Source organism: Esox lucius, chromosome 8 (assembly GCF_011004845.1).
Source record: "Esox lucius isolate fEsoLuc1 chromosome 8, fEsoLuc1.pri, whole genome shotgun sequence".
NCBI classification, from domain to species: Eukaryota; Metazoa; Chordata; class Actinopteri; order Esociformes; family Esocidae; genus Esox; species Esox lucius.
In genome coordinates, this window is record NC_047576.1 from 34,226,088 (window position 1) to 34,351,600 (window position 125,513).

General features: G+C 40.7%; 3 protein-coding genes across 5 annotated transcripts; 1 reads left to right on the forward strand and 2 right to left on the reverse strand.

The window, feature by feature from the left end:
• Positions 1-29,779: 29,779 nt before the first annotated feature.
• si:dkey-51e6.1 (14 kDa phosphohistidine phosphatase) lies at positions 29,780-30,796 on the reverse strand. The gene is given in 3 exon segments (NM_001310944.1): positions 29,780-29,958; positions 30,068-30,192; positions 30,626-30,796. Coding segments are annotated over 3 exon segments (363 nt in total). The 5' UTR covers positions 30,771-30,796; the 3' UTR covers positions 29,780-29,865.
• A 30,620-nt stretch (positions 30,797-61,416) lies between these two features.
• On the forward strand, positions 61,417-95,163 carry c8h1orf112 (chromosome 8 C1orf112 homolog). Of its 3 annotated transcripts, none has more exons than XM_010904429.3 (24): positions 61,417-61,489; positions 61,989-62,107; positions 62,435-62,474; positions 62,599-62,687; positions 73,037-73,141; positions 73,251-73,391; positions 75,298-75,460; positions 75,612-75,696; positions 76,841-76,979; positions 79,492-79,646; positions 79,770-79,918; positions 80,788-80,917; positions 81,156-81,342; positions 81,428-81,510; positions 86,863-86,914; positions 87,154-87,243; positions 87,390-87,575; positions 92,382-92,498; positions 92,584-92,679; positions 92,763-92,876; positions 92,967-93,071; positions 93,720-93,800; positions 94,476-94,628; positions 94,892-95,163. In XM_010904429.3, the coding sequence occupies exons 2-24, from the start codon at positions 62,018-62,020 to the stop codon at positions 95,108-95,110; spliced, it is 2,769 nt and encodes a 922-aa protein (XP_010902731.2). In that variant the 5' UTR covers positions 61,417-61,489; positions 61,989-62,017; the 3' UTR covers positions 95,111-95,163. The 3 variants fall into 3 exon arrangements, with proteins under 3 accessions (XP_010902731.2, XP_010902734.2, XP_010902732.2); XM_010904430.3 differs by lacking the exon at positions 61,417-61,489 and adding an exon at positions 61,497-61,643; XM_010904432.4 differs by lacking the exons at positions 61,989-62,107; positions 62,435-62,474 and having other exon boundaries at positions 61,447-61,489.
• Positions 95,164-95,786: 623 nt separating this feature from the next.
• Positions 95,787-120,477, reverse strand: scyl3 (SCY1-like, kinase-like 3). The gene is made up of 13 exons (XM_010904433.2): positions 120,200-120,477; positions 119,172-119,389; positions 106,794-106,979; positions 106,361-106,474; positions 106,141-106,197; positions 105,925-106,027; positions 105,418-105,607; positions 105,134-105,273; positions 104,719-104,906; positions 97,834-98,005; positions 97,554-97,727; positions 96,731-97,470; positions 95,787-96,551 (listed from the first exon to the last, which is right to left on the reverse strand). Exons 2-13 carry the CDS (start codon positions 119,334-119,336, stop codon positions 96,486-96,488), a joined length of 2,295 nt encoding a protein of 764 aa, XP_010902735.2. The 5' UTR covers positions 119,337-119,389; positions 120,200-120,477; the 3' UTR covers positions 95,787-96,485.
• Between the last annotated feature and the right edge of the window lie 5,036 nt (positions 120,478-125,513).

Genomic DNA, 125,513 nt, shown 5'->3' on the forward strand with positions numbered 1-125,513 from the left:
TATTGATATGATAGCAGTTGATGGAGATTTGTGGGATGCACATCCAGGGCACGAAGCTCCCATTCCACCACATCCAAAAGATGCTCTATTGGGTTGAGATCTGGTGACTGTGGAGGCCATTTCAGTATAGTGAACTCATGTTTAAGAAACCAATTCGAAATGATTCGAGCTTTGTGACATGGTGCATTATCCTGCTGGAAGTAGCCATCAGAGGATGGGTACATGGTGGTCATAAAGGGATGGACATGGTCAGAAACAATGCTCAGGTAGGCCGTGGCATTTAAACAATGCCCAATTGGCACTAAGGGGCCTGAAGTGTGCCAAGAAAACATCCCCCATACCATTACACCACCACCACCAGCCTGCACAGTGGTAACAAGGCATGATGGATCCATGTTCTCATTCTGTTTACGCCAAATTCTGACTCTACCATCTGAATGTCTCAACAGAAATCGAGACTCATCAGACCAGGCAACATTCTTCCAGTCTTCAACTGTCCAATTTTGGTGAGCTTGTGCAAATTGTAGCCTCTTTTTCCTATTTGTAGTGGAGATGAGTGGTACCCGGTGGGGTCTTCTGCTGTTGTAGCCCATCCGCCTCAAGGTTGTGCGTGTTGCGGCTTCACAAATGCTTTGCTGCATACCTCGGTTGTAACGAGTGATTATTTCAGTCAAAGTTGCTCTTCTATCAGCTTGAATCAGTCGGTCCATTCTTCTCTAACCTCTAGCATCAACAAGGCATTTTTGCCCCCAGGACTGCCGCATACTGGATGTTTTTCCCTTTTCACACCATTCTTTGTAAACCCTGGAAATGGTTGTGCGTGAAAATCCCAGTAACTGAGCAGATTGTGAAATACTCAGACTGGCCCCTCTGGCACCAACAACCATGCCACGCTCAAAATTGCTTAAATCACCTTTCTTTCCCATTCTGACATTCAGTTTGGACTTCAGGAGATTGTCTTGACCAGGACCACACCCCTAAATGCATTAAAGCAACTGCCATGTGATTGGTTGATTAGATAATTGCATTAATGAGAAATTGAACCAGTGTTCCTAATAATCCTTTAGGTGAGTGTATAATACATAGAGGGCAAGACTAAAATGGAAAACACAACTGACAACTAAAATTATGTAAAATCAAAGTAATACAATAAGAAGTCGAATAAAAACAGAAATCGAATAAAACCAACAATTGATTAAAACACTGTAAGAGGACGTAAATGGTGGACTTGATAAAAACCAAGGGACAACGTCGGACTGAACTAAAAGCAAGAGAAAAAAGGTGTCTTTCAATTTGAAGCCAGTGTGTACAAACTTATGAGCACAATTCTATAACCACTAACATTACCTAGATGTGCAAGACTCATACTGAATGAACCAAATGCAGCTCTGCAAGTCTGCAACTGACTAGATAACAACATACCGTTATCTAGTCAGTTGTGTCATCGGGTTAGATACCTTCATTACTTTAGTTAAGCTACAGTAGCCTACTAGCTGGTCAGCTAGCCAACGAGATGTAGGCTGACATAATTGTGATTAAGTTAGTTGACTGAAGTCGAAAACACGCTCGGCGTTGTATTACCCTTTGGTGATGCAGTCAAATATTGTTATACAAATAGACATTATACTCACATTTCAGAAAAAACAGTCCTAGCTACCTATAGACTCCAATCTACCAGGCTCCAGCCCGGGTATCCCATAAGTCCCACCAAGCGAACCCTCTAAAACCAAGCCCTCGAGAACTTGTCAACCTAAGGTAAATGTGTCTCAAAAATTTGTAAATATAAAATGATGATCCATGAATCAACTTAAGATTTGTAAATATAAGTCAACACTTGTATGTTAAGCAACAGTTGTAAATGTTTTACAGATTTGTGTTTTATTTGTGAAATATGTTTTTACATATTCACAAATGTTATTTATATTTTTGAAACATGTTTACATATTCACAGATAATGTATTTATTTACAAAATATTTTTTCACACTTACAAATCCTATTTTCATTTGTGAGTTGTGATGAATATACGAATATTGAGACATTCCATAATATGGAGTTAGATGTGTCTCAATATTGATTTAGATGTGTCTCAATATTCGTAATTATATATAGAAAATATAAATATAATTTGTGAATATGTACATTTGCTCTTCTAGGCCGGCTCTGCTTACGCAGTACGGCAAAAATAGCGTTTCTTCATGAAAAATTGCAAAGGGTTTGGGGATCTCATCATCTACAGTACATAATATCATTTAAATATTCAGAGATATCTCTGTATGCCAAAAATCAATATTGGATGGCCATGATACTCAGGCCCTCAGATAGCACTCCATTAAAAACAGATATGATTCTGTAATAGAAATCAGTGCATGGGCTCAGGATCACTTCCAAAAACTATTGTCTGTGAACACAGTATGTCCTCTGGACTAAAGAGGAGAGGGGTCACCTTGCTTCTTATCAGCATACAATTCAAAGGCCAGCATCCCAGATAGAATATGCTGCATTAGTGCACATGGCATGGGTGAATTGTACGTCTGTGAAGGCCCCATTAATGCTGAACAATATATACAGGTTTTGGAGCAACATATGCTGCCATCCAAACAATGTATTTTCAGGGAAGGTCTTGCTTATTTCAGCTAGACAATTCCAAACAAAATTCTGGACGTATTGCAACAGCATGGCTCCGTAGTAAAATAGTCTGGGTGCTAAACTGGCCTGCCTGCAGTCCAGACCTGTTCCCAATTGAAAACATTTGGCGCATTATGAAATTAAAAATATGACAGTGGAGACCCCAAATTGTTGAGCAGCTGAAATCCTATATCAAGCAAGAATGGAAATACATTCCGCTCACAAAATTACAGCAAGTGGTTACAGAGTATTGTTCAAGTTCAAAAGGTTTATTTGTCTTTAGCATGGCACGGACACCACTGTTGACCCACGGTTTTTGATTAGGAAATGATTTTGTAGTTGTATGTTGTACAACATCATCAATACATTTGCTAATAAAACCGGTCACTGACTCTGTGTATTCATTGATATTGCCTCCAGACGCCTCTCTGAACATTTCCCAGTCTGTGGGGATGAAACAGTCACGTAAATCGGCATTTGATTCGTCCGTCCATCGTTGAATGGACCTCGTCACTGGCTTCTCTTGTTTGAAAGAAGAGGTGATGCAACACAGTGGTAAACATGCCCCTGTTCCAACTTTTTAAAAATGTGTTGCTGGCATCAAATTCAAAATGGGCATGAATTTTTCCAAAACATTTGACATGTTGTATTTGTACTTTTTTCAGTTAAGTACAGATATAATAGATTTGCAAATCCTTGGATCAGATACTTCCATGAGGCTACTGAGAAACAGACAAGTTGGCTGCGACTGGAAACAACAATATTGGCGCCTTGTTGGCTGTCCACACTTACCGCCGGAAGCCATTGGTCATATCCTTCCTGAATGAACTAATTTACTCTGTGAACATCTCCCACTGCTGTAGTGGGAGTGCATCTCTTAAAACTCCCGAAGTCATGTCGTGCCGCCATAGAGGAAACACAGGTGTGTATATACATTTTTGCCCCCTAAATGAATTTTTAAATTCATGTATTTCTTTTAGTTTAAATAAATACACCTGAACATGTTCTTCTCACTTGGTTAAATTCAAATCTCGATTTTCTTTTACATGAAATGATATACCATGACAATTAAAAAATATTCCCCTTTTTGTAAGCTGTTTTCGTGACAAGCACTCCTTCAGGCGTGTTTGTTGCTGTTCGTCAATCAAAGCGGTAACTCAGTCAGTCAGAATGATGCATTATACAACCCTGTTCCAAAAAGTTGTGGCACAGTGTAAAACAGTGGCATCGTTAGGCCTGGGAGTTCAGGGCTATAGCGCAGGATCTTTTATGAATAGCCCCAGAACTCAAATTGACCAAAAATAAATAAATAAATAGCCCTTGATCTATTCATCTATAATTCTGATCACACACAATGGGGCAAAAAAGTATTTAGTCAGCCAACAATTGTGCAAGTTCTCCCACTTAAAAAGATGAGAGAGGCCTGTAATTTTCATCATAGGTACACTTCAACAAATTGAGAAAAATAAATCCAGAAAATCACATTGTAGGATTTTTTATGAATTTATTGGTAAAATATGGTGGAAAATAAGTTAATCTCAATACTGTGTTATATACCCTTTGTTGGCAATGACAGAGGTCAAAAGTTTTCTGTAGGTCTTCACATGGTTTTCACACACTGTTGCTGGTATTTTGGCCCATTCCTCCATGCAGATCTCCTCTAGAGCAGTGATGTTTTGGGGCTGTCGCTGGGCAACACAGACTTTCAACTCCCTCCAAAGATGTTCTATGGGTTTGAGATCTGGTGACTGGCTAGGCCACTCCAGGACCTTAAAATGCTTCTTACGAAGCCACTCCTTTGTTGCCCGGATGGTGTGTTTGGGATCATTGTCATGCTGAAAGACCCAGCCACGTTTCATCTTCAATGCCTTTGCTGATGAAAGGAGGTTTTCACTCAAAATCACACGATACATGGCCCCATTCATTCTTTCCTTTACACGGATCAGTTGTCCTGGTCCTGTAGATGTATTGATTGTATAAGTTAGTGAACTGTTGTAAGCTGTTGTAATCAATGTAGATGTATTGATTGTATAAGTTAGTGAACTGTTGTAAGCTGTTGTAACCAATTAAGCAAAATATTAATTGTTTGTAATATGAGCTAAAATGGAAGGTGCAAGTAGGAGAATAGGAAACCCTGTTCTAGCGGTTGCCGGGGAGAGAAAGATTTAGTATGTCTGTCTTTTGAGAAACAGGACACAGGTTAGAGACACACACACATAGTCTGACAGACAAGACAGAAACCAGAAGGGAGGCAAGGGGATACTTGCATTTATCCTTATAAGGAATAGAACTGGAACTGGACCAATAGCACACTTGCTTTGTGAACTTAACGGCTCTATCTTTTGGGGCGTAGTGGAAGTATAAAATGATCTGTTGACTGTTGATCCTTAGACATTGTGTGGGGACACCTTGTCTCCAAAAGCTTTTGTAATAAACGGAATATGCGGTACGATAATTGACCTGACTCCTGGTGTTTTATTCTCCTTTCCAACAAACCAACTCGGGGAAGTGTTAGACTTCAACAGTCCCTTCACAGTAGGTATGGTGTTCTTTGGATGCAACTCAGTATTCTTTCTCCTCCAAATACGAGTTGAGTTTTTACTAAAAAGTTCTATTTTGGTTTCATCTGACCATATGACATTCTGCCAATCCTCTTCTGGACCATCCAAATGCTCTCTAGCAAACCTCAGACGGGCCTGTACATGTACTGGCTTAAGCAGGGGGACAAGTCTGGCACTGCAGGATTTGAGTCCTTGGCGGCGTAGTGTGTTGCTGATGGTAGCCTTTGTTACTTTGGTCCCAGCTCTCTGCAGGTCATTCACTAGGTCCCCCCGTGTGGTTCTGGGATTTTTCCTCACCGTTCTTGTGATCATTTTGACCCCACGGGGTGAGATCTTGCGTGGAGCCCCGGATCGAGGGAGATTATCAGTGGTCTTGTATGTCTTCCATTTTCTTATAATTGCTCCCACAGTTGATTGCTTCACACCAAGCTGCTTACCTATTGTAGGTTCAGTCTTCCCAGCCTGGTGCAGGTCTACAGTTTTGACAGCTCTTTGGTCTTGGCCATAGTGGAGTTTGGAGTGTGACGGTTTGAGGTTGTGGACAGGTGTCTTTTATACTGATACTGTATTATGACAATGTAGACCGCTAGCAATGTACATCGAAATCTTCCTCCAGCAAGTACATTCAAAACCCTGTACTTTGGATCCTAGTAACGCCTCTGGTGTAAAATAAAGAAAAGCAGAGTGCAATGATGTGCAAATCAGTTAAACCTTACATTCAATAGAAAATAGTACACAGACAACATATCAAATGTTGAAACAACATGTTGAAACAGAAAAAACAAGAAACCAGGCAAACCTAGTTCAGCCGGCCTGCAATAGAAAATGTTGCCACCTCAAAATTCCAACCCAGGTCGCCCATGTGAAAGGGTGTGTCATTAACCACTACACCACAGAGCTTTACAGATGCCTGGTGTCAGTATAGCCTCTTGTGTCTATCCTGAACAAATCTTCTTTTGCCACTGGCCATTTTAATTGTTAATTAGCCATTTGTAAATTACATTGATACAATTAAACTGATTAACGTTTCTTACTAAGTTTACCTCCACCACAAATAGCGAGTTTGCCACTGGCCATTTTTACAGCGTATTAGACAGTAATAAGCTTACTGGTATCTACTAACTTCCTAGGAATAATCATAAGAATTGAGCAATGACTAGCGAGGCTGAAGATGAACTATTCCATTCCAGAAACAGTTGCAATATAACCGTATACAGTTTCAGCCAGCGACGTTTTCGCCAATACGGAATAATTCCCAACGCGTACTTCGCTTGCGAGGAGATACAAACTTGGGACCTGTATTTCATGAGTCTGCTTCTCTAACCACTATGCTATTTAACAAGAGGTAGTCACTCATTCGCTCTTATTAGCCGGCTCCGCTTACGCGGTCCACCAAAAATTATTTGAAACATATATGCCCACTTAGAATCTGATGCCAACATATGGAGTAAGATGTGTCTCAATATTTGTAAATATTTCTAGAAAAATCCTTGGGTATATTCACTCACAAATAAAAATATGATTTGTAAATAAGAAAATATATTTTGTAAATAAAAACATTATCTACAAACATGTTTCACAAATATAAATTCAATTTGTGACATTTACATATTCACAAATTGTATTTATATTTTCTATATATTTTTATGAATATTGAGACACATCTAAATAAATACTGAGTCACATCTAACTCCATATTGTGGAATGTCTCAATATTCGTATATTCATCACATCTCACAAATAAAAATAGGATTTGTAAATGTGAAAAAATGTTTCACAAATATAAATACAATTTGTGAATATGTAAAAACATATTTCGCAAATGAAACACAAATCTGTAAAATATTTACAACTGTTGCTTAACATTAACATGTGTTGAATTACATTTACAAATCTTAATTTTTATTTTATGGATGTAATTTTTTTATTTACACATTTTTTGAGACACATTTTCTTTCGGTCGACAAGTTCTTGATTGCACGGTTTCAGAAGGGCTCGCTTGGTGGGACTTATGGAATATCCGGACTGGAGCCTGGTAGATTGGAGTCTATAGGTAGCTAGGACACGTTTTTTCTGAAATGTGAGTATAATGTTTATTTGTGCAACAATATTTGACTGCATCACCAATGGGTAATACAACGTGGAGCGTGTTTTTCGACATTCAGGCAACAAACTTAAGCACAGTTATTTCAGCCTACATCTGGTTGGCTAGCTGGCCAGCTAGTTGGCTACTGCAGCGTAACTAAAGAGTAATGAAAGTATCTGACCTAGTGTTGCCACCTGTCCGGTATAATACGGGGTCGTCCGTATTGAAAAATAAAATGCACTGTCCTTTTCAGAATCAATTCAGGGCGGGATTTTTTTCATGCACACCCTATGTTAGGCTTAGATTGCCACAAAAAATTATAAAACCAAAAAAGGTTCATGAAACAGCGGAGAAGTATTTCATCAGAATGAACACGTTGACAGTTCTGTAAACAGAAGATACCACCCTCTGCACGCACAAGCTATGTGTGTACGGATTAACATCTGCCTCAACACAGGTATACATACAGGCGCTAGAACAAATGTTTTGGAAGGTGTTGTGAAAATTTCTCTAACCAATGTATTCTCACTGATTAAAGGACTGAGAGTCCCTTATTCAAATTAGGAATGTGGGGGATCAGGTATTTGCCTAGGGGGCATCATTGACTGGTATCGGCTGGTTATAAGGGTACTCATTAATCTGCGCATCTGTATAACTCATCAGGGCATTTATTGTCTGTCTGGGTTCAGTTGGAACTCAGAATTGAACAAGTCACCTATGGGAGGAAGAGCTTGTCCTTTGTGTGAAGCTTAGGTTGTAATAGAACAAAGGGAATGTGTCCTGATTAGTTGGGGCAGTTGTGCAGGATTTTACCACACCCCTTCTCTCCCTTTAAATACTGTTGATTGACCTGTATTGAGTTAGAGACTCCTCGGACGATTATGTTTGTAAGCGTTTGACGCATCTCTCTTATTTGCAAATAATTAATAAACTGTTAAATTATGCCAAGAGAATTTCGTCTCTGTAATTCTTCATTAAAGAGTTCTGATCGATGGAATTGCCATCACAACGGGCTTTTGATTACCATGGATGGCCACATTTGCCCTACTTACCAACATAGAATAGTAGCTAAAGCACGGAAAACAAATAGTCTTTGCATGCATGGCTTGCTGAGGCTATATACTAGCAAAATACATAGCTGTCAATCAAATTTGAAAGCTTTACTAACTGCAGTAGTTACACATTCTTTGTAGCTAGTGATCACATCACTTAAAGCACATCTTCAATCCGATCGCATTTGCAGATGAAGGCAAGAAAGCTAGCCTACATTCCCAACAGTTATTAGTGATGTACAGTATTGGGAAGCATCGTACCCAAACTAATTTTGGGGGGCAAAGAATTATTGGGCAATACCCATGTGCCACCGGGTCTGTATACATGATTAAGGGAATAATACATAAAAGGCAACCATACATAATAGAAAACAATAGTACATATTATAAATATAGGGCAAGACTAAAATGGAAAACATTGAAGACAACAAAAATTGTGTAAAATCAAATCAATAAGAAGTTAAGAGAAATCGAATAAAACCAACAACAGATTAAAACACATGTTAACACATGATGTTAAAAGTAAGTAAAGAGTGGACTTGACAAAAACCAGACAGAACTAAAAGCAAGAGAAAAAATGTGTGTATTTAAATTTGATTTAAATTTGTCAATGCTGGAATGGGACTTGTGGGATGTGGGACTATTTTAGAGCATGGCAGCAGCAACAGAGAAAACTAGGCTACATCATCCTTCCTGGAGGGTGGGTTCTTGCTTCTTCCAAATCTTCCAAATAGTTTATTTTGAAAGACCAAACATCTTGCCCATGTCTATGATCTGATGTTTTAATCGTTAAATAATTGATGCAACTGTTCTTTAGTCTTATTTACTCTATTTCCATTACATTCATGTTCACATGACCCTTATATACTGTTATTGTTTTCCAAAGACACAAATCAGCCATGAAGTGATTGGAGTAATTGTTTTCGTTATAAGTAGGATGTATAGCTATGAGCTATATAGTCTTTGTGCAAGACTACTCTTTAGTTCCGTTAATAAATGTTATTTTGTCCACGTTATTTCAGCCAAAATGTAATGGCTGAGGTAAAAGTTTAATTCTGCTGTTTAAATAGTGTAATGATTAAAGACAGTCTGCCACATAGCAAACCAGACATTGAAACCTGCCAGCGACAACAATATTCATCCCTCCTAATCGGCTGAACAAGGATTGCCTGGTTCCTTTTCTGGTTTCAAGGTCTTTTTGTTTTATTTTGATTTCCTCTCCTTCGATTGGACATCCTGACTACTAGCGGCATTGGGCATTTTTAAACAGCAAAACATTTCTCTAGTGAAAGCATGCAGTGAGATGCTTCATGTGCCCGCTTGGCCCCCTGAAATGCTGCTCGCAGCTTTAATTATAATTGTAATCTTAATATGTTCACCTGGCATAGCCAGAAAAGGACTGGTCACCCCTCTGAGCCTGGGTCCTCTCTAGGTTTCTTCCAAAATGTTGGCATCTTAGGGTTTTTTTCCTAGCCACTGAAATTCAACACTACTGTTGTTTGCTCCTTATGGTATAAGGCCAGGTGTTTTGTAAAAGCACTTTGTGACATCTGCTGATGTAAAATGAGCTTTATAAATACATTTGATTGACTGATTGCACCTTTTTCTTTCCTTTCCAAAAAAGTCAAAAAGGAAGGTTTTGAGTGAGAAACAGAAGGGTTAAAATTACCTCTTAATTTTGCCGGAGCTCTATATTACCAATTCTCCAAGGGTATGCAATCTTTTGAGCACAACTGTAATTGCTCATTGACAGTAGTGAATGGAGTATGACATCAGGCATTCTCAAAGCAAAGTTTATATTTTTGGATACATTTCTTTAGGAAACATTATTTCTTAAGACAACAGTGAATCTTATGACAATAAAACATATACCATTATATGTACTGTAACAAGGATACTCCAGTATTTAATTACTAATTTGCATTCATGGGGATTTAATAAATACAGAGTATTTTGTACAATCATACTGACAACATTACGCCAAACAACGACATGGTTCATAACAAAAAATATAATAATAATAAAAGCAATATTAATAACTATACAGTATATTTTATGTTATGGTCTCCGTTCTGGGAAATAATCTTTAGTTCCTGATGATTTTGAGACAGATTATTTTAGGAGTTAAATGACGGGTTGTTTAAAACACGTTGCTGAAAAAAACAGGACAGAGAAGCAGGGTAATGTCACATGATTGATGGATCTTTTTTGTGCAATTAAGTAACAGTATCAAATCAATGTTAAGAACAATGAGATTCAGGTAGTGTAGAAGTCAGTAAAGATCACTACAGTATAGTTCATTAATTTAGTTTATACGTTTATTTTATTTAAGTTTAACACTTTGAATATTAGGGAATGTCATTCTAAAAATACTGCAAAGGAACTGAAGAGTGTTCAACTATTTCCTTGAGGTTTGGTGTAAGAGACATTGAAGAACATTGTGAGGAGACATAAACTACAGTAGGAGGGAAACAAAGAGAAATACAAACACATTATATTAAGGGTCTTGATAAAAATATCCCATATTCCAGTTTGTTTTAAACTTTAAGCATCTTGGGAATCCTTCTCAAATAACCTGTTAGAGCCAGAAGTACACTGAGTGTTGTGCAGTAGATATAATTCTAACTCTGATTGGTTGTGTGATGAAAGGTTGACAAGTGACGACCAATACTTGCCAAATAAAAAGTACATACACTTCTAACAAACTAAATATAGGTGGACCATAATGTTGGTGTACTATCACTCTGTACTAACACATGTATACAGGACTTACACATCAATCAATCAAATTTATTTATGAAGCCCTTTTTACAACAGCAGTTGTCACAAAGTGCTTTACAGAGACACCCGGCCTTAAACCCCAAGGAGCAAACAACAGTAGTGTTGAATTTCAGTGGCTAGGAAAAACTCCCTAAGAAGGTCGAATTTTAGGAAGAAACCTAGAGAGGACCCAGGCTCAGAGGGGTGACCAGTCCTCTTCTGGCTGTGCCGGGTGAGATATTAAGAGTCCAATTGGAATAATAAATACATTTCTCTGGGCTAAATCCAGAGTCTATTTGATTTTAGACTAGGTCAGAAGTATGACCAGGTGGACAAGGACAGGGACAGCAACGTGCCCCCCAAACCAGGTAATCCGCAGGTGTGGACCAGGACTTCATCTCCTTCTAAAATTTAAAACTGGAGGAACAGGGCCCAACAGGCAGGAAATCAATCCAACCACATTGCCAGGCATCAACCAAAGGGACACCCACCAACCGCAACCCCCCTGAATGAGGGCCGAGTATTGCTAGCGGCGTACAGCCCAATTGCACAAGTGCGCAACAGAGAGTCAACAACAAGCCAGTGACTCTTCCCCCGAAAGGCATTGGAGGGAGGGCATCCCAGTGGCGACGAGAGCCCACCTGGCAAGACAGCAAGGGTGGACAGTATCAAGCCTACTGGTCACCTTCACGCCCCCGGGCCAGGCTAAACCTAATTATAAACCGTGCTGTAGAGATTCGTTTTTAGTAGACACTTGAAAGTTTGCACTGAGTTTGCATTTCTAACCTTAATTGGCAGATCATTCCACAGGAGTGGAGCTCTATGAGAAAAGGCCCTGCCGCCAACTGTTTGTTTAGAAATTCTAGGGTACAATTAAAAGGCCTGCATATTGCGATCTAAGGTTACATGTAGGTATGTATGGCTGGATCATTTCAGCAAGGTAAGTAGGAGCAAGTCCATGTATTGATTTATAGGTTAAGAGTAAAACCTTAAAATCAGCCCTAACCCTAACAGGCAGCCAATGTAAGGATGCCAGGACAGGAGTAATGTGTTCAAAATTTTTTGTTCTAGTTAGGATTCTAGCAGCCGTGTGCAGCACTAATTGAAGTTTATTTATTAATTTGTCTGGATAACCAGAGAGAAGAGCATTGCAGTAATCTAATCTAGAAGTAACGAAAGCATGGATTCATTTTTCTGCATCAGTTTTTGATAGAAAGTTTCTAATTTTTGCGATGTTTCAAAGATGAAAATAAGCAACTCTTGAGACATATTTTATATGTTCTTCAAAGGAGAGGTCAGGGTCAAGGGTAACGCCAAGGTTTTTTACAGTTTTTTGGGATACGACCATGCAGCCGTCGAGGTTCACAGTGAGATCTGCTAACAACGCTCTTTGTTTTTTGGCATACATGCATACAGTTTTCCTTTTATAACCACTAACGTTAGCATGATGTGCAAGACTCATATTGAATTAACCGAATGCAGCTGTGCAAGTCAACAACATACCATTATCTAGTTATTTGCGTCATCGGGTTAGATACCTTCATTACTTTAGTTAAGCTACACTAGCCTACTAGCTGGCTAGCTAGCCAACCAGATGTAGGCTGACATAACTAACTGTGCTTAAAATTAGTTGCCTGAGTCAACACTTGTAAATGAAATGTTAAGCAACAGTTGTAAATATTTTACAGATTTGTGTTTTATTTGTAAAATATGTTTTTACATATTCACACATTTTGTCAAAATTTGTGAAATATGTTTACATATTTACAGATAATGTTTTTACTTACAATATATTTTTTCACATTTACAAATCCTATATTCATTTGTGAGTTGTGATGAATATATGCACAGATTTTCTAGATATATTTACGAATATTGAGACACCTGTTCCATACCAGCAGCATGTTTAAAAAAAGTTGGGACAGAGGCAACCAAAGACTGAAAAAGTTGTTTAATGCTAAAAAAATAACCTGGTGAAATAACACACGACTAATTAGGACAATTGGCAACAGGTCAGTAACATGATTGGGTATTAAAAGATAATTTCAGAGAGGATGGGTCTGTTAGAAGTGAGAATGGGGAGGGGATCACAACTCGGTGAAAGACAGTGCGGGCAAATAGTGCAACAATTTAAGAATAACGTTTCTCAAAGTAAAATTGCAAAGCATTTGGGGATCTCATCACCTACGGTACATAATATCATTAAAAGATTCAGAGAATCCAGAGAAATCTGCATGCAAAGACAAGGCCGAAAACCGATATTGGATGGCCATGATCGTCTGGATCAGCCCTGCCCCTGTCCCAACCTTTCTAAAACATGTTGCTGGCATTAAATTCAAAATCTGCATATGTTTTTACAGAAACGATAAAATGTCTCAGTTTCAACATTTGATATGTTGTAATTGCACTATTTTCAATAGGAATAAATTATTTGTAGATCATTGCATTCTGTTTCATTTGCATTTTACACAGCACCCCAACGTTTTTGGAAATGTGGTAGTATATCGCATAGCCTACTGTTAGCAAGTGGATGAAAGTTAACTAGGTTCAGGGAAGACGGGATATATTTACGGAATCAGTATTACTTGCGAAAAAAGTATATGGCCACAAAACGATACGTGAAATTAAGCTGCTAAAATCAGTAGAGCAGGCCCGGCGCTAAAATAAACGTGTTGGACCGGCATTTGATTTCCATGCGCGGGCACGATAATCTTATTTACAAAGTAGAAGTAACTTCAGCACTATTTTCAGCATGCGTTGGTTACTGAGACTATGGACCCTTTTTGTGTTTGTAAACAGTGATTACGTTTTGTGGGCGGAGCCGAAGTGATGGCAGAAAGTGGCAACCTCTTTCAGTGTTGCCAAGTTCACTTATAATACGAAACTTTGTCCTTGTTTTCTTTTGAAGTAATCACGGGTCGCGGGTTGCGTTTTTTTTGGCTTGTTTTAAAAGTTTTGTTCGCTTGTTAGGAAAATCTGACAAGAGACTTCGTTTTTGTACATTTATGATCGCTACCCTAAATGCATTGATTGACACTGTCTGCTCACAGACTCACAATAATGTAAGTGCCGCAGTCTAATTCGCTCTACCACAAATCAACCCGGTGGATATTTCCCGCCCCCACCTCCCTCCCATTGGCGAAAAATCAAGTATGAATTCCAAGCGATGTTACAAGTTTCAACGTTTATTAGTCAAATGCACCGAGCAACACAGCATCATTCTGAACAATTAAATTATTTTGACATGGCACCCGAGAAATATTTAGTGAGAGTTAAGAAGAATATATAAGCAAAAATATAGCCAGACAAAAAATGAATAAAGCAACACTGCACCCTAGCAGCAGTTTAAAAGAGTGTACTGAAACTAGCAGCAATCTGGGTATTAGCCTATTATTGATTATATATATGGCAAGTAAGGCAGTAATTTACATAACAATGTAAGCTAGCATCAATTTGGTAGAATTATTGAATATTATAGATACATATGAGTGTAATAAGCTAATGAATATGACAGCACACTACAACTACTTAGTGAGAATTAAGAAGAAAAATATATACATAGCAAAAATATATCAAGAAGAGAAAGCAATAAAATACATAACACTGTACACTAGCAGCAGTTTAAAAAAAGAGTACTGTACACTAGCAGCAATATTGGTGATGGTAATGAAATTATACATACGCCTATGGCAAGTATGGCAATAATATACATTTAGATGGCGAAGCACTACATACATTTCCATAAACGATGCTGCCAACAAAGTTGTCTAAGTATGGCAGATTCATGCTTTTTGCTAAATTTGTCACACATAATTTAGTATATCACACAGTGGAAAGAGTGATGTGAGCCAGAATGATAAACCCGCTAAGAATAAGCGCATCCAAGAGGCGCAGTAACATGCCCCGCCAATGAGTGGATTTATCAACAGATACGTATCTGAAGCAGATAGTGTCCAAAGCTGAGATGAAAATATAAATGCTTTGCACCAAAAATAATGTTGCCTCCAGTTACTGTGATGATTTCAACCTTAGTGTAGCAGACATGTTCCCTGACTCTGTCATCGCTCAGGAGTAGCCTAGCCTACTCAGCCGGAAAAAGGAAAACTACAGAACTCCTCAAAGGTAAGCTAGGCTTAAGGCCTAGCAAGGGGTTGCCTGTTGGTGATTTTAGGATTCACTACCCTTGTCTAAATGTAAGGGGTATGCGGACAGTGATGGGGTGGAGGGACTCATGCACCAACACTCATTCCGTTCGACTAGTGTGTTTTGAGGAGAGATTCTGACTTAAACAAAAACGATTTCAACATAGCCTACGTATTGATTAGAATGACTGACAAAATTACACATAACAGCATAATCATTCATTATTTCATTCATCTTCTTCCGCTTCATCCGGGGCCGGGTCGCGGGGGCAGCAGTCTAAGCAGAGATGCCCAGACTTCCCTCTCCCCAGACACTTCCTCCAGCTCTTCCGGGGGGACACAGAGGCGTTCCCAGGCCAGCCGGGAGACATAGTCCCTCCAGCGTGTCCTAGGTCTTCCCCGGGGTCTCCTCCCGGAGGGACGGGACCGGAACACCTTCCCAGGAAGGCGTTCCGGAGGCATCCGAATCAGATGCCCAAGCCACCTCAGCTGACCCCTCTCGATGTGGAGGAGCAGCGGCTCTACTCCAAGCTCCTCCCGGGTGACCGAGCTTCTCACCCTATCTCTAAGGGATCGCCCAGCTACCCTGCGGAGAAAGCTCATTTCGGCCGCCTGTATCCAGGATCTTGTCCTTTCGGTCATGACCCAAAGCTCATGACCATAGGTGAGAGTAGGAACGTAGATTGACCGGTAAACCGTCCCAGTGCATGCTGAAGGTCCTGGTTTGAAGGGGCCAACACGACAACATCATCCGCAAAGAGCAAAGACGAAATCGTGTGGTCCCCAAACCTGACACCCTCCGGCCCCTGGCTGCGCCTAGAAATTTTGTCCATAAAAATTATGAACAGAACCGGTGACAAAGGGCAGCCCTGCCGGAGTCCAACATGCACTGGGAACAAGTCTGACTTACTGCCGGCAATGCGGACCAAGCTCCTGCTTCGGTCGTATAGGGACCTGACAGCCCTTAGCAAAGGACCCAGGACCCCATATTCCCGAAGCACCCTCCACAGGACGCCGTGAGGGACACAGTCGAATGCCTTCTCCAAATCCACAAAACACATGCGGACTGGTTGGGCAAACTCCCATGAACCCTCCAACACCCCGTAGAGGGTATAGAGCTGGTCCAGTGTTCCACGGCCCGGACGAAAACCACACTGTTCCTCCTGAATCCGAGGTTCTACTATCGGCCGTATTCTCCTCTCCAGAACCATGGCATAGACTTTCCCGGGGAGCTGAGAAGTGTGATCCCCCTATAGTTGGAACACACCCTCCGGTCCCCCTTCTTAAAAAGAGGGACCACCACCCCGGTCTGCCATCCCAAAGGCACTGTCCCCAACCGCCACGCGATGTTGCACAGGCGTGTCAACCAAGACAGCCCCACAACATCCAGAGACTTGAGGTACTCAGGGCGGATCTCATGCCTTGCCACCAAGGAGTTTCTTGACCACCTCAGTGACTTCAGCCCGGGTGATGGACGAGTCCACCTCTGAGCCATCATCCTCTGCTTCCTCAATGGAAGATGTGACTGTGGGATTGAGGAGATCCTCAAAGTACTCCTTCCACCCCCCGACGACATCCCCAGTTGAGGTCAACAGCTGCCCACCTCTACTGTAAACAGCGTTGGTAGGGCACTGTTTCCCTCTCCTGAGGCGCCGGACAGTTTGCCAGAATCTCTTCGAGGCCAGCCGATAGTCCTTCTCCATGGTCTCACCGAACTCCTCCCAGGCCCGAGTTTTTGCCTCCACAACCACCCGGGCTGCAGTCCGCTTGGCCTGTCGGTACCCGTCAGCCGCCTCAGGAGTCCCACAAGCCAACCAGGCCTGATAGGACTCCTTCTTCAGCTTGACGGCATCCCTTACTTCCGGTGTCCACCACCGGGTTCCGTGATTGCCACCTCGACAGGCACCGGAGACCTTGCGGCCACAGCTCCGAGCGGCCGCTTCGACAATGGCGGTGGAGAACATGGTCCACCCGGACTCAATATCTCCAGCCTCCCTCGGGATCCAGTTGACGCTCTGCCGGAGGTGGGAGTTAAAGATCTCTCTGACAGGAGACTCGGCCAGACGTTCCCAGCAGACCCTTACAGTACACTTGGGCCTGCCGAGTCTGTCCAGCTTCCTCCCCCGCCATCGGATCCAACTCACCACCAGGTGGTGATCAGTTGACAGCTCCGCCCCTCTCTTCACCCGAGTGTCCAAGACATACGGCCGCAGGTCAGATGAAACGACAACAAAGTCGATCATCGACTTGCGGCCTAGGGTGTCCTTGTCATGGTGCGGTGAGCAGCAGCGCCACCGTGCCATATTTCCACAAGTTCCCATATTCTCACGAACACATCCCGGACTGTCACATGTTTCCCATCTTCCACACCAGGTCCCAATCTAGCTCGTTTGTATGTGTATATATGTTTCCCCTCTGCTCCCCACATTGTGGATCATTGTTGCTGTTGCTGTCTGTATGCTGGTGAGTGTTGTTTGTGCTACTGTTTGTATGTTAGTTGTTAAGACGCATTGTTGCGCACTTTTATTTTCATTCAGTAGAGTAGTTATTGTTTTCCGTTCGTGTTCGGTTTGTTGTTTGTTGTTTTAATAAACCAACGAACGTGATCTCTGCCTGCGCCTGGTTCCTCCAACACTACACCACGACAAGTGTTACAGAATGATCCACCAAACCTGGAACCAGCAGGCAGTCCCTCCAGAGAGGGTATATACCTGGAGGGGCGATTGGGGGTCTGACTCCCTCTCCTCAGATGATGACGAAGCGGTCTATGAGAGAGTGGAGGAGGATCCCCTTGGGGAGCAGTGCTGGGGGTTGCCCCAAGACGGGTTCGGGGTGCCGCTGTGGGGCATGGACCAGTATGGAGTGGTCAAGCCCCTCACCAAAGAGCAAGGGGAGCTGGTGAAGGGTCTCCTGCAGGACATGCAGGAGGCAGGAAGGACAGGACGCAGGCGAGGCCGGAGGAAGAAGAGGGCGAGGTGCCCAACGCTTGGTCCGAGGTCCCCCCAGGAAAATTTTAGGGGGGGGCTGAGTGGGTGCCCGGGGGAAGTCCCGATGGCGCCCCCTCTATGTCCGGTGCCTCCTCGACCCCGTGCAGGCTGGCCAGGCTGTAGGCTGGCAATTAGGCGCACACCGCTTCCTGCTCCGCGGCCTTCCGCCGCCCCTGTCCCTGCGCCACGGCGCCGATTGCCCACTGCTGCTTTGGAGCAGCAGCCAGCGCCTCCTACCTGCCAGCAGCGGCAGTCAGCGCCCCCTGCTGCTTTGGAGCAGCAGCCAGCGCCTCCTACCTGCCAGCAGCGGCAGTCAGCGCCCCCTGCTGCATTGGAGCAGCAGCCAGCGCCTCCTACCTGCCAGCAGCGGCAGTCAGCGCCCCCTGCTGCATTGGAGCAGCAGCCAGCGCCTCCTTCCTGCCAGTGGCAGCAGCCTGCACCGCCTGAGGCCGAGGAGGAGTGGCCTGCACCGCCTGAGGCCGAGGAGGAGTGGCCTGCACCGCCTGAGGCCGAGGAGGAGTGGCCTGCACCGCCTGAGGCCGAGGAGGAGTGGCCTGCACCGCCTGAGGCCGAGGAGGAGTGGCCTGCACCGCCTGAGGCCGAGGAGGAGTGGCCTGCACCGCCTGAGCTTGCCGGGGTTTGGCTGCCACCGCCCTCTCCTGTCCCGGCCGCCCCGGCGCCTCCTTCGGCTCTTCCGGCTACCGACCCTCCTTCGGCTCTTCCGGCTACCGACCCTCCTTCGGCTCTTCCGGCTACCGACCCTCCTTCGGCTCTTCCGGCTACCGACCCTCCTTCGGCTCTTCCGGCTACCGACCCTCCTTCGGCTCTTCCGGCTACCGACCCTCCTTCGGCTCTTCCGGCTACCGACCCTCCTTCGGCTCTTCCGGCTACCGACCCTCCTTCGGCTCCGCCGGCCACCGGCCCTCCGTCGGCTCTCCCGGCCCCTGACCCTCCGCCGGCCACCGACCCTCCGTCGGCTCTCCCGGCCTCTGACCCTCCGCCGGCCACCGGCCCTCCGTCGGCTCTCCCGGCCCCTGACTCTCCGCCGGCTCCTGATCTTCGGCCGGTTCTGCCTCCCCGGCCTGTCCCGACGGCTCCGCCACCCTGGTTAGTCTCGGCTGTTCCGCCCCCTCGGCGGGTTTGTGCCGATGGGGGTACTGTGCTGCCCCGCCCCCCCTCCCTTGGGCTGGGGTTCGTCTTGGCCCGTCCGGTGGCCGGGCCTTTGGGGGGGGGGTACTGTCATGGTGCGGTGAGCAGCAGCGCCACCGTGCCATATTTCCACAAGTTCCCATATTCTCACGAACACATCCCGGACTGTCACATGTTTCCCATCTTCCACACCAGGTCCCAATCTAGCTCGTTTGTATGTGTATATATGTTTCCCCTCTGCTCCCCACATTGTGGATCATTGTTGCTGTTGCTGTCTGTATGCTGGTGAGTGTTGTTTGTGCTACTGTTTGTATGTTAGTTGTTAAGACGCATTGTTGCGCACTTTTATTTTCATTCAGTAGAGTAGTTATTGTTTTCCGTTCGTGTTCGGTTTGTTGTTTGTTGTTTTAATAAACCAACGAACGTGATCTCTGCCTGCGCCTGGTTCCTCCAACACTACACCACGACAAGTGTTACAGTCCTGGTGCCATGTGCACTGATGGACACCCTTATGCTTGAACATGGTGTTCGTTAAGGACAAACTGTGACTAGCACTAGTCGGAGCACTTTCCAGCACCCCTCCCAGAGACTCCAAGAAGGTCGGGTACTCTGCACTGCGGTTCGGCCCGTAGGCACAAACAACAGTGAGAGACCTATCCCGACCCGTAGGCGCAGGGAAACGACCCTCTCGTTCACCGGGGTAAACTCCAACACATGGCGGCAGAGCTGGGGAGCTATAAGCAAACCCACACCAGCCTGCCGCCTCTCACCATGGGCAACTCCAGAGTGGTGAAGAGTCCATCCTCTCTCAAGGAGTGTGGTTCCAGAGCCCAAGCCGTGTGTAGAGGTGATCCCGACTACCTCTAGTCGGAACCTCTCAACCTCACGCACGATCTCAGGCTCCTTCCCCGCCAGCGAGGTGACGTTCCACGTCCCTAGAGCCAGTTTCCGTGTCCAGGGATCGGGTCGTCTAGGCCCCCGCCTTCGACTGCCGCCCGATCCTCTCTGCACCGACCCCTTATGGTCCCTCCTGTGGGTGGTGAGCCCACGGGAAGGCGGCCCCACGTCGCTCGTTCGGGCTGAGCCCGGCCGGGCCCCATGGGGAAAGGCCCGGCCACCAGGCGCTCGCATACGAGCCCCAACCCCGGCCTGGCTCCAGGGTGGGGCCCCGGCTGCGCCATACCGGGCGACGTCACGGAACTCAAGAACATTTTCATCATTAAGGGGTGTTTTGAACCTGCATAATCATACTTCAGGATAATTGTTTATTGAATTCAGTGAAACTAAAGTGTATATTTACATGCTTTAATCCTAAATTGGCAACATGCATTTTATAATTGCAGATCAATTTTCCCCAAAAGAAATGTGTCAGGGTCTTAATACATAAGAATTCAGTATGTACTAATGAGATAAAGAATAGATGGATACATTAGTAAACCACAGAGTCAGTTCTAACTGCAAGTGTTGGTGTGGATTTTGTATTGCACACCCTATAAAGTCATTGGAATAGAAAGCGTCAACTAAATGCTGGCATGACATACTGTAAGCCCAGTTTGTAATGAATTCTTCTGCAATTTAACACATTTATTGAATGTGGGTCTTTGTCTTGCCACTGGGATGGCATTATTTCTGCTGTAACCTCTCTATTTTACGTCCCACGCATTGCTTTTGTGAATTCAGTTTTCTTTCTGTTTAAAATGTATCTGATTTTCCCTAGATTTCTTTTGCCTCTTGTCTGCTATTTCTTGTTTGAGGAGACATGATCGTTTATCTTAGTTGCCCCAGTGGTTCAAGAAGCACTACATTAGTTTTCACGTTGCTGATTCTGGAATTCAATTTAGTAACCATTATGTTAATGCTTACATAGTCTAACCACTTGCTGACTATAGACGATTACATAAAGGTTGAAGATCTTTGGAGATCTGAAAAGATTTAATTGGTATGAGAAACACAAGGATTATTGCACCTCGCCTATCAGAGGGCAAGGTGAAGGAATTACCAGATTGCATACACCGGTCAAACCCTCTCAGATTTGAAGTGCTTAATCATTGATGTGATTGGACCTATAACAAATGTACAAAACTGTTTGAATTGTTATTATTTTGCAAGGGCAATGCCCATACAGATGTCATTACTATTCATGCAATAAGTGCAGCCTATCTGCTTTTACTTGAATTTAATTGTCCCGTATAACTCATTCATAGAGTTCTATCTGGTTTTAGTGTCAACACAGCCCAAATTAGCACAATATGTGAATAATGTCATTCTGTTTGAAAATACATAAAAAATAATTCTTTCAAATTATTTTGCTCTGTAGGAATATTCTGACTATGAGGTCATTTTCATCTTGTCTAAAAGTATAACTCATACAAATATCAAGTAAAACTGGAAACAATATCAACCTAAAAATAAAGGCAGTAACTGAGGGATTTAATTATGAGTTAATGCATGTTTATTGTTGAACAACTAATTACATACTGTAAAACATTCTGAGCAGTGGACAACTGCTTGAGGTATGTACATTCACATTTTCATGACTTTCGATTTCATGTGTAGTGAGATAATGCATCCCTTATCACTGCAAATGTGGCTATTGTTCAGATGATAAGAACTCTTGGCAGCCTTATAATGAAAATTTCTCCCTGTCGTCTTTTCTTTGTTCCAGTAAATATGAGGTGTGAGCCATTTTTCTTGCAGGAAGAGACTGAATGTCTTTTTCAGGAAATGAGGGTCAATAAACTTCTCTCTCTTAAGATCTGAGTTGTTGTTTAATCTCATATTTTTAGAGTATAGACCAGAACAGTCAAACTCCCTCTAATATTTTAATAGTCCTTGTTATAAAATAATGGAAGAGTGCATCCTGACTTTGTTCTTGTAACTCAATATGAGCCCTGGTGGTCTTTTGACAACAAAGCAAGCAAACACAATGTTATTTATATTGTGAGCTCTACCTATTCTGTCAATGCAGCCATTGCATTTATCTTTTGAATCAAAATCTTTAGAAAAGTTTGTTTAAATATCTTTGATTCTCCATGCACGCATTGGATAATAAAACAATTGTAACAATATATTTATCTTTATTTTTCCAACCTAATCCAATCGGTTAGCATTTGCATTTATTGCTCCCATTACTGAGATTTTTGTTCCATTTGCTGTAGGTTAGCTAAGTAATTTAGATTGCATATTGTTGGTATGATGTTATAATAGTTGCATATCCACTTAGCTGCATTCCAAGTAATATTTAATACTTCAGAAACATGCTTATATTTCCTAGCATGTCTGATTTGGTCTATGAGCTCTTGAATTAAGGTCACACTTAAATTTATTTAATGTATAATTATTAATGTAATTATTGTGTAGATTTTGTCACTCACTTGATGATAGTTTTATGTTCTCTAACTTATTGAATACAACAATCATTCCTCTGTCACTAACAAACACTCATGGGTGGGTATCTCTCACATTTATTTAAAAAGGCATCCTGGGATATATGCAAATAAGACTTAAGTTACAAAACTAATGAATAAACTTATAAAATACAGGCTAAATCAAATTGATTGATAACATTGGGTCAACTGATAAAATACAGATTACACTAAATTGACTGACTATACTGTATGGATTGTCAGCTTTTATTAAATATTTTCCACTTTCCTCCCAAAATCATTAATTGAGCTACTACTACACTACTGTAATACCATTATAGATAAAAACAATATTGTTTATCATAGTACTGTAAATATTGATCTTTCATTCTATTGTTTTTAAATTATTTTTGTCTACTTGACAGTTCCCTCCCACATAAATAAATCGTGCCCTTCCAAGAAGATGGGTGGAAATCTATCACAGCTGAACACTCCCTGAACTCCTTTACCTCTACTTCCCTGATTGAAGATAATACAGTGGGGTTCTTTTGTTATCAATTCCCAGCAGTTATTCCATATTCTACCATGGAAACAGGAGGGAAGGTTTATTTTTATGGGAACTGGTGATTGAGTTAAAAGAATGCCATCCGTTTCTATTGAAGTCTGCTAAATGGGACTCAGTGATTATTTAAGAGAAAGCACTTCTCCATGTGTTTCCATCTTTGCGTCCAAATCAACAAAGGGTTAAGTAATTCTGGTCCCATGTTGCAGTTTATTTGAAGCGTTAAAAAAATCCCAAGTTAATGCTCACTGGTGATCCTTTGTGTACGTAGTTCTACCAAAAAGTACCCGGAACTTTATGTCCCAGAAACTGCTAATCAAGGAACTAAGGACACGTTTCTGTACCTGTGCCGTCGATTGCAACCATCACTGGGGTGACATGACATCCCCATCATCATCAAAAAAGGATCCTCATTGCACTGTGGAAACCAGCAAAAAATTCAGTACAGGAGCATTTCTCATTTGGAGTCGGCATTACTACGGTGTGTCCCTGTACACAATTTCTGCAAAAGTTGAGATTTAATAAATATTTCAGCATTGAGCAAGACAGTATGTGGAAGTTCTTCTGTTTTCAGATTTACACAACAGCCACTATACACACGTATTTGGTTCACAACAAAAATGTATTTGCCAAACACAGAGTACTGTAAACCAGCAGCAATCTGGGTAGTATAATTGAACATTTAGATATAACAGTAACTTAAGTAAACTAGCAGCAATTGGTAGAATTATTGAATATTATAGATACATGAGTGTAATGCTTATGAATGGTGGCATAGCACACTTCAACTACGTAGTGGGAATTATAAAAATATAGCATAGAAGATAAAGCTAAATGGGACTCAGTGATATACATAACACAGTTTTTTCCGCCTGAGACTCGAGGAATGCCAACTGTCGCCTCCTTATCGCTCCATGCGGCTCTCTTCAGCCTGACTCTCTCCTCGGTTATTTGATTATTAGATACATACAAATGTTAACTAGCATGTCATTAATGATCATTAATATTACTATTTTCAGCTAGTTGTTTAGCGACGTGGCTAAAAAATACAACCCCTATTATCAGCCACCGTCCACTTTTATCAGCCGCCTTACTATTTTGTCCAATAACGTTTCATTTCCTCTTTTGTTACAAATGCCTGATCACAGTTTCAATTACGTGTTTAATAGAAAGTTCTAGCTACCTTTCATGCCTTCTGGTGAATAAGGGGGAAAAGTCAGATCAGTGAAAACAGCCTAAGAATTATAACAAAAACATTTAAATATAACACAAGTTCAAGATATAGCCTAACATTAGTCATTTTTAGTTTAATAGCTAGTTTACCGAGCAAACTTTAATATCTAACATAATAGGCCTATCTATTGACACTGATATTGAATTAATTGCTCGATATTATTGATTTAATGTTTTTAAGTTAATACTTTTGCATGGTTAACAAAACATATTTAAAAATAGTAATAAATTGTAATAAATGTAATACATAGCTTTTTGCATTTGGATATTAGAATGTGCAATATCATGGTTTAAATTGTTTTTGTTAACTCACTTAAATACTGCTATTAAGATTAAATTATTTTCAATGGTATAGATTACATTGATTGAATGATTTTGACACCTAAATATGGCATATATCTTAACTGGGGTAAAAAAACAAAAAAAACAATAGTGGTGTAAAACACCTGATTTACATAGTTTGGCATGTGATTAAGTTTCAATAAAATAGAACCATTCTGCCAAATAATCTTTTTTAAATGTATTTGTATTGACTATAGAAATCTGACCAAACCTTGCTTTTTTGAGTCAGAAAATACAGATTTCCCTTAAGGGGGGCTTTTTCCCCAAGTTACCCTATTTAGCCCGGAGCAGCGTATTCAAATGGTAAGGATGAATGAACAATGAAGACCATTGAAAAGGGTAGCCTCAATAAAACAGGAATTTCTCAAAGAAGAATAGCTAACATTTTGCTTTCAACAAAATTGTATTACCCACAACAGGAAGAATCGAACCCATGACCATGTAAACAGTAGTCTGGAATAGTACGGTTGCGTCACAGTATTAGACATGTTGATTTGGTATTTGGTCATTTGTGCACAATGAGTCATTGCGCTCTGGTTTATAAAGAACTTGGTGAAACGAAGCTTTGGACATTATCAATCACGTGATATTATAATAAAATATATAATATTTTAGAACAGAAGAACAGAAGATTCAAAAACGTTTTGATAGTTAACACATTAGGGTATACCCACATCTCCAGGCACCACACCACAGTCTTTCCCAGTGGGCAGAGATGTCTCTAAAGCCCCCCTAAAATGACATGTCATGTAATATCAAAGTGATTAGTCTTTTTTCTTTACCGCAAGGCAAGAAAGCTAGCTCCAACGTTCTAGTAGACACCTCAGAGAAGACTAAGATATGTCATTTGTAATACAAATACAAATAAATTATAATGTAATTCAACAAAATAGTAAGGTGGCTAATAACTGGGGATGGTGGTATTTTTTTTAATCTACTGAAAATGTGAATTTCCCATTAATGACATGCTACAGTAGCTAACATTTGTGTGTCATTAATAATCATAAGGAATACAGGTGCAAAAGCATTTTTCACAGATTCATCTGCGATGTGTGGGCCAAGACCTCATGTCCTCCTAAGTTTGAATGGAGCAGGAGTCAAGAATATTTTGATTTGATTGAGGTTTACAAGGATTTACAGTGGAGAAGGAGAACTGACCCTACCACCCCCGGCAAATTAATATAGCAATGTAAAACCTTGGGTCTGAGACGGGGGGGTCCAGTGACACTGTGGTCCCAGACAGGGCCCAACAGGCAGTTTATACATATTAAAAATGGACCAAGTATTTGTCACAGTTGTAGAGGCAGGACACAGATGCAGAGTGGTGGTTGAACTCCAGGGGAGCAGGACATGGCACCAGGGGAGCAGGACATGGTGCCAGGGGACCTGGAGGCGCCAGGGGACCTGGAGGCGTCAGGGGACCTGGAGGTGTCAGGGGACATGGAGGTGACACTGCCCTCAGTGAGACGGGCCACAGGAGCAGAGGGAGGAAAAGGTGACAACAGAGGCTTGTCAACCCACCACTCTGGAAGCGGTGGCGGCAGTGGCTCGTCATCCCGGCCCTCTGGGGGAACTGGCACTGGAGCCTCCGGGCTGGGGGACAGCCGGTCCAGCCCTCCACCATTTTGTCTGCTCCTCCAGGGGCTTGTACTTCAACCCCTCTGGCGGCCGCTCATTTCCCTTTGCTGGAGACCAAAGAATCTCGCCGTCCTCCTCTTCCGTCACCTTGGAGACCACCTGCCCTCCAGGCTGCAGAGGCACCTCAATCAGCCCCCATGTGAGCGGCAGCAAGGGCTCATTGTCCCACCCCGCCGGTGGCAGTTGTGCCTTGGGGTCCTTTGCAGTTCCCCATAGCCCCCTCCAAAAAACCTTTGGGGCTGACTCATGGCGGTTTGTTGGCATTGTTGTTGTCTCCGTCGGGGTTGCCGCTGGGCTGGCCAGTCTTTCAGTGGGTGATGGTAGAGGTTCTCTTCCTTGCTGTCACTATCAGGCCAACCAAGGAGCTCCCCTACCGTCCAGAACAAAAAAAATATGTTGTAAAGATGCCTAGAAGCATCTGTCTCTGCCAGGTCCTGACTATGGCCCCAAGCGCAGCGCAGAGTTGGCTAGCCACAACCAGGACCTGACAGTATTTTTGCGAATTACTTGCATAAAAAGCATATTTGATCTTTAGAATGCTTAAATGGCCAGGGAACAAAATAAATGCATCAAGCAGTTAAATGAGAGCAAGGACTACCTTACAAACTGCACGGCATTACAGTGTTGCTCATGTTCAGCATTGCCGATGGAATACATGAAATGTCCACTGGCAAAATATCGCAACGCAAGGCACACTTGTCTGTTCAACAGTGAGGGCTCCACTCCCGCAACTGGCATTGGAGATATCTGTCCCTAGATGTCGGGAAGGATATAGAATTCCCCTTAGATGAGAATCAATATCTTTATTAGAGAACAGGGTAGTGCTTATGTTGGGTAACATCGAGTTAACCATGAAGATAACCTGCTCAGAGCAGTTTAGAGGTGCAGCGTAAATTGCCATGACAGGATACCTCAGGTAAAACATACTCACCTGTCGTAGTACGGGTTAATCAGGAAGCTACACCCAATGTCACTAAGTTACTCCTGAAGTTACCTCGATTAGCCAGTACTCGTAGTACACCCCTCCGGTGTGGATCATGGTTTGTGTTTGCGGTACATGCAACAGGTCTCAGTTTGTCCTTGTTTTATTCAGCAAATAAAAAGAAAGGAATGTACTACACATTTGCACCTCGTGTCCTGCCTACCTACAACCGTGACAATAAGTTCTCAGGACATTGAGGACCATTTGGGCAGTTAGGATCATGTCTCCTTTTTAGGATCTTCTCAGGGCTCTGTTTCAGAAAGCAGGGCCCTGTTCAGGGTTCGTACGTCATGGAAATCCTGGAAAAGACATGGAATTTGAAATTCTTCCCTGGAAAATGTGTTAAAAAATGTAAACATTAAAGTCATGGAAATTACTTTCATGTAGTTCATTAATTACATTGTCAATTACTTTTTAATATAAATCTTTAATATAAATATTTAATATAAATATTCTAATGAAAAATTATCTACATATCTGCCAGGATCTGAACATGAATCACTGCTCGTGCTCGAGCTCGTTATGTTACGCTGAAGCTGAATCCCTCATGCATCTTGCATCTGCAGGAGTTAATCTCATGGGCTGAATACCTCACGTTTGTGTACTTGTTGAATCGCAGTTCGGGGATATTTCAGAAAGTGGGTATAGTGAGAGTTAGTTGACTCAGAGTTGAACGAAACTCAGTTTCAAAAGCCAGTTCTATGTTTCTTTGAGTCAGTTACTATGGCAACATACTCTGTGAAGCTAACCTGCTCACTAGCAGGTTTTCTTCAACTAACCTTAAGTTTATTTTTAGCTGAAGCCTGCAGACTGAAGGTGTCAGACCCCAGCAAACACATTACGTTGTCAAGACGTACTGACACATATGTATTGGTGCTGGTTTCGTACTGGTAACGTAAAACAATTACGTATCTACAACGTAAAAGTGAGTAACTTATTTTGGTTGTTACAACAAACAAGCCTCTGTATATGGCTAACCTTGGGCGAAAACATTCAGTCTTGAAATCAGTCTCCATTTTCTTCTTTATCCTATTATTCATCCATAATTCTCTGCATAATTTTCAATTAGACATGGTAGATATGTGTAATTGAACATACTCTGCAGGTTAGCTTCACAGAGTATGTACTGCCAGAGCCCTATACAAATGACCTCCATCGGGCTACTGGTGTGCATTTTTCTGACCAATCTGTCAGAAACACTCCATGAGGCTGGCATGAGGGCCCGATGTCTTCTAGTTGGACCTGTGCTCACAGCAAAGCACCGTGCAGCATATATTGGCATTTGCAAGAGAACACCAGAATTGTCAGGTCTGCCATTGGTGCCCCGTTCTCTTCACAGATGAGCACACTAAGCATGTGACAGATGTGAAAGAGTCTGGAGATGTTGTGGTGAACGTTACGCTGCCTACAACATCATCCAGCATGACCGGTTTGGCAGTGGGTCAGTGATTGTTGGGAGAGACAAGTCCTTGGAGGGTCACACAGACCTCAAAGTGCTAGTCAACGGTACCCAGACTGCTGTTAGGTACCGGGATGAAATCCTGACTCATCGTCAGACCTTAAGCTGGTGCAGTGGGTCCTGGGTTCCTCCTGGTGCAGGACAATGCCCGGCCCCAGAGTGTGTAGGCAGCTCCTGGATGACAAAGGCATTGATGCCATTGACTGGCCATCACATTCTCCAGACCTGAATCCAATTGAGAACCTCTGTGATGTTATGTATCGGTGCCAAGTAGCGCCACAGACATACAACATATTCTACAGTGTCTTATTAAACATGACCAAATGTGATCGAAGCTGAAACAAAATGAACTGCAAATTAGAAGAATGTAAATCAGTACAATACAATAATGTAGCTGTCTTAGAAACACTATAAGTTTTAGCCTGACTGTCGGGATGTGACCATTAATGGCAGATGTACAATGTACTCTACTGCATGACCAAATAGGACTATGTACTCTCTTCAAACATGATCAAATAGGATCAAAGCTAAAACCAAATAAATTGTACAAAATTTGAATAAAATACTTTGGCTCAGGTAATTCATGTAGTGAATGAGGTACATTTGTACATCAGTATTATCAGAAGTGTACTGAAGGAGGTCAACAGACACATCAGTATTATCAGAGGTGTATAGGTACAAAGTTAAAGTACTTTGTTGTGTTCACCAGGTAAGTTCCTAAGTAAGACCTAATTACCAGGTAAAGTGAGTTAATGTAAGTCTAAATAAAGAACTTCCATCACCTGGTGAACACAGCCAAGCACTGGTGAAAACTGGTGAAATAATTTAACTTTTTACACCTCTGTTTATTTCTTTATTGGCAGCAGTGCATAGGCAAGTCAAATGTTGGCAGACATAAGTGTAAATTGCTGTTGTTTTCCTTTATTCTTTATCATTGGACCAGGTTATCTCATAATCTTTGAAGACACTCTTTAATTTCTCAACAGACACTGAATGATCTGCTTTACCATAGCCCTGAAACAGAAGAAAGAAAACACAAAAGGTTTTTAAAAAAGTTTTTGGATTTAATATTTCCTCTTCCATATTCTGCCATTATTGGAATAGGTAATCTGCATTCACTTACAGTTGATTCCCCAAACACCCGCAGTTTTTTGTCTTTGCTGTTGTGCTCAATCTTCCCTCCTCCAAGGCAGCTGCACTCCAATCCCAATGCTATTATAGGTGGGGTGACCTTCTCAAATATATGATCTGAAAACCATTGAGTGATAAAACAGGAAAACTGAAAGGGATGTAATTTGATTTTTGAAGGCTACATCATCCGCTCATACAGACCAAGGATCATAGGCATTGGTATCTTAGATTATTAGGTATTATGTTGCTATATTTATTAATACATGTTGACACTGTTCCAGCATATTTGCTTGCCGGCAGTTTCGGGGGGTAATATAATACACTACAGCGCCAATAGTGCAATACCTAAAAGGCTATAGCTCCGCTCCCTCGGTCTACAGCGCGGTTAAATATATGTATAACTATTTGGTAGAGTGGTAGAATTGTAGAAAATTGGACTGAAACCACACATCGCTCATGACAGCTAAAAGCAAGATTGGGGTACATCGCACAATGTGTGCCTCAAAGCAGTGCTAGTCAGAGCACACCACGAAAGACATGGCAAACTTACTGTGATACTGCCCGGCACTTTTTGTGCCTCTCACAATATCTTTGTGTTCAGTTCCATCTTTTACTTTTATCCTAAGTAAAATATATTTAAATGTTCCCTCTGGATCGATTTCAGCGTCGGGGACTTTATTCAAAGCGTCTGCCATCGCAACTGTGTAACCGTTGTGTAAGCGAGGAAAGTGCGCAGACCAGACATTAGTAGTTTCATCAGCCACTAGCGTATCCGACCAATCAGATGAAGGAGTGTGCTGACGCATTTAGTGCAGGCCATAAATTTGGACAGTGACAAGTTGGTTGTTTTGGCCATATACATAATAAAGAGTAGACGCCGCATCGACCGCTACTGCCTACTGGCGCTGACGAGCCGTGGGACCGCCATCTTGGACCGGTCAGCTGCTCCACTCAATGTAATCTGTTTTGGCAGGTGAAACGACCTGTCAGAACATTTAATTAATCATACCTCAGTGAATACCTTACTGATTTTCACGCGGGTTTTTTTGCTGCAAAGGTCATATATGTAGCTATGATACAGGACACATGGTTCGGCGTATTTTAATATTCATAGTTTTATATTCATCAAAACTGTGAACATAATCCCCAAAAAGGGAGAAAAACAGGAACATTTCCAGTTTGACTATCATTCTGATTGAATGTGTAAATAGTGGCAGTAAAGTCAGAAATATATATTTCTCTCTCTCTCATTTCACAGCCCCCATCCCAACATACTCACATGGGTCCCAGTCTAAAATAGCATGATGAAATGAAAAGTGACTGTTTTTATTTAAACTACACATTTACTTTGTTGAAACTCCCTTGAAAAGTCTGCAAACTTAATTAATGTAGCAAATTTCAAAACACAGTTACAAGTGCTTTTCAGAACCCAGAGGGAAAGGGATCAGGGCTAAGACAATAACAAGGACATAATGTAAAGATAAACTTCATTATACACAAGCTCACAAACTTAGTGTAAGCCAAAGGAGACCAACATTTGTATTCCTGGAGACACACACCATGAGGCTAGAGTTCATGAAACACAAACAAACAGAGGTATTTACAGACCCAACAACACTTCCAGCAGTATTCACATTAATTGTGACCGACCACTGTTTTCAGGCAGTTTTAAGCCATTGCTTTCAGATTCAGTGTTAATCTTGTCAGAACAAAAAGATACTATGTGTGATGAGTAAGGTTAAAGTACAGATAAAGCTTAGAATTTTGGGATGCTGGAATTTAGGATTAAAGCCTTGAATTGTCGTGGAACCACACACATGCACACGCTCTAAAACCCCTGAAAGAGGACAGTTCTTCCTCATGCTCCCTTTCTGCAGTTCAAGAGAGGTGAGTTTGGTAATGTGGTGCAGCCTTATTTTGAGAAACACAGACACAACCAATGACAACAAGTCAGAATGATGGTTGTCGATGCCAAACTGAGTCTCCTCAATGTGTTCCCCAAGCAGAAAAACATCCTCCGTTCCAATCTCCTCCCGGATGATGTCTGTGACTGTCGACACCTTAGGAGCTGGCATTGGTGAAGCTTGGCGGATCACCCTCTCTGCAGCACTCAGCACCTTATTAAAATAATAATTAAAAAAAATACATTATAATTTATATAGTGCTTTACACAGGTGAGACACCACACCGAACCATCAGGAGTATGCTCCACAGTGCACTGGCATCGTTGCTTCTGCTGCTACGCAAATAGGAGTATGACCGGTCAAAGATGGCGGCCGTATTTCTCGCGCCCCAGCAGCCAATGCGGCGTCTACTCTTTATTATGTCTATGGTTTTGGCTCTATGCTAGTGCTATAATACCGTTGATTGTATTCAAAATGAAAAACCATAACTAAGATGTTAAAATGAAACTGAATCGTGATTACACACAGTGATATCGTAAATGGGTATATATTTTATGACATAAAAATAATACAATATAAAAATGTTAAAACACATTACCGTTTTTAAGGCAAAGTACAAAATATATTTTTTACTATTGTAATTTGAATGTGCATATTTCAGGTTTGAGTTATATTTCTTTCAGTTCCATTAAAATAAGTAATTTTTGATAAGTTTGAATGGGTTGAATATGTTTGAATGTCTGAATATAGTCTATATTTAATCAGTCTGCTAAAGTAACAGCTAATGATGACCAATTTCAGTTAGTAATTATTATGTATATTACATTAATGTAACATTAACCAATGCTGAACATCTGATTTGACTAAAATATCAATTTCACTAATATATATACCAGGATATTCCTTGCCTCTCTGAAATGACTGCCAGTGAACTGTCTCTGTGTCAGGGATCTGTCTGAGGCTTTTCCCTCCTGCCTTCTTTTCTGTTGCAGTTCAGAGTTCTCTTTCTCGTGGGATTTCATACGTTTAAACAAATTGATGGTGTTGACACAGTAGCGAACAATCTCCCTACATACATCGTAGTTCGCAATGTTTTAATGTACAGCTGTAAAATATCTCCACATGATGCTCCTCTTTTGTTCAGCCACGGCATTCCCGCATGCAATGAATGTAGGCCTGTATCTTGGATTGGTGGCAGTCAGGGTACATGCCGGGCGTGTGCAATGCGTATGTTCGTTGTATGAGTACACAGTCACAAGCAACAGTAGAGAGCTGGAGAAGCAGTTTTCATGACTACTGAGCCAGAACATTTAGTTGTGTGGGACGACAATATAGATGACAGGTTGAACAACACCGAGTGGGGCTCCTGTCGTAACTGCACTCCCTCAAACCTTCCCTGATACTCATTCTCTCCCTCTCATACTGCCCACACTGTATCAAAACATGCTCTACCGTCTCCTCAACATCACAATGTTCACACCACCCTGTTGGATGCTTCCCTATTCGATACAAAGACCCATTTAATCTGCAATGCCCTAATCGAATCCTAGTGAAAATGGCCCCCTCCCTCCTTCCACCCCCTAGGTCACGCCTCTCCCCTACCTTCCTCTGGATCCGGGAGAGATCCCTACACTTCAGCCCTACATCCCACTGCTCCTGCCAAATCTCCATCATCTTTGCCCAAGAGGTTTAAGGCAGTGCTGGAAGATAATGGTGGTGTTACGTCCCCAGTGCTTTTTTTGCTCTGTGTTCGTATGTGTTTTTTTCCCTTGTTGTTCTATGTGGTGGTTGCAGGCTAATTGGCTTCCTGATCACCGCTTGCAACTGATTGGTCGGTTTTGGGCTGATTGGAGAGCCCCTACGCCCGCTCGTCAGTGGTTGAGTTAATTTGAGGGGACAGCAAATGTACACTGTTATACAAGCTGTACACTCACTACTTTACATTACAGCAAAGTGTCATTTCTTCAGTGTTGTCAAATGAAAAGATATAATCAAATATTTGCAAAAATGTGAGGGGTGTACTGACTTTTGTGTGATACTGTACCTACCAAACTATGCCTAGCAACTACAGACCATACCTCCTTCTCTAGCCGGCTAGCGTCTTTGTGCTTTCTCTTCCTGCTGAACGGTGTGGGCCGTCTTCACTGTTAACCCAGATTTCATTACTAATCAAACATTTAAAGTATAATGTACTTACATTATATAAATCAATTAAGTATTGATTGCATTACTAGCAAATGTAAGTATGTTATACTAATATGTAGACCTAGTTGAGTCTGTGAATAACTTTATTTGCCTGTCGAGGCGGCAATCCCCGAACCCGGTGGTGGACACCGGAAGTAAGGGATGCCGTCAAGCTGAAGGAGTCCTATCAGGCCTGGTTGGCTTGTGGGACTCCTGAGGCAGCTGACGGGTACCGACAGGCCAAGCGGACTGCAGCCAGGGTGGTTGTGGAGGCAAAAACTCGGGCCTGGGAGGAGTTCGGTGAGGCCATGGAGAAGGACTATCGGCTGGCCTCGAAGAGATTCTGGCAAACCATCCGGCGCCTCAGGAGAGGGAAACAGTGCCCTACCAACGCTGTTTACAGTAGAGGTGGGCAGCTGTTGACCTCAACTGAGGATGTCGTCGGGCGGTGGAAGCAGTACTTCGAGGATCTCCTCAATCCCGCTGACATGTCTTCCATTGAGGAAGCAGAGGATGAGGGCTCAGAGGTGGACTCGTCCATTACCCGGGCTGAAGTCACAGTCACAGTCACAGTCACAGTTGTGTTCCAACTATAGGGGGATCACACTTCTCAGCCTGCCCGGGAAAGTCTATGCCAGGGTTCTGGAGAGGAGAATACGGCCGATAGTAGAACCTCGGATTCAGGAGGAACAGTGTGGTTTTCGTCCGGGCCGTGGAACACTGGACCAGCTCTATACCCTCTACGGGGTGTTGGAGGGTTCATGGGAGTTTGCCCAACCAATCCACATGTGTTTTGTGGATTTGGAGAAGGCATTCGACTGTGTCCCTTGCGGCATCTTGTGGAGGGTGCTTGGGGAATATGGGGTCCTGGGTCCTTTGCTAAGGGCTGTCAGGTCCCTATACAACCGAAGCAGGAGCTTGGTCCGCATTGCCGGCAGTAAGTCAGACTTGTTCCCAGTGCATGTTGGACTCCGGCAGGGCTGCCCTTTGTCACCGGTTCTGTTTGTAATTTTTATGGACAGAATTTCTAGGCGCAGCCAGGGGCCGGAGGGTGTCAGGTTTGGGGACCACACAATTTCGTCTCTGCTCTTTGCAGATGATGTTGTCGTGTTGGCCCCTTCTAACTAGGACCTTCAGCATGCACTGGGACGGTTTGCAGCCGAGTGTGAAGCGGTGGGGATGAGAATCAGTACCTCCAAATCCGAGGCCATGGTCCTCAGTCGGAAAAGGGTGGCTTGCCCACTTCAGGTTGGTGGAGAGTGCCTGCCTCAAGTGGAGGAGTTTAAGTATCTAGGGGTCTTGTTCACGAGTGAGGGAAGGATGGAACGGGAGATTGACAGACGGATCGGTGCAGCTTCTGAAGTAATGCGGTTGATGTATTGGTCTGTCGTGGTGAAGAAAGAGCTGAGCCGCAAGGCGAAGCTCTCGATTTACCAGTCAATCTACGTTCCTACTCTCACCTATGGTCATGAGCTTTGGGTCATGACCGAAAGGACAAGATCCCGGATACAGGCGGCCGAAATGAGCTTTCTCCGCAGGGTGGCCGGGCGATCCCTTAGAGATAGGGTGAGAAGCTCGGTCACCCGGGAGGAGCTTGGAGTAGAGCCGCTGCTCCTCCACATCGAGAGGGGTCAGCTGAGGTGGCTTGGGCATCTTTTTCGGATGCCTCCGGAACGCCTTCCTGGGAAGGTGTTCCGGTCCCGTCCCACCGGGAGGAGACCCCGGGGAAGACCTAGGACACGCTGGAGGGACTATGTCTCCCGGCTGGCCTGGGATCGCCTCGGTGTCCCCCCGGAAGAGCTAGAGGAAGTGTCTGGGGAGAGGGAAGTCTGGGCATCCCTGCTTTAGACTGCTGCCCCCGCGACCCGGCCCCGGATAAGCGGAAGAAGATGGATGGATGGATGGGTCTTTTAGAACAGGGGCATGATGGTGCTAGACTTAATGTTTTATGCAATGATTAGGGCATGAAAGACACGTTTTGCCACAGTTTCAGGCTTATAATTCAAGGTTGTTAAAGCAGGGGGACACAACCTGTAACTTAATGCTGTTTTCAAATAAAACAGTAAAAAATTACTTGTTGTATTTGTCTTAATTTAAATGTTCTAGTTTAGCACATTCCATTAATACAAAGGTTTAGTCAATTTAACTTAAAATAGTAAGTGGAGTTCATGTGACAAGGCAATTCATATTACAAGAGATTGGAAGTGAAATCAACTTGGCATTCAGTGTTTTGAACTTAAAATAATTCCACCCTTTCAAGCATTTAAGTTAAATGCACTCAAGTTTTCATAAACCATTACTTAATTTTTTTAAGGCAACCGGTTTCCTCAAATTTTTTAAGTGATTTCAACTTATCCGGGGTTAGTGTTGGTAGCGGGTGTCTGTGTTTCCAACGCCCAAGAAGTTGAATAATGAAGGTATAGCATTTGGCTTTAAGCAGTTGGTCTTTACCTTAGTTAGCATCCCAGAGGTATTGAACACAGGTTTATAAATATAATCTTCCGCTATAAAGTGATAACTGCAGACCCTGGGCTTTGGGCGCTTCATAGCTACAAGCCGTTTTTGCAACACTGGTTTCCACCTGAGTATGGAGAACCAAACCTGCCAAAATTAGAAATTAAATGAATAAATAAATGTATAATTAATATATTTATACATATAAATGTAATAATCAATATTCCCTATTTATTTAATTCCTTGGTCATTTCTGTATTTTTACATTTTTGTATTCAATTCCATAATCTTATTTTTGTAGTTATTTATTTCCTTATTTATTCCTGGATTTATTTCTGTTTTCTTGTATTTCTGTATATTTTTCTGTATTCTTAAATTTTTTATATTTATCTATTTCTGTATTTCCTTGTCCTTAAGCAAATGAGGGGCGGGACTAATAGTCAGAAGACGCAATCAAGCCCAGATCAGCAGATAGAATCAGACTGTGAGGGGGGGTGCTGTTTTAGATCCTTGGCGTGTCCCATGTTGCCAATCACTTTCTCGTCAAAGCACATACATTGTTTATGCATAGGTGACATGAACAAGATGTTGAAAAACCCTCGAAATTTAAGCAATCGTATTTTCCCCAAACTCCTCTCAGTTTGGACCTATGCACTGGCGTTGAAATCAACACATTATCTCCATCAGATCCCTGTTAGAGTCCCGCAAAGACGTCTACTTATATTTTAACTGGGTCATTTGTTTCATGCCCGAAGGTACCAGTCCGACTTTTGCAATAAGTTTACCTTTTGATATGACCATGTATCTTAATTTTCTCCAGAGCTGTATATATATTTAAGAGACCACTCCTAATTTATCTTTAATCAGCGTCTCTACATGGCAGCCATTCCATTCCAGTATCTGGTCAATTCCAACACAATTTTACTTAATGAGGTACTGATTAGGTGATTACCTGAACCAAATCTAATTTAATGAGGAAAAATATAAAAACCACTGCTGTGGTCATCACTATCCTTTTGCAATAGGACCAGCCGGATTGCAAAAACAGTGCAAGTAGTACCGCATAGGTCATTTGAATAAAATTGTCAGTAACTATTCAGCATGACAAAAGAGTTGAAAAGAAAAGCTTTGAGTGAGGAAAAGGTTTAATTTTGGCTGTATCAGAGAGATACAGTGAGTGTCATGTTGCTTACATCCTGAAAATGTCAAAGACAGCGGTTCATAAGAACAAGGTCAAGCAACAGACATTGGGGACAACAAAGCTACAGACTGGCAGAGGGCGAAAGCTACTGTCCACGGAACGAGATGACCGTGAACTCATTCGAATGTCACTCAACAACCGCAGGATAACATCAAGTGACCTATAAAAAGAATGGCAAACAGTGGCTGGGGTGAAGTGCAAGGCAAGGACGGTTTGAAACAGACTCCTAGGGGCAGGGCTGAAGTTTTTGAGTGAGGAACAGAAGGGTTCAAATTAAAAGACCACTGCAAACTTTTTTGGAAAGCAAAGAAAAGGGTGCAGTGGTCTCTTAATTTTTTCCGGAGCTGTATGTAGAGTGGATATAAAAAGTTTACACACCCCTGTTAAAATGCCAGGTTTATGTGATGTAAAAGAATGAGACAGGTCAATCTAAGAACTTTTTCCACTTTTAATGTGAACAATTTAAATTGAAAAACAACTGCAATCTTCGAGGGGGGAAAAGAAAAACCTTACAATCTGTTAAATAGCTATAATATATATATATATATATATATATATATATATATATTATTTTTTTTAAACTACACTATAAGAGATTGTTTCCACTCGTTACACACAGTAATTTTAATATAAGCATCTTGGACTGTAGATTTAAAGCCGAGTGGGTAATAAGGGATGATCAGGTGCATAACCAGTATTGAGACAAAGCTACGGCTCGTACTTTACACAGCTGCAACGGTTCTTCGCTGGACATAAAAGGAGCGGTAGCTGCAGCAGTAGAGAGGTACAGTAATTATAAATGCATCATGCAACATATCATCCTGAAGCCACAGATTCTGGCCAAACACGTCTTTAAGTGTTTTCCAAGTTACTGTAGACAGACATTTAGCAAAACTATTTAATTTCTAGTCAATTTTAGATTTTAGTTTTTACAGCTAATATACGCAATGTACAGTACAGACCAAAAGTTTGACACACCTTCTCATTCAATGCGTTTTCTTTATTTTCATGACTATTTACATTGTAGATTCTCACTGAAGGCATCAAAACTATGAATGAACAAAAAAGCAAAGGGTGGCTACTTTGAGGAATCTTAAATATAAGACATGTTTTCAGTTATTTCATACTTTTTTGTTAAGTACATCATTCCAAATGTGTTAATTCATAGTTTTGATGCCTTCAGTGAGAATATACAATGTAAATAGTCATGAAAATAAAGGAAACTAATTGAATGAGAAGGTGTGTCCAAACTTTTGGCCTGTACTGTAAATGCATGCTTTCAAATAATAAGCGCTCAGCATTTAACTAGAGAATTGCAATTTCATAGCCACTGACATTTTCTGTTTCTTTTTGCTCTGCGCTGCAGGCTGCAGCTTTTTTCGTTTCTATTTAATGGAACTCAAAGTAAATGTACTACGCATCAGTGCCAGTATAAAGCCCAATCTGCATTTATCTTGAGTATAAAATGTTATCCAGACAGTTAAGTTTTTAATAATAAGTGTGACCGTGTCAGTTTATAGAGGAACGCTTTCACCTTTTTCAGTACATGATAAGACATCAAGTTAAATTAGATAGCTATGTTTGCACTTGCAAACATAACACCTTTTCATCAGGCTTAGGAAGAGAACATATGTTACCTTTGTTTCAATAAGAACTAACAAAATTATTAGTATTGTAAACAAAATAATACAGAAAGCAAATCATCAACTAAAAAGTATTGAGATCAAAAATATATATATTCCAAATAAAATCTTTTGAAAGGCTTAAACACATTTATTAAAAATGAATGCAAATAATTATTTGAGAGGAAGTATTTTTTCTTGATAACGCAATTGGCTTAAAACGATTGTCGCAGGCTGCAGTTTTTTTCTATCTATAGTTACGTAAACTTGTATTTCCCTCTTGATTTCAATTTTTTTGCAGTTGCGAGTTTTTGACACAAATTTCACAGTGGGCGGGTTTAAGATGAAGCTGGCTATTAAGCTGACACATACAATTGACATCGTGGTATAATTTAGCTAGTTAGCTGTGGAACAGAACTAACCCAAAATCATAATGTAAACATAGCTATGCAGTATGGCCAGTATGCGTTCATTTAAGTTATACAATTTTAAAAGGCACAGCAGACAACCAAGTAAATCTATGGTAAAACAGCTTACAAAACATGGGCTTAAGTTGAGCCTTGAAATAAGTGCTTTACTAGTTGATTGATTTGTCATGTCATAGCAGCCAATCTGCACAACCAATCTAATCAAATGTTACGTTCAACCTCATTATTAATGTTACATTCACACACACAAGGTTATTCCTACAGTATACCTGGAGATCTATGATTAAGACATTCTTACAGATAACACAGTTCTTGTATTCAAGAAAAAGGCTACAAAGTGTTCAAATAGGCTTCCTCAATAACAGTTTCCAACACTTATGTTTTTAACCAGGAAAGGCTCACTGAGTTTAGAAATCTGTTTTTACGGCGCACCCTTGCCAAGATAGGCAGCAGCAAGTTTAAGCGTTATTTAAAAATAACAAATAGACAACATAAAAACAATATAAGCAGTCATATATACAGTTCAGTGATAATAGATCATTCTGCCCACCCCTTCCTCATTAATACAATTAGAAATATACTATACATAATAAAATTGGAAACAAAGTTCCTCCTGCTGCTGAGTTATTCCACAGCTATGGAGCCAAAGCTACATGTGATTTAAAAAAACAGAAATTATTTTAAAAGGGTACAATGAAAGTGGAATCCTAAAACAGAGGGTCAATGTAAAACTAATACTGTTTCTCTGTTCACATGAACAGTATGCCGCAATTTGTAGTCATTTTGAGTAGTTGAAGGACTTGTCATAACACAGGAACAGATGTCCATTTGCTGTCCATCAAAACGAGTCCACACTTTGACAGGGTGATGAATCAGGACAACTCATAATCCTAAACCAAAGTATGCATTCATACAGTCCCTCTCTGAAGGTAGTAATACAGACCCTTTGAAAAAGGGGGCTCAGGGCAACACATTTGTTTTTGCCATTATGTTGCAAATCTAGCCCTTGCTTCTTCACATACGAGAGCATCTTCACCTGACTGATGGAGGGCAGCTTGTCCAGCAGCATCTCAAATACAGGAAGTTATCTGAGGCAGAATTTGCTGGGGTTGCCTGCACATAGCAATGGTGTTATTTAGTTGTCCCACTCACGTCTGATAGTTTTATGAGAGTTTGAATAGATGCACAATGTCTGGTATGGAGCAAATAATGAAGTAAAGAAGTGTTGTTTTTCCCCTCCCAAAATAACTAGTTATTTCAGTCCATATTGTAGATCACCAACACCCTTAAGAAACTTGTGTCATTGGGGAAGGATATGAATAAGTATAAATGTAATAGACAGAGGTGGCTAGACATAGAGGTGGGGCCATTTCTTCTCCAAGGTGTGTTCCTGCATCCTCCTAATGTATAAAAAGATGTGTTTAAGCAGTAAGACAAGGGACTTCATATTAAATTGCAAAATGAATGCAAGGAAGTGTACAAGTACAGTTTGTTTTGGAAAAGGGGTGAAGAATTGGGACACAACTAACACATTAATATTACTTAATATTATGCTGATTATGATAAACTAGACACAATCCACTATGATTCTTCACTTCCTAACTACCCAAGTAATTGTAGGCTTAACTAATAGGGAATATCTAGGCCACTTGTATCATCTGTTATAGATAAACTCAGTGAAGATGAGATACATGTGGTATGTGAACATTACTTTCACTGCTGTCTTTCACCACTCTCCTCCACTCCAGCCACCTGTTTAGATCATCTGGACCTCCTAAACAGACAGACAATAGAATCCTAAAAAGCTCGTTATTTAACTGTTACAACTATTACGAGGCACAACATTTACCATAGCTTTTTCCTGGTGTCCTTGTTATAAAGGTAGCTAGTTCGGCTAGCCAGTGCCATTGCGCTGGTTGGCTAGCTACTAACTATTGAAACTTTTCTTATCCGAAATGAAAAAATGCTCACATATAAACAGTTATTAGGCAAATATAAACGGGCTAGGTTGTTTAGTCAACATACTGTTGCACTTATTTCACGTGCATCCACTCAAACATCGTCCTATGCACGATAACCTATCTACCTATTAATGTATCAAGCCTACAACGTAAACAGAGTGGAACTGTTGATGTTGCCCAGTCTGGTTGACTAATGGAGATGCATTTCTTCTCTTAAACCCACCCACTGTGAAATTTGTGTCAAAAACTCGCAACCGCAAAAAAAGAAAACGAGAGCAAAATCCAGGGTAATGTTAACCAAAGGCAGAAAAAAACTGCAGCCAAAAACATAATTGTTTTAACCCAATTGCGTTATCAAGAAAATAATTATTTGCATTCATTTTCAAACAATTTGTTTTCGCATTTCTAAATATTTAATTTGTAATAAATACATATTTTTGATCTCAATACTTAATCGTTGATGTTGATATTGATAAACAGTTGATGTTTTGCTTTCAATATTAATTATTTTGTGTGCAATAGCTACTAATACTTTTGTTTGTTCTTTTTGAAACAAAAGTAACTCTATAAGAACATTGCCAACTAGAATATTGGAAGGCAGAGATTGTACAGAGATTGTACACATTGTACACATTGTACAGATTGTATCACACTAAATAATTTTGCTATCAGTTTAAATGTCAGGCTAAATGTAATCAAATATACAGGTGCTGGTCATAAAATTTTAATATCATCAAAAAGTTGATTTATTTCAGTAATTCCATTCAAAAAGTGAAACTTGTATATTATATTCATTCATTACACACAGACTGATATATTTCAAATGTTTATTTATTTTGATTGTAATGATTATAACTGACAACTAATGAAAATCCCAAATTCAGAGTCTCTGAAAATTTGAATATTACTTAAAACCAATAAAAAAATTTTTTTTTAGAAATGTTGGCCAACTGAAAAGTATGAACATGAAAAGTATGAGCATGTACAACACTCAATACTTAGTTGGGGCTCCTTTTGCCTGAATTACTGCAGCAATGCGGCGTGGCATGGAGTCGATCAGTCTGTGGCACTGCTCAGGTGTTATGAGAGCCCAGGTTGCTCTGATAGTGGCCTTCAGCTCTTCTGCATTGTTGGGTCTGGCGTATCGCATCTACCTCTTCACAATACCCCATAGATTTTCTATAGAGTTAAGGTCAGGCGAGTTTGCAGGCCAATTAAGAACAGGGATACCATGGTCCTTAAACCAGGTACTGGTAGCTTTGGCACTGTGTGCAGGTGCCAAGTCCTGTTGGAAAATGAAATCTGCATCTCCATAACGTTGGTCAGCAGCAGGAAACAAGAAGTGCTCTAAAACTTCCTGGTAGATGGCTGCGTTGACCTTGTACCTCAGAAAACACAGTGGACCAACACCAGCAGATGACATGGCACCCCAAACCATCACTGACTGTGGAAACTTTACACTGGACTTCAAGCAATGTGGATTCTGGGTCACTCCTCTCTTCCTCCAGACTCTGGGACCTTGATTTCCAAAGGAAATGCAAAATGTACTTTCATCAGAGAGCATAACTCAGCAGCAGTCCTTTTTGTCTTTAGCCCAGGCGAAACGCTTCTGACGCTGTGTCTTGTTCAAGAGTGGCTTGACACAAGGAATGCGACAGCTGAAACCCATGTCTTGCATATGTCTGAGCTTGGTGGTTCTTGAAGCACTGACTCCAGCTGCAGTCCACTCTTTGTGAATCTCCCCCACATTTTTGAATGGGTTTTGTTTCACAATCCTCTCCAGGGTGCGGTTATCCCTATTGCTTGTACACTTTTTTCTACCACATCTTTTCCTTCCCTTCACCTCTCTATTAATGTGCTTGGACACAGCTCTTTGAACAGCCAGCCTCTTTAGCTATGACCTTTTGTGTCTTGCCCTCCTTGTGCAAGGTGTCAATGGTCGTCTTTTAGACAGCTGTCAAGTCAGCAGTCTTCCCCATGATTGTGTTGCTTACAGAACTAGACTGAGCGACCATTTAAATGCCTTTGCAGGTGTTTTGGGTTAATTAGCTGATTAGAGTGTGGCACCAGGTGTCTTCAATATTGAACCTTTTCACAATATTCAAATTTTCTGAGATACTGCATTTGGGGTTTTCTTTAGTTGTCAGTTATAATCATCAAAATTAAAAGAAATAAACACTTGAAATATATCAGTCTGTGTGGAATGAATGTATACATTATACAAGTCTCACTTTTTGAATGGAATTACTGAAATCAACTTTTTGATAATATTCTAAGTTTATGACCAGCACCTGTATAGCCTGTCTGATTTGTTCTAAAGAGTTTGAGATTTTCTTAAGAGATGTGTTGTGTGGATACACTGAATGAATAAGATGTCAAACTGTTGTGAGCATTAAAGCAAGATATTGAATGTATGTGGCATAAGCTGAAACTGAAAGTTGCAAGCAGAAAACAGGAAATCTTATTTAGGCTGTTGCTGGGGTCGAAGAGCAGGCTGTGGGTCAGACTAACAGGAAACAGAGGGGGACAGATTAATAACACATACACATAGTCTGGGCAGGGCTGGATTAAGAATAGACACAAGACAGAAACCACAAAGGGCAAAATGATGGTTGGGCTGCACGTACACACAGGAGACACAGAACCTAACAGGTCGAAGGACGCACATGCTTGGCTGCTCCGCCTCCCGCTTTCTAGGTGTATTCATAGTATAAATAGTACTTGTGTTACTGCTGATATTCAGACATTGTGGGGCGACACTCTTTCTCCAAAAGCTTTTGTAATAAACGGATGCTACGGAATTGGTAATTGACCTGACTCCTGGTGTGTTTGTTCTCCTTTCCATCAAACCAACTCGGGGAAGTGTTAGACTTCAACAGTTGATAAAAAGTGTGTGTGTGTGGGGGGGGACAAAAAGTGGGGCTGACATGTACCCCGCATGTATAATGAAACCTACGCCCCTCATTCCTAGGAAGTTATTAGATACTAGTAAGCCTATTACTGGCTAATTAAGCCCAGAATGTATTGTGATCCTAAGCGAGGCCTCTGGGTAGAGGCCCAGCAAACAATATTACGTTGTCACGACGTAGCAAGACAGTCCGTTTTTGTACTGGTGTAACTCTGACGTTGCAGCAGCCGGAAAAGTGAAGTTCCTATTTTGGTTGCTACAACGTAATTAAATTATTTTCATTTCATTTCGTCACTGTTATGGTAATTTTGAACTAAGGTACATTTGAGAAATGTCTGTCTTTCCATTTGGCTGATATGTAGATCTTTACTTTGATTGTGACACACATGTCTTTATAATATCAGAGGATTAACAGGTATTTGGGCCATGTCCTCCTGCCTAGAAGAAGGGTATCAGTCTTTTGTTCCTCAGGAATGTGGTCCTTGGGGGGAGTAAGGTCAGTTGGCCCCTTTGGATAAACACTAAAGTAAACATTATGGCAGGAAGGATAAGGTGGGGGAAGATAGCATTTGACTTGTGTGATAGAACAAAGGGAAAGGTGTTTGATTGACATGAGACAGATGGCAGCATCTTACCACACCCCTTTTTCCTATGTGATATATACGGTTGAATGAGCTATATGGAGTTAGAGACTCCTCAGACGATTATGTGTGTGTAAGCGGTTGACGCGTCTCTCATAATAGTCTCTGTGCATAATAATTAATAAAACGGTTATAATGTACGAAGAGAACTTTGTCTCTGTGTCCCTTACTCCGAGTGTCGATACATGGAATTACCATCACAATTTGGGGGCTCGTCTTCAGTTACTGATCCTGTGGTCTCCTACTTTTTGGGATTCCACAGAACAGGTACCCGTACTTAAATTTCGAACTCGGGAGGTAAGGGCACCTTCTTTTTGCGTTAGGGCGCGTGTATACTTGGGGTTAGGGCTCCTTTTTGCGTTAGGGCGCGAGTATACTAGGGGTTAGGGCTCCTTTTTGCGTTAGGGTGTGAGTATACTAGGGGTTAGGGCTCCTTTTTGCGTTAGGGCGCGAGTATACTTGGGGTTAGGGCTCCTTTTTGCGTTAGGGCGCAAGTGTATGTGTTAGGGCACATTTAAATTCTGCGGACAACGTTAGGGCCTTGAACATCTCACTTACGGGCCGACGGGTCTATCGACGATGTTAGGGCACGTTGATTGAGATGACAGCGTTAGGGCGCTGGTATTTGTGTTAGGGCACATTAGGTTTGGATGGTTATGGGATTTGTTAATGGAATAGAGTTTGTTTCGCTGCGTTTGTTTTTTTTGCTACTTTTGATGTTGGGTAAGCGTTGTGGTGAGTTTTCGGCGACGGTGTTTCTGTTTCTGGTGTTTTGACATGTGAACAAATGTTCTTTGAGTGTTATTAGGTTTTTCGCGACTGGCGTTTTCGTTCGGTGATGGATACGCGGCCTGTCGGGCTGCTTGGGGGTTGATGGACGTGGTAACGTATGTGAAGTTGTTTGGAAGGCGTATGGCTACGGTGTGTAGACAGTGTGGAGTGATGGAAGCTTTGGGAAAGTTTGTGTGGAGTATATTGATCTGTGTTGTAGTTTTTTTGCTCAGGTTAGATGGCTCGTTCTCCTCTGATCACCCGTCACCCCACCCCGCGGAGTTCAGCTGGACCGATCGGTGGGTCTCCTTGGAGGCCCGCTCAGGACACTGCATCGTTGGAGTCATAACGTGGAAATGCTGTGGGCCGCTGGAGGCCGTTTTCTGCTCCGCTTTGGAAGTGTTGAGCATGTCTACGCGTTTCAAGAAAAGTTCCAAAAGTGGGGAGTTGTACACACCAGGTGTACACACCCGTAATCTCTGGTGTTTGCGGCTGAGACCAAAGAAGACTACAGACCCGGGGTTGAGGAAGAAACTTTGCTAACCGCTACGTTTAAAGTTATGAAGCTACCACTAGACATTCTACTGGACATTGGATTTGGGAAGATGCTTGTGCGAATCAAGACAACAGCTGTACAGATGTATTGTTCCCTCAAGAATTGAGACAGTTTCGGTTTTTCTTTGGCCTCGCCATAAGCGATCCAACGGGAACACGTAGGAATGCTGGACCGCCTGAGGGAGGGGTGCGGACGGTCAGACAGGGGACCAGAGGGAGCATCAACCGGTGAGATTGTTCCTTAATACAGTTTTCATATGCTTTAGTAAACAATGTGGTTGTTTTTGAATGTCAGATTTGATGGTTTTGTGGAAGTTGATAGATGGATTTGAGAAAGTATGGTAAATAGAAGTTATTTTTGTGGTGTTTTGGTTAATAGCGACTGTAGTTAGGACAATGTTGTTTTTGTTCCGTGTCCTGACAACCATTCCTATGCAGCTAACCTATTGCGTTGCGATTAGTGCTGGATTATAAGCGGTTGGACTGCTTGAACATCTGCAATTTAGGTTGGACTTAAATATGCAATTGAGATTGGATCTCATACTTTCAGTGCCTGTAAGGGAGTAGGGATTGCTCCTGTAAATTGCCGCAATTGTTGGTCAGCTTATGGTTTGGATCAGTAGTTATGCTACTGACGTTGTGTATGCGCGCGCCAATTGTCTTTGTTCTGTATGTGATTATGGCCCGAGTCCCGGGCATTTGTCATTATCTGTTTGTGGTCATCATCTAGTAAATGCATTTGTCCATTTTGGAAATCCCTGTGCACGGGGGTTCCGATTGGCTGCATTGTATGTTCCTTGGTGGGATATGTGTATTTGTTCAAGGTTGTTGTTACCTTGGAAGTTATGAAATCGCAAGGTTTTGCTTTGTTTGGTGTCCACTGGGGTGTATGCGAAAGTAATGTCTTAAATTTAATAAATGGGATAGATTGGTAATTGGTATAATGCTGCTTCTCTAATTTGGTACACTGTGGGAACGACAGTAGTCTCAAGATGGGGTCTCTGGAATCATGGACGATACTAGAAACTGAGGTGTGCTTTCATAATCATTGATTTTCTTAAATGTTTATTTCCTAAAATGTATCGTGCCTAACCATTAAATGAAGCTGGAACTTATCAAGGAAACCTGATCACCTTCCTCGGTAATAGCCAAGCTTATTTAATTGAATATTACATGTAGTATGGAAAGCACTTGAATGTTATATAGCATGTTTTAATAGGCATTCGAAATAGCCTGGTTTGTTCTGTCATGCTTGGCCATGTTTTAATAGGTATTCAAGAAATAACCTGTTTAGTTGTGCTTTGTCATGTGTACGTATGTCATTTTGAGTCAAACGTATTTAATGCGTTGATGATAATGTTTAAAACCTTACGGCCTCAAGGGGGGTCTGACGACGATGTAGGTAGGCCTTAAGGAAGGCCCACCACGTGGTAGCCGACTGTTGTGTGCTGAACTGTTCGCTAGCACAAGTGGGTAGTCTGAAACCTAGTGATGAATTAGAATTTGGTACAGTGATTTTCTAATCTGGTAAAATTAGTCTCATGGTTGTCTTACAAAAGGTTATCGTATTTTGTTTTAGCTCTCCTTATATATTGTATAAGTGGTAGAATGAAGTATCCACCTGGTGATAGACTTGAACCTTAAGGAGACACCCTGTGCTCCATGAGGGCCGTATATGAATCCAATATAGTCATGGCCTATGAAGAGGGTTACACAGCCAAAGCAAGTTTACTCCCCACAAAATTAGATGACCTATTTTAAATGCTAAATTGAGTTTGGTTAAATAATATAGTTTCTCTTATAACAATTTTCCAACGATAACTGGGATAATACTTGTGTTTTTAAAACCAGCGCCTGCTACTCGTTCATGTAATTTAAATTCTGGAATGGTACATTATAGGGTATTAATGTAACGTTGCTTAAGGCCTACATTGAGTTTTCCTTTGGATTACTTATTGTACCTTGATTATAGTGACATGATAAATCTGTTTTCTGCCTGGATTGCCTTTCTTAAGAGTTTCTTAATTTCCACCATAATGTTGAGTTGTTGTATAGATAATGATAAGCACATTTTTACAAACTGCGAAAATATTAGATAGGTTGGACTCTAAATCTAAAATCTTCAGTTAACGAACGATGTAGGCTAAATTGATAGGTTTCTCAACAGAAATCGAGACTCATCAGACCAGGCAACATTCTTCCAGTCTTCAACTGTCCAATTTTAGTGAGCTCGTGCAAATTGTAGCCTATTTTTCCTATTTGTAGTGGAGATGAGTGGTAACCGGTGGGGTCTTCTGCTGTTGTAGCCCATCCGCCTCAAGGGTGTGCGTGTTGTGGCTTCACAAATGCTTTGCTGCATACCTCGGTTGTAACGAGTGGTTATTTCAGTCAAAGTTGCTCTTCTATAAGCTTGAATCAGTCGGCCCATTCTCCTCTGACCTCTAGCATCAACAATGCATTTTCGCCCCCAGGACTGCCGCATACTGGATGTTTTTCCCTTTTCACACCGTTCTTTGTAAACCCTAGAAATGGTTGTGCGTGAAAATCCCAGTAACTGAGCAGATTGTGAAATACTCAGACCGGCCCGTCTGGCACCAACAACCATGCCACGCTCAAAATTGCTTAAATCACCTTTCTTTCCCATTCTGACATTCAGTTTGGAGTTCAGGAGATTGTCTTGACCAGGACCACACCCCTAAATGCATTGAAGCAACTGCCATGTGATTGGTCGATTAGATAATTGCATTAATGAGAAATTGAACAGGTGTTCCTAATAATCCTATGAGGTGAGTGCATCTCACACGACACTTCTCTCAAAGGTTGTGTTTATCCACTCCAACTGTCCCATGCCCTCTTAAAGGTGCACAACACAATTCAGGGCTCTAAATAGTTTCACAGTGAGCATGTGAGGTATTATGTATACATTTATTCTATCAACCCCATTCCAGATATAATTATGTCAATGCTGTTAGATCATCAGTCCAGGTATTTTCTCCTAACAAAGTACATGACATAATATAGAAGAGCCCCATATGAAATGTAGTAAAAAAGAATATAACATTTACAAACAAGAAAATTTTTGTAATTAAAAAATAATTTTATTGATCACTCACACTCTCCCAAATTGGTCAATGGTACAGAAATTAAAATCACAACTGTGTGGGACTTCAAAACAAACAAGAAGGATAAAGTAGGAAATCCCATCTAGTTCACTACAATTAAATTGCAGGTCTTTAATGGCAATAACCAGGCTAAACAATTACTTTTTCCACTAATAATTATATCCTTCTCAAATCACTGAAATTAAATTTCAACTAATCACATAAGAGATATTATCAAACTGGCCATTTCTACAGATAATTTAAATATAAGAACATAAGCCAATATTAATGCCTTACTCTTCACTGGGTTATTCTAATGGTGATGAATTGTGAAAAATCAAGAGTTGTTTTTAAACTATAAACTGATCTAACAAGATGAAATATTATCCAGCCGTCAAAATACAATAACAAGCAAAAATGGAAACTTTACTCTTCCTCGTAGTCAGAAATGAGTCTGAGTGGTCATCAATTCTATCTTCACCTTCCTTTGTTGTTGGGACCCAGAACTGCACCTGATCATGGACAATGAAAACAAGTTTAAAGAGTATAAGTGTCCACAATCTGATTCAGTTATTTCATAATAATTTTATCATATTACTTTTACATTATTATCAAATGTCTTGTTGAATCATGCTTTGTGTGAACTCAGTAAATACAGTGGGGAGAACAAGTATTTGATAACCTGCAAAATCGGCAGTGTTTCCTATTTAGAAAGCATGTAGAGGTCTGTAATTTTTACCATAGGTACACTTCAACTGTGAGAGACATCTAAAACAAAAATCCAGAAAATCACATAGTATGATTTTTAAATAATTAATTAGCATGCAAGTATTTGATCGTCTACCAACCGGTAGGAATTCCAGCTCTCAAAGACCTGTTAATTTTTCTTTAAGAAGCCCTCCTGTTCTCCACTCACCTGTATTAACTGCACATGTTTGAACTCGTTACCTGTATAAAAGACACCTGTTCACACACTCAAACCTCTCCACAATGGCCAAGACCAGAGAGCTGTGTAAGGACATCAGGGATAAAATTGTAGACCTGCACAAGGCTGGGATTGGCTACAGGACAATAGGCAAACAGCTTGGTGAGAAGGCAACAACTGTTGGTGCAATTATTAGGAAATGGAAGAAGTTCAATATGATGATCAATCTCCCTCGGTCTGGGGCTCCGTGCAAGATCTCACCTCGTGGGGCATCAATGATCATGAGGAAGGTGAGGGATCAGCCCAGAACTACACGGCAGGACCTGGTCAATAACCTGAAAAGAGCTGGGACCACAGTCTCAAAGAAAACTGTTAGTAACACATTATGTCGTCATGGATTAAAGTCCTGCAGCGCACGCAAGGTCCCCCTGCTTGTCTAGGCCCGTCTGAAGTTTGCCAATGACCATCTGGATGATCCAGAGGAGGAATGGGAAAAGGTAATGGTCTGATGAGACAAAAATATAACTTCTTGGTCTAAACTCCACTCGCCATGTTTGGAGAAGAAGGATGAGTACAACCCCACAAACACCATCACAACTGTGAAGCATGGAGGTGGAAACATCATTCTTTGGGGAAGCTTTTCTGCAAAGGGGACAGGACGACTGCACCGTATTGAGGGGAGGATGGATGGGGCCATGTATCGCGAGATCTTGGCCAACAACCTCCTTCCCTCAGTAAGAGCATGACAACGACCCGAAACACACAGCCAGGGCAACTAAGGAGTGGCTCCGTAAGAAGCATCTCAAGGTCCTGGAGTGGCCTAGCCAGTCTCCAGACCTGAACCCAAAAGAAAATCTTTGGAGGGAGCTGAAAGTCTGTATTGCCCAGCGACAGCCCTGAAACTGCAAGGATCTAGAGAAGGTCTGATTGATCATCTGGGTTTACAGTCACTTCAGTTGCTTGCTCTGTGGTTGTTCTTACAGTCAACGATAAATGAGAATGCATATTAAAGATTTCTACGTTTGTTAAAGTATGACTACAAAATTGTGTACTTCCTCGAATCTGCTTAGCAGATTTTCTGTGTCAAAATGATCTTGCCCTGGAAATTAATATTTTAATGTTCCACCCGGTAGCCTTGTGCACATTACAGCAATAAAGTACACAAAGGAAATACTTTGAAAACATGATGATTACTGCGTGCTTAGTCACACCTTGAATAGTCAAACTCGACTTGAGTATTCATTTCTGTCCCAGCAAGTGAAACATTTCTTGCACTGAGCTCATTCTGGCTGGGGAAAAAACAACTAATCAAGCTGGCTAGTAGCTGACTTAAGAGTACTGTAGCTCGCTAACGCTAGTTGGCTTGCTCTACAGAGTTACTTTTGTGCAGAAATGATGACACAGTGCTCCAGAAATGATGTCGGCTTAACGAGCTAAGCAAATGTTTGTTAAGTAGTCGTACAGTGTTAACTAGATTAGAAAAACCGAAAGTACCTTGCAGTTTGAAAGATTAACATAAATGATTACATCAATTCTAAATAGAAAAAAATTATCAATTCAAAAAACTTTGATAGCAGCTGAAACACTATAATGCTAATGGGCTAACCAAAGTAGTAGAGTACTTGTGAAAACTCAGACACGACTAAACCAGAATTATATTAAACTGGAGTAAAAAACATAAATATAGTTTAACCCATCAGAAGTATACAACCACCACGATTATATAATTGCTGAGGTAAACTTCTCACGACTATTTAGGAGTATATACTACACCGAAGACATGGCGGGACCTTCGAGCTGCGGCTCTTCCGTGTGTACACAGTTAATTAGTGTATGCCTTCCATCTGGTATTGTGAGAGATTAGGCTAAATGGCATTTGAATTGAGCAATTGCATTTATTTGAGTATTATTGTTTCTTCTGCTGAACTCTGAAATATTTGGCATATGGTTTCCGATGTGGTGGCATGTAATGACATTGTAAGCAAAGTACGGCGAAAATAGGAGTTTAACTTTTCCAGTTGTAGTTAAGTAAGATCGTTACCAAACTGGTACGTTCGTTTTTACATTGTCGGTACGTCATTTAATTACGTTTCTGCGACATCCTGAGCAGGTGAGGAAGATGTGGTCATGCAATTACATTTGGACAACGTTGCCACAACGTTGTAAGAAGTTAATGTCACGACATGACAATCCACTACGCCACTTTTGGTCGTGATTACGTAATGTGTTTGCTGGGGGTATACTTAATAAGAAACGTTAGTCAGTTTTACACAATCCTTAATGGAGTCTTGCGACTGCTGAAACGTATGTGCAAAACATTTTTAAAAACTAAAAGCCGTTGATTGTAGCCCATCCTCCCCCGAGTCAGAATATAGCACTTTTGTTTTCATGGCACACTTTTCGTAGACACTATAGAATTTAAGGCTAAACTTAAAAAATTTGCTAAACATTTTCAAAAATTGAAAAGCCATGGACTGTAGCCCATTCTCATGTGGATGACCATGGATGAGTGATGGATGGCTGTTATTTGAGAGTGGATACTGCTTTGACCAGTGCAAATATATGCCAATTAGCTTATAGAAAAACCGAGAAGGGTTTTTTGAAAGTGAATAGGCTACAAAAATGACTTTGCAGGTCTCTCACGAGATCTGATGGGGATGATGTGTTGATTTCAAGTTCAGTGCATAGGTCCAAACTGAGAAGAGTTCGGGGGAAATACAATTGCTTAAATTACGAGTCTGGCATGGAAATGAGCACTGGCACGGAAATGAACCAATTTCAATGCAAGGACTCCTGGGACAGACCAGCAAAGAAGCTCCATTCTTGTAGCCTATTGACTTTATGAAAATTATGTTGTGTTTTTCCGAAAACTATTGTCTGTTTTTTGATATCTTATTCATGTCACCTATGCACAAACAATGCAAGTGCTTAACCCTTGGTAGCCTATGGGGCTTTTGGCCGGATTTCACTACTGGGACATTTTGGGTCCTAGATTCATTTCTGTAACAGATACAACCTATTATGATGTATCCTGGTAATAGCAACCCCTCTGGCTACAATAAAAACACATACAAACCGACTTCTGGGTCACTATTTATAAAACTCATCTGTTTGAAAGGCAAAAAAATTGTTTTCGGAAAACATTTCTGCCATTCAGCATCAAGATTTTTTTTTTAAAGCATTATGAGATTTTGTGTCAATGGTATTTCCTCATACTTTCATGCCTTTACTATCAAATTACACTGTAATTGGGTTGAAAATAATGAAATAATTATATAATAGAAGGTAAAAAATATAGGCACCCCCAAAAAATTTGGTTCTTCAACCTAGAAATGAAACACTATAACATGAAAGATTATACAGCAATAAAACGGTTCCTTTACATGTAATGACACAAAACGGCAGCACTAGATCGCTAGTTACAAAACAATACAAATGCACAATTCTGCCCTTTTGGTTGTCAGTTTTGTGATCGTACATCATAAATCGGTTCAGTTTGATTTCAAAGTGCAGTCTGGCTGTTTTAATTTGAGGTTATTTAAATCCTATGTTTTAAATATATTTATATCTGCACTAGATAGGATTCTTTCAATAAAAAAACTCAAGTTGTGTCCCCTATAAACATACTATGTAAGCTAATGAGGCCCTCTTATACTTGGAGTGTGCAGCTACTTTCCAGCCAATTCTGGCGAGGCGAGCCTTCCAGCCAGTCGCCTTCTGCGAGGCGGGGCTTCCTCATTGGCTTATTTTGAGGAAGTGCATTTTACCTGCAAGATATATATATATATATATAGGTGTTTCTTCAACTACAGGCACTTTTGGCCTTGTGAACTTGAGGGGGAAAAAAGTGTTCAAATCAAAACGGTCACAGTCTAACAGTTTAATATAACTAGTCTAGTCTGATGATCCATAAGAGAACGCACTTACATTATAAGACAAATTGGTGTTTTTTGACATATTTTCTGATCTCCACTGAACAAATTTCATTTCCATCACATGTAAATATTTGATTATTATTTAAAAATATTATGATGTAAATCATTTCTTGACAGTGTAAGATCACTTTAACACATAGTTTTACCAGTTTATACCTATATTGCAATTAGGTAATAATTGTCATGAGGCCCAAACACAAAGTTTACATCCACCGTAACCTGAAATATAATACTGGATTGGTTAGATACGTTTCAGAAAAATAACTACTTGTGTTATTACATTAAATGGAACATTATCCCTTAAACTATGCAGAAGTTTTTAATGAGTGATTAGAATTTTGTAAATATTTTTTAAAAAGGTATGAAGTGGTGGAAATGACTGGGTGTTGTGGAAATGACAATGAATGGACATCCATGTAGAAAAACAGCAGACATTTATTTGAAACCTTCTGAAGCAGATAATTCCATTTAACAAATCATTAGTCATTAGTCTGTTTGGTTCCATAACCAGATGAACAGTTACAGTCTTACTGTAAACAACTTTAACCACATCACATGAAAAATGGAAGTTACACATAAATGCAGATTGTAAAATTGTAACATTCCAAATGGTTAAATGAACTGTTTTGAATTTTGGAATACTTAAAAAAAACACCTAAACTTTAGTCATGTCAATGCATTGTAACATAAACTATAAAGCATCTTGAGCATGCACACGCTGTGTGTGAGTGAGTTTGGTGTTGTAAAATTCTAATCAGTCTCTTAGATGAACACTGTTCTGAAGAGATAATTTAAAAGACACCTTCAACTATATCATATCAATTATCATATAACATGAACTGTAAAGCATCTTGAACACGAGGGCTGTGCGTGCATGAGAGAGAGAGAGAGATTAAGAGAGAAGTAAGCATGTAGGTTTGTCCAGAGGGCAATTATGGTGACCAGACGGTATGTGTGAGAGATAATGTGCATGAATGTGAGGTAGTATGTGTGAGAGAGAGAGACAGTTCATGAGAGAGGGAGTGTGAGAGAGATAGAAAGCGAATGATAACATTATTATTAGAGAGAGAGAGAGAGAGGGTGGCAATGTGATTCAAGGCCAAATCTTGCAGATTTCTTTCCAAACTTCCGTCTTAATCTCCTTGTGCCGTTTTGTCACTTGTACGGGCTCAGGGATGAGGCCTATTATATCCATCGGTTGGTACCAGATGACATCATCTATCAGTGGCCAATAAAAGCGATTGATCCCAATACCGGTCATTGTTTTCACTTGAGCACCACTGTATAACTCAACATCCTGAATCATACCTGGGTACACATCTCCATCATACACCACTGCACACCACTGACCGATAAAACCATCATGCAAGTCTAAAATTGGTTGCAGACCTCCATCTTGGGATGTGACAGGAAGTGTACTGGTTGTGGGGGTAGCTTCATCCCATGGCTGAAACCTGACCGTTTCAGGTGTGAAACAGTTGCAATCGTTGGGTGCAGAGCAAAAACAACTAAGAATTCTCCATGACATCTGGCTTGGAGAATGAGAGGTGATCTGCAAGGAGATTAAAAGAAAGTCTGTCAGGGCATTCAATTAGTCATAACTTGTGTTAAGAAACAACAGCAAGACCATAAAATGTATAAAGAAACAACAGCGAGACCATACCTGATGAATTTTCATCGTGCCACGAATTGTCTGTAATTCAGATGGAACGTGAACATCCATTGCCTCAACGGCATCTGGCTCAATATAGAACAGCTCTGTGGCAGACTTTTGCTGCTTAAGCTCCTCAAGCAGTACTTGTGCATCTGGAATGTCCTTTCCTCTTGCAATGCTGCATAAACTTTTGAATAGTTTCTTAGAACCTTTTTCCTTCCTCTTTGTTTTTGACTTAAACATTGGGCAGAGGGTGATGGTGAGGTTGGTGTGGGAGGTGGATCAACATCATGTTCCAGCTGCACAGAATCTGGAGAGTTTGGTGGTGTAGTGGTAGAAAGGTAGGCCAAATCTGCAATTGGCTTTACAACCCCTCTTTCTTTTTTCCTCATGTATCTCTCCCTGTCTCTCTTCAGTCGCTCTTCATATTTGACAGGGTCCTCTTTTAGTCTGTCCCTATAGGACTGAGACCTTTCTGCAGTTGACTTCCGCGGCATCTTAAAAATAGATGAAAATGCATTTCAACAAATATACATTTGAATAAATACATTAGCATTGTACATTTCAATAAATAAAATATACATATGTAGCCACACAATCTACGAATTGCACCTTATAAGCATAAATGTCATTTCCACCACACCTTTGTCATTTCCACCCAAGAAGGTAATGTGTTGGAAATGACGGTGGTGGAAATGACAATCCTACATTATTTTGTAATAAATCCAAGCTAGTATTACAGAATAGCTATGAATTGGTAGCTAGCATTGCATGCATGCAAAATACATCTATTTATGTTAAAAAATCTATTATTTACTCAATAGATGTTACACTATGTTTGGAAATGACATACAATAAAAATATTTTCATTTCAAGCAATATTTGCCTTGAGTTTTATTCTCCAAGGTGGTGAAGAAATTCAAAATCTCCTCCATGTCAGACATGTGCTGTGATGTCATTGTTCATCGCCATAGAAACAACCCAAACAATCTTTCATTAAAAAAAAGGTGAAAAAAGGTGAAAAAAATCATCGTTGACTACCGGTAAAAAGTTCCTAAAGTACTTTCATTGTAAAGTTAACTATGAAAGTGTGAATTTTTCAAAATTAAATGTTTTTCATAAAATATGATCAAAGGACATGAAAGTGCCCGTAGTCTAAGAATTGCCCATATATAGCATAAGTACATCGTAGGGAGCGAAGTTCACTTTCTGTAAGAAATTATAATTGCAGCTAGAGTCCAGGATGACAAACTGCCAATTCCTACCTTGTCTACTAGATCATACACTACAAAAACTGCAAAGAAGCGAAAGAAGACTATCTCTTTATAGTTAGCAAACAATCCTAAGTTAACGTTAGCAAGGCTAAGAATAACATTGAACTCTTGAGTTTGTTTTTTTGGAACAGGAAATTGTGTTTTTCATATTATTATTTGGAACTTCATTCTCTATTGGGCATTGGTGCGGAACTGCCTTCTGACCAATGAGTAACTGCAAAATGCTGTAAGTATCCTTTTTACTGAAGTCTCCTCATAGTTTTGAAATCCTACCGTGGGCAGCTTTAAAAGATTGACATAGTCAACATTTAATTAAACTAATTATTTAAAAGTCAGCTTGACAAACATACCATACCATACCATACCATCTTCTTCCGCTTATCCGGGGCCGGGTCGCGGGGGCAGCAGTCTAAGCAGGGATGCCCAGACTTCCCTCTCCCCAGACACTTCCTCTAGCTCTTCCGGGGGGACACTGAGGCGTTCCCAGGCCAGCCGGGAGACATAGTCCCTCCAGCGTGTCCTAGGTCTTCCCCAGGGTCTCCTCCCGGTGGGACGGGACCGGAACACCTTCCCAGGAAGGCGTTCCGGAGGCATCCGAAAAAGATGCCCAAGCCACCTCAGCTGACCCCTCTCGATGTGGAGGAGCAGCGGCTCTACTCTGAGCTCCTCCCGGGTGACCGAGCTTCTCACCCTATCTCTAAGGGATCGCCCGGCCACCCTGCGGAGAAAGCTCATTTCGGCCGCCTGTATCCGGGATCTTGTCCTTTCGGTCATGACCCAAAGCTCATGACCATAGGTGAGAGTAGGAACGTAGATTGACTGGTAAATCGAGAGCTTCGCCTTGCGGCTCAGCTCTTTCTTCACCACGACAGACCGATACATCGACTGCATTACTGCAGAAGCTGCACCGATCCGGTTCTACTATCGGCCGTATTCTCCTCTCCAGAACCCTGGCATAGACTTTCCCGGGGAGGCTGAGAAGTGTGATCCCCCTATAGTTGGAACACACCCTCCGGTCCCCCTTCTTAAAAAGAGGGACCACCACCCCGGTCTGCCATCCCAGAGGCACTGTCCCCGACCGCCACGCGATGTTGCACAGGCGTGTCAACCAAGACAGCCCCACAACATCCAGAGACTTGAGGTACTCAGGGCGGATCTCATCCACCCCCGGTGCCTTGCCGCCGAGGAGTTTCTTGACCACCTCAGTGACTTCAGCCCGGGTGATGGACGAGTCCACCTCTGAGCCCTCATCCTCTGCTTCCTCAATGGAAGAAGTGACAGCGGGATTGAGGAGATCCTCGAAGTACTCCTTCCACTGCCCGACGACATCCTCAGTTGAGGTCAACAGCTGCCCACCTCTACTGTAAACAGCGTTGGTAAGGCACTGTTTCCCTCTCCTGAGGCGCCGGATGGTTTGCCAGAATCTCTTCGAGGCCAGCCGATAGTCCTTCTCCATGGCCTCACCGAACTCCTCCCAGGCCCGAGTTTTTGCCTCCACAACCACCCGGGCTGCAGCCCGCTTGGCCTGTCGGTACCCGTCAGCTGCGTCAGGAGTCCCACAAGCCAACCAGGCCTGATAGGACTCCTTCTTCAGCTTGACGGCATCCCTTACTTCCGGTGTCCACCACCGGGTTTGGGGATTGCCGCCTCGACAGGCACCGGAGACCTTACGGCCACAGCTCCGAGCGGCCGCTTCGACAATGGCGGTGGAGAACATGGTCCACTCGGACTCAATATCTCCAGCCTCCCTCGGGATCCAGTCGAAGCTCTGCCGGAGGTGGGAGTTAAAGATCTCTCTGACAGGAGACTCGGCCAGACGTTCCCAGCAGACCCTTACAGCACGCTCGGGCCTGCCGAGGCTGTCCAGCTTCTTCCCCCGCCATCGGATCCAACTCACCACCAGGTGGTGATCAGTTGACTGCTCCGCCCCTCTCTTCACCCAAGTGTCCAAGACATACGACCGCAGGTCAGATGAGACGACAACAAAGTCGATCATCGACCTGCGGCCTAGGGTGTCCTGGTGCCACGTGCACTGATGGACACCCTTATGCTTGAACATGGTGTTCGTTATGTCGTTGCCCACGTGGGCGTTGAAGTCCCCCAGTAGAACAATAGAGTCCCCAGTCGGAGCACTTTCCAGCACCCCTCCCAGAGACTCCAAGAAGGTCGGGTACTCTGCACTGCCGTTCGGCCCATAGGCACAAACAACAGTGAGAGACCTATCCACGACCCGTAGGCGCAGGGAAACGACCCTCTCGTTCACCGGGGTAAACTCCAACACATGGCGGCAGAGCTGGGGAGCTATAAGCAAACCCACACCAGCCCGCCGCCTCTCACCATGGGCAACTCCAGAGTGGTGAAGAGTCCATCCTCTCTCAAGGAGTGTGGTTCCAGAGCCCATGCCGTGCGTAGAGGTGATCCCGACTACCTCTAATCGGAACCTCTCAACCTCACGCACTAACTCAGGCTCCTTCCCCGCCAGCGAGGTGACATTCCACGTCCCTAGAGCTAGTTTCCGTGTCCAGAGATCGGGTTGTCTAGGCCCCTTCCTTCGACTGCCGCCCGATCCTCTTCGCACCGGCCCCTTATGGTCCCTCCTGTGGGTGGTGAGCCCATGGGAGGGCGGCCCCACGTCGCCCGTTCGGGCTGAGCCCGGCCGGGCCCCATGGGGGAAGGCCCGGCCACCTGGCGCTCGCATACGAGCCCCAACCCCGGGCCTGGCTCCAGGGTGGGGCCCCGGCTGCGCCATACCGGGCGACGTCACGGTACTCATAATTTTATTCATCATTAAGGGGGGTTTGAACCGCTCTTAGTCTGACCCGTCGCCTAAGACCTGTTTGCCTTGGGAGACCCTACCAGGGGTATATAGCCCCAGACAACATAGCTCCTAGGGTCACTCGGGTACTCAATCCCCTCCACCACGTTAAGGTGGCAGTTCTTGGAGGGGCTTAACAAACATAATAGAACAAAATAGTTTACAAAAAATAAAGTATATTCGACCCTGTGCCTCCACAAATCAGAATATTTCATTGTTGTAGGTCTGCCTCCATAGGCTTCATACTAAGAAATATATTTAGTGAAATGTCAGAAAATATCAAATAGTTCTATATGTGTCTAGACTGTCAGAGCTACAATAGGTGTAATGATGTGCTTTTACTACGGGGCAAAATTAATGGGAGTGTAAAATCTATTTTTTATTAGGAACTTGCTTTTGATCTGAATATTTTTTTCCTAGTCTTGGAAAATGGCAGTGCATGATCTTACACCTGTTGTGTGACGTCCGAAATGTCATACTCAGTCACTTGATATTGTTAGTATGTATATTCTTACTGCTTCAGTAAAAAACAGTATTGTTAGTCAATTGAAAACTCAGCGCATGCCTACTACAGTGCATTGTATTGGGAGCTAAGGAGGTGTGGGGAATATGGTGTTTATGGATGTAGAACTCTGTCCACAACTAAAGAACACCAGCAAATGAAAAATAATGATGTTGTCAATATAATGATTTTTTTGATATATATATATACATTTGATATGTTCTCTACATTAAGTAATTCAAGCACATTTATCAATGTGCTCCAAAGTATACTTTTCTTAGTTTTATGTAGTATTATTTAAGTAGTAAATCTCATTTGCTTATATTTATTCCCATGTAGATAATACTTAAAATATATATTTGCACAGTATGCACAACCCAAAGCTACGAAAAAAAAAATAATTTTCATTAATGTAGAGTTTTATCCAACTTTTATTTTGAAGGCAAAATACGAATACCGGAAGTCTTACTTTAGCAACATGACGATAATTTTTTACTTGCATACCCCAGTAAAGGGGAGTGGACACAGTAACACCATTGAAATAGTTTTAGCGGGAAACCTGGGAGTCACTTAATCCTGGCAAGTATACAACTTCTAGCTAGCCACAGTAAATAGCTACATTTCTAACATTTCACAATTACCTAGCAAAATATGTACTTTCTATAACGTTACATTTGGGGGGAATCTTGATGTGAGGTGATTTATGAACCGCTAAAACGAGGTAGCAAGGAAGGTAAGGAGAAGCTATTCAACTTAGCTACCTGAATTAGCCAGTAATGTCTGAGATAACTGCTAACTAACTAGTTCGCTAAACGACTAATGTCTGCTTACTGACGTTGTTATCAAATTGAGAAGTTTGCTAACGCCTTTAGCTAGTTTAGTTAACTACAGTAACCTGCTAAATGGTTGGTTGTCAGCTGTGCTTTTCTCATGTCCCAGTTGAGCAATATAACTCGAGAAAGAAAAGACAACGCCTAAGAGTATGACATATTGAGTTAGTACAGCAAGTGACTTGTTAACTAGCTAGGTTTTTTGGGACCAGCTATATGTAAAGGCTGACATGTTATTTGCGTTGCAGTGTGGTATAGATGGGCTTTCCCTGCCAAAATGTCGCAGACGACTCTGTTGGAGGAAGTGGCCCAGTGGAGTCAGGACACATGTCGGCAGGAAGTGAACTCTGTCCTACCCAAACTAATCATATCCTTTCATGGATCAGTTTTTCTGTTAAAAATAGGGGGCTGAATGCACTGTACTTGTTTGAGTTTAAACATCAATGCCAGTTCTCAATTACACCAATGACCTAGAAAAATGTAGGATTAACTGCCGGGACAGCATTGCATGTTTTCTCATTGTCAACTATAAGATTTCATCTTGCAAACTTTGGTGACTGGTCAGTTATTTAACCGCACATTTAGTTGTTAGGAGGTCTACTACTCGGGCTGCATGAATGCCATTAAGCTCTATCACTGTGTAGCTACAACTTTCTAAGTTGCAGTCATTTTAATCCACCTTAACTATGTGCACTCCATGCATCAAAAAACAGAAAGCTGGGAAGAACACATCTGTAAGTTTCTTAACACAATTTCAAGCTGACCGCTATAATTAGGTTTTGCCATGAATGGGACATAGAACGACTGGGGAGTGGGATTCTTTCTTTGAATTAATACATGTTTGTGACTTCCTTGTAGATGTGCTGAAAGTCATCACAGGCATGTTTCTTCCTCACCTCCAAATATCAGCGCTGGAAGAGGAATGCTTCTCTAAGGTCTTACCAAAGGTATGAAGAACATAAAAAAACATGCACATCCAAATTATTGGGTAGATAATATTTTTGTTCAGATGCATTTGAACAGAAAACATTATTGATCCAAATTGACTCTTTATCAAGTTATACAACATGTGAACTACATCTATTTACATTATCTCAAAGTGTGTGCATTGCAGGTCTTAATGTGTCTACCCAAATCGGATTTACTGAGGTCTGATCTGGTACTGAACTGGGTTGAATATTACATTATGGGCCGATATCGCAGACAGAGATTAAGCCTAGTCTAGGGCTAAAACAGCAAGCTCAATGGATTTTTCTATTAAACTTTGTACTAGACTAGGTTTAATCTGTGAAACCGGCTGTATATTGTTATAACCTCTGATCCCGATTCGGGTCACGCTATGTGATCAACATTCTAGGATCTGTGTGTTGTTATGTGAATTGCGAAAATATCCTGCTGACATACAATGAACACATACCCTTTTTTATAAACAACTTGCAACATTGTTCCAACAATCTGATTTGTTCCAACAATTGTGGCAATGGTCTTGGGACCGCTATTTGCGCAAGTCAGGAGCTTTCCTGTTTTATATGTTTATATGATTTCCACTGCAGGTATAGAGTTGGACGATTGGAGGCCTTCTCATACTCATTTGTGGTGGTTTGGGTATGTTACAAGGATTGTTGTAAATTGAGTATATAACAACACTGTGGAGAAAGTGAAGGGCTCTGGATTGGAAATTGCAATGGATATAAAGCACCACTGACTTTTTATAAGGTGACTAATAATTGCATTCAAGTCTGCTTGACTGAAGACAATATAGTCAGACGTACCCATATGCCCTTCTGTTGAGCTACGCTACAGGTCAAATGTTATTGTTTGGAAAGTTCTTCGCAACACTGTTGTAGAAGTTCCCACCTGTGTGTTGCACTTGTAGGTTGCTTTGCTTCCACCCTACTGCCCAGTTCATCCCAAACCAGCTTGATGGGGTTTAAGTTTGGAGACTGTGCTGGCCATTCCATGATTTCAAGCCTACTGTCTTGTTTTCTTCTTCTAAGGTATTGATGACACAGCCTGGAGGTATGTTTTGGGTCATTATCTTGCTGTAGGATGAACCCCTGACCAACTTAGTGCACACCAGAGGGTAGTGCATAGAGCTGCAAAATGCTGTGGTAAACGTTTTGGTTCAGGATGTGCGACTCTGCGCTAGTCGCCAACTTTACATCCAGTTAAAGAGGCCCAGACTATCTCACTTCCTCCATGATTGACAGTTGCTGTCAGTTCGCCTTCTCGGTATGTACACAAACCATGCGTGATAACCTGAGGATTTCATTTAGATTTATCGGAATACGACCTTCCAGTCTTCAGTAGTCCATTTGGTGCTTCATGGCCCAGGCAAACCTGTTTTTCTTATTTTGCTGTCTTAGCGATGGCTTTCTTACTGCCAACTGACCTGTCAAACCAGCAGCTCAAAACTCCTCTCCTTACAGTTGAAACTGAGACTTGCTTACTTTGACCAGTGTTAAGATGTGTTCAAAACTTTTGTCCTTTGAGCCGCTATCACGTAAGCTGTTGGCTCTCAGAAACTTGTCTTCTGATTCTGTTGTTGTTTTACGTCTGGAAACAAAATGAATGAAAAAGCTGCACACTCTAAACTCAAATGCATATAATTTTTTAATAAGACCAAAGTTTCGACAGACACGCTGTCTTCATCAGGGTACAATGAAAAACACTGCAAATCACATGCTTTTATAGGTTATTGTGGGACACACACAGGTGCTTGTAATATGTCAGAGACATTATCTAATTGGACAATAAAGGAGTAGTGTGTCAATATTGGATAGGGAAACAAAATAAAGAATAGATATATACCAACAAGAATACACCAAAGGCCACAATGGCACTAAGTTGTATTAATAACCAAGAGTAAACCATGTTAAAAATGAATACACAAATCTAAGAAATGGTTTCGGATCATTATCAATATTAAGACCTAATGGAGCAAGGGTCCTTAAATTTAAGATCCAAGCCGCCTCTCTTTTTAACAATAAATTGTCAAGGTTGCCTCCTCTCCTAGGAAGGGTGACATGTTCAATGCCTATATAGCGGAGAGATGCAATAGAATGATTCATCTCAATGAAATGAGAAGCAACAGGGTACGTAGTGTTTTTACACCTAATGGTGCTACGATGTTCTGAGATACGAACCTTTAATTCTCTTTTTGTTTTGCCCACGTAGTGCTTACCACAGGGACACGTTAACAAATAAATGACAGCCTTGGTAGCGCACGTGATTACACCTTTTATAGGGATAGGTTTTCCTGTTTGGGGATGTTTAAAAGATGTACACTTAAAGGTTCCATTACATTGAGCGCAGGCATTGTATTTGTAGTTTCCATCAGGTAAAGGAGCCAACAGTCATTGACCATGGGTAGTTAGAGAAGGTAAATCAGAGTGTACTAATTGATCTCTGAGGTTTCGACCATGAGAAAATACCACCAGGGGAGGGTCCTGAAACACCTTACTAATAGCTGTATCTGATTGGAGGATGTGCCAGTGTTTCTGAACAATTTGCTTAATTCGTTCAGAGCATTTGGAGTAGCGTGTGGTTAAGACACAAGAATGTTTCTTTTTATGAGGATGTCTTAGAAAGAGATCAGTTCTAGGTTTCTTTTGTATTTTCTCCACAGCCCTACTAATTTGGTTGTTGCTGTACCCTCTTTCTTTAAATTTACCTTGCATTTGAGTCATGTTTTTTTCAAAGTCAGAATTATGTTTACAAATGTGTTTAATGTGACAGAATTGGCTGTATGGCAAGCTGTTTTTCAGTGGAAGAGGATGATAGCTGTCTGCTCTTAGTAAACTATTGCGATCAGTGGGTTTCGTATAGAGATCAGTAAATAGTATATTGTCCTCACAGATAGAGAAAACTGATTTGTCTTGTGTTAAATTGCAAGGTGAATTTCAGATCAGTAGAATAAGATTTTAGGAAGGCATGGAACGCCTTTAACGTTTCAACATCACCTTTCCACTACACGAAGATATCATCGATATAACGTTTCCACATAATGATATTAGACAGAAAGGGATTTTTTCAGGGATTTAAAATGAATCGTTCTTCCATGTAGCCAAACAAATTTGCATAATTAGGAGCCTTAGGAGATCCCATAGCAGTGCCCTTTGTCTGAATAAAAAAATCATTTTGGAACATGAAAAAGTTGTGTGTGTGCACTATCTCGGCCAGAGTAACAATACATACACTCGAAGGTCGTAAAAGAGGGTCGCGTTGCGAGAGAAAATGTTCCATAGCTTCAATTCCACCAACATGTGAAATATTAGTGTAGAGTGACTCAACATCAAACGTGACCAATAACGTGTTCTCGGGAAGGGGTTCGAGAGATTAAATTACAGTAATCATGCTGCCAGTATCCTTAACAAAGGAGGGTAACTGTTCAGCAATGGGTCTAATAAAATAATCAACAAAGGTGGATAATGGTGCGGTTATCGCATCAATGCCTGCTACAATAGGACGTCCTGGTGGTTTTGTTGCATTCTTATGGATTTTAGGCAAAATATAAAAACTAGCAATTTTCAGGTATTGGATAGCCAAAAATTCATATTCGTTCTTAGTGATATGGCCAATGCTAAGAAACCCATCTAAAACACTAACAATGGTTTCCTGAAACTGGACAGTAGGAACACTTTTAAGTTTCTTATAAAATGTGCAATCGAACAGTTGTCTATGACACTCATTAACGTAATCTGTCCTATCCAGGAGTACAATTGAACCCCATCAGCTGGTCGGGTAAGGACTGTCTGATCAGACTGTAAATCAATCAAAGCTTGTTTTTCGTCCTTAGATACATTTTGAAATGATCTATGGTAATTATTTTTCTTCAAAAGTAACCCAACATCTTGTTCAACCAGTCTACAGTATGTCTCAATAGAGTGACTACGATTGGCTGGGGGTACAAAGTAACTCTTACGTTTAAAGGGAGACCGGGTGTGTTGTGAATCAGATGTGGCATCTATCTGTTCATGTAACCTTTCAGAAGACTGGCAGTGAAAATATTCCCTCAAACGTAGATGTCTGAAAAACTTAAACAGGTCAACATTGACATCAAACTCATTACACTGTGTTGTAGGCACAAATGAGAGACCTTTATTAAGTGAAGAGACATGAGCAGGACTCAGTACCTTGTTTGATAAATTAAAGACATTCAGTCTTGTAGGTTCTGAGACCGTGTGAATGGTCTCCTCTGATAGTCGTTTCTTGCCACGTCGGGTGCGGCGGCACGGCGGTGCGCATGTCCACGGCCTCTTTGCTGTCGAAGGCGCGATCTCTTGTTGGATAAAAAATGGGCACTGGAGGCTGATGATGTGCTGGTTGTGGAGCGCTGATCAGACGAGAATGGGTAAGTAGAAGGGCCAATACCGTAGGTCCTGCGTAGGTCTTCAGGGCCAGTGCCTCTTGTTTCGGGACATCTCCAATAGTAGACTTTGTTCTCAGACTTATCCTTTTTGTCATTATTGAACTTGTTGATTTTAATTTCCTTGATTTCCGTAGAAAGTTTGTTTTGGAGCTCTTTATTCGTTTTCATTATTTCCATAAATATACTTTCATTATTGACCGCTAGTTGTAGAGTTACACGTTTCTCTTCAAATTAGTGTATCCATTTCTTTCGAGTCCTTTTTTAACTGGTCGACAATTAGTGTCATTAAGTCAATGGAACATTTGTTCAGGATTCCTCTGTGCGCTGGCCCAATGATGGTTCTTTTTGCCACCTGAGCCCGTTGTTTTACGTCTGCCAGTACCTTTCGTGTCAGTTTCCTCCAGTTCCAAGTTCCTTTTGATGTTGTAGGATACTGTACTCATTGACACCTTGGCTTTTTTGCAGTTTTTCTAAAGGAAAGACCTACAGTTTTAAATGTGCACTATATACGTTTTTACGCCACCTATCGGCAGTGAGTTGAAAATCAGTTCTATAATTTCATTAGGACCTGACACTATAATCACAAATTATGAGCATACTGACCGGTCAGAAGCAGTGTCACCTCCAACCGTTGATGCTGGAGCAGTGAAAACAGAATTTCCTTTAAGATGTGGTCCAAATTGTTGGGTGCTTTCTATAACTACAGAACACAGAATAAACAAAGTAAACAGGTAAACCAATTGTAATGTTACCTGGGCTATCAATTGCGCTGCACTGCCATATTTCAGTGACTTGTTGATGGTTAGCTAGCGAATGTGAAACCATAACCATGCTAGCCAGCGTTAGCTGGAACAGTAATATGCACATTTTAACCAGTTTGCCCAAGGCTAAATCTAGCTAAAAGCCAATGTAATTGCTTCTTCTGAGCAATTGTAGGTTTAGTCAAACTACCTAGAATGCTTTTTTGTTTTTCATCATCTTTTGCAGAGAACACCAGGTTGTAACACTATTTTCCAGCAGCAAATGGAATCAAGGAGTATCTGCTCAGACACAACTTAGCTAGCTAACGTTAGCTGATCATCTCGACCACAGACTAGAGAAACCTTGATCTGCGCTCAAAAAATGTATAAGAACATAAGATTTTCAACTTCAAATAATTTTCTGTAATCAGTCACATGGCTTTCATTGACTATCTAGCCAGCTAGTTAAATCAGGTATCTTATGTAACTTGTCAAGTAGAACAGTATGCACTGTTCATACAAACTTCAGCTCTTGCCGTCTAATAAATGCCGAATCTAAATTCACCCTCGTTTTACTCTGTGTTTGTCTGATGCTCATGTGCTTCTGTATTTTTTTTTCGTTTCAGTTATACAAAGGAATTGCCATTTGTACTAGCATTTGCCTCATCGCACAACTATTCATTCCCACTTGCACATACATACATAAGACTTGTACATTTGTATATTTTCTGCCCTCCTCTATTTGCCTTCATTGCTCTTTGAGAATTTCCATTTTGCACTGTATTTGCCTTCATTGCACATCTATACATTACATTTGTAACATACACTTAATACTTAAATTTCCTGTGGTCTTCAATTTGTATTTTTAGTTAGATGCTAACTGCGTTTCGTTGTACTGTACCTGTACTGTTGAATGACTAAGTTGAATCTAATCTACATTTCTGGAGTGCTCGATGTAGGCCTACATGAACCCAAACAAAGCTTGTCATTGGCCCTCACCTCACACCTTCAAGGAAGTAACCACCTATTAATGGCCCGGCCTTCAATGTTTTACTTGCAACCATGGCTGTGGGAGTACTGTCAGAGTGTTTTGTTGTTGTTTTTTCGTTTACTGATGATATGTAGATGTTATCAGATATTTTAAATGGAAAATACTGCATAAGGCACCTTTAAGGGTTATAATGATGTGTCTGTCTTCCTTTGTTAAATCCCTTTTTACTACTTCCTTCAGTACAATATACTATCCAAATAATGCTTTATAGAGTGTAGTAACAACGTTTGTTCCAACACTGCTTTTACACAGTTTGTATGTAAACAACAAAAAAAGGCATTTTTATTACTTATTTTTCAGTTTAGAATTTGTTGAATTTCAAGTTAAAAGTGGAAAAAACTTTTTACCAGTAGTTTAAATATTTGCACAGGTCAAGTAATGCCTGCTTAAAATAATAGGCTACATATTTATTTGAATCAGACCTGTTTGCTCATGGATCAAAGTTGGATAAGATGTAAATTAATGTATACAGGTCTTGTCGGAATCTGAAGATACCCTCTATTATGCATCTGATTCAGTATTGTATCCGATCAAATATCCACATAACTAGATATGAACTGTAAGTAGAGTTACTGGGGCTTGCCGTACACTTTCAAAGTAAGTTTTAGCTGGGTCCTTGGTACAATTTTTTTTGAACAATTATACGTTTTGCAAAGAAGTTGCAGAAAAACTTATTTTCATATTTTTTTCTGATTCTTGCAGGTGAAAATTAGTGGTACGTTTAGGTAAAGCCATGTTTGTGTTTCTGGTTCAGAAAGTACTTTCCATTGGAGCTGTTTTTGAAAAGTTGGGGAAAGTCCTGTTGCTATGATTACTCCGGTTTCAGTATCTCAGGTTTGGTAAGAGAGATTTGTGTATTTTTTCCCCCCATTTAAATAGCTGAAGTAGTGGAATATATGAAACACAAACGTTTTGTCTTTGTTGGGAACATGGGTTAAAAGGCAGCTGTTTGGGAAATATTGCAAAAAATTGCGCTGCTATGTTTACTGAAGTTGCAGTATCTCAAGTTTGAGATTCCGTTTTTATTTTTTTTTTGTCTGGTTCGTGTAGAAGTAGACAAAAATGAAATGCTTTAACTTTCTGTCTATCTCATTTGCAAAGTTGTCCAAATTGAAGATATTTGTAAAAGGTTTTCTTAAATCGCTGTAACTTTTGTTCTGAATTAAATAAAAATGTATTTTTTCACATTGCAATAGCCGGATATGTGAGGACCCTCACAATCTTTAAAATGTTTCTCGAAGTAGTTTAGAAATGTGTTAAAGTAGGTAGTTTGCAACAACTGTGACTTTTCAAAAAGTAATTAGAATGTTGCAGTGTAAAACAATGGAAACTTCAGAATTCCGAAGAAATAGTTAAAGAAAAGAAAGGAAAGAAAAGTTAAATATAAAAAAAAGATGTTTCTATATCAATGTCATGTATAATTATGTTTATAGATGATAGGATTCTTAAATATATCAGGGCTATTTACAAATGGTAATTACCTTTGAGCTGATCAAATATTATACAAATCCTTTCATGGTTAGAATTCTTGGAGACAACTGTTAAGGAAAAAGGAGACATTTTAACTTCAAATAATCTGGCTTATGTCCATAAAGTAATCATGACTGCACAGGGTTCAACATTAATGATAGCCAGCTGGCCTGGGGCTAGTAAGACTTAACATTGGGCCAGTAGACAAAGACAGTCACTTTTAAAAACATTGGCTTGTCAAAATATTGTTCTCACATTAAAATGTCTGTGGCGCTTCTCCCCCCCCCCTCAGTGTGGTACAGTACCGTTGTCATCTTCTTGACATATAATATTCGATGGCTCGTCTGTTTTTACCAATCATAGATCATAGTGCATTCTAGAGCAGAACCCAAATATGGTATCATAAGAGGCAAAGCAAATGCAAGATTTTTTGTTTTCATGGAAAGAACAGGTTCCATGGGTCAAAAACCTATCATGTTGTGAAGAGGGAGAAACCATTCACGGTCTACGTCCGTGACATAGTCCGTTGAATATGAATAGAGAAACCGTACGGACCTGGCTTGTCGACAGTGTCATGTTAACTACGGCTGCCTAAGAACTTGCTAGCAGTGATACACAAGCTAGTCAACCAACTAGTGCAAGTACTGTATTGTGCCATTTTTTTCTAACCATAAATATATTAACTCAATTATTTTATTTTCATGCTTTTATGTCATGTCAAGTAAACCAGCATCTTCATGAAAAAATTATAATATATAGTAGCTAATATTTTTATAACCATTTATTAAAACGTAATGATGTGCATTGCATCATATTTATGTAAACCGCAATTGCTTGGATCAGCTCTCATATCACATGCAAATCTCTGGTATAAATGAATACTGATATATTTACATACAATATATCTGTAAAATACAATTATATAGTTTTTAAAAATCAGTTTGGGCCAAAAAATAGTCCAGGCCAGTATATTTCAGACCAACTGGCCTGATAGGGCCAGTGAGTACAAAGTTTAGTGTTGGACCCTGCAATGCCCGTGCACAGTACTTTTTGTTTTAGATTCCGTCACTCACAGTTGAAGACTACCTATGATACAAATGACAGACTTCTACATGCTTTGTAAGTGGGTAAACCTGCTAAATCGGCAGTGTATCAAAACTTGTTCTCCCCACTGTATAAACATATCTCGCTCACCCTCCAATGTGTGCGTTTTCATTTATTTGTTGAATAGGAGCTTGAGTAAGAATTAGGTCTACCTGGCCTGTGTACATGTGTAAGCTATAACGGTGTATGGGGGGTGTCTGATAGTAGGCTAATTAAAATGAAGTCAACTCTGTTTTAGGCTATTCATTGCGATGGAGAATGATACAAAGAATATCCAAGGCTTACAAATATCCAATATCCAAGGCTTACAAAAAAAAAGATTCTGATCCTGTCTCCACTTCCCGCTATATGCAAATACCTGTCCGTTCCATTACCGCGGAAAATAAGCTGTTGAAACAATGTTGAGCGCAAACAAACCAATGATATTTATCCTCGAAGACATTCAGCTACGAGAGATGCATGCAGAAAAATCCTGTTAACAAACTCCAGAAAATACGATATACATTATTTTACATATCTTTCTAATGCTAATTTCGTTCGTATTGTAGGCTAATTGTTAACGCTTTCCTACTGAAAATTACGAGAAGACAAATATTTCCGTGGGCCAAAATAACATTGTCGATCTGCATGATCTGCACAATACATGATGCGCACAACATAACGGGGAGCTGTTATAATGAATTATAAAGGTATTATAAAGAATCAACACATCAAATAGGCCTATCCTTAACTAATAAGATACATAAAATGTGCACGTAAGTGCATGCACCCACAGGTCAGTACCAGTAAGAAATGAAATCTATTTTAACCCCTGATCCTCAGATAAGTGACTTGAAAAATCTCTTGCCAGTCCCCGAAGTGTTCCTGGCTACTTGTTTTATTTAACTGGTGGAGCACATATCTTTATTTTTTTTGTTAGTTTAAACTTTGACACTGAGCAAGTACAAGTACAGTACAATGAAATGCAGTTAGCGTCTAACAAAAAGTGTGAATAGAAGAGGGCAGAAAATGTACTTGTATTAAGTATAATGTATGTTACAGATGTGACATACAGATGGGCAATGTATAAATGTGCAATGAAGGCAAATGGCAATTCTAAATGCCACTAAACATCCTCTGCAATGTATTTGTCTATGTAGCTGTATACATTTAGAGATTTTCATATTATAGTATTCGTTAATTATTAGAAGCCTTCTTTGATATTATTTTATTGTAATAGCTTTTTAAATGCACAAGAACAATATTTATGTAATGGAAGAATATCTGATCAGCCGTTTTGAGCTAGAAACCAGAGTATTTAAAAAAAAATGTGGGATTGTTATTAAACAGGATTATTTTGGCCAGGATAATCGCGTCATGACATTCTCATATCATCCCACCCCTACTTGCCTGCATGTCCCAATTGGAAGTGTCTCTGTGAAAGTGTTGTGATGGGAGGACCACTTTCAATCAGATGTGTCTGTGCCTCTTTGTTGTCTCTAACTTGACTGGGTTCTTGATAAAAAAAAAAGTTAGAGCACCTAGGATGACCATACTGTCTGTCTGTTGTAATGTCTTCAGGTGGTGAATGTGTTTGACCGTCTTATAGAAGAGATCACTAAACAAGTAGAAGGGCTGTCAAGTCAGAACACAGAAGTTTGCTTGTTTCTCAGGAACATTCTGCAGGTTTGATGATTTATTCATTTTAGATTAAGGTTGGCAAATGTTTTAACCTTAATGTTAATTTTACAGCTGACTTATATAAAACATTAAATGGAGGTGTTCTTTTTGCCAGGTGATGGTGCAGATGTTAGAGATACTGTCCGGCTGTGTACGTCATGTTTGCTCATTGGAGGAGCCACCTGTCCTCAATGCTATCCGCTCCTTACCCTCCTGCATCCTTAAGGTTCTTAAGAACACATTTCATCACTGCAAGGTAAAAGTTTCAGGTCAATACATAGCATCTACAAAAATTTTGTTAATAAGTAAAAGTAAAGCTCCAATTCACAACGTTCACCATTTGTTGCATTACAGCCTGAAATGAAAACATAAAATCAGTCTTTTCCCCGCTTGATTTATAAATGTATACACTTCCATTTGAAATGTCCTTGTTTGTGAAAGAAAAGCACATTTTTGTCTATTAAAATTGCACAAAATTGTTTAGAAATACAGTGTAGACATTTTTTATGTTGTAAATGACTATTGTAGCTGTAAATGGCTGATTTTCAATGGAATATCAACATAGGCGTAAATTATCAGCAACCATCACTCCTGTGTTCCAATGACACATTGTGTTTGCTAATCTAAGTTTATCATTTTAAACGGCTAATTGATAATTAGAAAACCATTTTGCAATTATGCTACCACTTCTTTAAAATGTTAGGTTTGATTAAAGAAGCAATAAAACCTCTTTAGTCTGTTTGAGAATCTTCAGCATCAGCATTTGTGGGTCCGATTACAGGCTCAAAATGGCCAGAAGCAAAGATCTTCTGAAACTCATCAGTCAATTCTTGTTCTCAGAAATGAAGGCTATTCCATGCGAGACATTGCCAAGAAACTGAAGATCTCGTACAACAATGTGTACTACACAGAACAGCATAAACTGGCTCTAACCAGAATATAAAGGGGAGTGGAAGGCCCCAGTGCCCAACTGAGCAAGAGGACAAGATTGAGGAACAGATGCCTCTTAGGTCCTCAACTGGCAGTTTCATTTAATAGTACCCACAAAACACCAGTTGTAATGTCAATAGCGAAGAGACAACTCTGGGATGCTGGCCAGAGTTGCCTCTTCACTTCGAAATAACATTTTGAACGGTAGTGTATATAAAAAAGATATATATACATACACACACACACACACACACACACCAGTCAGCCATTACATTATGACCACCTGCCTAATATTATGTAGGTCCCTTTTGCCGCCAAAACAGCCCTGACCCGTCGAGGCATGGACTCCACTAGGCCTCTGAAAGTGTGCTGTGGTATCTGGCACCAAGACGTTAGCAGCAGATCCTTGAAGTCCTGTAAGTTGCGAGGTGGGGCCTCCATGGATCGGACCTGTTTGTCCAGCACATCCCACAGATGCTCGATTGGATTGAGATATGAGGAATTTAGAGGCCAAGTCAACACCTTGAGCTTGCTGTTGTTCCTCAAACCATTCCTCAACCATTTCTGCTTTGTGGCAGGGCACTTTTACCTTGTTGAAAGAGGCCAATGCCATCAGGGAATACAGTTGCCAGGTAAGGGTACACATGGTCTGCAACAATGCTGAGGTAGGTGGTACGTGTCAAAGTAACATCCACATGAATGGTAGGACCCAAGGTTTCCCAGCAGAACATCAGTACCAGCATGAACTTTTCTGCAATTTGAGCTACAGTAGCATGTCTGTTTGATCGGACCACCCGGGCCAGCCTTCAGTCCCCATGTGCATCAGTGAACCCTGTTGCCGGTTCACCGCTTTTCCTTCCTTGGAGCACTTTTGATAGGTCCTGACTACTGCAGACCGGGAACATCCCACAAGGGCTGCTGTTGTTGAGCTGCTCTGACTCATCTAGCTATCACAATTTGGCCCTTGTCAAAGTTGCTCAGATCCTTTATGCTTGCCCATTTTTCCTGCTTCTTACACATCAACTTTGAGGACAGAATGTTCACTTGCTGCCTAATATATCCCATCCACTGACAGGTGCCATGATAACAAGATTATCAGTATTATATACTTCATCTGTCAGTGGTCATAATGTTATGGCTGACATATGTGTGTGTATGTATATTTATAAGTGGGTATAGTCATCATAAATACACTGACTGATTACGTTTGACTTTCACAATGTTTCCCCCAGGAGAGTGAGGTGGTGTATTGTGGGCGACTGTCCCTAGTTGGTGACTTGCTACAGGGCCTGTTTAAAGAAGCCTACTCACTACAGAAAGGCCTCATGGAACTAATAGACAGGATCTCCTTGGACAACACTGCATCAGAGGATGACATCTCTGACATTGTATCAGGTCTGTGTTTTTATTTATGTAATTATTTTTAGAAGAGAACGATGACAGTTGTGTACTATACTGAACTCCTTTTAACATATATCATATAGACTTTACAGTGAAATGTTAAAAGGTTGTCCTAATGATTGTCATGGTTGTAATTTTCCCCTAGTGATACATAGTCTCCTGGATTTTTGCTCTGTGATCTCAAACCTTGACATCGCACTGCATGCCAACACCTGGAAGTTCATCATTAAGTAAGTATATATACGCTTGTGCTCAAAAGTTTGCATACCCTTGGAGAATCTGTAATATATGTACCATTTGTAAAGAAAACATGAGTCAGCAGACAAAACACGTCTTTTATTTCTTGTCTAGCCTGATCAGTGCATCCATGTGAGAGCTGAGAAACTCATTGACTATTTATATACCGACACTAATTGCAATTTAAAAAGCCACAGGTGTGGGAAGTTAACCTTTAATTGCCATTTTAACCTGTGTGTGTCAGCTTGTGTGTCTGTAACTAATGTAAGGCCAAACATTCAAGGGTATGCAAACATTTGATCAGGGCCATTTGGTTGATTTGTTATCATTATGATTTAAAATGGAGCGTGTGTGGGATTGTCTGTCTGTTTGTCTTCGATTGTCATTTTCAGTAGGAAAGCGTTAACAATTAGCCTACAATATAAACAAAATTATAATTAGAAGTAGATTTATGAATAATAATGTATATCCTATTAATATTTTTCTACCATTTGCAGTTTAACAGGATTTTCCTACATGCATCTCTCGTAGTTGCATGTCTTCTAGGATAAATATCATTGGTCTGTTTGAGCTCAACATAGTTTCAACTGCTTATTTTCCGTGGTAATGGAATGGACAGGTATTTGCATTATAGCAGGAAGTGGAGCTTTTTTGGTTAGACTAGTACGGTTGTAAAGGAATTGGAAAACTGGTTTATTCTTTATATCATTACAATTGAAACTCATAATGGCATTTAAGAATTTAATTTAGATTTTTATTTTAACTGATAATATTCTTCTATTTACGCTAGCAGAGTCATTTGGCTTCATTGACCATACATTGCAAAGGATATTTAATGCCGTAGTACAACGTGAGATGAGATGTGCGCTCCACTTGTAAAATAAAACATGCAGTCAGGGAAACTTCAGCGACTTGCAGAACCTTTTCTAGTCACTTATGTGAGGATTATCCCGATTTACGATTATCCCGATTACAGAATTTCTCCACGATTTACTTATTGTGAGTATTTTCCATCGCGATTAGCACAAAAATTGTCTATTGTCCCATCCGTGCATGCGTGCGTGCGTGTGTATAGTTTCCTCTGGCTTAATGTCATGTGTCTATTGTTTTTAGTAATGGCTGATTTGATTTGATCAGGCAGAGTGTGAAGTATGCATCACTTGTTGAGGAGCGGCTTCGTCATGGTGACATCACTTCAGGTCTGTGTGGAGACTTGCTGGCCTCTTTCCAAAGCTGCATGGAGTTGGCTGAGCCGATCACACAGGCAGGGTTAAAGGTACATAATGATAGATGTTATAGGTGTTATTAATATGAATAAAAACAAGTGTACCACTCCCTCTTCAGGGCTCAAGAATAATGATGGCCACGGGCCAGTAAAAAGTCAAGTCAGGACTAATAAAACTAACAAGTCACTGTCCCAATCTGACTGTTGAAAAATAATAATCGCATTATAAACTCGACATCCTCCAGTTGTTTTGTAATCTGGCGCACGCACAAATAACTACCTTGCAGCTTTTTGATTATGCTGTTGGCAAGTCAAGAGTTGAGCAATGTAACCCGTGGCTGTCTGGTGTTTTTCAATAAAACACAAAAAGTATTGCACGAGTCACTCGTGAAGAAGGCAGCAAAGGATTAACTACAAGCTCAAACAAATAATATAGATCACAGCAATGAAAGGGTGCAAATGGTCTGCAACAATGCTTAGGTAGGTGTTATGTGTCAAAGTTACATCTACATGAATGGCAGGACCCAAGGTTTCCCAGCCGAACATTGCCCAAAACATCACACTGCAATTTGAGCCACAGTAGCTCATCTGTTGGATCGGACCACACAGGGTCGTGGGTAATGGATATTCAGCCTTTTAGTCAGTGAAAGTCAGGGAATTTGACAATTGACTTAGTGTGAACCCTGATAATGGAATCTTTCCAATGAAGGAAATATACAGTGGATGTAAGTCAACACAACCCTGTTAAAATGCCAGGTTCTTGTGATGTAATTTTTTTTTAACAAAGATAAATCATGTCAGAAATGTTTCCACCTTAATGTGGCCTATAACGTGAACAGTTCAATTGAAAAAAAAAAAAAAACTGAAATCTTTGAGAGGGAAAAATTGTGCACACCCTTAAATTAATACTTTGTTGAAGCACCTTTTGATTTTATTACAGCACTCAGTCTTTTTGGGTAGGAGTCTATTAGCATGGCACATCTTGACGTGGCAATATTTGCCCAATCATCTTTGCAAAAGCTCTCCAAATCTGTCAGATTGCGAAGACATCTCCTGTACACAGCCCTCTTCAGATCACCCCACAGATGTTCAATTGGATTCAGGTCTGGGCTCTGGCTGGGCCATTCCAAAACGTTAATCTTCTTCTGTGTGAAGGCATGCTTTTGTGGATTTGGATGTTTGCTTAGGGTCGTTGTCATGCTGAAAGGTGAACTTCCTCTTCATCTTCAGCTTTCTAATGGACGCCTGAAGGTTTTGTGCCAAAATTGCGTGGTATTTGGAACTGTTCATAACGGTTCCCGCTTAAGAAAAACAGCCCCAAAGCATGATGCTACCACCACCATGCTTCACTTTGGGTATGGTGTTCTTTGGGTGATGTGCAGTGTTGTTTTTGTGTCAGACATACCTTTTGGAATTATGGCCAGAAAGTTCAACATCACCATCAAAGTTCATCAGACCGTAACACATTTTCCCACATGCATATGTTTTTGCAAACTTTAGCCGGGCTTGGATGATTTCTTTGTAAGAAAAGGCTTCTGCTTGCCACCCTACCCCATAGCCCATTCATATGAAGTATACGGGAGATTGTTGTCACATGTAGCACATAGCCAGTACATGCCAGAAATTCCTGCAGTTCCTTTTATGTTGCTGTAGGACTCTTGGAAGCCTCCCTGACCAGTTTTCTTCTCGTCTTTTCAGCAATTATGGAGGGACGTCCTGTTCTTGGTAATGTCTCTGTTATGCCATATTTTCTCCCCTTGATGATGACTGTCTTCACTGTGTTCCATGGTATATTTAATGCTTTGGAAATTCTTTTGTACCCTTCTCCTGACTGATATCTTTCAAAAATGAGATCCCTCATTTGGAAGCTCTCAGCGGACCATGGTTTTTGTTCTGAGATGCAATTGAGAAAATGTCAGGAAGATCCTTAGAGAACAGCTGAACTTTATTTGTGATAAATCAGAGATGGCAGGTGTGTAATGACTTTTGTTTAACATGAGGTTGTATGTGATTGGTTAATTCTGAACACAGCCACATCCCCAGTTATAAGAGGGTGTGCAAACCTATGCAACCAGGTTTTTGTAAGGTTTTTATTTTTCCCCCTCGAAGATTTCTGTTTGTTTTTCAATTGAATTGTTCACATTATAGGTCACATTAAAAGTGGAAATAGTTCTGACATGATTTACCTATGTCTCATTCTTTTACATCACAAAAATCTGGCATTTAACAGGGGTGAGATTACTTTTTATATCCACTGTATTAGCTTGGTTACTGTTTGTAAAATACTTCATATAATTTGCAGCATTTGGTTAAACTGCAGGCATTTAGGCTTTGTGGGAGAATGGGACATAGGTTGAGCGGATTTGCCATCTATTATCAAATGCAGTAAAGTGTGTAATTAGTCAGTTGTAGTGCAACATTACCATGCTGTTCCTGGATGTACTTTATTTTCCTCATTGTGAGGTTACTGGAGTGAGATAAAGGCTAGAAAGTAGAGTGAAATTATGCTCTTTGGTAGATCTTGATTTCTTTTGAACTGCTATTTTGTGTTTTCTTTCCTCAGCATCCAACAACTAGCCCAGAATACAAGTTGTTCCAGAAAACTACTAAGATGTGCAGATTTTTTGCCAACACATTAGTTCACTACATAAAAGAATTTAAAGCTTTTCTTCCGAAGTCTTGCAGCCGCTTCCACCAACTCTACCTCCAAATTGTAAGGTACAGTTTGATATATTAAAATTAGGAAATTTACATGGTATGCACCTCATGCATATTTACACATACACACTCTGGCACTTATAAACTCCATCTCTGTGGTGACCCTTGTTATTTTACCCGCAGCAAGTTTCCACCTAGCCTGTGTGCCCCACTGCTCCCCACCCCTCTCTTTGAGGAGCTGAATGGAGCTGCTCTGGTACCTATGGATGCCCTGCTCTCCCAGCTGCTCCTGCTCAGATCTTTTGCTGAAGCTGTCCTTAACCCCTGCCAGCGTAAGTCCACCTACACCTAGCAAAGGGGAAAATTATTTATCGTCTCTGCTAGCGTCATTGTTGTTAGGACTCCCTTGGAGGTCTAGAGAATTGTTAAACAAAACAGGCGCACACGTTTATTTAACAGGTGCGTTTGCTTAACCGCTGTAGGCGCTTGCTTAGCAGGTGCTTAAAAATCGCGTTCTGAACGCATTAATTCTGACCCCTTTGGCATTTCATACATTACAACCTGTGCTCCAATATGCTTTTTAATGAGATTACCGCTTAGGTCTTCGAGCGTGCTATATCAATTTTCAAGGGGTTTTCACAGATGCTGAGCATTTGTTGGCTGCTTTTCCTCCAATCTGCGGTCTAACTCATCCCTAACCATCTAAGTCAGGTTGAGGTTTGGTGATTGTGGAGGCCAGATCATCTGATGCAGTGCTCCATCATTCTCTTTGGTCAGATAGCCCTTACACAGCCTGGAGGTGTGTTTTGGGTAATTGTCCTGTTGAAAAACAAAGGATAGTCCCATACAATGCTGTGTTATCTCGGAGCCCTGATGCTCTGCTTTTTAATTTATTTTGAAGATGGAGGCTTTGCTTGTTGTTCTTCATGAACCCCTATGCATGGGTTATTTAGTAAAGCATGTTGCTTTTTACCTGAAACAAGGATGTCTTCCAAAGCCTAATGCAGTTCTCAACGTGCCTTTAACAAAGTCTTATGTGAGTTCTCGGGATTGGCCAAGTTAAAAAAACTGCAGGTTACTAGTACCTTTGGTTGAAAACGACTGGCCTTATGCTTTCATGGACAGTGTTGTTCTAATTAGCCCAACTTGTCTTGAATGTTGTTAGCATTTTTGTGACCCCTCTGTGTTTGTATGCAAATAGAGTTGAGTTCGGAGACAGAGCTACCTCATTGCCTCTTGTTGGTGAGCGTCATGGGACAGATCACCTCCCAGCCCGAGGAGACGTTGCATCTGTGGTGTGACGGGAGCCAGTTCCCGGAGGACACACCAAGGTAGGCACTGAATAACTCTGGATGCACAGGCGTCAAACTTGTTCCTTAGACAGCTGTCTCGATTTTTGCTCCTCCCTTTTTTATTGATTTAGTTCACTAATTAGCAGTTAGTAACTCTCCTCACCTGTTTGTCTAGGTCTTAATTGGGCACCAATTGAAAGGACCACGTGCCTATATGCTGCAAAGAAAATACTACACCCTATAATTTCTAAAATCTTTTCTGCTTGATTGTCTTCAGACTGCCTCTCTTCCGGGCCTTGTTCCAGAGCTTCCGACGATGCTCTTTGGAGCGGAGGGTACCAGTGCTATTGCCGGGGGTGATGATAAAGGGTCAGGCCCAGGGGAAAGTAACCTTACACCACCACGTCTGTGTGACTCTCTGTGCCTGTGTGGCGGCACTGCCCACTGAACACTTACCCCTTCTGGTGAGGCCCCTATTTCTCAATCTTTATTGGATAATCTTATTATATAAATGTATTTTTTAAACTTAATTCCTTACCTGTCTATCAGGAGCATTGTCTATTGGAGGCATTACTGCAGCCTGATACCCAGACGGCCCTACTAGCTACAGACGTGTGGTGTTTCATGTCACGGTGAGCACAACACAATAAAGGTTTCAATAAAATATTGTTTTCAGTTCCTATGAAATGTTAGTATACAGTGGGGAGAACAAGTATTTGATACACTGCCGATTTTGCAGGTTTTCCCACTTACAAAGCATGTAGAAGTCTGTCATTTTTGTCATAGGTACTCTTCAACTGTGAGTGACGGAATGTAAAACAAAAATCCATAAAATCACATTGTGTGATTTTTTATTTTTTTTTTATAAGTAATTAATTTGCATTTTATTGCATGACATAATTATTTGATACATCAGAAAGCAAAACTTAATATTTGGTACAGAGACCTTTGATTGCAATTATAGAGATCATACTTTTCCTGTAGTTCTAGACCAGGTTTGCACACACTGCAGCAGGGATTTTGGCCCACTCCTCCATACAGACTTTATCCAGATCCTTCAGGTTTCGGGGCTGTCACTGGGCAATACGGACTTTCAGCACCCTCCAAAGATTTTTTTATTGGTTTCTGGTTTCAGGCTAGACCACTCCAGGACCTTGAGATGCTTCTTACGGAGCCACTCCTTAGTTGCCCTGGCTGTGTGTTTCGGGTCGTTGTCATGCTGGAAGACCCAGCCACGACCCATCTTCAATGCTCTTACTGAGGGAAAGGAGGTTGTTGGCCAAGATCTCGCGATACATGGCCCCATCCATCCTCCCCTCAATACGGTGCAGTCGTCCTGTCCCCTTTGCAGAAAAGCATCCCCAAAGAATGATGTTTGCACCTCCATGCTTCACGGTTGGGATGATGTTCGTGGGGTTGTACTCATCCTTCTTCCTCCAAACACGGCGAGTGGAGTTTAGACCAAAAAGCTCTATTTTTGTCTCATCAGACCACATGACCTTCTCCCATTCCTCCTCTGGATCATCCAGATGGTCATTGGCAAACTTCAGACGGGCCTGGAAATGCGCTGGCTTGAGCAGGGGGACCTTGCGTGCGCTGCAGGATTTTAATCCATGACAGCGTAGTGTGTTACTAATTGTTTTCTTTGAGACTGTGGTCCCAGGTCTCTTCAGATCATTGACCAGGTCCTGCCGTGTAGTTCTGGGCTGATCCCTTACCTTCCTCATGATCATTGATGCCCCACGATGTGAGATCTTGCATGGAGCCCCAGACCGAGGGAGATTGACCGCCATCTTGAACAACTTCCGTTTTCTAATAATTGCTCCAACAGTTGTTGCCTTCTCACCAAGCTGCTTGCCTATTGTCCTGTAGCCCATCCCATGTCTACAATTTTATCCCTGATGTCCTTACACAGCTCTCTGGTCTTGGCCATTGTGGAGAGGTTGGAGTCTGTTCGATTGTGTGGACCATAGACTGTATATAAAATGGACAACGCCCTTTCGCTCTTTTCCATTGGTGAAAAATGAAGTCACCAGTGTCCTGATACGGCGCTGACATCTTGGACTTGCGTCTGCGCAGATAGCGATCTTGGGACCAGTTCTGCGCAGTAGTTATGCGCAGTAGCGAGAAGGAAGTAAAGCCGTAAAGCCACGAAATCAACGGCCCCACCTCTGTGCCCCGCCCCCACTCTCCCTCGCAGAATGCGCATACCGTAATCAATCGCAAGTCCAAGTACAGTACAACCTTTGCTTGTTAAACCTAGACGATATGTTATAGCCTAACTTACATCATGTTTAACCTTAATTTAGAATAGGCCTAATACAAAAATAATTGGTAACTTCTAGCTAACGATCACCTGCTAGCTATTAACATGGCTATTAACGAGGCTTGTTGTCTTTTAGCTAACGTTAGCTAGCCCATTACATTTATTTACTAATTAAATAGCTTATAAATTTAACTTACCGAAAAAAATTCAAAGATCGATTGGAAATGCCAGATCGGTTAGCACAATGTACTGCAGAACAACCCATTATGTCCGTGTGAAATTATATCAATTATAGAAATTTAGAGATTAAATGTAAAGTTCCAATCTCCTCAGTCCTCCGAAGATTCAGTGGCTCCTCGGCTCAGATAGCTGTCAATCACAGCTGTGAATCACGACGTCACACCACCGTTTTTAGAGCATTAAATAACTAACTAAAAACAAACTTATTTTAAAAACAAACTCTTGAATTTACATTAGCGTGATACAAACTACAGTAAATGACAGAAACCAGCTTCGGAAAAAATATATTTGAAGGGTAATTTAATTGTTTAGTTGGTCTCGCGTCCCATTGAATAACATGGGGAGGGCGGGGATTATGACCTATACTGGGACCACTCACCAGGGGGCGATCGAGACGTTTTGGCTTCACTTTTCAGGGCTTGTGCAGCACGCTTGGTGTGGACAGGTGTCTTTTATACAGGTAACGTGGTCAAACAGGTGCAGTTTATACAGACAGTGAGTGGAGAACAGGATGGCTTCTTAAAGAAAAACTAACAGGTCTGTGAGAGCTGGTTTGTAGGTGATCAAATACTTATGTCATGCAATAAAATTCAAATTAATTATTTATAAATCATACAATGTGATTTTCTGGATTGTTTTAGATTCCGTCTCTCCCAGTTGAGGTGTACCTATGATAAAAATTACAGCCCTCTACATGCTTTGTAAGTAGGAAAACCTGCGAAATTGGTGGTGTATCAAATACTTGTTCTCCCCACTGTCTTTTTTGCCATCAATCTACACACAGTGCCCCATAACTTCAAAGGAAAAATATCTCATCAAAAGTATTCAGAACCTTTATTCAGTACTTTGTAGAAACGATCACAGATTTGAGTGTTCTTGGGTATGCCTCTGCCAGCTCTACACACCTGGACCCATTCTTCCTTGAAGTTTCTCTCAAACTCTGATAGGATCGGGAGTGTGAACTGCGATCTTCAGGTCCCCCCACAAATTCAGTTGGGTGAAGTCCAGTCTTTGGCTAGGACAATCAAGCACATTCTCAGGACACATTCACAGGTCCTGAATCCTCTCCATCTGTGTGCTTTGGAATTTTGTCATACAGAATCTTCACCCCAGTCTGAGGTTCTTTACTGCGGTAAGATAAGATTGCGTTAGCATGCATCAAGCTTTGATTGCACTATTCCAAAGCATGGGGGAGCTAGTTCATTATTTCTCAAAAATAGTGTTCTGAAGATAGTTGCAGACGATGTTTACAATGTGCCTAACATTACAGTTCCTAACATAATAACTAAAACTTATTTAGACATTTAACCAAATACAGGATTTGTGCTACTCTAGAACCACCAGGCCTTTCTGGCCCCCAGTATCAGTTTGGTTTAGCTTCATTAGCATTCAGTAGTCTAAAAGAGAATTAATTACTGGATTTCTTTGTTTTAAATGACAAATGAATTTGAGGAATACAATGTGTTCACCACATGTAAATTCTTCAGAATGAATCCAGTAGTCTTGTTTTTGTTTCGAACTTATAGTATTTTGATGATGTTCACAGGAGGTGCTAAGGGGGTGCCAGCTTGATGCATGGAGGTGCTGACATCAATGGCTTTAATGAGTGCTGATGCCAGCTGCCAAGCTTTATTAAAATACAATGCCACCACTGTTGCCACTTCTATAAGAGAAAACAAAATTAGATTTCACAATCTCAAACATCTAGGCCTAATAGTCAAGGACTCATAAAAGAAATCTGCACCATTGACAGAAAATGCAGTTAAACTGCATAACCGGTTTTAAGACCCTGCAGTCCAATTGACCCTTATATTATCTATTCCATTACGAGAATTATGAATGAATGTTTTATGGCTCAGAAATTATGCAATACATCATGTGGAGTTTATTTTGGCTATAGGTCAAATTGGCCAATACATTTCTTCTAAATAATGGTCTGAGTTATAAATGACTCTCTTGTTTTTGTTACTCTGTTTTTCCACAACATTTGAATTATTAAACAAAATAATAGGATATGGAGTACAGACTGTACATAAAGTAGACATTTTCAACAACAACAAATAAATAAATTGCATGAAGTCAAGGCCTATAACTTGATTTATTAAAAACAAGAACAACATTTAAAGTGTTTCCGATACACACGCCATATCGGCTACCAACAAAATGAAGTGCTCAGTATTTTTAGGGAACCATTTGCCTATAGCATGTATAAAATAAAATGGTAAATATAATTAATTTAAATTAAGTTAAACAAAAAAAGCCTTATCATGCTGCAAAAAATAAACAAAATATATATTACTTCAGTGTGCTACGTTGCAAATGTGCTTTTAAATACTAAGCACTTGGCATTTAACCAACTAATACAATGCACAAACACTGAAATGCTCCAGTTTGTTTTATTCATAGAAGGATGCGTTTATTATTTTCTGGGTATCCAAGGCTTTTGTTCTTTTGGAGTTGATCGCCAGCAAGGAAGTTGCAGTATCTCCCATACTGTTCCTTAGGTACATTTTCAGCGCTTGATGTGATCAGTTGTAGAGTTCACTGAATCATGAGTGCCGACTGCTTTTATTCAGCATTGTGGAAAACCTCCGGTCAACCCGATTTGGGTTCGTCTGATGCTACATTCCATTTACCTCGGAACTGGGAATGACGTCACACCTGAGTAAAACTAAGTTGATCGCATTCCAAGTCCAAGTCGGAAGACAAGATGGACGCCCCCATTAAAGCTTTTGTTGTGCTTGCGGAATATTTACAATGCCATTCCATAACCTAACCTGTAACCTGAACAGGTGAGTGTTCTTCAGAATATTGTAACGTAACTATAAATGTAATTTTCCTATATAATTTATAACACAGAATATGAAACAGAATCTGTCTTAATAGGCCTATATGAAATGTTGCTGATTATTTCATAGAACCATAAAGATAATCCAGCTTCCGATGTAATTCATCAAAGGTATCATAGTAATTAATTATTAGTGAAAAAAATTTATGAAAAATTATATCCTTGACTGTTTCATCACTCTTTGGTAGTTGGTTAGCTTTATGCAAATCGTTTCTGCTGTATGGGCCTAGTAATCAAAAACTTTAATGGTTTTATCTATCAAGAATGCCCCCTCGTGGCCATTTCTTTTAAATTTTTGTCCATGCTGCATGGCACTGTAACATACTGCGGTATACTGCAGTATAACAAGGCATGCCCCTAGATGAGTGACATCTGTACTACAGTAGGTGCAGCGTTCGTTTTGCATCAGCATAGTGTTGGTGGATATTGATTGCTTGCGAAGTCATACATTTTGCTGTATTGTCATTCATTTTAGCAAAATGCAACAAAACTTAACTGTTGTGACGTGGTACACCCTCATCAGCCCTCTTGGTATAAAGTGCTTTTCACATAAGTCATGATGATAATTTTAATCTGAATTTAATACCTTGTGTGTGGTTGTCAGCACTGAGCATCTCTGTCCCCCCCCAGATATGGTTCGGCTGAGCTGTGCCTACACCACGTCCATCTCACTGCTCACCTGGTGAGTTGGGTCCAGAGTTACCACAGAGGTTACAACTTCTCACCTCTGTGTCACTCTTCATAGTCTGTGATAGTAAAGGGGTCCACCCAGCCAGTCCTCTCTGACAACCTAAAAGAGGTGACATTTGGTGTAGGTGCATCTTGGGGGGAATGAGACACCTGCCAATAAATGTGTCATGATGTAAACTCCTCCACAAATCCTCTCACCTCTTCTCACCCCCTCTGCTTCTCCCTCCTCAGGTGAGGTGGTGTAGTCGGGAGTGTTACCAGCTGTCCCACCTGGGTCTGCTGCTGAGACGCATGGTGTTCCTCATGACTCCTAACCACCAGGTCAGAGAACCAACTGTGCTTGTGTGTGTATGCACTCGTAACATACTCTTATACACGCAAGTGAGCTTCTGGTTTGTCGTTTTATTTCTATTTGTTTGTGCCTGTGTTTTTAATGTGCGCTACGCATTTGTTTTGTGTGTGGTTAGATGGAGTTAGTTGAGCGTTTCCCTCCTGCCCAGTGGGAGAACCTCCCCGTGTGGCGCCATATCCTTCTCAGAGCCCTGTCCCAAGATGCCCGCCAGCGTGTAGAGGCAGGCATCATCACCCTGACTGATACCATTGTGAGGGACTGGCAACAGGCAGGGTACAAACTGGGACAACTGGACAATGTGGTGAGAAGAAAGCTTTTAAATGAAATGTCCTGATGGAGTTATAGTGCCATTTCAAATATGTGAATTAATCCCATAAATGAACACTGAGTGATACAGTAATCAGGGTTTAAATGGTGCTGAAACTGTTTTATACAACCGACAGGTATTTTTAAATTATGGACATGCTTTTAGGGCTGTCCCAGAATAAGATTGTTTTTCATCGACTGAGATCTGGACTACTCCACACTGTTTGATTAGAATAGTAAGAAAGACATTTGTATTTAGGTTTGTATTGACAAGACAGCCAGAAAAACAAGGAACCAGGCAGGCCTAGTTCAGCCGGCTCGCAATAGAAAGTGCTGCCCTCTCGAGATTCGAACCTGGGTCACCAATGTGAAAGGCTGTGTCTTTAACAACTACACGGCAGAGCGGCACATCTGCTGGGTGTCAGTATAGCCTCTGGTCTCTATCCTGAGCAAATCCTCTTTTCCCACTGGCCGTTTTAACAGTTAATTGGCCATTCATGAATGACATTGATACAGTTAAACTGACTAACGTTTCTTTTACCTCCACCACAAATAGCGTCTATGTATGGCGTTTGCCACTGGCCATTTTAACAGCGTATTAGCCAGTAATAAGCTTTAGTGGTATCTACTTACTTACTGGAATAGTCATAATAATTGAGCAATTGCGAGCCAGTCTGCCAAAGCTATTTCATTTCATGGCAAAACAACATACTTTTCTTTCATTCGTGAATGACATTTACACAATATCAATATCAATAAAGGTGATGATAAATAACTTTTTCATCAAGTGAAAAGACGAGAGAATCGTGGTATCTACCAGAAATAATTAATACATTTCGTAGCTCTCAATAGATTTGAACTTAGGTCTTCCACATGACAGGCACTGTCTTTACCCACTACACCACGGCATTACACGCAGAGTTGGGGAGTAAACAAAATTATAATTAGAAAGAGATATGCAGAGTTGGGGAGTAACAGATTACAAGTAATCCGTTACAAAAAAAACAGTAACTGTAATGTGTTACGTTACCAACAAATATTGTAATCGGATTACAGATACTTTTGCAAAAAATGTATTACTTTTGGATGACTTCAATTGAAAAATAATAGGTGCACGAAATAATTGACACGTATGTTTGAGTTTATTATTTAATGTTAAAAAACTTTATTTGAACCAAAATATGAATTGCGTGCCTCAGTTGTGTGTCTGTGTGTGTGTGATCATTATGCGTGCAAAGGTGGACACACATAACAGTTTAGTGACAGAGGAAGCGCTAGTTTAAATTTCTCCGGTTTTGGTTGGATGGATGGTAAAAACAGAGTATATCTTCAATAATATTAGCCGAGTTATATAACATTTTTAGTTATATTCTCGACGCATAATTCTCAGAACAATGATAGGCAATAGGCCTACCTGGTGTTATATCTTTTTTTCAAGTTTCAAGGTTTATTTGTCAAATGCACCGAACAACACAGCCAGGACGAGTTGCACCGAAGAAATTATAGGAATAGTTAATAATAATAGATTAGGCATCGATTTGTTAGATAGGTGTAACATGGTGCTGCCTTCAAGATAAAACATTATATGGAATTTACCACGACATTTAAGTAGAAAAGGTGTGTTGAGAAGCACTCTGCCAAAAGATGATTTGCATTTGACACGGCCACATCAACTCCGTCCATACAGGTTGGCCATGTGATTCTGCTTGCTTTGCATCTCTGAAAATTGTGTTCATTGGTTATCATTGGCTGCTGACGTCTGTGATGGAAATTCCAATGTATCGACACTCGGGACTAAGGGACACAGAGACAAAATTATCTTTGTACATTATAACCGTTTTATTAACTATTATGCACAGAGACTATTATGAGAGACACGTCAACCGCTTACACACACACAATCGTCTGAGGTGTCTCTAACTCCATACATGAACAATCCATATTTATTACATAGAAAAAGGGGTGTGGTAAGTTGTTGCCCATCGGTCTCAAGTCAATCAAACACATGCCCTTTGTTCTATCACATGTCCTGGGCTTGACACAAGGGACATGGTATCTTCCCTCATGTGGTTAACTTTCTCAACCCTTAAGGGAAACTTAAAGCATCTAGACAACCTCCAGGTCGGCAGATGATTAACCCCACAACCCATTGTGACCAATCAAGAATGACCCCTAAGACATATACCAAATCCCTCTCTCCTACGATCCTAAAGAACAGAAAGGACTGACACCCTTCTTTGTCTAGGTAGGAGGACATGGCCCAAATACCTAATAATCCTCTGATATTATACAGACGTGTGTCCCAATCAAAGTAAAGATTTACATACCAGCAAATAGAAAGACAGACATTTCTCAAATGTACCTTAGTTCAAAATTTCCATAACACGTCATATACTTTAAGCTAAGAGGGCTGGCTTATAATCACAGTTTATTTAATTAATTTGCATTTTGAAAATCCATCACTGGTGGCCCTAATAATCACAGGTTACGTTTGCGCAGCTAAATCTTATTTCTATGTTGGTGTTCACGATTGCAAACATGCATTTGCGTGCCTGGGGTTTATGCAACATTTTGGTTGTTGAACAAATCATTAGACTACTGTAGATTTAGTTCATGCGTGGAAAGCTACAGATATCTTGATTTTTATATACAACAATGTCAATACACTTTTCGAGTAATAGCCACTTCTTTTTCAACAATGTTTTGAATAAATGAATAACAAATAACAGAACAGGATTAAGCATCATTAGATTTTGCGTTATGTTCAGATAAAAAGTCAGATTCTGGAAGATCAAGGTTTATTGGATTAATAGGAATGACTGAATATCTGACAGACCTTTAGCGTGTAATGTAGAGATGTAGCCCAATCATAATGAAGTAGAAAGCAATGGTTTAGAAACCCATTTCTAATGGCACTGTAGCCTACACAACCCATAAGGTAAAATGCTACTTCTGTTTTTGACCAGCTGTGTAAACTCTTACATTGATTGATCCCGCAAAAGGTGTTCAGTTGGTTATAGGCTATTCCTATTTCCTATGCCTCTTAAAATGAAAGTAATCTAAAAGCATTTCAGATTACGTTAATGATTACAAATGAGTTTGAGTAATCAAAAAGTTACGCTACTGATTACAAATGTGGACAGGAAACATGTTACTGTAAGGGATTACATTTAAAAAGTTACCTACCCAACCCTGATTACGTTCCATTGAGGATTGTATTACCAAATGCATCTATGAACGGTGTTGCTTTTGCCACTGGCTGTTTTAACAGCTTATTAGCCAGTAATAGGCTTACTAATATCTACTAACTTCCTGGGAATAATCATAAGAATAGAGCAATTTCTAGCGAGATTGAAGATTAACTTTTCCATGTCAGAAACCGTTGCAATAGAACCGTATACAGTTTCAGTTAAGGCTTCACTATAAGTACAGTATGTTGTAGCCAGCAAATGTGTTTGTCTCTCCTGACCCAAAACGCATGCACAGATGTGTACTTCGAAGATCTACCAGAAACAGTTGCAATATAACCGTAAACTGTTTTATTTCAGGCTTACTATAATGTAGATTCTGATGGTTTTAGCCAGCCATGTTTTCGTATATATGGAATAATTCATAATGCTTACTTCGCTTCGCCTGCGAGGAGATACGAACTCTGGATCTATAGTTCACAAGTCCGCTTCTCTAACCACTACGCTATTTAACAAGGGGTAGTCAATCACTCTCATACACTCACCCACTCACTCACTTATTGGCCGTCTCCGCTTATGCAGTCCTGCAAAAATCTGTTTTCAAACAGACTCACTGTAGCTGCTATCCCAGATTTTGCCACTGTAATGTTCCCCTGTTTCAGAATGCCATTAGACGCATGACCTTGTTGGAACTAACGGAGAAGTGAAATCCAAGTAACTATATAAAAAAAAAAATCTATAAACCAAGCAGTGTTGCCAGTTAAACACTGAACGACTGATAGTAGATAGTATTCCAGGACCACAAACAGAAACCGATTTATGAAATGGGCAGTTACGGTGATACAGTAGAAGACTCCATTCTCAGCGAGCTCCACAAGTCTGTTGTAAAACTTATTGCCTGTCTGTTTTTGGCAGATTGCAAAACAGTGTATTTGGCCTCCAAGACTTTCATCTTCGTGTACTGTGTAAGGTTTTGTATAAGGCTTCATGTTCAGCACAGTGAAGTCCACGATAGCATCGGTTAGCTTTTTTGTTGGGAGGTTCGTTTCCAAGGTGGTTTGGGTTTAACTTGAAGTGACAGTGGAAACGCCTGTGTGCCTATAAATACTACACTGAACAAAATTATAAATGCAACACTTTTGTTTCTGCCCCCATTTTAAATTAGCTGAATTGCACGCTCCCTCAAAACTTGCGACATCTGTGGCATTGTGCTGTGTGATGAAACCGCACATTTTAGAGTGGCCTTTTATTGTTGCCAGCCTAAGGCACACCTGTTCAGTAATCATACGGTCTAATCAGCATCTTGATATGCCACACCTGTGAGGTGGATGGATTATCTCTGCAAAGGAGAAGTGCTCACTAACACAGATTTTGACAGATGTGTGAACAATATTTGAGACATAGGCCTTTTGTGTACTTAGAAAAAGTTCAACTCATGATAAATGGGGGCAAAACCAAAAGTGTTGCATTTATAATTTTGTTCAGTGTATTTAGTAAGTAAATTAAGGCTCCAGTATTATCTGCTTCTGCATTGTTCTACCCCATTCTTCAATAGGTGTTATATAGAAGCACCATTATCTGCTTTTAGAGGCCCTGCTCTCTCCTCTTCCCAGAACATTGCTCTGTTGTCCCTGCTGAGTGTGGTGCGAGGTGAATCTTCAGAGGCACGTTTTGCGTTGTCTGCACAGAGGATTGTCTCAGAACTCTGGGCTCGCATGTGTCCCAATCAGGTGAGGGACATGCATGGACATAGACACGCACACACACACATACAAGTATATGGGAGTAAAGTTTGACTGTTAACTTAACTTTCAGGTGCAGACCCATCCTATCATCCAGTGCACTCTGAGACTGCTCCTCTCCATGTCAGCCATCTTGGTGAAGAGCATTGACACACAGGTCATCTGTCAGGTGCAGATCACATATACATACTTTGATTATTCCCATGAAGTGTCTGTGATGCTAGATTTTGATTGTGGGTGTTTTGTTTTTAGGCACTTGTGTGTGTGGGAGCTCTGGTTTCTCAGAAATGTCCTGATGACCTGATGCTAGCTGCTCTGGAGTTCCTAGCCTCTCTTGGCAAGGTGTTCATCCCTAATGATAGCCAGGTATGATGACAGGGGGTATGGTGGGGCTTTTAAAAATGTAATCTCCAATTTACCGTTCGGTTTTGTGTTCCATGTGTGTGTCCTCTATAGAGCCAGGTGTTACCGAGGCTGAGTGAACTGTTTGGGTCCCTGCTGGCTGAGAGGTCCTGGCTGCTACACCAACATGCCTTGGAGGCCTTTGCTCACTTTGCAGAGGTGGGCATCACCTTAATACTGAAGCAAAGGCTTAGTCAGTAATGTGTTGGTGGGTCTGCAGAAATTTGGATGGGCAGAAATGCATGTAGATAAATTAACATAAAAAGCATAGACTGAATTACTACTGAAATACTTAATCCTGTATTGATCCTGCATTTCACAATTAACAGTCAGTTCAATTTCAATTTATAATATCAGCCAATAGAGTAGCTTTACTTTACAGTATTGCTTAAGTATCAAATCAGTTTTCCAACACAAAGACAGCAAGGTGAGAGGAGGTTCTAACTCATTTGTAAATCAAGTACAAGTTACGACACTCACTCCTCCATGGAATGACACCTTTGAGACTGATTATACATTTTTAAAGGCAATATTTCTTAAGCCTATTAATAATCTAACAAGTATCAGCAATAAAGCTGCTTATTTTTCTAGAACATCCAGGCAAACCTGTGCCTACACACCTACTCTGTTTTTTATTTTATTTATATTCTGTACCTTAACTGCTTATAAATAATAACGTTATCTTCTACATGAGGGTATTTGTCTGTGAGATTTAGTGAGGTAGTGGTTTTTTTCCAGTTTGTATATGGACTTGAATGTGCATGTACAGTATGTACCCTGTATAAATTTGCAATTGTCATGTTTCAGGCCACCAATCATGAGGAGGTGATCTCCCAGAGCTTATCCTCAGAAGAGACAAAAAACAAAGTAGTGAATTACCTCAGCAAGGTAATGAATGGCACCACATGTTATGAAGTGATAATAAAAGATGGAGGTACAGTGTACAAATAGTCTACACACCCCTGCCAGGTTTATGTGATGTAAAAGAACAAGACAAAGAGAAATCATGTCAGAACTCTTTTAATGTGACCTATAATGTGAACAATTCAATTGAAAAGTCTTTGAGGGGGAAAAATAAAGACCTTACAATAGGTGTGCACACCCTCACACCTGCCATCATTTAAAGTGACTCTGATTATTCACGAATATAGTTCAGCTGTTTTAGTAGGATTCTCCTGACATTTTTGTTGCATCTCAGAGCAAAAGCCATGGTCAAGAACTGGACATCCCTCCAAAATTGCAGGATTTAGATGTGCCAAGCTAATACTCTTACCCAAAAAGACTGAGTGCTGTAATAAAAAAAAGGTGCTTCAACAAAGTATTAGTTTAAGGGTGTGCAGACTTATGCAACCAGGTTATTGTGAGTTTTATATATTTTTCCCCCTCAAAGATTTCAGTTTGTTTTTCAATTGAATTGTTCACGTTATAGGTCACATTAAAGGTGGAAAAAGTTCTGACATGATTTGTGTCTCATTCTTTTACATTACAAGAACCTGGCATTTTAACAGTGGTGTGTAGACTTCCTATATCCACTAACTGACCATTTTGTTTTTCTTCTTCCAGACTATTAACACACAGGAAATGCCGGAGACACGGCTTCAGAGGGTAAGGTTGGAGACGCCTGTTCTTGAGCAACATAACAACAGGCTGGAGACTGAGGAAACTCTGGCTAAGAATTCCGCTGCTTGTGATGACAGGTCCACAGCCAACACAGAGGTGAGTAAGAAAGCTAAATCCTGCTGTCATGTTTCAGTTGCTTCCCAATAACTGTAGATTGACAACTTAGCAGATTTATGGTTTGCTATTGCAAAACCCTGAATCATCGCTTCAAATACTTATAATGGCTGCATTTGTAAACATAATTGCTTATCTTAGATATACATCCCTTACCAATCAATTCAAAATAGTGAATAGTACTTTAAGTATATATATATATATATTTTTTTTTTTAACTATGACTCACGACGACTCTCGTCCAGCCCTGTCCAAAGAGAGCACGGCAGGAAACCAGTGTTGAGGAGGAGTACAGGCGTTACCTCCAGACTGCTGAGAGTGCCATGAAGGCCCTGCGGACACTGGCTGAGGGGAGCACCGCTGACACCACAGCCCCCACTCCTCCACAATGGGTGACATCGAGACTACAGGAACTGCAGGCTGTGATAACCCAACTTACCACATCTAGATCACCAAATAGCTAGCAACCTGCCTGTTGTTGCCATAATTTTTAAAAATAAAAAAACAATTTCATTTATATATCGGTGCCATTCAGTTTTCCCTTCCTCTTTGTAAATAATGAATTATGGCGATAATTGTCACCCTGTGGTCTTAACGACAACCAATTGTTCATTAAACCTGAATGATAAATATGAGGCATCGTTCATGTTTTATTAATGTTGGTATTGCTATGATTGCTGGACACAAATGTCAGTTAAAGTGGAGACAGACTGCATTAGTGTCTAAACTTTAACAATTTTCTAACACACTAGATCTGGGATTTCCAAGTCTGAAAAGTTTCACTGTCTATGATAGAATGGTCAATGGTTGCCATCTGCTGGTGCATGTGCAAGCTCATTTGAGCTTCTATTTTGCTGCAATTTAAAGCTACTTTTGACTTCTATCACAATCATGTGACTAAGTCAAGATTCAGATTCACAAGCAACAGCATTAGCAATGGTATGGAAAGTTCATATCTAGGCCTTTAACATTTACTTTGGGCCAAAATATTGAGCTGGGAATTTTTTCTCATGGGGTTTTCAAGAGTTGTTAAAATAAAAGGTGGATTTTTCTCAAAGCTTCTGATGTATTTCACCAGGCCTGCTTGTCTGATTTCTCAATGAGCAGATTGTTGGAAATGTGAAAACCATGTCAGACAAATACCATAAAACCTTTTATTCCCACAGCAACCATAAAGATACAAATAAATTACATCAACCTCATTCACATTCATTCAAAGTCCCATTTACCACCCAAAACCACACTTTTCCCACTGCACCAGGGGTTTCATGTGATGAATGTCTACCTCAGGTTCCTGTTCTTCCCTACCTCTTAAAGATACATTGTAGTAAAGGAAGCAAGGGAAAAGCACAAGACTACCCTACAGTGCCCTTTCAGAGGCCACCCAAATTAAACTGCCAGACATAACATGTATGGCACAACAAAAACCTGATAATGAAAAGTTTTCTGATCCTGATCACAGTCCACTACTTTAGGCTTCCTATGAGATTTGGCAACAAACTATGGACTCAAGCTCTGTCATCCCAGCCTAGCTGGTAAGTCACCAAGTAAAAGAGAAAGACCCCCTTACATCATTCTAATACAAAAGTAAAGTTCCATAGATATAGTTCCTTCAGTAGAGGAAAATCTTATTAAACACCGGAAAACTCTGAACTATAAAACAGATTCTTCATTGTCACACTTTCATTAGTGATATAACTTGACAGTCAAGAATGACAACTTGGTGTATGGAGCTGGTGTTCCAGTTCTCTGGCTTTTTGAGATAATGGTATCTTGTCAAGAGATGCATCCTTGCAAATGCTCCAGCAATGTGTACTCTCTACATCATGGCTAAGTTCATCACCAGGCATTTTCATCCTCTCCCCAGTTCAGGTCACCATCTTCGCCCCAGCCTTCTGCTTCTGTCTGTCAAGGAATACACAAATTAATTAAATGACCACTTGTGATGCAGAAACAATTGTTAGTATATTTCCTTTATAGGACCATGCGTATAATAACGGTGGTGGTACTTATGCATACTGTGGCCTGTACAAAGCCTGCAACCTTATCCTCCAAAACTTGTTATAACTTTCACATCAACTCACCTCTGCCTGGTCAGCAGCTGCAAACTTGGCTGTGAGTACTACTGTGTCGATAGAGGGATATGATTGTTTTGTCGATGCATCTACACACAGCCCAGTATCATTATCACCAATGTCCACAGGCAGCATCAGGGCCGCAGCAGATGACAGTTTAATGTCTGGCTCCATGTCTGCAAAGAAGTCCAATTCAGGGTTGCTCTCCGGCTTCTTCTTTACCTTGATGGCAAACTCCTCACCCAGAACCTGTCTGCTGCCTTCCTTTTGTGCTTTAGTATGCAACTTGGGCTTGGACATGTTTGGTTTCTCCTCTTCTTCCTGATCCCATCCAACGTCCCATAAGTCAGCAGCAGTCTTCCTCTCTGGGGCAACCTTGAGGGTTTGGCTCAGTTTCAGGGGCTTAGACCCCCCTCTCAGGGGCTCGGCTATTGGGGGTAATGTTGCAGTGGTACTCCCTCTGGGTGGACAGGTCAAGACGGTAGGAGAGATGTCTGACCTGGGCTCCGTGTCCTCAAAGTCATCCCATGGTTCCTCTTCATCCCGCCTAGTGGTTGAATCTGATGCTTTAGCAGAGGCCTGGATATGGATTTGGACTGGCTGCTCTTTCTCCCCCTCTTCTGGGTCACTCCAGTCCGGCCAGTCCTCAGCCTGACCCTGGTCCACTGCCTGTTCTGGACTGTAGAAAGATTCTTCCTCTTTATTTTTGCTGAAGCCATTCAAGGGTAGAGACATGTCTCTACTGATCACTGGGATAAGGAGCAAATGACTTAGTATCAGCTTCAACCATTAAACATGAATAGCATTGGAGTTCCCAGTGTTGCTTCCTTACCTGATTTGGGTGGCGGGGGGAATATCTTCAGGGACTCACTGTCTCCCTGGAGGCAGTCTATATTTCCCAGAACCAGTCTTCCAGCCACAGCTACTGGTTTGGGGAAAAGATTCTGGACTTTAGATGGCTGGGCCATATGAGGATGGGACTCTCCTACTATGTGAACAGGAGAGGCTAAAGGGAGAAGAGAAGGCAAATAATTACTTGTTTTTGTAGGGAACTTTGACTAGCACCACAGTTATGAGATCAAAAAGATAACTTATTTTTCTGTGTTTCTTACTTTCTGGGGTAACCTCTGTAGATTTGGTGAAGTTGGGCCTGGTGCGTTTGAAAACCTTTGTCCTCTCTCCTCCCACCACCACCTGTGCGCCTAGCAATGGCACAAGCACAGCCAGGCTTTGCAGTGTCATAGCAACCAGAGAATCGTTTGTGTCTCTCATTCCAAGCAAAACCTGCAGTGTGAGGGAGGGAAATTTAACTTTCAAAACCTTACAAAACATAACTCAAGACTTCTATGAGAGTTGCAATACCTAAGTTGAGCTCAGTGGGCTAACGATTTTTTGCACATAAAGAGTCAAAAGTATTGAAACCCTTGATGAACATGAGCAAAAACATGTATTATATTAAAAAAAAAAAAACAGGTAATGAGTAATGTTGCATGCTAAAAAATAAACCTTCCATAGCATTGCTCAGAAAAAATGATGATCTATTTTTTCTCTCAAAGACAAAACAGTTTAAGGCACTGATGATATTTGACTGTTTTACTTCCACAGGGCCTGGGGTCCATGAAAAAGTTTCTGACTACTGATACTTCATTCATAGAACATGTGGATTACCACAGCAATGTCCTGAATTTAACAGCTATTTATTTCACTCCTACAAATTTGGCTCTAGCTTTTAAACAGTTTGAGCTAACAGCTATTATCACCCCTTAAATTAAAGGTATGCATTACAGGAACATATACAGTGGGGAGAACAAGTATTTGATACACTGCCGATTTTGCAGGATTCCCTACTTACAAAGCATGTAGAGGTCTGTAATTTTTAGTACTCTTCTACTGTGAGAGACGGAATCTAGAAAATCACATTGATTTTTAAATAATTAATTAGCATTTTATTGCATGACATAAGTATTTGATCACCTACCAACCAGTAAGAATTCATGGATCATGGATTAAAATCCTGCAGCGCACGCAAGGTGCCCCTGCTCAGGCCAGCACATGTCCAGGCCCATCTGAAGTTTGCCAATGACTATCTGGATGACCCATAGGAGTAATGGGAGAAGGTCATGTGGTCTGATGTGATAAAAATAGAGCTTTTTGGTCTAAACTCCACTCGCCGTGTTTGGAGGAAGAAGAAGGATGAGTACAACCCCAAGAACACCATCCCAACCGTGAAGCATGGAGGTGGAAACATCATTCTTTGGGGATGCTTTTCAGCAAAGGGGACGACTGCTTGGGCTTGCTCTTTGCAGATGATGTTGTCGTGTTGGCCCCTTCTAACCAGGACCTTCAGCATGCACTGGGACGGTTTGCAGCCGAGTGTGAAGCGGTGGGGATGAAAATCAGTACCTCAAAATCCGAGGCCATGGTCCTCAGTCGGAAAAGGGTGGCTTGCCCACTTTAGGTTGGTGGAGAGTGCCTGCCTCAAGTGGAGGAGTTTAAGTATCTAGGGGTCTTGTTCACGAGTGAGGGAAGGATGGAACGGGAGATTGACAGACGGATCAGTGCAGCTTCTGCAGTAATGCGGTCAACGTATCGGTCTGTCGTGGTGAAGAAAGAGCTGAGCCGCAAGGCGAAGCTCTCGATTTACCAGTCAATCTACGTTCCTACTCTCACCTATGGTCATGAGCTTTGGGTCATGACCAAAAGGACAAGATCCCGGATACAGGCGGCCGAAATGAGCTTTCTCCGCAGGGTGGCCGGGCGATCCCTTAGAGATAGGGTGAGAAGCTCGGTCACCCGGGAGGAGCTCAGAGTAGAGCCGCTGCTCCTCCACATCGAGAGGGGTCAGCTGAGGTGGCTTGGGCATCTGTTTCGGATGCCTCCGGAACGCCTTCCTGGGAAGACCCCGGGGAAGACCCAGGACACGCTGGAGGGACTATGTCTCCCGGCTGGCCTGGGAACGCCTCGGTGTCCCCCCGGAAGAGCTAGAGGAAGTGTCTGGGGAGAGGGAAGTCTGGGCATCCCTGCTTAGACTGCTGCCCCCGTGACCCAGCCCCGGATAAGCGGAAGATGATGGATGGATGGGGACGACTGCACCGTATTGAGGGGAGGATGGATGGGGCCAGGTATCGCGAGATCGTGGCCAACAATCTCCTTCCCTCAGTAAGAGCATTGAAGATGGGTCGTGGCTGGGTCTTCTAGCATGACAATGACAACACACAGCCAGGGCAACTAAGGAGTGGCTCCGTAAGAAGCATCTCAAGGTCCTGGAGTGGCCTAGCCAGTCTCCAGACCTGAACCCAATAGAAAATCTTTGGAGGGAGCTGAAAGTCCGTATTGCCCAGCGACAGCCCCGAAACCGGAAGGATCTGGAGAAGGTCTGTTTGGAGGAGTGGGCCAAAATCCCTGCTGCAGTGTGTGCAAACCTGGTCAAGAACTACAGGAAACGTATGATCTCTGTAATTGCAAACAAAGGTTTGTGTACCAATTATTAAGTTCTGCTTTTCTGATTTATCGAATACTTATGCAAATTAATTATTTAAAAATCATACAATGTGATTTTCTGGATTTTTTTTTTATTCAGTCACTCGCAGTTGAAGAGTACCTATGATAAAAATTACAGACTTCTACATGCTTTGTAAGTGGGAAAAACTGCAAATACGTGTTCTCCCCACTGTACATGTATTCTGTTTCCCATCTAAGACAATCTTTAAAGGACATGTTAACAGGGACTGTGGCAAAATAAAACCAATTAAAAAGAATGCATATCTTCGTTCATACACTCAGTGACTGTGATCTTCCCTAACATTAACTCCCAAATATCATTTTGATTTATTTCAGTAACTATAGAACAGACCAAAATCCTTTAATTTCAATTTGGTTAATTTACTTTACACATTTGTTGTGATGTAACGTTATGTGAAAGTAAAGAATTCACTGTGTTTGGTAGGGATGAGCATTTTTAAGTCTTATATTCGAATAAATTAAGCTAGTATTTGAGTACCGGCGTGTGTTCATTTATGTATCATTTGGTTTAAATAAATCAACCAGAAAATGATTTCTCTCACTACTATTAAAATTATTTTTATATATGATATACCATGACATCTAAAAAACAATGCAACGCTTCTAAGCTTTTATGACACACGCTCCTTAACATGTTTGTTGTCTATGTTCGTCAATCAAAGCGGTGACCCACCCAGTCAGAATGACGCAATATATGCTCATAAGTTTGCATACCCTGGCTGAAATTGTGAAATATTGGCATTGATTTTGAAAATATGACTGATCATAAAATAAATCATTATTCTTTTATTTAAGGATAGTGATCATATGAAGCCATTTATTATCAGATAGTTGTTTGGCTCCTTTTTAAATTATAATGATAACAGAAATCACCCAAATGGCCCTGATCAAAAGTTTACATAACCTTGAATGTTTGGCTTACACAAGGTGACACACACAGGTCAAAATGACAACTAAAGGTCAATTTCTCACACCTGTGGATTTTTTTTATTGCAATTATTGTCTGTTCATAAATAGTCAAAGAGTTTGTCAGCTCTCAGTGGATGTACTGAGAAGGCTAGATACTGAGCCATGGGGAGCAGAAACGAACTGTCAAAACATGTGCCAGAAGGTAGTGGAAAAGAATGGAAAATAATATTTAAAAAAATATATCAAAAGCCTTCCCAATGCCAGTCAGTACTGTTCAATCACTTATTAAGAAGTGGAAAATTTGGTATCAAGCCAAGGTCAAGTAGACCAAGAAAGATTTCAGCCAAAACAGCCAGAAACATTGTTTGGGATTCAAAGAAAAACCCACTGGTAACCTCAGGAGAAATACAGGCTACTCTGGAAAAAGACGGTGTGGTTGTTTCAAGGAGCACAATACGACGATACTTGAACAAAAATTAGTTGCATGGTAGAGTTCCCAGAAAAACGCCTTTACTGCGCCAATGACACAAAAAAGCCCGGTTACAATATGCCAGACAACATCTTGACACACATCACAGCTTCTGGCACAATGGAATTTGGAGTGACAAGACCAAAATAGAGCTTTATGTTCACAACCATAAGCACTATATTTGGAGGGGTCAACAAAGCCTATAGCGAAAATAATTTAATCCCCACTGTGAAGCACAGTGGCAGCTCACTGAGGTTTTGGGTGTGTGTGTGAGCTTTAAAGGCACGGGGAATCTTGTGAAAACTGATGGCAAGATAAATGCACCATGTTATCAGAAAATACTGGCAGACAATTTGCATTCTTCTGCGCGAAAGTGGAATATTGGACCTACTTGGACTTTCCAGCACGACAATTACCTTAAACACAAGGCCAAGTTGACCCTCCAGTGGTTACAGCAGAAAAAGATGAAGGTTCTGGAGTGGCCATCCTAGTCTCCTGACCTTAATATCATCGAGCCACTCTGGGGAGATCTCAAACGTGCGGTTCATGCAAGACGACCAAAGACTGCATGACCTGGAGGCATTTTGCCATGACGAATGGGCAGCGATGCCACCTGCAAGAATTTGGGGCCTCATAGACAACTATTACAAAAGACTGCACGCTGTCATTGATGCTAAAGGGGGCAATACACAGTATTAAGAACTAAAGGTATGCAGACTTTTCAACAGGGGTCAGTACATTTTTTTTCTTAGTAGCCATGTTTTGTTTTATGATTGCGCCGTTCTGTTATGACCTACAATTGAATATGAATCCTATAAGAACTAAAAGAAATGTGCTTTGCCTGCTCACTCATGTTTTCTTTACAAATTGAACCCCATTGAAAACCCCTGGAATTTCATCAAGAGGAGGATGGATGGTCACAAGCCATCAAAGAAAGCTGAGCTACTTGAATTTTTGTGCCAGTAGTGGCATAAAGTCACCCATCAGCAATGTGACAGACTGGTGGAGAGCATGCCAAGATGCATGAAAGCTGTGATTAAAAATCTGGGTTATTCCACCAAATATTGATCTCTTTTTTTTTTTTTGTTATTTTGACCAGCTGTTGTTTTCTACAAATTAATACTCTAAATGACAATATTTTTATTTGGAATTTGGGTGTAATGTTGTCAGTAGTTTATAGAATGAAACAAAAATGTTCATTTTACTCCAACACATGCCAATGAATAGCAAAACCAGAGAAACTGATCATTTTGCTCTTAATTTTTTCCAGAGCTATATATTACCAATTCTTCAAGGATATGCAAACTTTTGAGTACAACTGTATATCGCATAGCCTACTGTAAGCAAGTGGATGAAAGTTAACCAATTTCTGTGATATTTTCACAGAATTAATGTTACCCGCAAAAACACTTTGGCCACAAAACGCTACGTGAAGTTAAGCAGTGGAACCTAAAGGCAGTTGAGGGCACAGAAAACGGTGAGAAAAGCATACAGCTAGCTATCTTAGGCTTAGTCCACACGTAGTCTATCTTATGCATTTAGACCACTGCACCTTTTTCTTTCCTTTCCAAAAAAGTTGAAAAGCAAAGTTTTGAGTGAGGAACAGACTTAGCATAAAAACAGCATAAATAAGACAAACCGGCCGGCTTAAATTAATAAACTTGTTATGCCGAAGAGTGTAGTTGATTGCACCAACAATAAAACAAAAAACCCTAATCAGAAATGTGTTCCCCTGCCATGTCCTAAAAAAGATGCTGATAGAAGGACTTTATGGGTCCAAGCCATACGTAGGGAAGAACACACTTATGTTCGTATCAGCTAAGAGTTCACTTAGGTAACGCTGTGTCTGAATAACAATGATACGCTATGGCCAGATAGCCATCTATAAATACTATCCCTGTGTTAAGGTTACTAAAAGCCCAATCCCTGTGTTTAGGTTACTAAAAATGCTAGATTTAGTCAACTTTGATATATCATGTTTGTTGTGTAAATTCCTATATGATTATAATTAAAATGACAACCACTTATGAAATCACAAATAATTTCACATAGGCATGTTACAGCGTTGTTATTGTTGATTCCCTCTTGCCATTCCGTTTTGCATCCATTACTTTTGTTGTCATGCTGTACTGCTGTCAGTGTCACCTACTCAACATATTAGCAGCAGACTGACGGGTGTAAAACACCAGCCGGGCACACGTAGCTAGCTAGGTCAGTTGTCGGATCACGTTGTTTTTGCTAGCTTGCATACAATTTGTAGAACAGGAATGAAAAGTAAACAATTTCATTGGTAATTTGCATACCTGGACACTAAATAAGGTAGGAATATACAGCTCCAGAAAAAAATAAGAGATCACTGCACCTTTTTCATTACTTTTTCATTACTAAAGAGTAGAAAAGGAAGGTTTTGAGTGAGGAACAGAAGGGTCAAAATTAAGAGACCACTGCAAATTGAACACTTCTGTTCCTCACTCAAAACTTTCCGGACAGCTGTATGTCCAGGTAGGACACCTCTGGCCATAGTGGGGTTATTGCACCAGTTTAATGCTGGGAGACTGAGTGAACATGATTTTAGATGGACCAAATTAATATTTTCTATGTATCTTGTGCATTCTATGCCGTTTTTAATTCATTAATAAACTGATTTAATTCTGGTGGTTCTCTATTAGTGTTGTTTTGTACTGGTATTTTACATGAATGTCTAAGGCGATTGTCGTTTGTTGTCCCCCAAAAAGGGGCGGGAACGTGTCGTGAGCCAAAGATCCTGGATGTGCCGGTCTGATGTACTGTATGGTCTCACTCGAACAACCATTGAGATGACGTTAGATGAGAACAACACCCACTCCTTTGAGCGTTATTTAGTGGCGCTTCGGTATGGGTAATTTATAAAAACATTTATTTCGGTGAATATTATTCAAACAATAACACATACTATTTGGATATTAAAATCATGTCCAATGCACATCCCTAGTGTTGGCTAGTAGAAAGGGATAAATATACTATAATAATAATATAAGTATTATTTATTTAAAAAAAGCAATGGCCATTCATGCAAGCAGTCCAGAGGGAGGATGTGTTGCTAGAGCGTGTGTCGGACCTGAGGTAGGATGTAGTTCTTGAGCTCATCATAGGAGAAGCACTCCGCATAGACATGCATGTGTGCCAGAAGCACCACCCGGACGTGTTCTTCGTTGACCTTGAAGAGCTTCAGCAGTTGTGGAACTACATGTTTCCGGTAGAGGGACAGAGACAGGAGGCACTCCTCACTACCAGCTACACCACAATCTGTCAACACATAACAACACTGAATTGATTCATTCGGTGGGATCCCTTTGATATTAAACTTTATACTACTTGAGGAAAGAGAGATGAGGGATCCACTCTGCAAAGACAATCACACATCACTTTAAGAAATTCAGCTATGACACATCCATAAATAATGCACTGAGCTCAATTTATCCACAATAACAACACTGAATAAGTACAGACAGGGAATCAAAACAAAAACCAACCCTTCTTCGGCTTTAAAAGGTGAGGCAGAAAGCTCTTCACAGCAGTGGGCTCTGCAAACACCATCCCATTGAGGAGTTTGGGGACCAGACGAGTCGCTAGCAAATCCTCTGGTAGACTCTGCACCCGGTCCAACAGAAACCTACAGTACAGACAGAGGATACTTCCTGTTGGCCTCAAACAGTAATAAGTTCACTGGCAGACATTTTGTATGAGAAATCCACATCTGTTGTGATGACAAAGACAGAGCTGTCATGGACAAAGTCATGCCCATGAAGTTACTCACTTAAAGAATTCATTCTTCTCTTCTTCTGTTTTTAGGGTCAGGCTCTTCAGAAAATTCACAACCTCCAGAAAGTCATTTCTGAAGAAGTCATGAGTGAGTAGAGAGCTGAGAGGTGGCCGAGACAAGGGATCGGAGGTCAACAGTCCTGCTTGGAGAGTTCTCTTCAGACTGTCTGATAACTCCTTGGAGACTACAGGGAGAAGATGGACCAAGAGAGTGAGAAAGAACGAGAGAGTAAGACAAAGTAAAATGGAGGGAGAGGAAGGGATAGAAGGGGAGCAATGTATGGTTGGAAGAGAGGACACAGAGGACAAAGATAAAGACTCAATACCAGACAAAAGAGACAGCAAGCATCAAAATGTAAAAGATAGAACCATAAAACATTTAGTTTCACACTGAAAAAAGAAAAAGAGTGACTGCCGTTTCATCTGATAGTAAAGGCTGTTTTGTTCAAGATAAGAATGGAATGACCCCCAGCCAATCAGGTTGAGAAGCTGTTGAACTTACCATAACCATTCAGGAGAGGAATGAGGGTTTCTACCATCATTCCAAACGAGAAGCAGTCTCGAGAATGTGCATGCTTATCTGGCAGCATTTTAAAGCCTTCCACCTGCAAAGAATGACCATATCAATTACAAATTGAAGGCAAACATTATAAACAAAGAAACAACCAACAACTGGTAGAGCACTGAACAGTAATGAGCCCAATAATGTAAGCCTTACCCGCTCCTCTGGGGGAATAGCTCTGGTCTCCCGCAAATTTTGAATGCCACGGAGAAACTGAGGCAGACAAAAGAATGAAACTTCAGACACTTCTGAGAATCAAAAGTCCATGAAAGTGTGATGGGAAAATAAATGCTGTTATCGCACAAAATAAATCACAGTGGAACTGTTTTAATTTGTGCGGTGCAGATGAGTTCTTTCCAGCTAAACTTTCATTCACCTCTGGGGTAGCCTCAGAGAACTTGCAGACCGTCTCCATCCCCCCAAGCTTCCAATGGCCATCATCACTGACAAACACTGACGACATGCACACATTGTTGTGGCTGGACTTTCCCTAAAGGGTTTTATAACAGAGTGAAGGTTATTAGGATCATCTGTAGCTCTTGCACAGGCAGTATCTACTCTTCCTGGCATCCCCACAAACAAGAACACATAACAGATTCAAAACACTTAGACAAGAACAACTGAAGCTAAAATTACGTTCAGTTAAGAGAAGGGATTGTTTCACAAATGTATTGACTAGTATAACGGATGAATGGCAGAACAACATATAATACATTCCCTGTGGATTAAACGTTCCCTTACTTACCACCTCTTCCCTCATGCAAAAACATTCTTGAAAGAAGTCTGGAATATTTGTGCGTTTCCCTTACCCTCTCGTGCAGGAAGACCAGGGCCTGCAGCAGGTCGTAGATGCCTGCGCAAACCTCCTCTGGAGTCAGGCTGTCCAGCAGCCGCTCCAGAGGTTGCACATGCTCCGTCACCAGGTGGATGCCCCCATCCTGCACGGAGCATGACAGAAAACGCAGGAGACACGGGTGCCTCAGGGTCTTTAGATGCTATAGTGGGAGGGCCAGTAGAAAGGAATTAGTGCCATTTATTGTTGTCTAACTCCCTCTGGTAACAAGTGGGCTGAGGGCACCACTGTTATTTCTTCAGGTGCTATAATAAATGACAGGCGAGACAGGGTCAGGGATGATTTGGGCATAACCTAATTGAAGGAGCCTTCCATTCTACTACTGTACTTCCTTAGGACACTTAGGACCACATTCAAGCAATGGAGTGTTCATGATATCCCTGGTAATGACAGACACATATGGGAGCAACAATTATCTTGAGTATTCTCACATTATCATGAGTTGGTCACACACTGTAGTTCAAAAGACTGCTAAGACTAAAATATAATGTCACAAGGCTCAGCGAAAGTGACTATTCATCATGATGAAAAGATATTACTGCTCAGATGTTGTCCATTCCACTGAGAACGGAGTTTCTGCAGGTTCACACCGTACTTGATCGATGAATTTAGGTCACAAAATAGCATTAGAGACTTCCCCGTGCCTGCTTCTCTCTGTCTTACCTGAAACGAAGCACTAAGCCATTAATGGAATGAGTTTGACGCCCCATATTACAAGGTAGATAGAGGCACTAATAATGCCTCACCTCCATGAGACTATTTGAGAAATCCAATTTATCTTTGCTAACATTGCATGATCATGCTAAATAAGGGTGATGAAAGCTAAACAGACTATATACACTCACCTAAAGGATTATTAGGAACACCTGTTCAATTTCTCATTAATGCAATTATCTAATCAACCAATCACATGGCAGTTGCTTCAATGCATTTAGGGGTGTGGTCCTGGTCAAGACAATCTCCTGAACTCCAAACTGAATGTCAGAATGGGAAAGAAAGGTGATTTAAGCAATTTTGAGCGTGGCATGGTTGTTGGTGCCAGATGGGCCGGTCTGAGTATTTCACAATCTGCTCAGTTACTGGGATTTTCACGCACAACCATTTCTAGGGTTTACAAAGAATGGTGTGAAAAGGGAAAAACATCCAGTATGCAGCAGTCCTGTGGGCGAAAATGCCTTGTTGACGCTAGAGGTCAGAGGAGAATGGGCCGACTGATTCAAGCTGATAGAAGAGCAACTTCGACTGAAATAACCACTTGTTACAACCGAGGTATGCAGCAAAGCATTTGTGAAGCCACAACACGCACAACCTTGAGGCAGATGGGCTACAACAGCAAAAGACCCCACCGGGTACCACTCATCTCCACTACAAATAGGAAAAAGAGGCTACAATTTGCACGAGCTCACCAAAATTGGACAGTTGAAGACTGTAAGAATGTTGCCTGGTCTGATGAGTCTCGATTTCTGTTGAGACATTCAGATGGTAGAGTCAGAATTTGGCGTAAACAGAATGAGAACATGGATCCTTCATGCCTTGTTCCCACTGTGCAGACTGCGGGTGGTGGTGTAATGATGTGGGGGATGTTTTCTTGGCACACTTTAGGCCCCTTAGTGCCAATTGGGGATTGTTTAAATGCCACAGCCTACCTGAGCATTGTTTCTGACTATGTCCATCCCTTTATGACCACCATGTACCCATCCTCTGATGGCTACTTCCAGCAGGATAATGCACCATGTCACAAAGCTCGAATCATTTCAAATTGGTTTCTTGAACATGAAAATGGGTTCACTGTACTGAAATGGCCCACACAGTCACCAGATCTCAACCCAAATGAGCATATTTGGGATGTGGTGGAACGGGAGCTTCGTGCCATGGATGTGCATCCCACAAATCTCCATCAACTGCAAGATGCTATCCTATCAATATGGGCCAATATTTCTAAAGAATGCTTTCAGCACCTTGTTGAATCAATGCCACGTAGAATTAAGGCAGTTCTGAAGGCGAAAGGGGGTCAAACACAGTATTAGTATGGTGTTCCTAATAATCCTTTAGGTGAGTGTATGACCACTAAACACACTGATACAGGCTACATGTGAATGCTAAAAATACTGGTACAGGCTACTTGTGACCGCTAAACAAACTGGTAAAAAAAACATGTTTTTTCATTATTATTATTTTAAAGGGGCACAGTGTAGAATCCTGCTTCTAAAAACAAACTTGTCTTCCGTTACCGAACAAGACTGGAATACCAAAATGAATGAAAACTGATGAACGGACCAGTGAGAATGATTATATGTGGAATATTTCAATTTTTTATATTAACTGGACATTTTTGCATTAGTTTACGCTAGTAGTACAGTAAAATGTTTACATATTGTCCCTTTATTTTTCAACTAGGCAGGGAGGCAATTGAGATCTAAGTCTCATCCAAATGAGCCTTTCAAAACAACAAATTATAAATATAAATGTATACAACATTATGACCACTGACAGGTGAAATGAACAACACTGATAATCATTATCATGGCACCTTTCAGTGGGTGGGATATATTAGGCAGCAAGTGAACAGTCTGTCCTCAAAGTTGATGTGTTAGAAGCAGGAAAAATGGGCAAGGATAAGGATCTGGAGTGACTTTGACAAGGGCCAAATTGTGATGGCTAGACAACTGGGTCAGAGCATATCCAAAACTGCAGCCCTTGTGGGGTGTTCCCGGTCTGCAGTGGTCAGTACCTATCAAAAGTGATCCAAGGACGGAAAAGCAGTGAACCAGCGACAGGGTCATGGGAGGCCAGAGCTCATTGATGCACGTGGGGAGCGAAAGTTGGCCCATGTGTTCCGATACATCAGATGAGCTACTGTAGCTCAAATTGCTGAAAAAGTTAATGATGGTACTGGTAGAAAGTTGTCAGAACCCACAGTGCATCACAATTTGTTGGGTAAAGGGCTGCGTAGCTGCAGAATTGTCAGGGGGCCCATGCTGACCCCTGTCCACTGCAGAAAGTGCCTACAATGGGCACGTGAGCATCAGAACTGGACCACGGAGCAACGAATTAAGTGGCCTGGTCTGATGAATCACGTTTTCTTTTACATCACATGGATGGCCGGGTGCGTGTCCATCACTTATCTGGAGAACACATGGCACCAGGATGCACTATGGGAAGAAGGCAAGCCGGTGGAGGCAGTGTGATGTTTTGGGCAATGTTCTGCTGGGAAACCTTGGGTCCTGCCATTCATGTGGATGTTACTTTGACACATACCACCTACAGTTACGCTTAAATGTTTGCATACCCTTGGAGAATTGGTAATATATGTACCATTTTTAAAGAAAACATGAGTGAGCAGGCAAAACGTGTTTTATTTGTTATGGGATTCACATTCAACTGTAGATCATAACAGAATGGCACAATCATAAAACAAAACATGGCTACAAAGAAAAAAAATGAACTGACCCCTGTTCAAAAGTCTTTTTACCCTTAGTTCTTAATACTGTGTATTGCCCCCTTTAGCATCAATGACAGCGTGCAGTCTTTTGTAATAGTTGTCTATGAGGCCCCGAATTCTTGCAGGTGGTATAGCTGTCCATTCGTCTTGGCAAAATGCCTCCAGGTCATGCAAAGTCTTTGATCGTCTTGCATGAACCGCACGTTTGAGATCTCCCCAGAGTGGCTCGATGATTTTAAGGTCAGAAGACTGTGATGGCCATTCCAGAACCTTCACCTTTTTCTGCTGTAATGACTGGAGGGTCAACTTGGTCTTGTGCTTAGGGTCATTGTCATGCTGGAAAGTCCAAGAGCGTCCCATACGCAGCTTTCGTGCAGAAGAATGCAAATTGTCTGCCAGTATTTTCTGATAACATGCTGCATTCATCTTGCCATCAATTTTCATAAGATTCCCCATGCCAACAGAGCTCACACACCCCAAAACATCAGTGAGCCACCACCGTGCTTCACAGCAGGAATGGTATTCTGTTCACTATAGGCCTTGTTGACCCCTCTCCAAACATAGCGCTTATGGTTGTGACTGATAGGATATGGCCATGAGAAACTAAACACATAAGTGCTGACTAACTCTAGACAAAGGACAATAGATAGGACATGTTGCCCTTTTCTGATGGGCCCCACACATCCTATCCATACATCCTGTCCATAACTCCTGATAAGAGTTGTCCATGTGATTGTCATAGGCTCTATGAATAGGCCCATGGACCATAGGTTGGAACATACCATACACTAACCCTTTCTTATTGAAGGGTAATGGACTGTGTAATATTAATAATACTGTGTAACTGTGTAATGTTGGATATGACCACTGACCGCCTCCTATGTGTATTGGCATAAAAGACTGTGTTAACTTCGTAATTATTGGAGAACATGTAAGAACTATGGAAGATCAACTTCCAACTTGGACTCATGCTGAATAAAGATGGTTCTCCCGTGACTGCCGGTTGCATTTATTTTGTTCATGGATCAAAAATGGACAGAATCCAACATGACCATAAAGCTCTATTTTGGTCTTGTCACTCCAAGATGTTGTTGGGCATATTGTAACTGGACTTTCTGGCAACTCGATCATGCAGCTCATTTTTGTTCAAGTATTGACGTATTGTGCTCCTTGAAACAACCACACCATCAGCTTGAAAAGTACTGACTGGCATTTGCTAGGCTTTGGATATCTTTTTATTTCATTTTCCATCATTATAAAAGTTCCATTACCTCGTTACTCAGGTCTTTTGACAGTTATTTTCTGCTCCCCAAGGCTCAGTATCTAGTCTGCTCAGTGCATGCAGGTGAGAGGTAACAAACTCATTGACTATTTATACACAGTCACTAATTGCAATTTAAAAAGCCACAGGTGTGGGAAATTCACCTTTAATTGCCATTTTCACCTGTGTGTGAAAACATTCAAAGGTATGTAAACTTTTGATCAGGGCAATTTGGGTGATTTCTGTTACCATTATGATTTAAAAAGGAGCAAAAAACTGTGATAATAAATGGCTTCACCATCCTTAAAAAAAATAGTTTTTTTTTCATGATCAATCATATTTTCAAAATCAACACCAACATTTCACAATTTCTGCCAAGGTATGCAAACTTATCAGCACAACTGTAACTGAGCATTGTTGCAGACCATGTGCACCCTTTCATGGAAATGGTATTCCCTGATGGCATTGGCCTCTTTCAGCATGATAATTCACCCTGCCACAAAACAAAAATGCTTCAGGAATGGTTTGAGGAACACAACGAGTTCAAGGTGTTGACCTGGCCTCCAAATTCCCCAGATCTCATTCCAAACAAGCATCTGTGGGATGTGCAGGACAAACAGGTCCTATCCATGGAGGCCCCACCTCACACCTTACAGGACTTAAAGGATCTGCTGCTAACGGCTTGGTGCCAGATACCACAGCACACCTTCAGAGGTCTAGTGGAGTCAGGAAAAAGCAGGTAGCCGAATAATTGGCCGATACCACCCCTCCTCTGTGAAAAAAAGTTAACTATCTTGGATAGCTGTTGAACTGAACATCTAATTCAAAGTACCTAAATAAACAAATAAATCTGGAACTGAAAATCTAATTGACTGATTCTATGCAAAATAAAACTGGGTGGGAGCTATATCAGAGTTGACGCTTTTTATTGACAGCCACCGGACATATAGAACAGCTACCAGACCTATGTTTTAAATAGTCATATAATAGCCTACATTTAAACAGCATCAAAACAAAAGCAATAATCCAACAAATGTTTGCCTCAAGTGGAGGAGTTTAAGTATCTAGGGGTCTTGTTCACGAGTGAGGGAAGGATGGAACGGGAGATTGACAGACGGATCGGTGCAGCCTCTGCAGTAATGCAGTCGATGTATCGGTCTGTCGTGGTGAAGAAAGAGCTGAGCCGCAAGGCGAAGCTCTCGATTTACCAGTCAATCTACGTTCCTACTCTCACCTATGGTCATGAGCTTTGGGTCATGACCGAAAGGACAAGATCCCGGATACAGGCGGCCGAAATGAGCTTTCTCCGCAGGGTGGCCGGGCGATCCCATAGAGATAGGGTGAGAAGCTCGGTCACCCGGGAGGAGCTCAGAGTAGAGCCGCTGCTCCTCCACATCGAGAGGGGTCAGCTGAGGTGGGTTGGGCATCTTTTTCGGATGCCTCCGGAACGCCTTCCTGGGAAGGTGTTCCGGTCCCGTCCCACCGGGAGGAGACCCCGGGGAAGACCTAGGACAAGCTGGAGGGACTATGTCTCCCGGCTGGCCTGGGAACGCCTCGGTGTCCCCCCGGAAGAGCTAGAGGAAGTGTCTGGGGAGAGGGAAGTCTGGGCATCCCTGCTTAGACTGCTGCCCCCGCGACCCGGCCCCGGATAAGCGGAAGAAGATGGTATGGTATGGTATGTTTGTATTTAAATAAGTCAGGAGAATGAACTCTTCACAATCTTTGCGATCTGATCATATAGACTCCAACTAGGGCTGTTGCAATTATTACATAATTGCCTAATCGCAGTAATTTGAGCCTGACCACAATTATTTTATAGACAGCTATTTTTTTGCACAATATTTTGATTACAAGATCATATTTCCAATCTGAATAAGGAATTTTGAAGCCAATGTTCAACCAATACCATGCAAATTATGTCAGTTTCCATAGTATGTCTAGGCCATGGGTGCAGGACAGCGTTTGGCAGATCTGCGTAAAGTTAGAGACGGATTAACTGAAAACTCATTTGCTTCTAAATTTCAATATGTATAACCTAGTTTAGAATTGTTTTTCTATGCACCATAATGTAGCCTAATTTCACAACATTATTATTTAATAGAAATTTCAGTCACTTATTTGTCGGATCAACTCTGATCAACAAAAGAAAAATAACATTCACATTCAAGCCGCGTGTGTAAATTTTTACTAATATTGTAAGTCAAATTGTCATTTTCAACCATGTTTCTTAATTAGATAATGCACATTAAAATGGATATAAATATATGTTGTCCCATTGCATATTAAACGTGTATGCTGGAGTTGCATGTATATATTGTTTGAATTATTTCCCCCATAAAGTCAGTTATTCCAGTTGAGAAGCCAGATATGACGGAGGAAACAGCTTGTCTGCATTCTCTCCAGAAAAGCGTCTCCTTTTGTATACGTTGGTAACAGAACATCCTGAAGTGTGATTTGGTGGTTTACATCATTGGAAAGAATTATGTTCTACAATGGGCGATGCTGTTGTGTGATTTATTACTGGCCAGGAAGGATCACTTCTGATGCACGTGCCCTTACATTGTAATGCCAAGCTTACAAACCATTAATGTTCGCGCATATTCCCAGGGTTAGGAGAATCTTAAACTGTGCAACTTAAATTTAATAAATGGATAGTAGTGATGGGAAGTTTGACTCTTTTTACTGACTCAAATCTTTGAGTTTTTCAGCAAACAGTTTGTATCTTTCTAGTCATTTTTGTTCATTTGAGTCATTAATCCCACAGACCCTCGGCTCTGTGTATTTGATGTGGTTAACATCACAATAAAAATAAACTTCTATGCATTCATTATTTTACCATGCATCCAATTATCAGTTTCAAATGTCTTTAAAGGCTGCCGGCTTGATCCATCTTTACGAACGTAAAACTAACAGTGGTTAGAAGGAGAGTAGGCTACTGAGCCAGAAGTTTTCATCTGTTCATCAGGACATCAGTAATCAACTAACTATTAATTAATAGGCCTATAGTCTGCATTCATTCATCAGTTATAAACATGTCTATATTGTTCCTGCCTTGATCTATTTTCTCTACGAATGTACATAGACGTTGATCGTAGAACTGAGCCGGAGGGCTGGGAATGTAATGATCATGTTATAGAAATCCGCTGCCAAGCTGTTGAATGAACGATACAATTGATACAAATGAGTCACTAGAAAAAAGGACTTGTGAGGCACGAGCCACTAAAAAGATTTGTTCAAAAAGAACAAATCCTTCGCTATCTGCAAACTTAATGGATAGTTATATGGGTGGAGTATTTGGAAGATAGAACGCCACATTGGCAAGTAAAGTCAAACTTGAATGGTTTGTTTTCCTCACTGTCTGTCTTGTATCGTGAACAAGAAGCTGATAGTGTTAAGTTATATATTCGAAGGAGAACTTTTGTGGGGAGAAATAAACTGAAAACCAAAATTACTTGCTGTACAATCAGCTGTTCCAATGTTTACCCCGGGATCACACGGTTTTGCCCACCAGAATAATGCGTTGAAAGTTTTTTCATCTATCCAACACACTGAGTGCCAGGGCTCGTGTCTCATAAAATCAAGGAAGAGTGCCATTCTATGGGGTCTTTAACAGTTGTTAAGATTACTATCAGGTAGGTATAGGACGATAGACGATTTAAAAACTAATCACGATGGAAAATACGATTATGAAACCGTGGAGAAATTCAATAACAGGGATAATCGTAAATCGGGATACTCCTCACGAGTGACTTGAAAAAGTTCTGCCAGTCGCTGAAGTTTCCCTGACTGCTTGTTTTACTTTATAAGTGGAGCGCACATCTCATCTCAAGTTGTATTACGCCACTGAACATCCTCTGCAATGTATAGTCAATGAAGCTTACTTAAATGTTGTTATATGTTGGGATAGTATTGTAATGGTATAAAGAATAAACTAGTTTTGGAGTAGACTAGTCCAACCACTACACATAGCAGTCTACAAAAAAAAAGCTTCGGCTGCTATATGCAAATACCCGTCCATACCATTACCACGGAAAATAAACTGTTGGAACAATATTGAGCTCAAACAAACCATTGATATTTATCCTAGAAGACATGCAGCTATGAGAGATGCATGCAGAAAAAGTCCTGTTAACAAACTGCAAAATCTAGAAAGTATGAATAAGATATACATTATTATAAATATCTCCAGGGTTGGGTAGGTTACTTTTTAGATGTAATCCCTTAGTTACAAATTACCTGTCCACATTTGTAATCAGTAACGTAACTTTTGGATTACTCAGTAACTTAATCTGATTACTTTCAATTTAAGAGGCATTGGAAAACAAATAGATCTGTCAGATATTCAGTCATTTCAATTAATCCAATAAACCTTGATCTTCCAGAATCTTACTTTTTATCTGAACATAACGCAAAATATAATGATGCTTAAGCCTGTTCTGTTTTTTGTGGTTTATTCATGTTTTTAATTGCTTCATGGCAATTACTCGAAAAGGGTATTGACATTGTTGTATATAAAAATTTGGATATCCATAGCTTTTCACGCATAAACTAAATCTGCAGTAGTCTGATGATTTGCTCAACAATCAACATTGTCAAAATGTTGCAGAAACCCCAGGCACGTGAATGCACGTTTGCAATCGTGAACACCCGCAAAGAAATAAGATTTACCCGTGCAAACGTAACCTGCGATTATTATGGCCACCAGTGATGGATTTTCAAAACGCAAATGAAAGAAATGATGTCACATGACATCAGAACCAATGAACACAATTTTCAGAGATGCAAAGCAAGCAGAATCACATTTGATTTGATGTGGCGCGTCAAATGCAAATAATCATCCTTTGGCAGAGAACTTCTCAACACAACTTTTCTCCTCAAATGTTGTGGTAAATTCCATATAATGTTTTATCTTGAAGGCAGCACCATGTTACACCTATCTAACAAATAGATGCCTAATCTATTAAACTATTCCTCTAATTTCTTCGATGCAACTCGTCCTGGCTGTGTTGTTCGGTGCATTTGACAAATAAACCTTGAAACTTGAAAAAGATATAACACCAGGTAGGCCTATTGCCTATCATTGCTCTGAGAATTATGCGTCGAGTAGATAACTAAATAACATTTTATATAACTCGGCTAATATTATTGAAGATATACTCTGTTTTTACCATCCATCCAACCAACCAAAACCGGAGAAATTTAAACTAGCGCTTCCTCTGTCACTAAACTGGTTATGCGCGTCCACCTTTGGGCGCATAATGATCACTCACACAACTAAGGCCCGCAATTCATATTTTGGTTCAAATTATGTTTTTATAACATTAGATAATAAACTCAAACATACAACGTGTCATAATTATTTAGTGCACCTATTATTTTTCAATTGAAGTAATCCAAAAGTAATTAAAAAAATTATCGATTACAGTTACTGTTTTTTTTTTTATCCGTTACATCCCCAACTCTGCATATCTCTTTCTAATTATAATTTTGTTTATAATGTAGGCACATGATAATGACAAATATAATATTTTCACAAGCCAAAATAATCTGCACAATACATGATGTGCACAACATAATGGGGAGCTTTTATAATGAATTATAAAGTTATCGTGCATACACCCACAAGTCAGTACCGGTAAGAAATCCTCAGACAAGTGACTTGAAAAATCTCTTGCCAGTCACTGAAGTGTTCCAGACTACATATATCAATAAATCTTTTTTAGATTCAACTTAATAATAATAATAATAATAATAATAAGTATAATACAGATACATTTATAGATGTGCAATGAAGGCAAATGAAGTATAAATGGCAATTCTAAATGCCACTAAACATCCTCTGCAATGTATTGTCAATGAAGCTGGCAACCATATACATTTAGAGATTTACATGTTATTAAATTAAGTATTTTTATTATAATTGTTTCCTAACCACTTCACCACCAAGGTACACAGGTACACACACATTAACATCACAATAAGTTTGAATATTTCGTTAAACACCATTAACCATATTGTTTAACAAAGTGGTCATTAGCCTGCTGTAACACCTTTAGAGATATAGGTTAATTAATCTGTAAAAATATACAATTAATGTTTAATATGTGAATGTGATACTAAAAATAAAGGGGAATGTTTGCATACTTAGAAATGTTGCATTATAAGAAATGTTGTTGTTGTTTCAGTTCAGAACAGTATCAAATTACTTAACTACTGAAAACACTAATATGTAATTATATTCCAACTACCAAAGTACCAAGCTATTCTGCAAAATGTAGTGTAATTACCAGGTGAACTAAATTATGCAAAATCTAGCTCACTGCTCAGCATTTGTCCAAATTGTAATTACTTAGAACATTTAAAATGTTATTACTTCAGCTTCATGACTGGGTTTCTTTGATCATTTATAGAACTGTTTGCAGTTCTATGCATACAAAACATTCGGATTACTTTCGTACTTTTTATCAGTTTTATACTTTACTTCACTATAAAATGAACTTGTGCTATAGTCATCCCAATTGTCCTTTCAATTGCCAGGTAGCATCTTGTTCACAATTCTCTCATTTCATAGGCCTGTAAAATAGGAGGGTTTGTCCCATCAACCAGGTTAGTAGGACCAACCACATTTGCAGATAATCCTTGTTCGGACTCCCTCAATGACTTTTTAAGAGGCTTTGTTTCTTTATCAGGTTGGCAATTTCTTCTCAATATGTTGGTTTTGCTGTTTGATTCATGTTGGTATGCATATGTTGTTAATTTCATTTGCCGGAGCAAAATTCTGATTGATTGATTGAATGATTTGTATTGCCAAAATGTAGAGGCTGAAAATCAACATGCACAGCTTCTACTTATTGGCTTATTTAGATTATTTATTTATAATAAAACTCTTAAAAAGTATTCATAGCAACATTCCCAGAGAGGTTTAATAAAACAGTTAGCCTAGGGCTAAATGGCTAAGACTCTTTAAAGCACCATGGACACCTCTAGGTTACCAAATGTATAGCATATGGCTGCCCTGTATGTTGATCCCGTAGGGCCAAAACCCAGGTCTTCATTCTCACATTACTGACTTATTCTGACCGGGGATACCATCTGAGTGCAGTTGAGTGCTAACTTCGTCTAAGAAACAAAAACAGAAATGTTTCGCCCCTCCAGGACATTGTGCAGCCCTGTAATATCAATAATATCAATACAGGTGACAATAGTGATGACCATTCGAGGCTTCATTATCGTTTTTCTAGCTACAGGATATTATGCTAGCAGTGCCAACTCCGATTTTCTTTTCAAAATAAAAGCATTCATTAAAATATAGAAGGTAATATAGTTAATAAATAGTCTGTACGTGTTATGTTTAATGTCCGTTCCAATGTTATTCTTGTCTGTTCTTTTTCAAAGACTAGATTGTTAACTATATTGACTTACGGACTTCAATGATGGCTTTTATTGTAATAAAGAAAATGTGAGTGCGGCCAGCACAATATCCTGCTGCTAGGTGATGATAACTTACTTTTTCGTCAAGTGAAACATTCGCTCTTCTAGGCCAGTTCCGCCTACGCGGTCCGGCAATAAAACATGCAGGATGACATTGGACATTTGATTGGTTCAGTTCAGATAACAGCCGAAGTATTTACCTTTGCAGCTTTGTTTACTTTGTCTTCGTTGCCCTGCTTGTGAACAAACACTGAAGCCGGCTTGCCATCCTGGAGCACTGCAGAGTACATGGTGAGCCCTGAGGGCAGGGTCAGGAGCGGTTCTTCCAAGATGATGCTCCGCATTGCGCTGCTCTCCGTGCCCATGGTCTCTTACCCCCTGGATGCGATTGTCCGGGACCAGGGGCTTGATGATCACACTGAACATGGATTCATAAATAAATATGTTATGTGTGTGTCTCCCCGGTAACTACGTTGTTCATTTTGGGAAGCTGTGTAGCTAGAGGATAACTGAACATTGAACATTTGTGAAAAGCAAATTTAACCTCAACATTAGCGATTTCCTAATAAAATGGTGTTAAAATAAATATATTACATACACTGCACATTAAAAGTCTACACACCCTTGAAAAGGCAGCTTTTGTAACTTTGTAATAGATGATATACTGTAGTACTTCGAAATCAACAACGTTTAAGGGAAATTCTAAATAGTCAGTCTAAAGCGTTTAATGATGAAATGTCAGCTTTGATTTAATGTCAGTAAGCTAGCTAACCAGCTACTTATGTTTGAGAGGTTATATCAGATAACATTTCCGAGGACAGTTTTAACCAGGGTCAGCCACTAAAACCAAGTTGCTACTACACTGTAGCTGACATGGTTGACTGATTAAACGTTGATCTAACTCGTTAGCTATCTAGCTAGTACTAAAACTGTTTGACAACTATACAGTAACCGCACTACTGTACTGAGTGTGATACAAAGTGATTTAGCAAAAATACAGGGGCAAAATGTCACTCATAAAGTGAAAGATGTTTGCATCTGTCTCGCTAAAAACAACATTAATGTTGTTAGCTGCAGCTGCTAATTATAATTACAGTACAATCGTAGCTGTTACCTAGACATATTAATATTGTGACTATGATTAATAAAAGGCAATCCAGAAAAACACGATTGTAGCCAGTGCCAATACTATGTAGTGTAATGTCACATCGAAGTTTGTTTAGCGTACCTGTTTTGTTGAGTGGCACCACTAGTATGTATGGCCGGCTAGCTGGCTACGCTCGCCAGCTAGCCTTGCTAAAAGTAGCCATCGCATTGGTCGTCACTTGCTCGTCAAGCATTACAGTTGTTGTCAAAGCCAATAGACACACAACTGATATATTATATTTATGGCAGAAAAATATTATTCCACGTATTTAAAAATGCATTCTTGGCAGTACATTAATAACGTGGATGAAATAATCAGCATCAGAGTCTTGAGAGCAACATTAAAGAAACACTTCCGGGTCACGACAATTAGGAAGTTTTCAAAATAAAAGAGACCAACGTATTACTTCAAAACTGACATAAATTGAGTTTATTGTTTAAGAAAATGTACCTATCAAAAAATTGACAACAATTCATATTTGATCATATTTAAGAGTAATAAAAATAAAAATTGGGGATTAAAACATGTTCCAAGGGCAAAATTCAGACAATGCCAATGAGTCAATATGGAATACATTGTGCCTCATAAAGTCTACACACCCCTGTTAAAATGCCAGTTTTTGTGATGTAAAAGAATGAGACCAAGATAAATCATGTCAGAACTTTTTCCACTCTTAACGTGACCTATAATGTGAACAATTTAATGAAATAACAAACTGAAATCTTTGAGAGGGAAAAATTAAAAATAAAAACCTTACAATAACCTGGTTGCATAAGTGTGCAACTTATAACTGGGGATGTGGCTGTGTTCCGAATTAACCAATCACATTCAAACTCATGTTAAATAGAAGTTATTACACACCTGCCATCATTTAAATTATTACACACCTGCCATCATTAATCACAAATAAAGTTCAGCTGTTTTCCTCTCATTTTCTTAGTTGCATCTCAGAGCAAAAGCCATGGTCCGCAGAGAGCTTCCAATGCTGCAGAGGGATCTCATTGTTGAAAGATATCAGTCAGGAGAAGGGTACAAAATAATTTCCAAAGCATTAGAAATACCATGGAACACAGTGTAGACAGTCATCATCAAGTGGAGAAAATATGGCACAACAGAGACATTACCAAGAACTGGATGTCCCTCAAAAAATGTATGAGAAGAAAACTGGTCAGGGAGGCTTCCAAGAAGCCTACAGCAACAGAGAACTGGAGGAATTTCACCTTTCAGCATGATAATAACCCAAAGAACACATGCAAATCCATAAAAGCATGGCTTCACCAGAAGAAGATTAACGTTTTGGAATGGCCCAGCCAGAGCCCAGACCTGAATCCAATTGAACATCTGTGGGGTGATCTGAAGAGGGCTGTGCACAGGAGATATTCTCGCAATCTGACAGATTTGGAGTGCTTTTGCAAAGAGGAGTGGGCAAATATTGCCACGTCAAGATGTGCCATGTTAATAGACTCCTACCCAAAAAGACTGAGTGCTGTAATAAAATCAAAAGGTGCTTCAACAAAGTATTAGTTTAAGGCTGTGCACACTTATACATCCAGGTTATTGTGATTTTCTTTTTTTTCCTCAAAGATTTCAGTTTGTTTTTCAATTGAATTCTTCACGTTATAGGTCACATTAAAGGTGGAAAAAGTTCTGACATGCTTTATCTTTGTCTCATTCTTTTACATCACAAGAACCTGGCATTTTAACAGGGTTGTGTAGACATTTTATATCTACTGTACATCTCTAAAGGTGGTAAAGCAGGCTAATCACCAGTTAATATAAGTCACTGACAACAACATTAGATCGTTGCCTGAAATAAGTAATCACCAAGTGGTGATCATCCCCTCCATTAACAAAAGGAATAATGGATCTAAATGGAAGGTTATTCAGAACTTTGGAATGTGGCCAATGGTATGGGTGGAATAAAACACCAGCAACAATTGCAGATAGATGGTGCCCCTTGAATATTTTGCATATAATCACTCTATCCACTCTCCTGAACATTTCCTGCACTACGTTCACTGCAGCATATAGAATATTTTTTTCTGCCATGAGTCAATATGTATTTCAAATCCATTGATTTACATTGTGGCCAATGGTATGTGCGGAGTAAAATGCCAGCAACAATTGCAAATAAATAGTGCCCTTTGATTCTTTTGCATATTATCACCATATCCAATCTCCTGAACATTTCCTACACTACCTTCACTGCGGTGTATAGAATACTTTTTTCTGTTTGGGCAAAATGTATTTCATATCCATTGAGTTACATTGTGGCTAATGGTATGGGCGGAGTAAAATGCTTGCAACAAATGCAAATACACAGTGCCCCTTGATTTTTTTTGCCATATATTCACTCTATAGACTCTCCTGAACATTTCCTACAAAGTACTCGCTGCAGCATATAGAATAGTTTTTTCTGTATGAGTCAATATGTATTTCACATCCATTGAGTTACATTGTGGCCAATGGAATTGGCAGAGTAAAATGCAAGCAACAACTGCAAATACACAGCGCCCCTTGATTTGTTTGCATAAAATTATTGTATTCACTCTCCTGAACATTTCTTACAATAAATTTGTACGAAATACACTAAGCAAAGTGGCAAAATAGATTCATTTAATATGATTAAAATCGCATTTTACCGCAGACTTTTATTATGAAGGCAAGATCCGAATACCGGAAGTCTTATTATTGCTACGGAATCTCTAATGTTGCCAGCATGACGCTACTGGAGCACATCTGAACAGCTTCCTGTAATCAGCGTCTCATGAGCAACATTAAAAAAAAAAACTTCCGGGTGACAGAAATTAATAACATTTCAAAATAAAAGAGGCCGATGTATTACTTCAAAACTATGGAGGATCAAAGGGGTCAAAATGAAAAAAAATTATATGTAAATAATCGAATAATTAAGCTTCACCAACAGGATTTTGCAGCATTAGCGGTTGTACTATAGCGGAGTTATAGCAATTTAGTAAGTTCGTATGAAGACATTTCTGGCAAAATCAGAAATTGCTGGATGGATCTTTTGACCGAGTTCCGAAAATAAAATGACAATGTCTAATTGAGCAGAAGTTTTCATAGGGAACGCTTTGGTTCAATTTCGCTGGGTGTTACTCGCTAAACAGATTATCGCACTTGTTTCAGCAACGAAGCGCAACTTTTGGCAGTCTGACTTGCGAAGGAAGCAAATCCATGTTGCGTGTAGCAGAAAATAACAATAAAAATGTGATTCCCAGTGTTTTAGTTTGCTTGATATTTGCTACACCATAGGTCTTCAACCCTCACCTGAGGATCCCCCAGCCATCTCACAGTTTAGTTTTAGCCCTGAACTAGCTCATCTGATTTAACAGGAAAGGGCTTATTGATTAGTTAATACGTTGATTCAGGTGTGCTAGCTCTGGGATTCATCTAATAGATGTAATGGCTGGGGGTCCCCAGGGGAGGGTTGAAGACCTATGCGCTACACTAACGTGTGGTGCTAACACAAGCAGGAACAAAAGACAGACTCATCCAGAATTCCACATGCTTCCAACAATACTGTCTAATGTCGTTATGTGTCCCGGGGGCATTCACGTTGGTTAATAGGAATGTCACTATTTGTAGTTATTCATTGCTCACCCATTGAAACAAACCTAACTTTCTCGACACAGTTTTGAACAGGTGTTGCCAGGTAGACAACACTGTTTATACATTTGCTCGCTATCAGATGAATCATGGCGCAACTAATGCAGCAAAATCCTGTGTAGAGTAAGACAAACCTGTCTAATCATGGGGAATGGTGTGCTGCATATAGCAACACAATATTCTCCACACCCTCTTTAGCCCCCAATGCAAAACACTATAATAGACTGTACATCTACATATTGCCATATACAGAAAAAACTAGTCTATATGCCACAGTGAATGTATTGTTCAGGAGAGTCTGCAGATTCAAAACATGCAAAACAATCAAGGGGAACTACGTATTGGCAATTGTTGCTGGCATTTTACACTGCCCAGACCATTGACCCCAATGTAACTCAAAGGATATGAAATACATATTGACTCATAGAGAAAAAATATTCCATATGGCGCAGTGAATGAATTCCAGGAAAAGTTCAGGAGACTGTATAGAATTATTATATGCTAAAACATCAAGGGGCACTATGTATTTGCAATTGTTGCTGGCATTTTACTCCGCCCATACCATTGGCCACAATGTAACTCAATGGATTTGAAATACATATTGCCCTATACAGAAGAAACTACTCCATACGCTGCAGTGAATGACTGGAATTTTGAGAGGCATCCAGCTCCAGCCCCGCATACTAGTGATAGGTATGCCTAATTATTAAATTGAACTGAATCAGTACAGTTCTTTGAAAAGATCCGGATCATTTGAATCACTGATTAATTTAATGAATCTTTTTGTCCAAGCTCTTAATTCAATCTCTATATCACGGTGGGACCTGGTTGTTTACTATAATAGCACTCTGTTTAATGACTCACAAAAAGTAGCCTAATGTTACAGAATCAACCTTGTTTATTTTTTCCTACAATTACCAAATTATTCAGTCTACAGAAAATAATATCACAAGCAAATGTAGTAGGCCATCATGAACAACAGCAATAAAAACGTTTTTAAATTCACTGTGCATGTTTGGTTTCTGTAGTTAAGGAGCATGCACATCTTAGGCTGCAATGAGAAACCATGTGCTATCATATCCTAACGATTTATAATTGTTTCCTGCTGAGTCAGAGGCACTCCAGTTCTTACTACAGGAACACCACCGGTTTCAGAACTGGCTAAGGTTGTAGTTATGGATGCTTTGGGTGACTTCATGTTGAGTGGGACATTTAAGCTCATGGGTAGTGTACTCTGCCAATTTAACAAGCCAATCAAAACAATTCATATTGTACTGTTGCTGAATATGTGCTGGACATAAAATAAAGGTTTTGATTGGTGTGACATCATCATAGTGGGTATGCTGTTATTTTTTAAATATAACTTTTGGTCTTAAAATAAGCTCTTAGTGGTAGTGCTTTAAAACACAATGAAAATGTATGTCAACTGTTTTTTTTAATTAACTGTTTTTTTTAATAAAATGACAGAAAATATGGTGCCCATACACAGCATGGAGAGACAGAGAAAGGAAGGAGAGGGAAATGACAGAACAAAAGAAAGAACAGAAGCCTACAGGCATAAAAGAAAAGGTACTTAATCTATGGAGTCAGGATAGAATGAGAAGGCCTATAGAGGAGTATGAATAGCAAGTGGAAACAGGGCACGGAACATCTCAAAATCCACACTCTAAAGGCATGCTAAGGGTCTGTGAAAGGCACTCATCATGCCTCAGGTAGAGTTACCTTGGGAGCTGGCTAGCTTCATTTGAATGCTTGCAGAGAGGCTTCC

Coding starts and splice junctions, on each gene's coding strand:
- scyl3 (XM_010904433.2), bottom strand. CDS start 119,336: ATGGGCACGGAGAGCAGCGCAATGCGGAGCATCATCTTGGAAGAACCG. Junction 106,980..119,171: donor AAGTAAACAAAGCTGCAAAG/GTAAATACTTCG, acceptor CTCCCACTATAG/CATCTAAAGACCCTGAGGCA. Junction 104,907..105,133: donor CCTTTTAAAGCCGAAGAAGG/GTTGGTTTTTGT, acceptor ATGTGTTGACAG/ATTGTGGTGTAGCTGGTAGT.
- c8h1orf112 (XM_010904429.3), top strand. CDS start 62,018: ATGTCGCAGACGACTCTGTTGGAGGAAGTGGCCCAGTGGAGTCAGGAC. Junction 79,919..80,787: donor TGTCCTTAACCCCTGCCAGC/GTAAGTCCACCT, acceptor GTATGCAAATAG/AGTTGAGTTCGGAGACAGAG. Junction 94,629..94,891: donor GGTCCACAGCCAACACAGAG/GTGAGTAAGAAA, acceptor ACTCTCGTCCAG/CCCTGTCCAAAGAGAGCACG.